Below are 134,996 nucleotides of genomic sequence, written 5' to 3'. Positions count from 1 at the left end.
CTGAGCGCACGTGGGGAGGACACTCTCAACCTGGGGGATGGAGACCTCTCTGGGCATGCATGGGATCTGGAGGGATCTAGAGTGGGTCTTGTTCCCTCTCCAAGGGGTTTCCTGTTCACCACTGAATCACCCATAAAAGAATCCTGAACATAATACATGCTCAATAAATTCTTGGGGTGCCCATGATGACATGACCCCGTGACCCTCAAAAAAATGCCTCTGTGGGCTTCCATCGGGCTCTCCAATCAAACTAAGAGCTTTGTGACCATGAGGCAAGTTTACTTAGACTCCCACAGGCCCGTGTGCTCTCATTGTAGACGGTGCCCCTCAGCCGAGGACTGTAATTCAGTAAATTTTCCTCAGTTTTTGCACAATCAGCTCTGTGTACCTTATCCCTATGCAATGTTATCTGTCCCTACATCTCAGTCTGTACTGATGGATTGATTTGAAGATTTATTTAAAGATTATTTTATGGGGGTGCCTGGGTGGCTCAGTGGGTTAAAGCCTCTGCTTTCGGCTCAGGTCATGATCCCAGGGTCCTGGGATCGAGCCCCGCATCGGGCTCCCTGCTCAGCGGGGAGTCTGCTCCTCCCTCTGTCTCCTGATCCCTCTGCTTGTGCTCTCTCTCTGGCAAATAAAAGAGTAAAATATTTTTTAAAAATAAAGATGATTTGTTTTAAAGAGAGAGCAGGGGGAGGGGCAGAGGAATAGGGAGAGAGAGTCACAAGCAGACTCCGTCCTGAGCGAGGAGCTTGACCCGGGGCCCGATCTCATGACCCCAAGACCACGGCCTGAGCCGGAACTAAGAACTGGTACTCAACTGACTGCACCACCCAGGGATCCCTTTATCTCAATTTTGTAAAAAGTTAAGTCTTGTCCCTTTCCTGCTAGGGTTTAGTGCAGGTGCAGCGCTTCAAGCTGTGGCAAAGGGATGCTCTGCTTCTCTCTGCCTCTTCTTTCTGCCGCAGCTAGACACGGTGGTTCCTGACCTGTGGGAGGTGGACGAACAGCCCCTAAAAGACGTCAGGTTCCAACCCCTGGAACCTGTGACATCTCACATAGGAAGTCTTTGCACAGGGGACCATGAGTCTTTGAGATGGGGAGATCATCCCAGCTTTCTGAGTGGACCCTAAAAGCAGTGACAAGTGTCTTTATAAGAGAAGCCGAGGGAGCTTTGCCACACACAGAAAAGAAAGCAAGGTGACCCCAGCAGGTCCTGGAGGTTGCCGGCGGTCACCAGGAGCTGGGAGAGGTGAGGAGTGGACTCCTCCCGGAGCCCCCAGAGGGAACACAGCCCTGCCCGCCCCTTGATTTCAGCCCCCTTGAAACTGATTTTGGACTTCTGCCCTCCAGAAGGGAGAGAACAAATTTTGGTTGTTTCAAGACACCCGGTTTGTGGTAACTTGTTATGTACGGCAGCTACAGGCAAGTAACTGGTGACTGCCGGGGAGGGGAGGGGAGGGGAGGCAGCTGGAAAGTTCTTGTTTCCCGGGGCGCTGTCCTAGACGGTTCCGTCTGCTCTGCGGGGCTGGCAGCACTTCCAGAAGGTGCTTCCTCGCACTTGGGCTTCCCCAGTCCTTCACAGAGGCTCCTGCCCTGTGTGTGGGGAGTGGGTCCATGAGGCTCCCCTGCATCTGTCTTGATGCCAAGGCTGCTTCAGTCACCAGCTTGTCCCTCGGTCCATCTGCAGCTCCTGTAATCTAGCAAAACCTCTGGCTTCTGCATGCTGAGCCGGGTAGCTGTCCTGTCGGTCACATTCAGGGACAACCTCACACCAACGCCCCTCTGGGCACAGTCCACTTTCTGGTCCACAAAAACGGCTCCTGCATCTTTTGCTGCAGCAATCGTGAAGGGGAAGCTGTCTTCGGAGAAGCACGGTTTGACCCAGGTTTTTTGGATCCTTTTCTCTGTGGTCTGAAGACAGAGGCTTTGGAAGTCCACTCTTTCCACCATCACATGCTGTCCACGACCACACGGAAACAGTATCTCTGGGTGTTTTCTGAGCATTACAGACTCTATGGGGCCAAGGTCTGCTCTTCATTTTTAAAATCTGAAGGCAAGGGCGCCTGGGTGGCTCAGTGGGTTAAGCCTCTGCCTTCGGCTCAGGTCATGATCCCAGGGTCTTGGGATCCAGGCCCACATCGGACTCTCTGCTCGGCAGGGGGCCTGCTTCCTCCTCTCTCTCTGCCTGCCTCTCTGTCTACTTGTGATCTCTGTTTGTCAAATAAATAAATAAATAAAATATAAAAAAAAATAAAATAAAAGCTGAAGGCATCAGATTTCATTATCTATAGAGGAACCTAAGTCTCTGTGTCATGGCCATAAAAGAAACCAGACACAAGGCACACAGAGGGAGACAAGTGACTTCATCCCATAAAACCCCCCGGCTCCTGCTATGGGCCACACCCAGCTCTAGGTAGCCTGGGGACAGCATCACACAAGCTCCTTTGCGGGGCTTGGAATGGGAACCACACATGTGAGGGACACAGAGAATTCGCTGGTGTCTGGATGGATCTCACAGGGCAGTCAAATCCTCACACTCATGCCCCGTCGTGTTCTAGCACTGGCCGTCTGTTGCCTTTTCCTCAAAGGACAGCATGAACAGGAATGCAATTCCCGGCCCCACCTTTCCCCTTGGAACTTTGTATGCATCCCTTTGGGGTCTCCCGAGACGTCCCAGGCGGACGTGACTGTCCCTGTCGCACTGCCTGCTGAGGCGCTCGGAATCTGGTATGCTTCCTGTATATATATATATATATTTTTTTTTTTTTTTTTTGACAGAGAGATCACAAGTAGGCAGAGAAGCAGGTAGAGAGAGGAGGAAGCAGGCTCCCTGCTGAGCAGAGAGCCTGATGCGGGACTCGATCCCAGGACCCTGAGATCATGACCTGAGCCGAAGGCAGCGGCTTAACCCACTGAGCCACCCAGGCGCCCCTCCTGTATATTTCTTTATCATGAAACACACAGCTGAGGTGTGTCTTTCACACATACATGTGAGCGTGAATCATCAGACAGGCGACTGTATGTCCCGGGATGCTCTCCCGGCTGGCTGCAGGGGAACCGACGTCAATGCAGCTTAGAGGGGAGATGGGCCGTATCCTCGGGGCTCAGCCCTCCTCCTGCCCCCCCACCCCCAAAGTCTCCGTGGGAACTTAGAATGAGCTGGGCTCAGATCACAGAAGATTTCACAGACCAAATATTGACCTGGGAGGAAAAGCCACACGTCGTAACACTGACGTTCAACACATCCTGTAGCATCTTCCCGTTGGTAACATTCAATCTGACCATGACAACGAGGGAATATACGAATGAGAGCAATGATAGCGTGACCTCCCTGACAAAAAGATTATACAGCTTTATTGCAGCCTCTCACAGCAGAAATGAGTTTGCAAGGACGGGTCTATCTTGGGATCTTCAGAGGGGGTGCCCAGGGGCTCCAGGGCACCGCGGAAGGGAGCAAGCTGCCGCGGGAGGGTAGCCACGCCCAGGGAGCTGACCTGTCCCCCAGAGCTCTTGCAACGCCACACTGCAGGGTCCCAGCACCTCTGGCTGGACCTGGGGGGGAGGGTACGCAGGGGATAGGCTCAGGGCACCATGTGCCACCACTTGAAGGAGAAGGGCTGCCGGCGCACGTTGGTGCCGCAGTGGACCTCCCCGTGCCGCACGTGGTAGGCGTAGAAGTCGTCGATGAAGGTGCAGTGCAGGCCCAGCGGCTCCAGCAGGGCGCGCACCTTCTCCTCCAGGCAGCAGCGGCCGTTGATGATGGGTCCGAAGGGCTTGGGGATGCCCAGGTGTCTGCCCAGCACCAGCATGTTCACCTGCAAAGGAGCGGGGTCCCAGCGCGGGGCCAACGGTGTGCAGCCTGCATCCCCTGCCCATGGGTCCCCTTTTCCTTCTGACCTTCCGCACTAGCAGCCCACTTCACAGATGGGGAAACAGAGGCCCAGACAGGTCAAGTGGGCCACCTCCAGCCGCCCTGCTGGTCTGGGCCTTATACCCAATTCTGTCGGACTCCAGCACCCATGATCTCACCGCTACCCTCTCCTTCCCCCTCTGCCACCTTCTGGCAAATTCTCTGTCCCTCCAGGCCCAGCTCAAGTTGTACGGCCTCTGCGCAGCCTCCCATGAGTTCCGAGTCAGTGCTCCTCCTCTGGGGTCCTCCCACGGCTGCCAGCCCGACGCCTGGCCCATCGCAGGCTCTCAGTAAGTATCCGTTGACTGGATGAATAAAGGACTACCTTTTTGGTGTCACTCTCCGTGTATTATCGTTTAAGGTAATGACTGTTTCCTCCCTTATACTGGAGGTGAGCGGAGGAGGATTCTGGCTCTAGGCCCACATGGGTTTGCATCCCAGCCCGTCTCCTCAACCGCTGTGTGACCTCAGGCAAGTCGCTTCACCTCTCTGAGCCTCATCAGCCAGATGAGCCCAAGGGGGTTTCCGTTGCTGTGATGCTCAGATGTCAGGCTCACGGAACAGGTGTGGGGTCTGTCTCTGGGGCTCAGGAGTCGGGGACGGGCCTCTCATTCTCTGTTATGGTCCAGACCCAGCCCCTGCTGTGAGTCTTGTACCCTGAATTTCTCAGCCTGTTCCACACCCACGACCCGACCTCTCACTGTGGGCTCCTGGGGTGAGTCACAGCTCGTGCTCAGGCTCCTTCCAGAGCCTCCAGCAGCCCAGGCACAGAGTGGCGCCGATGACTTCATTCCCCATGCCTCATCCCCTGCTAGGCATCAGCCTTCTTTCCTGCCTGGGAAACCTGGCGGAGCTAACACCGAGAAACAAAATGCCTGGGGCCAAGGAATTGTAGTCAAGATGCCCCCTCCTGCCTTGTTTTAGCCACAGAACCTCTTCCAAATAAAATCCTGTGTGGTCCCTTGATGCCTAAAACAGAACAAATCCAAAATACCAGCTTTGAGGCACCATCTTGGAACCCCAGTGACCTAGGGAAACCAGTTTGACGTCCGTGGGGGGGGGGGGCTCCTGGCTCCTCCCTGAACGTGACCTCCAGTCCCAGCAGGAGAGGGCGGCTGCGGGGCCCCAGCAGAACTGGGTGAGGTTTCTGCCTGGCCCTCGCGTATCCTTTGGAGAGACAGAGTCAGGGCACAGGGACTGTAACAATACAATAGATGTGGCTTTGAGATGGTGCTTGGCAGGGAGTGGGGCAGAAACGGCTAAGAGTTATCACCAAAGGTGGGATCTCCCTCAAGTCCCCCCTTCACGGGACAGAATCCACCCAGCCTGGGCCATGCTAGCCTCGTGGCCTCAGAGAGGCCTTCCTGGACCATCTGAAATGGTGTCCCCCCCCCCCCACTTATCCCTTCCAAATGCGACCCGAGAGCCAAGCTCAGCCACTTGTTCTGCCCACCGCCCACCCACGGCGCCCCGCACAGGGAAGTCCACAGCGGGCAGTGCCATGTGGTGAGGGCATGGGCTCTGCAGCCAGACCCACAGCTTTGAGACCCAGCCCCGAATCCCATACTGCCAGAGACCCGACTTCTCTGTGCCTCATCTTTGAGGTGGGAGCGTTGAGAGTCTTGGGCTCCCAGGGTGGTTGTGAGATGCCCAGAGCCACCCTGGGAACTGCCCGCGGCCACGCAGACCCCCAAGCCGACAGCCAGCCCCCCACCCCGATCTGTGCCCAGGGTCTCTGACTTCAGGCCATTGGCAAAGGTGGGCTGACCCCAAAGACCACCTTCCTCACCATGTTTGGAAAATAGGCTTTGGCCTTGAGGGTCCCTTTGACCTCTTCCTGGAGCTTGAAGAGCTGGGGGATGTCGATGATGTCCCGCTCGGTCAGGCCCAGCTCCCGCTTCAGCACCTCCCGGTTCCAGTCGATGCAGCTCTAGGGGCGTGGCGGGGGGGGGTGCGGTGGGCAGGGTGGAGCCAACTGGCATGGGGGTCGGGTGGCGGGGACGCTGAGAAGGTGGAGGGTCTGGGTGGGGGTGATGGGGCATGACAGAGCCGCCACGGGGAAGGGGTGGGGACAGCTGTGGGGGAGGGCGGTCTGGAGCTGAGGCCTGGCCAAGGGAAGGACCAAGGACAGCGCCAGGAAGACAGTGATGGGCCCTTCCTTCTCTTTCCTCCTTCCCTCCCTCTGTTCTGCTCAGTCCCTCTGCCTCTGGCTTCTGCCTCGGTGTCCCCATCTTTACGGTCACTCTGTGTCTTTCTAGCACTTGGCCTCTCTCCTGCCAGTCCCTCTGTCTCTGAGAGTGTCCCCTGTCTTGCTGTGGCTCCAGCTTTCCCGACTGCTCTTTCTCTCTTTTCCACCACTGTGGGAACACACAGTGGTGACTGACGTCTGTCTGTCCCACACACATTGACCCAAATCGCAAAGCCATTCACCAAGCCGACCCGCAGCCAGTGGGAGGCTCTGCCTTACGGCTCCCAGGGAGGGGAAAGCGGTGGGGTGGGTGGCTCGGTCCCCCTGGGCTGAGGCGTCCCCTTGGGCTGGGCACCCAGGCCAGTACCTCCACATATGAATTATGCTCTTTCAGTTTCTTGTCTTTCAGAAGGTCCTTTATTTTCTGGTTTTTTCCTGTCATGAAGGAAAAGGAAAAAGAATGAAGATGAATTCAGAGGTCGATGTCCCTCTTCCCAGTAGGCACAGTGGGGACTCAGTTTTCCCATCTAGAAAATGGGGGCAGTTATAATTTCTAAGGCGCAGGTTTGTGGCGAGCATCGAGGAGGCAACGGCCTTTAATAAAGTATTTTATCAGTGTAAGTTCTCCTTCAAAGTGTTTCTCACTCCTTTAAAGTATTTCCAGAGGGATCCCAGCTCCCAAGAGGCCAACGGAGATCTAACCATGGTCCGATGCCACGCAACATGCTGTAGATATTAGATAAAAACTCCCATCCGCGGGGAGTTACCAACACTGACCCAGCGCATGTCTGCGAACTTTAGGGTCCCCTTCTGTGCTCCAACGAGAAGGTCTTTCTTTCCCTCCCTCCTTCCTTCCATTCAATCATCATTTGAGCCAGACTGAACTTTCCTCACGTCCTCAAACACATTTCGTTTTCTCCTGCCTCTGTGCCTTTGCATTCACTGTTCCCTCTGTCTGAGATCTCTCTCTTCCTCTCCTCCCACTGCCTGCCCCACTGGGCGAACTCCTGCTCCTTCCTCGTGTTCCTGCTTGGTCTTTGCCTCCTTTAGGAAGCCTCCCTTGAACTCTTCCCAGATACTCCTAAAGCGCCTGTGTCACCATTGTTTCCTTGACTACTTTTCCCAGGACTGTGAATGAGCACCTGCCCCCCAACCCCCGTGACAGTGGGCGCTACTCCGTCCTGTGCACACAGCATCCCTGGAGCTCAGCGTCGTGCCCAGGGCATAGGAGGTGCTCAGAGGAGAGCCGTTGCCCAAAGGCCCCCATCTGGCAGTGGGCGACCGCATGAAGGCAGAGAAAGGACCTTGGATGGAAGAACATCCTTTGCACATGCTCTTTGAGATTCCAGAACAAGGCAGAGCCAACTTACTTTTGACGCCTTCAAACAGCGCAGCTTCCCCGTGGCCCTTCTCCAGCTGCTCCTCGAACAGTCTGTAACAGGACCTGGGGCTGGCCAGGAGCAGCCTGAAGCCCTGGGGGCAGAAACACTGGGCTCAGAGCTTTGCCCCTGGGGCTCCCAGAAGTGTCGGCGCAGACCTAGGCTGCCGGTCTCCTTTGTGGCCCCTTCTGGGATTGACGGGGAGCTGGTCACGCTTATAAGGCCAGGCCTCCCAAGCAGAGTGCAGACCAATGCTTGGGAGCCCAGGGAGCAGGCGTGTGGCTTCCTTCAGGCAGCCCCCCCAGACTGCGCACCTTCTTGTGTGCTGGGACGAAGCTCAGGAACTCATCCACGTGGCCCACGTACAGCCAGTCGGAGAACAGCCTCACCGGAGCCTGCACCTGCTGGGCGCTGAGGAAGTCCTGCACGGCCTGGTTCATCTCGTGGTTCTCCGTGCTGCCGACACAGGATGAGGGGAGCGTTGCAGGGTGCGAGGGGCAACGGGGGGCCTCTGAGGGCATGGAGGCTTGCCAAGGGGGTCGAGGTTCTCCTTCAGCTAGGGAAGGGACTCAGAAGAAGCCTGGATAACTTTATTCTATCCTCAAACATCAGAGGAGTTTACCATTGGCCATTCCAGTTTTTTTGAGGGAAACTGAGACACCACGTCAGTCCAGTGAGTACGACCAGAGCCCGGCCTCCGAGAGCACTGCCCACTGGCTCAGTCCAGATGCTGGGGTTGTGGGTAAACATGGGGCTAACCCGTATTATCCACAGTGACAGGGAGAGCCAATCCGACCTCAGTAGGTAATCCCTTGTTAACCATGTAGCTCTGGGGACGTTCCTTTACCTCTGTGGCCTGCAGTTATCTTCCTGCTCCGGCCTCCAAGGGCCTTCCTGATCTAGTCCTTTGCTCTTTCTCACTCAGTCTCTTCCAGCCACTCTGGCCTTCTTGAACACACCAGGTTCAGTCCTGTCACAGGGCCTTTGCACATGCTCTTTGAGATTCCAGGAACCCTCTACCACAGCTCTCCCCATGGCCATGTCCTTATTGTCATCGGGCCTTCCCTCATGAGCGAGGCCCTCCCTAGTCTCCCTATCAGTTCCCATTCCTCCTCTGTCCCTGTCTTTTTTGTATTCTTTGCTCTTTGAAATTATCTTACTTGTTTACCTTTGTGTCTTTCTTTTTTTTAAAGATTTTATTTTTTTATTTGACAGACAGAGATCACAAGCAGGCAGAGAGGCAGGAGGAGAGAGAGAGGAGGAAGCAGGCTCCCTGCCGAGCAGAGAGCCCGATGCGGGACTCGATCCCAGGACCCCGAGATCATGACCCGAGCCGAAGGCAGTGGCCCAACCCACTGAGCCACCCAGGCGCCCCCCTTTGTGTCTTTCTTACTGGAATAGCAGCAAGGCCTTGTCTGTTAGGCTCATGGCTGCCTTCCTTCCTAGCACCTGCCTAGTGCCTGGCACACAGTAGGTGCTCAATAAGTGTTCACTGATGGAGAGAGTGTAAGTGGCAGCGCTTGCATTTGAGCTTGGGCCCGCCGGGCTCCTAAGCTTTATTCTTTGCTCTGTGTTTTATTCCTGTCTAAGTCCCTAAAGTTTGTTGAGGCTCTTGGGTTGGGAGCATGTAGGGAAAGCTTCTGTTGTACCCTCTGCTTTTCCATGACATGCCTGGGTCTCCCCCTCCTTGCTCCTCCGCCTGCCTTAAAAAATTTTATTTATTTATTTGACAGAGAGAGGCACAACAAGAGAGGAAACACAAGCAGGGGGAAGGGGAAGGAAGAAAACAGGCCTCCCGTGGAGCAGGGAGCCCGATGCAGGGCTCGATCCCAGGATCCTGGGATCATGACCTGAGCCGAAGGCCGACACCCAACGACTGAGCCTCCCAGGCGCCCCCTGCCCCTTCCCTTCTCACCTGGGGTAGCTGCTGCCCCCAAAGAGGATCCTGCCCAGAGGGTATTTCTTCTTCCCAACTGTGACTGGCGGGCTCACTTCCAGGTTTCCAAAGGAGTCGAAGGTAGAAGCCTCTCCGGTCGTGGTTTCGCGAGTCACGTAGCCAAAATCCGGACCCTGAGATGGGAGAAGCAATGGCCAAGCGTGAGAGAGCGTGATCCCTGCATGAGAGCAGGGTGGGGGCCAGGTCACAGGCAGGATCCGGTAGTAGTCAGGGCTGGCACCGAGCGGGCACCGCTAGGATCTGCAGGATGCCACAGGAGCGCTGACTCAGGTGGTAAGAAAAGGGAGGAGCACTTATGGGGTGCCCCATGCGTGCCTGCTGCTTTGTAAACCTTAACTCTGGCATTATAACAAATCTATGAAATATCATTTTTGTCCTCATTCTGCAGAGAAGAATGAAGGTCAGAGTGGTGGGTGACTTCTTCGGGCCCCACAGCCAGCTGGTGGAGGGATCTGAGCTGTGTCTCCAGCAAGCCCTCTAGGACCACATGGTGCTCCGTCCTGACTGGGCTGGAACCGGCTTCACCAAGGGGCTGTGATGTCCCTGTGTGGATCTTCATGGGAAGAATGGGCTGGTGACACATCTCACCCCCTCTGTGCGTTTCCTGTGGCTGGGGGAATGCAGCTAGTAGCTTAGAACAACACACATGGTTTCTCTTTCGTCTACGGAGCTCAGAAGTCTGAAAGCACTCTCACTGGACTAACCCCAGGGGCCAGCTCCCTCTGGAGGCTCTGAGTCTGTTTCCTTGCTCTTTTACTTCTAGTGGCTGGTGGCCTCTTTCCTCAACTTCATGTCCTGTGTTTCCACCATCACATGCCTTCTCCCACTCTGTCTTCCCTCTTCCAAGGAGCACCATGATGGTACAGAGCCCGTCAGATAACTCAGGGGCACCTCCTCATCTTGGGGTCCCTGACTTAATCACACCTGCCAAGTCCTTTTGCCGAAAGAAAGCATCAGGTCCTGGGGATTAGGGCAAGGTCGTGTTTGAGGACACCACTCTGTCTACTGCACTAGCCCTAGCTTTCTACGAAAGGGGAATCATTCCCAATCCCTCTTCTCCCTTTGTCTCTCTCTCTCTCTTTTTTTTAAAGATTTTATTTATTTATTTGACAGAGAGAGATCACAAGTAGGCAGAGAGGCAGGCAGAGAGAGAGGAGGAAGCAGGCTCCCTGCTGAGCAGAGAGCCCCACGTGGGGCTCGATCCCAAGAGCCTGAGATTATGACCTGAGCCGAAGGCAGAGGCTTAACCCTCCAAGCCACCCAGGCGCCCCCTCCCTTTGTCTCTTAACAGCGATACCAGCCTGACTCCCATGCCCACTGTGCCCTAGAAACTTCATGACCCCAACGCTGAGCCCAAAAGGCAGTGCCCACCAGCATCGGGGAGTCAGTTGGTCACACCCATGTCCTGTGCTTGGCCTTCCCGACACTGCACGCTCTTGGGTCCTCTCAGTCTCCTGTGTATGGGACAGGGAGTCCCCAGCCTAGTCCCTAGTCTTTGATTCCCTACAATTCTCTTCCTCTTGGTGCTGCCACCCAGTTTCACAGAACACTGACCACGTGCTGACAACCCCACGTGTCTCCCTCCTGTCTGCACATCCCCACTAACCCTAGACGGCCATCCGCTGCTTGCTTGACTTCCCACTTGGGCGTCCACCAAAAATCTCCCACTCGCCCCCGGCGGACCAGTCGGCCCCTCTCCCCTCATCCCCCGTCCCCTCCCACAGTCCTCCCCACCTCAGGGCAGGATGGCCACTGTTAAAGCCTGCCGTCAGCTTGGGGTTCCCTCTCTCTCACAGGGGTCAGGGACCTGTCGGCCGGGCCCCTTCAAAGCATGTCCAGAATGTGGCCCCTTTTCATGCCCAAACCTGCAGGCCCATCGCCTCTCACCGGGTTACGGTGCCTGCTCCCTCCCCGCACCGCCTGCCCACAGGACCTGCCCCCTGCTCTGTCCTCTCCATCTCTCTGACAGTCTCTCCTTCCACCTTTCCCTCCCTTTTTTCCTCCACATCAATCCAGCTTTTATTGTATCTTTCAAACATCGCAAATGAGCCTGGAAAATCACCCGGCATCTTGCTATTTCTCTAGCTGGACAGCTTAGATCTGACTCGTTGGTCCACTGAACCGTTCCTTTTTCAGAAACGTAGACACCGTCCCCCAATTTCCCAATATCCTTATTTTTAACGCCTGTGGCTTGCTGGGATCAAAGCTGCTGAGTTTGAGGCAAGTTCAATGTCGTTTCCTTCAAGAATTAACTCATCTTTCTGGGCTCAACACCCGGCCTCATCCGAACCCTGCAGATGTATTTTTCACTCAAGAAATTTTGGATTTCAACAAGAGAACCATTCTCCTGAACAACAATGTCGATGGGGAAGTGAGTGTACCCAGACCTCGTTCCGGAAAGGGAGCCCAGGGGCCACGCCCTTGACCGTGCTCTGTACACAACTACAATGGTACAGACAGGGCAAACGGTAGGCAGTTCTGGTCTAGTGCTCACCATTTGTCCACGTAGAGCCTCTTCTTCTTTGCAAGGAGACTGACTCCTACACTGATGTGATTGATGTCCCTCTGCAGGGCTCCCCTGGGTCCCTTCACAATAACAGTGAGTCCCTTCCCGAGTGATGTCAACATTTTCTGGAACATCCATGGTCCAAGGCTGAGAACAGTTCTTGGTCCTCAGTAGATGAGATGCAGCACAGAGACCTCACCCTTCCTCCTGCTCACTCTGCTCTGCCCCTTCTGGCCTCCTGGCTCTTCACCCAACATGCGAGTCTTGCTGCTGTCTCAGGACCTTTGCACTGGCTGTTTCTTCTGTCTTGTATACTCTCCACCCAGACATCCATACAGCCAAATCCTTCACCTCTTTGGAGTTTTTGCTCCAGTGTCAGCTTCCCAAAGGGGCCCTACCCTGACCATCCTATTTAGAATTGCAATGTAATTCCCCCACCCCACCACTTTGGCACCTGGGAGCCCCTTGATTCTGTTTTTTTCTTCCTACAGCACTAGATTCCACTTTCCAACACGCAATATAATTTACTTATTCAACATACTGCTTGTTTATCGTCTGTCTTTCTGGGCCAGGATGTCACCTCCACGAGGGCAGGATCTTTGGCACTGCTTGCTGATAGATTCCAAGTGCCTGGAGCAAGGCTGGGCACAGAGCATGGGCTCCAGGGATATATGATGAATGAACAATAAGTTCATATGAGTCACGGCCTTGGCTGTTGCCATGAGAGGGGCTCAGTTCCACAGGCTGCAGGCTTGGATTTCTGAAGGTGAATGAAGGTGCGCCCTTTGCAGAACTGCCCCCTGCCCCCAGGAGTGGGAGGGGCAGGGGACACCCCCACATGCCACCTGATACTATTTCCGGCTCAGACTTAGACACCTGTCACCCTGTCCGCTCTCCTCGAGTCTCTGTTCACTGAAGCCCCAGAGTGTGCAAATCCATTCTTGAAACCTGCTGATCTGTTTTCACAACCAGAGAGCACACCCGGGCTCACCTCTCGCACTCACTCGCACTGAGCTGGCTTTAATAGCGCTATTGTGTTTTAACTGTTTCCCTTCCCAGCTTGCTTTCTATTTACAGTAAGCACCGCTGGTTTTCCGCTTATAGGTGGTGTAACATTTACCGACATGGTCTAATGGAAGAATACCCACCGTGCGTCAAGCTGTGCGCTAAGCGGCCCCTGAGGGGTGAAAAGGGAGATGACGAGGCAGTGATTTATAACAAAACAGTCCCGAAGAAACCAACGAGGTGCCGCAGCCCAGAATGCCAGGGACCACGGCGGGGCGTCCTTCAACGCCAGGGATGGTCTCACAGTGGGGAGCACTGCAGCCGAGATCTGGAGGCAGGGACACCGTCAGGCATGGGAAGCAGGAAGAGCATTGTGAGCAGAGGGAACGGCATATGCAAAGGTGAGGAGCAGTTGGGCACATTTGAAGAACGGGCAGGAGGCCTGTGGGATTTGGAGCTGGGTGAGGGATGGGGAGAGTGGCCCGCAATGAGTTTGGAAAAGCCGATGGGGACGCTGTCTGGTGACGAGTTTGACTTTGAGCCCAATTCTCTTCCTGAATGATGGGCGTCAGAAAACCACAGCCATGCTTGCCTAAGAACACGTCGCAGCCTCTCATCCAAGCCTGGGTGTGGGAGAGGCGGGGACCCCTGTGCTGAAGTGTCCATCTGCCTGGAAGGACTCGGGAGATGTGGCTGGTGATGTCAGAACATCTGGCCTCTGTCACCCTGGGAGCATGGCAGTGGGAGACCATCGCTGAGCAGAGCAGGGCTGAGAGCAGGGGGATGGGCTAGGGTCCCCACGGGCCAGCAGGATTATTTATCCCCGTGGTGGTCCTGAAATAGGGGTAACCTGGTTCCAGTCGAAGAGACGCCATGGACCCAACGAAGTCTCTCCATCATCACCACCCAGGGCAGGGGAGTGAGCGAGACTCAGACGAGTCGCTGAGTTGAACTCAGATTTCCTTTCAAAGCCTCCTGTGTGGGCAGGGCTGCCTCCTCTTCCCTGGGGCTCAGGGTGCTCCCGGGGAAGCAAACCTTGCACCCCACACACCACACCCCTTCCTCCGTGCTTCCTCGGCGCCTGGAGTCAGGGGCTCTCAGCACCCGGGGTGCGCGCCTGGCAGCACACGGGGTACAGAGCTCCCCGGGGCCAGGCCCGCCCGGTTTCGGTGCCAGCTTCTCCTCTCATCGTGTGACCTTGGAAAAGCGGTTGCCCCTCTCTGAGCCTCTGTTTCTTAATCTATAAAATGGGCCTTGTGATAATATCTAGATTAAAGGTTGCCGGGCAAATTAAATGAGTCAGTGCATGTAAAGAATTTGGCGTCATGTCTGACCCAGGACGCACGCTCGATGAACGTAACTATTCCCCTCGTTAGCATTCTGCGCTGAGCTTACGCGATCCTGCCGGGCTAGTCCAGCTTGATTCACCGACATGTCACCCCACCCCCAAACACCTGCAGAGTCACACCTGGGAAATGACCACTCTGATCCCCAAACCCACCCCATATCCCCCACAAAGGCCAGACTCTCCTTCCCCAAAAGACAGAGCCTCCAGCCAGACACCGAAGAAGGTTCCAGTCCTGGCCCAACCCACCACACCTTGCAGCAAGAGCATCTTCAATGGGACAAGGAAGCCACAGCCAGACCCGATGTCCTTGGCAGGGCTATTTTGAGGACAGGCCGAACTCACGGCTGGAAAGAGCTTTGGGAAAGGGGGAGCCAGATCTTATCTCAGCGGCGACAAAAAGGTCATGGCCCACCTGCGTGATCGCTGCCCCAGCAGGAAGGGCTCCTGCTATGGAGCCCGGGTGCTCAGCCACAGGTGGTGAGGAAGGGGGCCTTGGGCGGGGGGATCTCAGCAGCTGCAGCCTCACCAGCACGTACCAGCAGGCATTTGATGGGGAACTCCTTCAGGCCCCTGTTCCTCGGAGAGTCAAAGACCACAGGCAGGGTCTTGTGTGGGGCTTGGATGTAGCCGATTTCTATCTCGTCCTGTGCAGGGGGAGGGGAAGGAGGGCTGATGGGCATGGCCGTGACACCCAGTGCAAGGAGGGGGCATGGACCCATCCACTCTTCCTCTGTGGTCAAGGGCAAATTCCCATGCAGTGTTCCAGGAGGGAACAGAGCTTGTCTTCCCGTGTGTGCACAAGAGGGCTCACCCCCACTGCTGGTGAGTGCAGGGGCTGAGTGCTGTAGGTGCTGGGGACCTGGTAAGCGAGCCTCAGGCTCTGTCCTCGGGGAGCTGGTCACCGAGCACCCAGTGTGAGGATGTGATGGGTCAGGAAGGAGGGGCTCCTGATGGGGTTGAGACAGGCAGAGAAGGGGGGGCAGTTCAGACCCAGCCTTGCCCACAGAGCAGAAGTGGGGAGGGCTCCGAAGTGCACCTGGTGCAAATTCTGCCTGTATTCTGATAGAGGTGATGTTGGACGGGACTCCCCTATGACCCCCCCCTGAAACGGCCACTCTTGTAGGTCAAAGACGGAGCTACCAGCACTTTTATACTGTTCTGTCTGACTTAGCCCAGACAGGACTTCTAGAAAGGAAGGGGTGTTCTCTGTGGGTTTGGGAGACAGATGGGAGATTTTTGCAGGGGAGGCTTTCTAGCTGGGATTGTAAGAACGGGACCTGGAGGACAGCGGAGAGAGGGAAGAGCAGGCGCGGAGGCATGGAGGAGGTGGGAGCAGGGGGAATGCCGCGGGAGGGCAAAGAGCCCGAGAAAGCAAGAGAGTGGCAAGAAGGCTCGGGTGGGTCTGCCAGCCGCCTGCAGCCACTGCCCCGTGCCGGGTGCTGGGGTGCTGAGCTGCGTGAGACTCAGTCTCTGCCCTTGGGGAGTTCATGGCCTGATGGGCAGCCTGGCACAGAACAGGGGGATAGTGTGGCCACCGGGCAGGCTGGCCAAAGGTGAGGGATCGCCAGGTTGGGGTGGGGTGGGGCTGGAGGCAGGCTGAGAGGGAGGAGATGGAAAGTGCTGGAGCAGGGGTGTGGCCTGGTGTGGTGGCTGAGCCCAGGGAGGCTGGCTGGGATCCACCCCTGGAGGGATGGGTTGAGCTCCAACCCTCTGAGCTTCGCGTCATTTCCGGGGCATCTGAGAGTTTCCAGGCAGGAAGGTGGCCTGTACCTTGGTGACCCTGCCAGACAGGCTGTGGCTGGCTGTAAAGGTCGCTTTACTCACCAGCCTGAGCCCCCACATGCCCGGGCCCTCAGAAGCGCCTCATTTCCTGCCCATCTGAGGAAGGGTGGCCCCCAGCCCCAGGAGCCTGGGCCTCCCATGTCCCCTGACCTTCAGGAAGATCCACCCTGTGTGTCTCACCCACCCCACCCCCCCGCCCCACGGGGCACAGACCTGCATCCACCGGTCATCATTGCTCTGCTCCTCGGAGGGGACAGTGACCTTGCACTTGGCTTCCTTGGCTAGAGCTATCACTGACTTCAGGAAGTTCTCATTTTCAAGCACCCTAGAAAGGGCAAGAAAAAAGCTTCTCAGGGCTCTGGATTCAGCAGACGGTGGCCTTGGCCAGGCTCTGAGGGGGCAAGTTGCACCCCTGCAGGGTCCCTAGGGGTGGAGCAGGAGCTCAGGCCTGGATGGATGGGGGGAGGGGCACAGTGGTCGCTCAGGAGACGCTCGGGAGATGCTCGTGGCCTGGATGGCAATGCCGGCTCATCCTTTCTCTCTGCTCTCAGCAAACATCTCACTGAACTCTTACAGCAATCCCTGAGGGGACCAGCAGTCTCCCCTTCCATCTGGGAGAAGCCACAATGAGGAGGTCAATGCTCAAGGTCAACGCTCAAGGCCCCCCTGGAGGAGGGGGTGCCTCAGCCGAGGCAAAGAGTTGGTTTGCCACTAAGGGTCATGCCACATGGCTAGACAGCACCAGGCTTTGAACCCAGGCCTTGCTGGCTTCCAGCCTGCGACCTGACCTCCCGGCAGCCACCAGCTCACCCCTCACCCCTTCTGCCCGGAAGCAGCTGCAAGAGAAGAGCAGAGGGGCTCTCTGAGACCCCAGCGTACTCAACAGGTGTTCTCAGATGGTGAGATGGATGCCAAGGCTCCCCACAGCAGCTGGTTAAAGGGCAGCTGGGCCCTATCCCCAGACCCCAGACCCCACAGATCTGGGGTTGGCCGGGAACAAGCATTTGAAATGGTCTCTGGTGTGGGAGGTCCACAGGCCACCCACTGAGCCTGGGCAGGCCGGCTCAGAGATGGAGGGCTTTCATCTGCCAGGTCTAGAAAACTCTCTGGGCCTTCGGGAGAGAAAGCTGCCCACCCCCACTTCTGCATTAGGGTAGGAGAGCAAGGACAAAACAGCAGCAACAGGCACTACCCTGCCTTTTTATTCCAAATGGGCCAGAAGCCTTCTGCATGTTGCTGTGGGAGTCATTTTCCCCCATTTAAACAGCAGATATTTCGGGGGTGGGGGTGGGGGCTGTGGCCAGAAGCCAGGGCACCTGCTGGTGCATCTGTGCCCCACCGGGGACCCTCACCTGCACACGTACACCTCCTCTGGGGGCTGAGTGTTCGGGGTCATAATCCAGGGAGCCACACGGAAGACCACGCTGTCTTGGAAAAGCAGGGCGGCGGGAAGATCCTAAAGGTGTGGGTGAGGCCGGGGCTGTCATCACGGCCGGGCTCCGAAACCTACCGCTTCCTGGCAAGGCTCTGTACCCTCCCCCACGAGGTGGGCCAAGGCCCAGGAGCTCGGGTCTCCTCTCAGGCTGCCATCTTGGCCTACCGGGTTGGACGTGTCCAGCAGGGAGATGGTGAGGGAAATGAGCCCCGGGAAGCTGACGTCTGGGAAGGCGAGGCCCTCCACGTAGAAGTCCACGCTGTGTTGGCCGCCCGGGAGCTCCAGGGGGTGACTGGGCTGCTGGGGCCCCAGGACCACCCTGTACCTGGAGATGTGTTTGCCACCTGGTGAAGAAAGGAGGCTCAGGTCTTCGTTTCCCCCGGGGGCCGTGACGCCTTCGTGAGGCCACCACACTCCGGATGACATGTCACAGCTAAATAGGCCCACCGTAGGACAAAGAAACTAAAAGCATCAGGTGGGACATCGTCCCCTGGCTGGGGCTCCAGGGGTGGAGTGATGGGGGAGGGGGAGTCTGAGCCATTCCCAACCATATACACACCAGTCCAATGCACATTACAGTTCTTTCATTCATTCATCATTCACCAGGCATTCATTCATTCCTGAGCACCTGCTCTCAGCGGACGCCTGGGGAGACCAGGGAGGTAGTCCCTGTCCTAGTCCCCAAGGAGTACACAATCTCCTGGGAAAGGAAGAGGATCAGAGACAGTCAAATGACAGATGGTAATGCGTGCTGTGATGGAGAGAACCCCGAAGTGTCACGGAAGGCTTCCTGGAGGAGGGGATGCCTCAGCGGAGGCAAAGAGTTGGTTTGCCACTAAGTCAATGTCAGTCTAATCAAGTTGATCCGGGATGGAAGTAAGTCAGATCTAGTCGTGCCTCTACACAAAGCCCTCAGCTGGCCTCCCCATGGGGCTCAGACTAGAAGGCAGAGTCACCCCTGCCTACCGGAGCTGGCCCCGCCCCTTTCTTCTCCACCCTCATCAACCACCTGAACGCCTCATCCTGCTCTCCAGCCACACCAGCCTCCCTGCCTGCCTTCCTCAACCCCATAGGAATGATCGCACCTCAGGGCCTTTGCACTTGAGCTTCCCACAGCCTGGAATGCCCTTCCCCTGGGTGTCTGCGTGACTGTTCCCATATCTCCTTCTGCTCAAATGACACCTTAGGGGGAAAGCTTTCCCCAGCCCCCTCTCCTGCGGGTCCCCAGGCTCCACCCCTCAACCGCACCCCCTTCCCTGCTACATTCTTCAGCGCAGGATTTAACCCCATCAGACACACTAGATGCTTTACTTAGTTATTCTGTACATGGTCTCTCTCAACCCAGCAAGAGGAAAGTGACACATGGACAGGAGCTTTGTCCTGTTCTTTGCTCCATGCCCTGAGCCTCGAACAAGCCCGGCACTCAGCAGTGGGGGCTCGTGAGCCGCTGAGAAGTTCATGGTGTCTTTGATGAGCAGGACGCTGGCGATCACACTATTACCTAACACCGCGGTCAGCTTGGCTCGGATGCAACACTCTCTGTACACAAGAGTCCTGTGTGTGTGTGTGTGTGTGTGTGTGTGTGTGTGTGTGTGTGGCAGAGAGGAAGAGACAGACACCGTTACAGCAGTCCTGGGGAGGGAGCTCCTCTGGTCTCACCAGCACCAGACACCAGCTTCTTGTTTCTTTGCATTTCGTCTGCCTGCCCTTTCTAGAAGGGAGAGAGGCAGGGATGTCCACCTTGCTCACTGCTGTATCTCTGGTTCTTAGAACGTGCTACTGAACAGGGGCTCAGGAATTATTGGCTGAAGGGGGGTGAGAGGGGGCTGTGCCAGGGCAGGAAGGGGACCCCAAGTGAACGTCGAAGGCAACTCACGGCTGGCTTGAAACACCCTGACTTTGTCCATCTCTGACTTGGACACATGGAGGAGCAGCCGGTGCTTGGTGAAGAAGTCCCTGGGGGTGTTGGTGTTCAGAGTCACCGGGGACATGTCCTGCAGGTCTGGAACGAGAAGACCCTCTCCTCTCTCACGGCTCTCCTCAGACCCCACCCCCCTCAACCCTGTCGCCTGGTTTGATCTTCATCACGCCCTTGCCAGGATTTAAATAATGATTTTCATTTTGGAATGAGCTTAGGAGGCAAGCTCAGTGAAGCAGGGGCCACGGCTGGCTTGTTGATTGCTCTGTCCCCAGCCCCCCGAGCCTAGAAGCATCTAGAAGCGCCGAGAACAAGGACTAGGGCATGACAGTGTGCTGGGTAACTATTTGAGTGGATGCGTTCTTCCTCTGGGCCTGAGTGGGAAGTGAACCAGCCCGAATGATAGGCAACACAGGTGTGGGGAGAGGGAAGCTGGACAGGGGTCTCCTCTGGGCATTAGCTCCCGGGTGAAGGGAATCAGAGGTGGTGGGTTCGAGCCCTGGGTCTGTGGGATCCTGGGAGGTATTTCATCTCTCCGTGTCTCTGCTTCCTCGTCAGTAAACAGAGCTAAGGGTCGTGCCCATGCACAGGGGAGGGTGAGGTCATGTCATCCCGGGAGCACCCATGATTAGAGCTGAGCACTTCATAGGGGCTGCTCCTTGGCATCAGGCAGAGACAGTTGCATGCAACTTCCAAATGCATCCATTTCTATGCTGCGTGTGCAGCTTCCCGGGAAGGCCAGTGCTGCCGCCGTGGCTGGCCGACATCCCTCCCCCAGAGCCCTCCTGCATCCCAGCCACACTTCAGAGGGGTGCTGCCGGCGGAGACCCTGCGCCCACCACCATCCTTGTGTCTCTCCATGGTGTCAGGGTGCCTGATTCTACATCCTGAGCCTGTGACTTACTGGCTATGTGGCCTTAAGCAAATTGCTTCAGTTTCCCCATCTGTAAAATAGGGCTGAGGACAGTATGTACTTCCAAGCCTTGTACTGAAAGACCAGATGGGTTAATTCTGAAGAGGTCAGAGCAGTGTCCGGCATGGGGCACGGGCTCGGGGCTGCTCTGATGGGGCTTTGGGGCGGAGTTTGGCTTTCATTTTGAATGATTTTGGGTCCTAGCTTTGACCCAAGAGCAGAAATTTAGGTTGGGCCATGGACCGGAGCATGGGTCCTGGAGGAGGCATTGGGAGACTCAGTCCTGGTCCTGGCTCTTCTCTGGCTACTGTGTGACCTTGGGTGAGTCACTTACCCTCTTCGGGACCTTGTCCATTCTTCTTCTTATGCAATGGACAAGCTAACAAGAACATGCTTTCTTTAAACCCCATCTCTGAGGCTGTTACCAAGCTCAGGCTGCATAGACAAAAGGACTTTACAAAAAGACCAACCAAGCTCTATTTCCATGAGCTCTCTGGGCAGGGGGACGCTGAGGGCCGGGGGTCCTCACCTTGGCTGTCCAGCACATCATTGTCCTTGCAGTCCATGGTGGAAGATTTGGGATTGTCTCTGTCACAGTTCACCAGCAGGATGGCGCCTTGCCCGCGTGGGCCCCAGGTCCAGGTCCTCTGTGGACACCCAGCACAGACGGGCCACATCTAGAAACCTGCATATGTCCCTCCAGCTCTTGGGGGAAGCATAACCGCTCTCTGCAGCCCCTCACGAGCCTTGTGTGGTTTACAGATCTCGCTTCCACATCAGCGAATTCTTTAGCCCCAAGAGGGGAATGTTCGCCTGTTCCAAAAATCCTAAACACGGTCACCAAAAACGCAATTGAACCACTTCAAAAAACGACCCCCAAGATAGTAAAATTTATTTTAACAGCTTAAAAAAAAAACCCAAACTGTCAGATTGGCAAACTGGACTAAGCTAAATATTCATGCCAAGATCCTAATCTAAATCGTTACTCTTATGTGAACTCTTCATTACTCATTCGCCAAAGTGTGGGTACTATTCTTAGCAGCCAGTTGCTGTCCCTCCAAAGATTAAAGCAAATTCAGCAGCCCCTCCCAGCAGGGATATAATAGGGATGACGTCTTCTATTTGCAGGACTGCGTTGGCCCCCTGGGAATGACTGCATTCTAGGAGGGACAGAAAGACAGATTCCACTCCTAGAGCCGTAATCCCTCCCTCCGCTTTTAGCTGACCCCACGGAGGGATCTTCATCTTTTGACAGGACATATCCTCCTAAAGGGCACACCAGCATTAAGCTGTACAGGCAGCTTGGGGATTTCAGGAACACCCTGGGCTTTGTCCTCAGACCCAGGTAAGGCTACCTTTATGCCGCACCTCTTAACCCTCCGTTGTCTTTCAGCAACAGACTTTGGCTGTCCCAGTGCAGCTCCTTCCCTCTTCTGCTCCCTGCCAGTTCTCCCTTTCTCTGCTCTTCACTCCCTGTGGGCAGCACCGTGGGGACCTCTCCCCCTAGCTAGGGAAACCCGGGCATGGGGGGATTTTTCTTGCCCCCCAGAGTTAAGAACTGCCAGCAAATTTTTTCTCTGCTGGGCATTAACCTGATGACTCTATAGTTTCTAATTTGCACAACACGTTCTCAGAACTCACAACCGGTGAAAATCTAGTTTTGCAAAAGAGATGGGAAATACGTAAATCAAAATGGAAAGGGTGTTTTTTTGTTTTCTCCTTTGCCTTGTTCTTCCTGGAGGGACAGACGGCCATTCATGCCATCACCACCAGAGGGCGCAAGAGGAGACCCCCCCCCCCCCCCCCCCCAGCAGAGGTAGCACCTGGAGTGTCGGGAGGCTTGAGCATACCTGGCCCTTCTTGGCACCAATGGGCTTCACTTTGCCAGTGCGGGTGATGTCCGTGCTCAAGGAGATTTCTGCAGCCCCACCGAGTAAGAGGAGAGGGTTGGTGAATGTACAAGGTCAAGGCACTCACTGTGGTCCCCGGGAGATTGTCTGCCCCATGGCTTCTCTCCCTCCCCTTCCGAGGAGGCACGAATTCAAAGACACCCCCATGTCTCCAAAGAAGATGTTTAATGGCAACCCAAAGAGCAGAGCTGGAGCTTCTGACCACACCCATTCTCCTTGGCAGGGGTTTGGGAGGCCTCGCCACAGCTGTGATGCCAACCAGATCCTACACATCTGGCAACTTTCAGGGGCTCAGAAAGAATTCAGAAAGATTTCCTGGCCACCCCAATGGGATGCTTGGAGCCAAACTCCTGGAAGGACACCTAACCAGGTTCTCAAAGTCCTCTGGCCCCAATGTTAGCCCCCAGTGACCTTGGAGCCAGGGATACAGTGGTCACTCCAGCCCCACCTGGCTTTTCCTGATGTGCATTATGGCTGCAGTGGGGACAAACCATGGCCCCAAACCTACCCCCCTCTGTCCAGATGTCAAGGCTAAGAAAGCATACATCTGTTTCTAAGTCCTTCCCACCGTCATCAGAACACGTGATCACAGTCTTCCCAGTGACATAGATCTGTGTGCTCATATCGTAGGTAGTGACTTTGTGAGCTCACTGTGTGAGACTGACCTGAATGAACTTTTAAACACACCCACAGCCATATTTTAGCATCAGGCCAGAGCAGCATAGAGTTTAGTGCTCTGGATTACTGGCTCCTTCACTAGCCAGTAACATGAACTTAGGGAGATCTGTCTACCTCTTGTGCCTCAGTTTCCTCATCTGTAAAATAAGATATAATAGTACCAACTTCATGGAATTGTTGTAAGGTTTTTTTTTTTTTTTTTTTTTTTTTAAGATTTTATTTATTTAGGGTGCCTGGGTGGCTCAGTGGGTTAGGCCGCTGCCTTCAGCTCAGGTCATGATCTCAGGGTCCTGGGATCGAGTCCCGCATTGGGCTCTCTGCTCAGCAGGAAGCCTGCTTCCTTCTCTCTCTCTCTCTGCCTGCCTCTCTGCCTACTTGTGATCTCTCTCTGTCAAATAAATAAATAAAATCTTTAAAAAAAAAAGATTTTATTTATTTATTTGAGAGACAGGGAGAGAGAAAGAGCACAGGCAGGGCCAGGGGCAGAGGGAGAAGCTGACTCCTCAGTGAGTGAGGGACTGGATATGGGGCTCGGTCCGGGGACACTGGGATCATGACCTGAGCCGAAGGCAGATGCTTAACCACTGAGCCACCCAGGGATCCCAGGATTGTTGTTAAGATTCAAAGGTAAAGTCTTAGCAGAGTGCCTGGTATAGAATTAGTGCTATATTATTTGTATTATTTAAATGTGCATTAATGAAATGAATGTGTATTTATGAATGAAACTCATTAATGAAATGAAAGCTGACATTTTCACATGCTATTCTGATACTTAATGCACATTTTTAAAAATTAATTTAAAAATTTTTGAAAGATTTTATTTATTTATTTATTTCACAGACAGAGATCACAAGTAGGCAGAGAGGCAGGCAGAGAGAAAGGGGAAAGCAGGCTCCCTGCTGAGCAGAGAGCCCAATGCAGGGCTCGATCCCAGGACCCTGGGATCATGACCTGAGCCGAAGGCAGAGGCTTTAACCCACTGAGCCACCCAGGCACCGCCTTAATGCACATTTAAATGGTAATGATAATCATATAATATTATTGTTCAAGATGAGTTTAAGTTAGAAAATTACTTTATTTAAAGAAGAATGTTAAATAAATATGAGTGTAGTCAGATCGTTGATATGGCAAAATGGTGAAGACAGGATGTAAGTCATGGCATTTGGGGAACATCAGTCTATATATTATTGTATAAGACAGTGTCATCATCTACTTTTCTTATAAATATTTGAAGTGTCAAAAGGTATAGAGACTCATATGTGGAAAATCCATATACCACCACTTATGCTGAGAAAATATTAACATATGATGGAACTCCCCGGAAATGCTCTCTCTCTCTCTCCAGTTGAATTACTTTATGGCTCACCAACTGGGGAGGGAATATTTATGAACCACAAGATGTATAACTAGCAAGAAATTGTCCCGTAAGCTCCAGAATGTAGTTTCTCCTGGAGAGACACCTTGCAAGGGTGTGTGTATGTGGAGAGGGGCAGTGGCATCCCAAGAACCCGGTCATCACTTACCAACACCGGTGACATAGAGCAGGGCTTGGACGGGGTTGATCTTGGGTCCATAATATGAAATCTGAACCTAAAAGACAGAGGTCTTTTCTTAGTCATTCAACAAACACTAACTGGACTCCTGCTCTGTGACAGTCCAGGGTGAGATGCTGAGAAGACAGGATGAACAAGAGGTGGTACCAACCTATAGAAACACCCAACTGATGTGCGTGGGGGGGCAAATAACTCAAATACTTATGATACTTAAGATGAGGGTCCTGTGGGAGCCCAGAAATGGAAGGGCTGAGCCAACCTGGGTAGTATCAGGGAGATACACTCTGAGGGACGAGTAGGAGCTCAGCAGCCAGAGACATGGTGGAGGGGGCATCAGTGGGAGGGCACTGGCTGTAAGCCATAGAAACTGGCTCCAGCAAGCAGAAGGGGTGGAGAGGACCTGCAGAACCAGATCTTAGAAAGGCTGGAGCCGGAGCCTTCTGGGGATCTGGACAGTGGGAGCTTTGGGGAGCTGGTCTCTTCAGTGCTGGTGAAGATCAAAAAACACCAACCCTTACTGCCCAGGGTTCAAAATCCAGGAAGAGTGGATCTGACTGACCCACCCTGACCAGGGGAGGGCAGAGCACCAGGATGGACACTTTGAAGTGAAAATGGCAGAGGGGAGTTTCCCCAATGTAAAACCAAAGAGCCAGAAGAAGAGGCTCTCCTGAGGGGATAGACTGAGGGGTTTGGGTCTGTCCTGCGGGGAGTGGGGATCCAGGGAAATGTCACAGCCACCATCACCTCATTTCTAGACCATGGCACCAGACTGTCTGGATCCAGTCTACTCAGGACACTGCGGCCAGCAGGGTCTTTCTAAGACAAATGCAAACTTGTTATTCCCTAGATAGTAGGTTTTCACTGGCTTCCTGTTGCCCTCAGAAAGTGAGGTCCCTGATGCCAAACTCTCTAATACTGGCTACCTCTGTCCCCCAATTCCATCTTCACCCTCTTTTCTTGCCATGCATCTCTTCCTCAATTTCCCCAGCACATGCCTGACCATCTCTTCCTCTAGAGTGTGCACACAGGCCACATATCCCATATAGAGTTCTCACTCTGATTTCCCTCTCTTAGGCAGATCATTCCTACCTCCTTCAGCCTGCCACTTCTTCCAGGAAGTCTTCTTTGGTTGCATATACCACCACTTATGTTGAGAAAATATTAACATATGTATTTATGTTACATAATACTTTGAGGCTCAAGTTCTATGCTTCTATAGTAGGCAAGTACTCTCTGTCCCAAGGGAAGACTGAATGGACTGTCCTGCTAGAAACAACTGCTCATTGGCCCAGATCTCTGTGGGAACCCCAGAGGGTCTTGTTGAGCTTATCTATAGTCAGAGGGGTGGAGTGGGTTGAGTGGTGGTTCCCAAAAACATATGTCCACATCCAAATTCCTGAAACCTGTGAATGTGACCTTATTTGGAAAAAAGGTCTTTGCAGATGTAGTTAAGGGTCTTGAGATGAGATCATCACGGATTATCCAGGGAGACCTTAAATCCAGTGACTAGGGTCCTTATAAGAGTGAAGCAGAGGGAGATTTGACAGCGTGGGGAGGGGGAACAAGACCATAGAAGCAGAGACTAGAATTTAGGAAGCTGAAGGAGGCCAAAAACTGGTTCTTCCAGAGCCTCCAGAAGGAGTGATGCTCTGAAGACACTTTAATTTTGAACTTCTGTTCTCCAGAGAGAATACATTTCTGCTGATTTAAGCCAGTAGCTTCTGGTCATTTGTCCAGCAGCCACAGGAAGTGGGCATGGACCAGAGCTTACCAGGGCTTCCTTAGCACTCACCACCTCTTATAACGACTTACCTGTATTTTACCCATAGGTTGTAAGCCCCATGCAGGCTGCAACCTCACCTGTCCTGTTCCCTTCTCTATCCCCAGTGCCTGGAAGTGCCTGGCATGTAGGAGGTGAATACTAAACATTTGCTGAATGGAGGAATTTAGTAAAAACCCAGCTTCCATAACCCTCCAACATCCCTGTATTGTCTGCCAGGATTCTATGGCTGGAACGGTCTCCATAGTATCCAGAAAAGGGGACGCTCTGCCAGCGTTGGGGCTGTGGGTCAGTACGGGGTGGACCGTGAGCAGCTGACCTGCTGCCACCTGCTGACCTCCTCCCACACATCCCACCCCACGGCTACCACACTCACCTTCTGGTCACCTGTGCTACTGCTGGCAGCTTTCATCCTCAAGCTCACTTCCAGGCTAGGGTCCAGGGACCACTTGGAGGAACCTGTGGTATTCTTCTTGGCTGGAGGGCCGTGGGCAACATCCACGACCACTCCTGGGGATGCATTGATGCTGAAGGATGTGTAGCCTGTGGGGGCAGAGCTGTGGAAGAGACAATAGGGAGGAAAGAGGGGCTCAGTGAGGGGGGCGTGGCCCTCCACTGCTCTCCCAACATTCTTCCCTTTCCCCTCAGCAACAGTAAACCCCACATGGTAGCCAGTCGACTCTGACCATGGAAATGAAGTACTGTGAGGTTGTTGGTAGGTAGCGAGAAACAAAAAAGAAATTTTCCTGACCTGAAGAGGTTACACTTGGGCTAGGAGAATTGCAGAGGGATGGGCACACAGAGCAGCACAAACTGCTGCTTCTGGCATATGGCACACCGGTACTCTGAAGGACCTTCCCCTTGCAAAACAACTAGATCGTGATTAAAATATACTTTTTAGAGCATCCTGAAATCATGACATAAGAGAGATCTCCAAGGACTCCCTTCTCTGTGTGCATCCACACACATCCACACACATACACACCATGGAGGTTATATTGAGGAACACTGAAAACAAAGAGGAGATATTAAAGATATCCAGAAAGAAGAGTCAGGTCACCTATGAAGGAATTACTATTAGATTAAAAGCAGGTTTCCCAATAGCAACAACAAAATCCAGAAGACAACTGAATAACATCTGCAAAGTATTTTGGAAAAAGTATTTTACTTTGAATTGTGTACCCCACAAAATTTTATACATATACATAAATATATGTATATATATATAAATAAATATAAATAAAGATTTAAAAAAATTATTTGAGAGAGTGAGAGAGAGAACATGAGTGATGGGGAGGGGTAGATGGAGAGGGAGAAGCAGACTCCTTGCTGAGCAGGGAGCCTAATGTGGGGCTTAATCCCAGAACCCCAAGATCCTGACCTGAGCTGATGACAGATGCTTAACTGACTGAACCATCCAGGTCCCCCGATAAAAAACTGTAAAAATAAAAATACCAAAAAGGTAAAAACAAGTCCAAATATATGTATAATCAAAATAAGTGTCAATGTATCAATGTTACCAGTTAAAAGAGAGTTTTGACTATAAAGAAACAAAACTCAGCTATATGAAATTTGTAAGAGGCATACCTAAAATATAAAGATCCAGAAAAGATGAAATTTAAAGGAAAGGAAAAACATACATTAGGTCAATACTGACCAAAAGAGGGTTGGGGTGGGTATATTAATATCAGATAAAGTTAATTTTTAGATTAAAAAAACACTATTAGCAATAGAGAGGAACAACCTAATAATTTAAGGTTCAATTCACCCAGAAGATATTTCTAAACTTGTATGCACCTAATAACATAGCTCCATATACATATAAGACAAAACTGATAGAAATGCAGGGAGAAGTTGACAAACCCATCATCACAGTTGAAGACTGCAAGTCTTCTTTCTCAATCAACAATAGATTAAGCAGATGAAAAAATTAGTAACAAAATTAACAAGCTTGATTTGTTACGCATATATGGAATTCCTTGCTCCACAACTGGTAAATATATTGTGCACGTGGATCAATAAAAAAACATTGATTTCATAGTTAACCATCAAAGCAAGTTGCAGCAAATGTTAAAGGATAGGTCATATACAGCATAGGTAGCACAATCTTTGATCAGAATGTGACTAAGTTAGGAGTCACTAATATAAAGTCCATTTTTAAGCCCCATACATTTGGAAATTTAAAAACCAGACTTATAAGTAATTTACAAGTCAACGGACAATTAATGGAAATTAAATAATAATACTTAGGATTGAGCAATATTTAAAATACTACATTTCAAAACTTTTGGGGGAGCTAAAGGTGTTGCTTTGTGCCTTAAATGCTTAGATCTTCAAAAAGAAGAGAAAAGTTAAAAAATAAGTATATAGGACAAAACAAAAAAACCGAATAGAATGTAATCTCCCAAAACACAGAAAATAAAGATGGTAGAAATCCGTGAAATATAAAACAAGTAAATCAACAAAGCAAAAATAGACTAATATAACTGGTAAACTTCTGGCAAGATTGATCAAGGGAAAAAATAAGAAAAATGAAAAAAAATCCCCACAGGAAAGGCAGATTATTTTGTAGATAGTTGATAAAAGGTAACAGAACCCAACAGCATGATTATCTGTAACATCCCCTCCAAATTTTAAACCCTAAATTAAAAAAAAAATACTAAGAATTCAATAAGGTAGATAGTAAGGTGGAGAGGCAAAAATCAGTTGCATTTCTGTACAGCAGCAGTAAATAGTTAGAAAAATAATTTTTATAAATAGATATATAATTTACATTAGGAAAAAACACTGTAAAGTACCTAGGATAAATCTAACAAAAGATATGAAAGGATTTTATGGAGAAAACCAAACCTATTGAAAACATTAGAGAAGACCCAAATTAATAGAAGGAAATAACATGGAATTCCAGGACATTTCATGGAACTTGACAAGTTGACTCCAGGAGTGACATGACAAACCAAGGGACTAACACAATCAAAGTACTCCTTAAGGAAAAGAAGCAAAAGGTAAGGGACTTGCTATACCAGGTACAAGTTACCAGGAAGCTATGGATGGTGCTATAATGGCTCAGGCAGGGACAAATGACAGATGTAACTTAAGAGAGATTCTCCCTGAAAGGTGAAACCTCCTACACTGAATGCAAGCTGGGGCAGTTGCTCTGGAAAACAGTATGGAGGTTCCTCAAAAAGTTGAAAATAGAGCTACCCTATGACCGAACAATTGTGCTACTGGGTATTTACCCCAAAGATACAAATGTAGTGATCTGAAGGGGCACCTGCACTCCAATGTTTATAGCAGCAATAGCCACAGTAACCAAACTATAGAAAGAGCCTAGATGTCCATCAGCAGATGAGTGGATAGATGCAGTATACACACACACACACACACACACACACACACACACACTGAAATATTATGCAGCCATCAAAAATGAAATCTTGCCATTTGCAATGACACAGATAGAACTAGAGGGTATTGTGCTAAGTGAAATAAGTCAACCAGAGAAAGACAAGTTTCATATGACTTCACTGATATGAAGAGTTTGAGAAACAAGAGAGAGGATCATAGAGGAAGGGAGGGAAAAATGAAACAAGATGAAACCAGAGAGGGAGACAAACCATAAGAGATTCTTAATCTCAGGAAACAAACTGAGGGTTGCTAGAGTGGAGGAGGGTGGCAGAGATGGGGTGGCTGGGTGATGGACATTGGGGAGGGTATGTGTTATGGTGAGCACTGTAAATTGTGTAAGACCTATACCCCTGAAAAAAATAATACATTATATGTTAATTAAAAAGAGAGAGAGAGAGAGATTCTCCTTGACCTGTCTGAAGTGATCTTGTAAATAAGCAGGCAAAGGTAAGATTATGTAATGTTGAGAGTGGTGGAACAATTGCTCGCTCATAGGGAAAATAGTTAAATTGGATAAATAATTAAATCGATCCCATCCTCACACCATATACCAAAACAAGCTCCAGGTGGATTTAAGGCTTAAAAATGAAAAGTAATAATTTGAATTTTTTTAAAAATAGATTTTATTTTTTAGAGAAGCTTTAGGATCACAGCAAAATTGAGTGGAAGGTACAAAGATTTTCCATATATCTCCTGCCCTCCACCCCCATGCACAGCCTCTCTCATTATCAGCATCATCCACTGGAGTGGTACACTCGTTAAAATTGATAGGTCTATCATAATCATCCAATGTCTGCAGTTTACATTATGTTTTGCTTTTGGTGTTGTACAGTCTATGAATTTAAACAAATGTATGCATGGTGACATGTATCCACCATTATGGTATCATACAGAATAGTATCATTGCCCTGAAAATCCTCTGTACTTGTGATTGAGTTCCAGTTTCAAAGCATTATGGTCCAAGAATATGCAGGGAATAATCTCAATCTTTTGGTATCGGTTGAGACCTGACTTGTGACCCAGTATGTGGTCTATTCTAGAGAAAGTTCCATGTATGTTCGAAAAGAATTAGTATTCTGTTGTTTTAGGGTGGAATGTTCTGTATATATCTACGTATTCCATCTGGTCCAATGCATCATTCAAAGCTCTTGTTTCTTTGTTGATTTTCTGCTTAAGGATCTGTCCATTGCTGAGAGTGGGGTGTTGAGGTCTCCTACTCTTAGCATATTATTATCAATATGTCTCTTTATTTTGGTTAATGGTTGGCATATGTAGTTGGCTGCTCCCTTGTTGGGGGCATAGATATTTACAATCATTAGATCCTCTTGTTCGATAGCCCCTTTTAGCATGATATAGTGTCCTTCTGTATCTCTAACTACAGTCTTTAGCTTAAAATCTAATTTGTCTGATATGAGAACTGCTACCCTAGCTTTCTTTTGAGGTCCATTGGCATGAAAAATGGTTCTCCATCCCTTCACTTTCAGTCTGGATGTATCTTTAGGTTCAAAATGAATCTCTTGTAGACAGCATATGGATGGGTCCTGTCTTTTTATCCAATCTGCAACCCTGTGCCGTTTCATGGGAGCATTTAGACCATTCATGTTGAGAGTGATTATCGATAGATAGGATTTTATTGTCATCATGTTTCCTGTGAAGTCTTTGTTTCTATAGGTAGTCTCTGTACATTTCTGCTCTATGTCACTCTTGCAGATCTTTCTCCTTTTATAGAAACCCCCTTAATATTTCTTGCAGGGCTGGCTTTGTGGTCACATATTCTTTCAGTTTCTGCTGGTCTTGGAAGCTCCTGGTCTCTCTGTCCATCTGAATGACAGCCTTGCTGAATAAAGTATCCTTCAAAATCCTAGAGGAGAACATAGGCAGTAACCTTTTGACATAGGTCACAGCAACTTCTTTCAAAATAGGTCTCCAAAGGCAAGGGAAACAAAAGTAAAAATGAACTTTTGGGACTTCATCAATATAAAAAGGTTCTGCACAGCAAAGGAAACAGTCAACAAAAAGAAGAGACAACCCACGGAATGGGAGAAGGTATTTGCAAATGACACTACAGATAAAGGGCTGGTATCCAAGATCTATAAAGAACTTCCCAAACCAAACACCCAAAAAACAAATAATCAAGTCAAATAATGGGCAGAAGACATGAACAGACACTTTTCCAAAGAAGATGCATAAATGGCTAGCAGACATATGAAAAAATGTTCATCATCATTAACAATCAGGGCGATTCAAATCAAACCCACATTGAGATAACACCTTACACTAGTTAGAATGGCAAAATATTGAGAAGACAAGAAAAAACAATAGTTGGAGAGGTTGTGGAGAAAGGGGAACCCTCTTACACTGTTGGTGGGAATGCAAGTTGGTGCAGTCACTTTAGAAAAACTGTTTTCCATGACCCACCCCCCCCCCCCACCCTGGCCTCCTTCTTTGCCTGCTTGTTCTCTCTCTCTTTGTGTGTCAAAAAAAAATTTTTTTTAATCTTTTTAAAAAAAAAGTTAAAAATAGGGCAATTGCACTACTGGGTATTTACCCCAAAGATACAGATGTAGTGAAAAGAAAGGTCATATGCACCCCAATGTTTATAGCAGCAATGTCCATAATAGCCAAACTGTGGAAAGAGCTGAGATGCCCTTCAACAGGTGAATGGATAAAGATGGTGTGGTCCATATATACAATGGAATATTACTTAGTCATCAGAAAAGATGAATACCCAACATTTGCATCAACATGGATGGGACTGGAGGAAATTATGTTGAGTGAAATAAATCAAGCAGAGAAAGTCAGTTATCGCATGGTTTCACTTATTTGGTGGCACATAAAGAAAAACATGGAGGACATTAGGAGAAGTAAGTGGAAAATGAAGGGGGTAGAATCAGAGGGGGAGACGAACAATGAAAGACTATGGACTCTGGGAATCAAACTGAGGGTTTTAGAGGGGAGGGGGTTTACGGGATGGGTGAGTCTGGTGATGGGTATTAAGGAGGGCATGTACTGCTTGGAGCACTTGGTGTTATATGCAAACAATGAATCATGGAACACTACATCAAAAACGAATAATATACTCTATGGTGACTAACATGATTTTAAAAGTTATACCAAAAAAAAAAAAAATCCTCTGTGTTCTGCCTATTTATCCCTCATTTTCCCAACCCCTGGCAACTGCTGATCTTTTACTGTTGCCATAGTTTTGTCTTTTCCAGAATGTCATATAGTCAGGATCACATGGTATGTAATCTTTTTAAAAATTATTATGTTATGTTAGTCACCACACAGTACATCATTAGTTTTTTATGTAGTGTTCCATGATTTATTTTTTTAAAAGATTTTATTTGTTTGACAGACAGAGATCACAAGTAGGCAGAGAGGCAGGCAGAGAGAGAGAGGAGGAAGCAGGCTCCACACTGAGCAGAGAGCCCGATGCCGGGCTCGATCCCAGGACCCTGAGATCATGACCCAAACTGAAGGCAGAGGCTTTAACCCACTGAGCCACTCAGGCACCCCCATGATTCATTTTTTTGCATATAAACCCAGTGCTCCATGCAATCTGTGTCTTCCTTAACACCCGTCACTGGGCTCACCCCCACTGCTCCCTTCTAAAACTCCCAGTTGTTTCCCAGAGTCCATAGTCTCTTATGGTTCATCTCCCCCTCTGATTTCCCCCTCTTTCATTTTCCCCTTTCTTCTCCTAATGTCCTCCATGTTATTCCTTATGTTCCACAAACAAGTGAAACCATATGATAATTGACTTTCTCTGCTTGACTTATTTCACTCAGCATAATCTCCTCCAGTCCCATCCAGGTTGATGTAAAAGTAGTTCATCCTTTCTGATGACTGAGTAATATTCCATTGTATATATGGACCGCAACTTCTTTATCCACCCATCTGTTGAAGGGCATCTCAGCTCTTTCCACAGTTTGGTTATTGTGGACATTGCTGCTATGAACATTGGGGTGCATATGGCCCTTCCTTTTACTACATCTGTATCTTTGGGATAAATACCCAGTAGTGCAATCATTGGGTCATAGGGTAGCTATGTAGTCTTTTCAGATTGGCTTCTTTCTTACTAATATCCATTTTAAGTTTCCTCCATGCCTTTTTATGGCTTGATAGCTCATTTCTTTTTAGCACTGAATAACATTCCATTGTCTGAATGGACTGCAGTTTCTTTATCCATTCACCTACTGAGAGACTTCTTGGTTGCTTCCAAAGTTTTGGCAATTATGAACAAAGCTGCTATAAATATCAGTGTGCAAACTTTGTGTGGACATAGGTTTTCAACCTCTTTGGGTAAATACCAAGGAGTGCAATTACTGGACTGTATGGTAAGAGTATGTTTAATTTTGTAGGAAACCACCAAATCGTCTTCCAAAGTGGCTGTACCATCTTGCATGATCACCAATGGTGAAATGAGAATTCGTATTCTTCCACATCCTCTCCAGCATTTGGTGCTCTCAGTGTTCTGGATCTTGGCCATTCTAATAGGTGTGAAGTGGCATCTTATGGTTGTCTTAATTTGCATTTCCTGGATGACATATCATGGGGAGCATCTTTCCCACATGCCTACCTTCCATCTGTGTATCTTCTTTGGTGAGGTGTCTGTTAAGATCTTTAGCCCATTTTTCAACCAGGTGGTTTGTTATTGTTGTTTTAAAGTTCTTTGTAAGTTTTTGATAACAATCCTTTCTTAGATGTATCTTTTGTTAATATTTTCTTCCAGTCTGGGGCGCCTGGGTGGCTCAGTGGGTTAAGCCGCTGCCTTCGGCTCAGGCCATGATCTCAGGGTCGTGGAATCGAGTCCCGCATCGGGCTCTCTGCTCAGCAGGGAGCCTGCTTCCTCCTCTCTCTCTGCCTGCCTCTCTGCCTACTTGTGAACTCATTCTGTCAAATAAATAAATAAAATCTTTAAATATATATATATTTTTTCTTCCAGTCTGTGGTTTGTCTTCCTTATTCACTTGGCAGACTTTTTTAGAGCAGAACTTTTAAATTTTAATGAAGTCCAACTTATCAATTCTTTCTATTCTTTTCTGGATTATGCCTTTTGTGTTTTACCTAAAGAGTCATTGTCAAGGTCATCGAGAGTTTCTCCTATACTACCTTGAGAATTTTATAGTTTTCTGTGTTACATTTAGGTCTATGGCCTATTCTGAGTTAATTTTTGTGAAGGATGTAAGGTCTGTGTCTAGATTCCTTTTTTGAATGTAAATGTCCAGTTGTTCCAGCACCATTTGTTGAAAAAACTTTTTTCCCATTGTATTGTCTTTGCTTTTTGACAAGGGTCAGTTGATTATATTTACGTAGATCCATTTTTGGTTCTCTATTCTGTTCTATTTATTTACTTCTCTATTCCTTTGCCAATACCACACTCTCTTGATTATAGATTTATAATAAGTCTTTATAATATAGTTTCAGCCCTCCAACTTTATTATTCTCCTTCAAAACTGTTAGCTATTCTGAATTTTTTCCCTCTCCATAGAAACTTTAGAATCAGTTTGTTGACATCCAGAAAATGGGATTGCACTGAATCTATATATCAAGCTGGGAAGAACATCCTGGCAATGTTGAATCTTCCTATCCATGAACATGGAATATCTCTTCAATTATTTACTTCTTTGATTCCTTTCATCAGGGTCTTGCCATTTCCTCATATAGATATTATACATACCTAAGTATGTATACCTAATACCTAAATACCTAAGTATTTAATTTGGGGAGTACAAATGTAAATGGTACTGTGTTTTTAATTTCCAAACTCCACTTGTTTGTTGCTGGTAGGTAGGAAAATGATGGACTTTTCTACATTAACACTGTATTCTATAGCTTTGCCATCATTGCTTTTTAGTGTTTTTTGGGGGGAGGGTTAGGGTTTTTTTGTTGTTGTTGTTGTTATTAATTCATTTGAAGTTTCTACATAGATGACCTTGTCATCTGTGAAGAAAGATAGGTTTATTTCTTTCTTTCCAAAATTAGTATCTCTCTTATTTCCTTTTCTAGTCTCATTGCATTTGCTAGAAATTTTAGTATGATGTTGAAAAGCAGTAGTGAGTGGAGACATCTTTGCCTTTCTCCTCATTTTAGTGGGAAAGCTGCAAGTTTCTCACCATTAGGTTGATGTTATCTGTAGGGTTTTTTGTTGGTAAACTATCAGGTCGAGGAAATTCCCCTCTAAATTTACTGAGAGTTTTATCATAAACAGGTGTTTGCATCTTTTAAAAGAAGATGACACAAGCATCTTTATGTCCTTTCTTCAACAAGGCATAAAACCAATAAACATTAAAGAAAAGATTTTAAGTTCAACTAGAAGAGAATAAATAACTTCTGTTCATCAAAAGACACTATAAAGAGAAAAGACTTAGCATCATCTACAGAGAAGATATTCTTGACATCAAACCGAAAATGTTTAGCACCTAGAATATGTGAAGAACATGGGTGAATTGATATGAAAAAGATAACTCAATAGAAAAAAAAAATAGCCAACAATATGAACAGGTACTCAGAGAGGCTGCAACAGAAAAGGATGACAAACATGTGAAGAGTCACTCCATCCCACTCATGAGTAAGGAAACAAAAATATCCAGGCCATAGCGGGACAGGGATACTACCGTGACTGGACTGGTGAAAAATAACACTGTGGACAGTTCAAAGGCAACCCTAACACACTGCTCAGAGGAATGTGAACTTTATCACTCTGTAAAACAACTTGGTGTTCTGTTTGAAGTCAAACATCGGCCCGCCCCAAACCCAGCAATCCACCGCAAGGCAGACACCCCAGAGCATCCCTGGCACGTGTCCACCAGGAGACATGTCCGGGATCGTTCGGAGCAGCACTTTCTGTAACAGTGAGTGACCCACAGACAGTGGAAGGACTAGAGCATCGTAGGAGATTTAGACCATGATGGAGGCTCCCTGGAAAGGCAGAGCTCACTCCCCAAGGACACAAAGATGTGTGTTAGAATTGTGTTTTCTGTTTTTATTCTTGCCATAAAGTTCTTAATCTCTGTATCAAAAGCTACATGTATTCCTTCTAGAGAATTAGGAAAACACAGGAAAAGTCTGTGAGAAGGAGACCTCAAAGATGGTCTCCAGTAATCCCCACCTCTGGTGCTCATACCCTTGTGTAAATCCCTCCTCAGGGAGGATGGAAAGGGCCTCTCGAGGGCCTTCTGGCCAAAGGGAAAAACCAAAGGGATGGGTTGTCATGTCTGTGATAAGGTTACAAAAGACCCTTTCTCTGTCCCCCCATTTCTCTTCCTCTCCCCCCAAACTTGGCTTCCTCACCTTGATGGAGCAAGCCACCAACAACCATAAGAGGGGGGCCTCGAAGCAGACCCTTGCCTCAGCCAAGCCTCAACATGGTTATAACCACACGGGCACCTTGACCCTGACCGCTGAGGCCCAAGGCAGAGGACCCAGCTAAGCCATGGAGGAGTCCTGCCCCACAGAAAGAGTAAGATAATAGCCACTACTGTTTCAAGCCACTGGGTTTGTGGACTATTTGTCCCATGGTGATCTTTAGCTAATAGAGGTCTAACAAGGAAGACAGGGGGAGAGAGGCAGACAGAGAGGAAGGAAGGAAGAGAGGAAATGGAGAGAGGGAGAGAGGGAGGGAATGAGGAGGAGGGAAGAACTGCCTAGAACAAAATGGAATATTCCCACTTAGGGACCATCTTTGATGGACATTTTGATTATTTTCTTTCAGGAGACAAATTTTTTAAGTCTGTTTTGAAGGATCAAGAAGTAGATGATAAAAGAAACATATTTCCCCTAACACTCTCCCAGTCTCTGCTCCCAGATTTCCTTTCATGTGATACCCAGTCCCCTGCCCTCACCCCTGGCCCTCTCGCCATCCACACAAAGTCAAGCTCAGGTTCTTAGCCTTCAAGGACAGCGAGCATTTACAGAGCATTCACTCTGCACATGTTCTTCCCACACATCAGCTCGTTGACTTTTCACCACCAACCTTCTCTCCATCTCACAGATGCCGGACTGAGGCAGAGGGCTGCAGACACCTCGCCAAGGTCAGCTTGAGGCATTGCGCGTCTCTGCGCAATGGGTCGGGATGGTGCCAGTGCCCTTCCTTCATGCGGCCCACCTCCACCTTCTCTCCATACTGCGGTCACACTGAGCTCCTCGTGCCACCCCTCACCTCCCCAGATGTACGTGTCCGTGCTGTGTGCCAGACCTTGAGCTGGGGGAACAGAGGATGGGGTGGGGGCAAGCTCTGTGGTCCCAAGGGGTCCTGGCTAGGAGAAGGGCGATTTCCTCAGCCAGAGGATCTGCTGTCCCGTTGTGGGCTCCCCCAAGTCTTCCTCGACAAGGTCACCATGCCACATCTACTGAACTCCACTAGTGGGTGTCCCTGCCACCGGGATTGGACCTGGAATGTCTGTTCTTTCCTTTGGCTGTTTTCTAGACCCTCTCAAGTCTCCAAACAAGGGACTTTCAAAAACATAAGGGGGTTTTCACTGTGAGTGGTGGGGAGCAGCCATGTGTGCTGTTGTGAGACAATCCGGAGCTGGTCTTCCAGTGATTTCTACTAGCCTCTGCAGAGCCAGCACTGAGAGCTTGAGCCCCAGACAAGTGACATCATCCCTCCAACTCCTGAATCCAGCATCTCCTTCCCTATGACCCCAGGCTGGACAGCACTTAGCATCTGAGACGCTCGCATTCAATGGCTCACACAATCCTTACAGGAAGGGGGACTGCTCTGAGGACACTCAGCATGCCTTATGTGGTTTCATCCTCACCACGACCCAAGAGCACGGATGTTAATGTTCCCATTTTACAGGTGGGTAAACTGAGGCTTAGAGACATCCAGGCTCCCCACTGTCACACTGAGTAACTATCTGCTGAGAAGGAGACACTGGGAGGAAGAGGACAAGCCCCCTGACAGCAGCATCAGGACACCCACCATCTTCCATGGTTGGCGACTCCAGACCCTCCCCACCCACAACATTCTGGGCCTTCCAAGCCCTCTGGAAGCTGCGTGAGCTCCACCAACCAGGCAGCAGGGCCCAACAAGGCCAGTGCCACAGCACTTAGAGGCCAAGTGTGCTAGGGAAGCAAGTGAATTTGGGGTCAGGCAGTCCTGGATTTGAATTTCCTGGCTTGGTCACCTTGAATTTGCATGACCTTGAAACCTCAGTTTACTCATCTCTAAAACAGGCTCATTAGACATCACTGACCGAAGGACCTGGCACATAGTAGCCAGGGTCACGCTACGTCCCTGACTCCAGCCACGAGCATCACAGAAAGCCCTTGACGGGTTTCAATATTTGTCTCAGGTCGGTGGGATTTTGTCCAAGTATAATCAACATGCTTCTCATTATAGGAAAAGTACTTCCCAAATGCAGAATGAAAATCACAAGCGGCAGCTCTGGAAGAGATTCCTACACCCCTGGGTCTGCTCCTGCCTCTGCAGCGCTGTCTTTCTATACCCCGGGGGCTCTGAGCCCAGCAGTAGAGGACACGGCTCCGGCAGGGGCGTGGAGCACGCGTGTGCTGGGAGGAGGTCAGGGGAACAGAGCTGGAGAGGAGGCAGTACCAACCCCATCTGTGTTTCCAGAAGGGAATTCAGGCCACAGTCAGGGTGGTGGCTGGCTCCGGGCTGCTGTTAAGAGTGGACGGGAAGTGAGGGGGTGGGGCCCCAGAGCCCGGTTTGAATCCTGGCTCCCTCACCTACGAACCGTGTGGCTTTACATGGTTACTGGACCTCTCAGAGCCTCAGCTTCCCCTTCTGTAAAATGGGAATAACAGCACTGCCTGCCTCCTAAGGCTGATGACGGAGTCCGGTGTAGGCAGTGGGGTGGAGCCGGCAGCCATTGTCGTAGGGGATGGGCAGGGCGTGGACCGTCTCACGGAGGTAGGAGCTCACTCCTGGAAGACTCAGTGGCCTCAGGTGACATGGGTCTCTCTTTATCCTTCACCACTTGACCTCTCTGTCTCCTGCCTCCTCGCCACAGCTCCAGACAGCACCCCAGAACTTTACTGCTGCTCCACCATGGCCCGGGGGTCAGGCACTCAGTGACACTTGGAGGAAATGTCCCAGACACTCCTGTGGCCACATACTAGGACCATAGACGTCCAGCCTGGGTGGGAGGAAGCCCGGGGCGGCCACTACGATGATCGATAATGACACTGACCACACACACTCGCTGAGCGTCCATAGACCATTTTGCATCACTGGAGCCTGGCGCAGGCCGGGCGCATAGTAGGTGTGCAGCTGGTATTTGTTGGGTAAATGGATGCATGGGTGGATGAAAATCCACCAGCAATACGTCCGGCTCTGCGCTAAGTACTTCTGCACACCCACGGCCTTTCCCATTCAATCCCTCTGACCACCCTACGGAGTGGATATCGTCCCCATTTCACAGATGAGGGACCTGAGGCTCAGTTGGCCAAGGCCAGCCAGCTGGCCAACAGCGGGGACAGGTTTCCTGCCCCAGCCTCTCCCACCACACATAGGTTATTCCGCACCCGTGGAGCGAGGCTTGGCTGAGAGGTGTGTGTGTGGGGGGGGCGGGTAACGAACTGCATCATGAACCAGGTGTGGGTCATGAAGTCCAGGGCCCCGCCTTCCTTCCAGGGCACACCTGCTGTGTGACCTTTGGCAAGTCACACACCCTCTCTGAGCTCCAAGCTGCCTCCATGGTGAAAGGCGAAGGTCCTGCTTGCCCTGTGATAATTCACCTGTGGTGAGGCCTTGGGGAGCCCTCGCCTGGAATCCAGCACATCCCAGGACCATGCGAGCCTCACCCTCCAGCATCTCCCCTGACAGCAGCTACAAAGGCTGCAGCCTAAAGCCTGAGCCAACCCCACGTCCTACGTCTGCAGAACCTGCTCATCCAGCATCGGTGGGCCTGTCCCCCGCCCCCAGAATGTCCCTGCTCACCCGTAGACATCCAGCTGAGTCTCGGTGCCCAGCACACACACGGCATGGGTGGGCTGCTCCGGGGTCACGTGGATCACCGCACCCTGAGCCATAATCCCGCCAGCCCGTCCCTCCAGCTGCAGGAAGCCCCTTGGCTGGTTCCTTTATAGGGCCCAGCAGAGCCATGAGTCAGCACCTGTGGTTTACAGGCTCCTTAGCCCCTCCCCACTCAGATCCCAGGGCGTGTACTCCCGCTGCTCTTCCTGCCCAGGAGCTGCCCCTCCGACCCGCATGAATGTCAATGTCAGAATCACGCCAAGCTGGCTCTCTTAGTCTCCTGGGAAGGATCAGGGGCTCAGGAAGCCTCAAGTGCAGTTCTGGGTCCTCATGTCACAGCCCCCTGCATGCCTGGGGCCCCGAACGCCGGGGTCCATCCAACATGGGTGTCAGAGAGGAAGAGGCGAGAAAAGCAAGGAGCTCAGGGGATCGTGGCAAGGAGGTCACCCCTGGGCTATGCGCTCGAGGACCGAGCTGGCTTGGGACCAGTCTCCCCAGGCTGGCCCACCCACGTGACAGCGCACCTTCTTGGGTCTGTTCTGTGCACCAGGCAGCTCTCTCTGCCCCTCACGTGGACTCACCCACTGAAGCAGGCCTGTGGGGTAAACACTATGACTCTTCCCCACCTGGTCCTCGAGGCAGCTCTTGGAGGTCGGAATCACCATGATTCCCACAGTACAGAAGAAACTGAGGCACAGAGAAGCCAAGTAATACTTGCAAGATTCCACAATGCGTAGAGTGGGTGTCCGGGCCCCAGACCGCCTTCTCAAGGCTCAAAGCCCATCTGCTGTGCCGGCAGGTGATGTGGCCACGTGACCCTCTGGTGTGTCCACACAGCTGGCCTTAATAAGCCCACTTTCTCCAGCTGGGCCCAGGGTTAGGACTCCCTCTGAGCTTCAGATGGAAGCCAGGGAGGGGGCTGTCCATTGCCAGACTTGAGAAGACCCTCACTACCAGATCCAGTCATCCTGGGGATGGGAGGGTGAGGCCCAGGGGGCAGTGGTGTGCCCGCTGTCACACGGCAAATCAGCTGCAGGGCCGGGCTCTACCTCAAGCCTTAGGTCTCCTGGTGTGATTTTCTGTTTTTCCTTTCCCCCCCATTTTTCTTCAGCATTTTGGGGTTTACACTGTCTATGAGAAAGCCACAGAGAGAACAAGCCCAAAGCAGTTTTATTAATTCAACAAATACTTCTTGATTGCCTACTGTTTGCCAGGCCCTGTTTGGGGCACTAAGGATGCAAAGCGAATAAAGCAGACAAATAATTCTGTCTTCGTGGAATGTTTTTTCTTTTAATAGAAAGAGACAACAGATAGGCAATAAATACAATAAGTGAATGACATAGTGTATTAGCATTGTGGAAAAATGAAACAAGAGGACGTGGGATAGATTGCCATTTCAAATAGGGTGGTCAGAAAAGAGGACATCTGAGTAGACTTGAGGGAGGTGACAATGTGGGGGGACAATATTCCAGGTTGAGGAAAGAGCACAACTTGTGCAAAGGCCCTGAGGCAGAGACATGCCTGGAGCATGATTGGAATCCAGTAGAGGAGGGAGTGGGGAGGGAGGGCAGTGCTAGGGGGTGCGGAGCCAGTCACAAAGGGCCTTGCGGGTGTTATGAGGTGTCGCGGCCGGTGCGACAAACCGACCAGGGTCCAGAGGGTAAGAGGATGGTGAAAAGAAATTAAGAGACAAAGAGATGGGGGCAGGAGGAGCACCAGGGAGGATGTCCAATAGTGCCAATTTTATTCAAGGCTGTGAGGCATTATATAGCTAACAGAAACAATCATAAGAAAGTATCTATTTTTAGCTGATTACTAAAGAGTTTGCAACATGCACAGAAAATCCTTCAAGCTTTCCCATTATCTGTTTCCCAAGCACCAATAGCAGACCTTCTAGTGCCAGATGTACTGACTTCAAGGCCACTCAAGCACAGCTCAGTCTTACAGTGGTGTAGTCTATAGCCCGCGCAAGGACAGCAAGGACCAGCCAAGAATTTCTGACCCCGGCCCTATCGTCTGTATCTGACTAGCAAACCTGTGGGAAGTCATGTAGGCGCGCGCACAACACATAGCACAGGCCCTTTCTCAGTGCTACTCGACTTTATTGACCTTAGCCTTTTGTTCGGTTATTTAGCCTTTAAAGGAGGCACAAGTCAGGGCCTGGTTTGGTCCTCGTCTCAAGCCTTAACGTGGCCTCCCACAATGAAGACTTTGGCATCTACCCCAAGTGAGAAGGAGAGACACAGGGACATTTTGGGCAGAGGAGGACCACGGTCTGATCTCTTTGGCCGCTGTGGGAGAATCAGCCACAGGGAAACCAGTGAGGAGGTTGCTGCTCTCTGGCAGGTGGTAGGTGATGGGGCCAGGCACACAGTGCTAGTGTGGAGGAGGTGAGAAGCAGTCAGATTCCGGACATTCCCTGACAATATAGCCAATAGGATTTGCAGAGGGACCTGACTGGGGCGGGGGTGGGGGGGGGGCATCAGCAAAAGTGAGGAATCAAGTTCTCCAAGGAGATGAGCCCGAGGAGGGATGGAGCTGGCTACAGGTGTGGGGGAGAGTTGAGGAGGGAATGGCTGCAGGCAGCGGTGTGGCTGTCTATGAGAGTCTGTTGGGGACACCCTATAGGCCATTGGTTGGACACATGGTTCTGGAGTTGGAGAGGATCAGGCTGGGAATGATAGGTCTGTGGGCTGTCAACATCTAGAGCTCCCCTGGGTGGATGGAGAAGCCCCGGGGCCTTCGACCAGAGACTGAGAAGAGCCACCGGCAGGAAGGGAACATTTCATAGGGTCGTGTCTACGCCCACACACAGGAAGCAAAGCCTTTTTGCAGACTCACATGCTTTGGCGTGGCAGGGCAGAGAAGAGAGGCTCTGCGGTGGGCAGGGAGCCGAGGGCAGACAGACCTGTGGGGAGCCTGGGGACCTGCACCAGCATCTCCGGCTTCATCATTGTCCTCGCTCCCTGCCCTAGATCGGCTGCATAATAAAACAGCCTAGGCTGTGGCCGTCAACATCAGAAATGTATTTTCTCACAGTTCTGCAGGCTGGGAGTCCTAGATCATGGTGCCGGTACAGTGGAATTCTGGGGGGGACCGTCCCCCTGGCTTGCAGATGGCCGTCTATGCCTTGCATGATGGGGGTGGGGCGGGGAGGAGAGAGAGAAACAGACAGAGTTAGTTCTCTGGTTTTTCTTTAGGGGAGCCCACCATCACGACAGAATGCCTATGGCCCCCTCTCCAAAAACCACATGCGAGGGGTCAGGGCATCAACTTGGGAATTTGGGGGGAGCATGATTCAGTATGCAGCACTGTTGGATGCAAAGGCTGTTTGCACGTTTCTGAGATAGAAACCACATTGTGATGCACAAATTGCATCCAAGTCCGGGCCCCCTGGTGGCTCAGTCTGTTCCGCGTCTGACTCTTGGTTTCAGCTCAGGTCATGATCTCAGGGTCGTGGGATCGAACCCTGCGTTGGGCTCCATGCTCAGCACAGTGTCTGCCTGGAATTCTTTCTCCGCCTCCCTCTGCCCCTCCCCCTGCTTGCTCTCTCTCTCTCTCTCTCTCTCTCTCTCGTTCTCCCTTAAATAAATAAATGAATATTTTTGAAAAAAACAAACAAACAACAACAACGACAACAAATTGTCCATGACTGTGGCTGTTTTGCAGGAACGTCACTGGTTGATCTTTGCTCCTCTTTATTCCCTTATAGGGCATTTTGGTGTTTTTCCCGAGACAGGGTGTAGGGCTGCACAGTGTTTGGAGTGGATGGCTGAGCTGTTCTTCCATGGACAACGTTCAGATCATTTACGTAGCTCTTCACTCAACAAATACTTACCAGAGCCTCCTAAGTGCCTGGAACTCTCTTAGAAGCTAGGTTGGGCTTTATTTAAAATAGATTCACAAGGACCCAGGATGATAACAGAGACCATAGTCTATTAGTACGTGCCAAACTTGTCACCAGGTCCTTGGTGATATTATTTCCAGTTATCAAGATAACCCAGTGGGCAGGACTTATGATCTCGTTTCTAAAGAGGAGTAAGGCACCATGTTCAAGGTCACCGGGCTCCTGAACAGGTTTCAAACCCAACTTTCCCTAACATGCTCTGATCCTTGCAGCAACGTGGATGTCTGAATTACGCTCTCCCCACTTTCCAGGTGAGGAAATCGAGTCTTAAAAGGCTTACATAACTTGCCCAAGGTTACGCAGACCAGAAGTGGCGACACTTGGGTCTAACTTTGTCCCTTGTCCCACTCTGCCTGCCACGCAGCTGCCTCCTGGTCAGGTCCCTTGGCTGATGAGTTCTGAAACCCCTTCCAGCACAAAACCACCCTCCCCAACTTCTTCATAACTTCAAGCAGAAAAGTGGGCGTGTGTCTAGATCATCCAGATTGGGAGAAACTGGCAAATCTTTCCCTCCTACTAAGGTTTGTCTAAGTACACCGTGCAGGTAGTGGTGGGGTGGGGGTGGGGTCCTTGCTCCCTCTCTCTTTGCTCCCCCAGCTCTGTCTGGCCCAGTACCTCTCTGCTTTCCTTCATAAAACCCTAGTAGGCTCTGGAAAGATTCATGGACACACAAGGCAACGTCATGACTGGCGTGTGCCAGGCCCCACCCTGCACCATTGTTACTGTGCCCATTCAGGCGGACCCCACAGCAGCTTGATGAAGGGAAGACACCTGCTAGTCATGGATGGTTGAGCGCTATGCCAGGGGACAGAGACGCGAGGTGGGACACAGGTCTGTCCACATAGATCGCCTGCAAACAAACGTCCACGATGCCATCTTTCAGGAAAGGAAGGGGATCCAGCCAGATGAAGGTCAGGGCATCCTAATTCCTTTTCTGGAGCTGGCTTCTACCCCATCTTTGATCCCAGGTGCCCACATTGCTTCTCCAGCACCCAGAATTTCTCTTGGGGACCATGAAAATGTCAGCACCCCCAAAGCAGGGACTTTCCTTTGTGTTCCCTGCTATGCCCCTAGTACTAGAACTAATGTCTGGGGCAGAGAACAGGCATAGGAAATACTATATTGAATTGAAAACTGTTTATTTTAAGATACATCCTTTGCTCCATCAACCATTTGTTGAAAGGACTTTCCTTCCTGCTTTGAATTGCCTTTGCAGCTTCGTCAAAAAATCAGTCGGCCATACTTGGGTGAGCTGTTTCTGGGTTTTCGCTTCTGCGCTCTTGATCTAAGTGTCTATCCCCCAACCAAGCACAGCCTTGATTATCATGGTCGCATCTTGAAATTGGGTGAGCTAATTGCTCCCACTTTATTCTTTTTCAAAAGCATTTTGTCTGTGACAGTTTTTTTTTTGTCTTTCCACATAATTTTATTTTTATTTATTTTTTAAAAAGATTTTGTTTATTTATTTGACAGACAGAGACCACAAATAGGCAGAGAGACAAGCAGAGGGGAGTGGGGAAGCAGGTTCCCCTGAGCAGAGAGCCCAATGTGGGGCTCGATCCCAGGACCCTGGGATCATGACCTGAGCCGAAAGCAGAGGCTTAACCCATTGAGCCACGCAGGTGCCCCTCTACATAATTTTAGAATAATCTTGCACATATCTGCAGAAAATCTCACTGGGATTCTGGCAGTCACTGCATTAAAGCCTGGATAGTGATTTGCAGGGGACTGACATCCTGCTACACTGTGTTTGCCAACCCATGAACACAGCACCCCCCACGTATCTTGAGTTTCTAGCATACATTCCAACCCTTGTACACGTTTTGTTAGATTTCTACCTCAGTGTTTCATTTTAGCGGAGGGACTGTAGATGGTCTTGTATTTTTATTTATTTTTCAGTTTTATTTATTTACTTTAGAGAGAGAGAGAGAGTGCACCCATGTGGTGGGGAGGGGCAGAGGGAGAGGGAGAGAGAGAATCTTAAGCAGACCCCCCCCCCCCCCCGCGCTGAGGACGGAGCCCAGCGCAGGGCTCAGTCTGATGACCTGAGATCACGACCTGAGCCAAAGGCAAGAGTTGGACTCTTAATCAGCAGGAGCCACCCAGTTGCCTCAGTCTTGTATTTTTTTTTTAAGATTTTATTTATTTATTTGACAGACAGAGATCCCAAGTAGGCAGAGAGGCAGGCAGAGAGAGAGGGGGAAGCAGGTTCCCAGCTGAGCAGAGACCCCCATGCAGGGCTTGATCCCAGGACCCTGGGATCATGACCTGAGCTGAAGGCAGAGGCTTAACCCACTGATCCACCCAGACGCCCAAGTATTAGGAATTCTACCTCTAGGAAAATAAATGGGAAAGTAGTCTTACTCAAAGACAAATGCTTACTTGGGATTCATACTAGCCAAAAATGAGAGTCATGGTCGATCAAAATGTGAAAGCATTTGGGAATGGATAGGAAAATGAAGATACCTCCATTTGATGCCACGTCAAAGGATTTTATGATCACATGACAAATGCCTCTTGTATTAAGAAAAAAAAAAAAATCTGCTACCGAAGGATGTGATCTGTGAAATAGCAAAATCCCTAAATGCGGGTGGTCAAGGTGATCACTGCCCATGGAAAGGAGTTAAATAAAGCATGATTTGCTTTGCATATGTCTCTTACAATTTAAGTGTATGAACGGAAGAAGAAAATCAGATATATACGTACAGGAGAGAAAGTTGTCTGAGACCTCGAACGTGAAAAAAGGTGCTTGACTGTATGTGTTTCCCTTCGTAATTCCTTTTTTTTTTTTTTTTTTTGACAAAGCAAAGGAACTTTATTTCATTGAGAAAGAAGGCTGGGAGGGATCTTTTCACGGATCCAAGTCCACTGGAGAATTCAGGGTGATGCCTGAGCTGCGGGAGTAACCCCTACGTCCTTCCCTATCGGGGCTGTAACTGATAGTGAGCCCCAGGGCTCCCCATCTGGCCTCCCAACTCCCCCTGGGGATGTTTCCCGTCATTGTCACCCTCGCCAGTGGGTTGGTGGCCCAGCCCACTCCCCGCAAGCTCACAGATGCTTCGCTACTGTGGAAGCGATGCGGTATGGGACACACAGCGAGGCTTCTGGTCTGGCCCCGCCACCCACGGAGCGTCACACAGGAGTCAGTGCAACCCCTGGGGCCCAAGTTGCACCCCTCCGTGGCATCCGACATAAACGGGGCCGGCCGGCAAGAGGACATGTCGCAGGGGGGCCCCCTTCCGCTGCACACTTTGCTCCCGGCGCCCACAGGTGCATATACAGGCGGACCGGCGGAGGGCACCCATAAGTGCACAGCTCTACTGGGCGTTGGCAGCAGGGCGCCCCCCCGCCCCGCGGTTCTGGCGGTGTGGGCCTCACGGTCCGGACATCGGCGTCCTGCGGGCAGAACACGGGGTCAGGGGTCGGAGGCCAGAGCGCATGCAGGCGGGGCGCGTGTCGAGGCCTGGGTTTCACCGGCCCACACGGACGAGCGGGCGGTGAGCTGAGGCCCCCGGTGACTCTGGGCGCCGAATCTCACCCGCGGTCCCTTCGTAATTCCGATCCCAAGATGCATGGGTGGAAGGGTTCAGACTTCTATTCTTGGAGGCTGGTATTGATGATCTTGTTCTCTCCTCTGTGTAGGGGAAGTCGTCCTCCAGCATTGATTATTGGTGTCAGGTGTGCTGCTCAACCAAAACCAATGTAATCCACCATGTAATAGACTAAAGAAGAAAAATCATACCCTCATATCAGTGGAAGCCAAAAGAGAATTTGAAAATAAATTCCAACAGTCATTCATGATTAAAACTCTCTGCAAATGAAAGGGCCCCTGGGTGTCTCAGTTGTTAAGGGGTGCTTGGGTGGCTCAGTGGGTTAAGCCTCTGCCTTCGGCTCAGGTCATGCTCCCAGGGTCCTGGGATTGAGCCCCGAACTGGGCTTTCTGCTCAGTGGGGAGTCTGCTTCCCCATCTCTCTCTGCCTGCTTGTGATCTCTGTCTGCTGAATAAATAAATAAAATCTTTTTTAAAAATATGCAAATTAGAGATAGGGAGGCACTTTTCCAGCCCAATAAGAGCATCTACAGAAGAAATCTACAGCTAACAACATACTTAATTGTGAAAGACTCACAAGATTGAGAACAAGACAAGAATGACCATTCTCACCACTGTTATCCAACCTAGCGCCGGAAGTTCTGCCTGTGTGATAAAGCAAGAAAAGAAATAAAAGATGTACAAACAAGGAAGGAGGGAATGAAACGGACTCTAACAGCAGATGCCCTAATTATCTATGTAGAAAATCCCAAGGAATCTAGCAAAAAAACCTTCCTAGAACTAGTAATTGAGTTCAGCAAGGTCACAGAATAGAAGACCAATACATAAAAATGACTCATATTTTAATATACTAGCAATGAAAATGTGGATACTGAAATTAAAAATACAAGATCAGGGGCGCCTGGGTGGCTCAGTGGGTTAAGCCTCTGCCTTCAGCTCAGGTCATGATCCCAGGGTCCTGGGATCGAGCCCCACATCGGGCTTTCTGCTCTGCAGGGAGCCTGCTTCCTCCTCTCTCTGCCTGCCTCTCTGCCTACTTGTGATCTTTGTCTGTCAAATAAATAAATAAATAAAATCTAAAAAAAAAAAAAATACAAGACCAGGGGCACCTGGGTGGTTCAGTGGGTTAAGGCTCTGCCTTCAGCTCAGGTCATGATCTCAGGGTCCTGGGATTGAGCCCCACATCGGGGTTTCTGCTCAGCGGGGAACCTGTTTCCCCCTCTCTCTCTGCCTGCCTCTCTGCCTACTTGGGATCTCTGTCTGTCAAATAAATAAATAAAATCTTAAAACACACACACACACACACACACACACAAGACTGAGGCAACTGGGTGGCTCCCGTTGGTTAAGAGTCCAACTCTTGCCTTTGGCTCAGGTCGTGATCTCAGGTCATCAGACTGAGCCCTGCGCTGGGCTCTGTCCTCAGCGCGCGGGGGGGGGGGGGGTCTGCATAAGATTCTCTCTCTCCCTCTCCCTCTGCCCCTCCCCACCACATGGGTGCACTCTCTCCCTCTCTCTCTCTAAAGTAAACAAATAAAACTGAAAAATAAATAAAAATACAAGACCATCTACAGTCCCTCCGCTAAAATGAAACACGTAGGTAGAAATCTAACAAAATGTGTACAAAGGTTGGAATGTATGCTGGAAACTCAAGATACGTTGGGGGGGGGGTGCTGTGTTCATGGGTTGGCAAACACAGTGTAGTGGGGTGTCAGTCCTCTGCAAATCACTATCCAGGCTGTTATTTTTCTGTCAAGTAAATAAATAAAATATTTTTTTAAAAAAGAATTCCCAATACTTGAAACTGCTTTCTAGGGGATTGTGTGATCACATCGCACCTGTATGAGCACTCACACAATCTGCATGTGTGGCAGCTGAGGGATTTAATTCCTCATCTCACTCACCTTCCCAAGGATCTTTTAGGGGGATTTTTTTCCTGCTGTTCTGATGGTGGTGTTTTGGGTTTATTTAGCTCCTTGTGGGGTCGATACACATTCCAGAATTTTGCCGACCAGTAGCTGATGGTGCTGAGCAATTCTGATCGAGAGAGACGTTAGGGAAGGAATGAGCCAGAGCTTGGCGCCGGAGCCCTGCGGGCAGCGTGTGTCCCCACAGATTTGTTGCTTTGCTTTTTTCCGGTTGGACCATGATTGCGTCTCCTCCAGTGGAGACTTGGAGGTTGAACCTGGAGCTACATTAAAATAACATTGCTGTATAAACTTGAACCTAGCACCGGTATAAAATAACACTGACACCTCACATTCTTCTCAGCCAGGCTTGGGTGATGACGGAATTTGTTTGCTCAGTGGATTCACACCCAACCAGGAAGCCAAAAGGCAGGGCTGGGCGGCTCTGCCTCAGAGGGTTCTGCAGGGCCTGACTGCTTGGTGGCGCCCCTTCTGGTGCTCTTCTTCCTGGTGCTCCTGACCTCTGAGGCGTCCCCCTCCCTAAGGAGGGCTGCCCAGGCGTCCTCAGCTGTCACTCAAGGGCCCTGTGGCATGCCTCTCGTCCTATTACGTCCAGAGCCCAGCAGCCATCATGGAACAGGGTGAGGCAGGCAGTTGTCACATGCTCTCGTCCCCATATTTTAGAGCTCTCCGCCTGTTTCTCGTTGCTTGGGGCCTCGGAAGGCTGCAGCATACTATTTGTACGCCATCTCTCCACTCAGTTTCTTGCACACTCACTGTGTACCAGGCTCTTTTCCCAGGTCTTAAGGAATCCTGGCCTGGATTATTCTGGGATGTTCTGATTGCCAGGATGCTATCCCAACACAGAGCCTCCTTAAGTATCTCAGTGCAAAGAATCTTACTGTCCTGCTCACCGTGTCTCCAGCCACCAACATAGATGACAGAGGACTGAGCTCTGGGCAGTCTCCGGGCTAAAAGTCCCTGACATGCAGCACCTCATGGGATCCTCGGAGCAGGCCCAGGAGGAAGGGAATTTGCAGGCAAGGAAATTGAGGCTCAAAGAACGTGAATGGCTAGAACAACATCACACACCCGGTAGTAAGAGAAGTCAGGATTTGAATCCAGATCGGGAGGATTGCAAAGCCTTAACCACCAGGTTTACCGGCCAGTGGTGGGGAGGAACAAAACTCCCAGCCTCTGCCGTCTTCCAATCTACGTTTATTCACAGACACCTGCTAAACACCCCTCTGTGCCAGGTGTTGGGCCTGGTATTAGGGACCTTAAGGTAGAAGGGTCCTTGCCTTCAAGGAACATGAACAAAGAAGAGCTCGCGCGCTTTCTCTCTTTCTCAGAATATGTGTATTCCGGGACAAGGATCTGAGAGCAAGTTGTTGATCTTGGAGGAGCAAGATACACTGGGATGGAATGGGGAAGCGGACAGGGAAGGTGAGCCAGGTTGCTTACCACCTGAGGGTGGTGGAGCTTAAGCCACTGGGGAGTGCTGGGAAGTGTGGAGCCCATGCCCCACAGTTAGGCCGCCCCCGCAGCAGGCAGCTGGGGCACACATACACGCATCCCATCACTTGCTGGGTGGGGGCTGCTCCTGGAGGCGTCAGTGCCCCAGCCTCTGGTCAGCAGGCTCTGACGGGCAGAGAAGGCTCAGGCAGGGTGCCAGCGCAGGTGCTTGGAGGCCAGGTTCCGTGAATTGAAGAGGAAGGGGATGGCGTGGGTGGGGAGGGCACTGATAGCATCTGCCACAGGAAGGCAGGGGCATTGCAACCCCTTCAAGGAGCAGGAGACAGCTGGGGACACCTCCTCCCTGAAAAATGCACATGGAACATGTTGCATATAGTTGGATGGGTTCTTGGACCCCTGGAACCCCCACGTGGAGATGCAATTTAAGACCTCTACCTCCTGTGACACATCCTTTCTCTTTCCCCCACGCCCACTTACGTGCCCCCAGCAGGAGATGGTCAAGGCTTTCCAGACACAGCTGCCCTCCTCCTACGTCCACTCAGGGACTCTTCCGGAGGGAGGCGGCTCAGTGGCAGCACCGTGGTTTTGGTCACCAGGGTGCAGGCGCCCTCTGCTTCTCTGACCTTTGGGACGTCAGGGCAGCTGGCTCCCTGGCAGGCGCCCCCGGGGGGCCCCTCTTCCAGGGCCGGCAAATCCTCTGCTAGCTGCTTGCTGGAGGCCGGGATCTGCTCTCTTTCCAGCCAGTGGGAGCTGCATTGTTGAGCTGGACTCACTCACGCAGGCGCTCTGAGGCTGCCTTTCCGTCTGCGTGCATTTCTTCAAACTGTGTAACTTACCGTGCATATGGAGGAGGGCAAACATTCAATCATTTTAAGGAATAATAAAGTGAACACCGTGGAAACACCACTTAGTTTAAGAAATAGAAACTCCTCCGTACCTTGGGAGCTACTTGAGGACCCTTCCCTCACTACAGCCCCCTTCCAACCCTGAACTAACAATTAGACGAACTTTTTGGTCACCATCCCTTTGCTTTTCTTTACAGTTTTTACTGGATTGGTTAGTTCTGTCTGGTTGGCCTTGGTGTCAACGGAAGCACGCGCCTGCCATTCCTCTGCGACTTGCTCCCTTCACTCAACATGACCTTGAGTAAATGACCTTGGGTGAAATGCATCCACGTGGCTGTGTGAGCCCTAAAGGGCTCTTCCTCATTGCTTTCCAGTGTTCCGTCATATGGATGTCCGACCATTTAGCTAGTCATCATACTGGTGACAGGCATCCTTTCCAGTCTGGGGATAATCCAACCACGACTGCCATGAATATTCGTGCCTCTCGGGGCGCGGTGCGAGAGTACATGTTCTTTGCGGACCATTATTCTGCAGGCATGTACTTCGGAGTTGAATTTCTGGCAGAGGGCGGCATTTTTAATTCACTGGGTAGTAACCAACTGTTTTTTCCAAGTGGTTGTGCCAGTTTCATTCCCATCAGCAATTTGTGAGTGTTCCAATTGTTCCACATCCTTGCTCACAGCCCCTCCCCTTTTTTAAAAGATATTTTTTATTGATTTGACAGAGAGAGACACAGCGAGAGAGGGAACACAAGCAGGATGAGAGGGAGAGAGAGAAGCAGGCTTCCCACAGAGCAGGGAGCCTGATTCAGGGCTCAATCTCAGGACCCTGGGATCAGGACCTGAAGCGAAGGCAGACGCTCAACCAACTGAGCCCCCAAGGCACCCCTAACAGTTCTCCTTTATGTGCTTATTTATTTTTGGTCTATCTGGTGAGCATGTGGTAGTCTGTCATCGGGGTTTGCTTCTGAGTTTCCCCGACTAAGAACAAAGCTGAATACCTTTCCACCTCTTCATTGGAGACCTGTGCTTTCTGTTTTGTGAAGGGCCTATCCGCCGCTTTATCCTTTTTTTCTATGGGATTGTTTCTCTTTTTCTTATTTTTGTTGAATGGTAGGAATAATGGTCCACAAAGAACAAAATAATAAAGGAAAGGAATGATTAACTATATTAAAATGGAGAACTTCTATTTGTGAAAGACAGATTAAGTGAATAAAAAAATAAACCACAAACTGGGAGAAAGTAGATCTGTAATACAGGCAAATGGTGACAGACCAGAATACGGAGTTTATAAGCAATCGCTGCCATGTGATAATAAGACGTCTGACCCTCTGATCTGGGTAGCTGGACTGTCTGTCCAGTTGCACATGAATTACACATCGCCCTCATGACTACAGCTTTTTAACGAGTCTTAATACCTGGGAGAGTTCATTCTCTCCTCTTGTCATCTTAATGACTCACTTAGCTATTCTTGGCTCTTTGCACTTCTACATAAATTTTAGAATCAGCCTTTAAGTTCTACACACACACATACACACCCTGCAATGGTTTTGATTGGGTTTGCATTAACTTATAGATCTTGGGGAGGGGTAACTTTTTTTTTTTAAGATTTTATTCATTTATTTGAGAGAGAGTGTGAATGCACAAGCAGGAGGAACAGCAGAGGGACAGGGAGAAGCAGGCTCCCCGCTTACCAAGGGGACTGAAGCAGGGCTCGATCCCAGGACCCCGGGATCATGACCTGAGCTGAAGGCAGGTGCTTAACCCACTGAGCCACCCAGGCGCCCCATGTACCATCTTTTCAATATGGAGCCTTCCATGCATGAGCATGGCATTTCTCTGCATTCATTCAGATCTTCTCCAATGTTTGTAGTTCGGTCCTGTAGCATACCCCATAGAGGTTTTTGCACATCTTTGGTTAGATTTGGTTTTGGGGGTTTTATTTTTTACTTTTTTATTGCTATTATAACTGGCAACTTTAACTTTTAAATTTTCTATTTGCCATTGGTATACAGAAATACAATTTATCTCTGTGTATTTGTTTTATAGCAATAGTCTGTCTAAACCCTCTTATCAGTTTTTATAGTCTATAGATTCTATTGGATTTTCTGCGCATATAATCATTCCTTTCCAGTCCTTAAAACTTGTATTTCTTTCTTTTTAAAATATATTTATTTATTTATTTATTTGACAGAGATCACATGTAGGCAGAGAGGCAGGCGGCGGGGGGTGGGGGGGGGCAGGCAGGCTCCCCACCAAGCAGAGCGCCCAATGCGGGCTCCATCCCAGGACCCTGGGACCATGACCTGAGCCGAAGTCAGAGCCTTTAACCCACGGAGCCACCCAGGCGCCATACACCCCCCCCCCCTTTTTTTAAACTTGCATTTTTCTCTTGCCTACTGTACTGCATGAGCTTTTGGTTCCAGGCTGAATAGAAGTGATGACAATAGTGTTCTTGTCTTGCCCTGGTCCTCTGATCCTACGAGAGTAGTTTCAACACTCCCTCATTAAGTGTAATTGTTGATGTGGGTTTCCTGCGGAACAGTGGTTCTCGAAGTCCAGCTGCACTGGGGTTACCCAGAGGGCTCATTAAAGTGCAGCTTGCTGCCCCCCTCCACGCCCTGACCCCAGAGTTCCAGATTCAGCAGGTCTGGGAGAGGCCTGAGGCCTTCATTTTGGACCAGTTTCCTGGCTGCTGATGCTCTGGGGACCACGCCGTGAGACGCGCTGTTGTAGATGTTTATCAGGTTAAAGAGTTCCTTCTGATGCTTTAATTTTAAAGTCATGGATGGAAATTTTGTCAACCATTTTTTCCTGATTTATTGAGATCATTGTATAAATTGTTCCTGATTTATCTATTGTATTAATTTTCTTTTTTAAAAAGATTTTATTTATTTATTTTAAAATATTTATTTATTTATTTATTTGACAGAGATCACAAGTAGGCAGAGAGGCAGCAGGCTCCCCGCTGAGTAGAGAGCCCGATGCGGGGCTCGATCCCAGGACACTGGGATCATGACCTGAGCCGAAGGCAGAGGCTTTAACCCACTGAGCCACCCAGGCGCCCCAGAAGATTTTATTTATTTTTTTGACAGAGAGGTAGAGAGTACCGGTAGGCAGAACAGCAGGCAGAGAGAGAAGGAGAAGCAGGTTCCCCAGGGAGCAGGGAGACCGACACGGGGCTCAATCCCAGGACCCTGGGATCATGGACTGAGCCACCCAGGTGCCCCTGTTGAATTGATATTCTAAGGTGAAACTTGGCATTCCTGGGATCCATTTCATTTGATCCGGTAGGGTATCCCTTTTGAATTTTGCTTGCTAAGGTTTTGCTTATAATTTTTGTATCTATAAACGCGTGGCTCTGTCTACAGGTGTCCTTTCTCCTGCCGTCCTCGTCAAGTGTGGTATCGCGCTCAGATTAAGGGCGAAAATGCGGACGTTATTATTCTGCCCGGATCATCGTATTTATGCCACGGTGCCTTGTCCGTCTGCCTCGCTTCACTACTAATCCTCAAGCTTCAAGAAGGTGGGGTTCACACCGGCTCCTTCAGAGTCTGCCACCGAGCTGGACACGCAGCCGGGATGATCCTGTCCCTATAAAACAGGGGCAAGGATCAAGTAGCCGCTGTTGGGAGGATGAATAAGGCATGAATCGTGCAGGGGATGGAGAATGGAAAGCAAAGAAATGAACATTTGCAGGGTGCTCCTGGTTTGCCTGGTTTGCCAGGCACGGCTCTAGTCCTCAGACGATCTGGGAAGATAAGCATTATGTTGGCATTTTACTGATGGGAAATGGAGGCTCGGATTTAGGAGAGCTCTCATCAGGTTCACTGCTGCAGGGGGTTGAGGACTTTGGCCACTCCACATCCTCTCATAAAGGCCCGCATGAGGGGGGAATCACTTGGCATGCTGCCTACCTTGAGAAGGACCTGGCTGGCTCTGATTCCCTTCTTGCATAGGCTGCTGGGAAGCTCAGATCCCAACTCTGAGCTTAACCATGCACACAAGCTTGGTCCCCATTGTCATATGTGTGTTTGTCCTTTCCATGGCCTTTATTTCTTAAAATCTTCCTGCTTTGGTGTCTCCATTTTTCTCTATTTTTTAACCATCAGTTTGCTGACTCCTTCCTTATAATAAACGGCCTCAAATCCTTTGAGGAATAATTCCCATCAAGGGAATAAAATCCAAAAAGGAAAAGAAGTAACAATCACAAATGAGCTGTCCAGTACCTTCTTGGGTAGTGTCACTCACATAAAAACTCATTTGTGAATCACGCCCCGCCCAGCGCCGCTCAGGTTCCTGCTTGCCAGAGCCCTGGGAAGTCCCTGGGGCGGCTGTAATTTGTGCGATTGAGATGTTTCAGGTTAAGATAATTAACACTGAGATGCAGTTTCTCAGGAGGCTGAGACACGGACAGACCCAAGGAGAGTTCAAAAACGAAATTATGGAGTGAACTTTAAAGCTGGTCTTAAACTCTTCAAAGACAGCATTGCTTCAGAGAGCCGGCGTAACGGTGGTTTCTTTTCATCTGCTGGAAATGATCACACACACACACACACACACACACGTCTGTTGAGCCCTCATACCAACACCACTCACCCTGGATTTTTCAAGTCTGCATTCCTTTCTAGGAACTCCAAGGGTGACTCCTACCCCCTGATAGGCCATCAAAAACCATCTCAAATCCTTCCCACCAACATAGCAAGAAAATGCTGAGAAGCAGGAGGCCCTGATTCTGTGCCCAAGCGGGGGCGGTGCACTTGGAAGAGCAGGGAGCCAGCCCCCCAACTCCCGCCTGACCTCATGAAAACTTGCCCACTGCTTATTCAATTCAGCCTCAAGTCATTCGGAGGGTGGCTGCTGGCATATCCTAGGGGGCAAAGAGGAGACACCACAGCCCACCTGCCGCCCCCAGTGGGCGGAGGGTGCTAGGATCTGCCGTGTTCATCAATGCTTTGCTGTAGCCAGAATTCTTACGTGCCCATCTTTAACCTTAAAAAAAAAAAATGCTTATTATTAGAAAAAGGTTGGCAAAGGGACTTCTTAGGGACAGCGCAGAATATTCTAGGCTGTAGAGCCAAAACCCATCTGTGTTTTAAGTTCTTCCAAATTATGGGTCCCCATCACAGAGCTGCTGTTTACTGAGGGCTAGGCACGTTGCCAAGCACTTTAGAAAATCTCTTATGTCGCCCACACCACCAGCCTGAGGGAGAAGGACTGTCCCTATCTTACCAATGAGGAAAGTCAGGTTCAGAGAGGTTAAGACACCTGCCCAAGGTCACAGGAAGCACACCCTGGCAGCCTGCCTCCCCAGTCCCCACTCTTAGCTGTATGACCACCACTGCTGCTTATTGCCTGGGGACATAGTATGTGCTCAATAAACACCTAACAGGTTCAAGGAAAGTGTCCATCCATGGAACTCTCACCCCTGAGCGACGGGCAGGGAGAGGTTGGTAGGGACACCTCGCCCACTTCTGTGTTGGCACACGAGTTACTTCAACAAAGAGGGAACCAGGAAGGACAGAAAGAGGCACTGTTCCACACATCTTCGTCTGTCACCATGACTTGGCAGGCAGCTGCCCCAGCCAAGGACCGTGTCCCCAGAGTCCCTAGCACTCACATGCAGGCGCTACGTTTCCACGGTGATAGGGGTCCCTGATGTCATTTCTCCTGCCTCTCTCTCCTCTTTTCTGCTTGCTCAAGGCCAGTGTCCAGGGTGACCTTGGAAACCACAGGTGCAAGACGGCAGAGCCTCCAGCAGCCTGGGTCCCTGAGTGCCTGTGTGCAGGATCCCATTCACTGGGACAGTGAGCCTCCCTGAGCAAATGCTTCCCCCGCAGACTGGTCCTTTCCCTTTCTCCTCCATGGCATCACCATTCCCCCAGTTAATGAGGCTAGAAATCTTCTAGATATATATTCTAGAGAGACACATGAATGCACACCCCAGGAGACACCTGCAGGAATGGTGGAAGCACCACTGTTTATGACAGCAGAGCCTGGGAAGCATCCAACACCCACCGACAGAAAAACGTCAATTCCGTCCACGAAGTGGAATCCTACACAGCCGCGGAAAGGAATGCACGCTGGGGACACACAGCCAGAGCCCATCTCGCCAACCCGGTGTTGGAAGAAAAGAGCACGTCACAGAATAGGGTCGTGTGCTATCAACTCTAGAAACAGGCGGCACTAACAGGAGGCCGTCCAGAGACACTGCTGTACGAGGCATGATTACAAGGAGGGGAAAGTGATGATAAACTCAAGTTTCAGGTTGGTGAGATGTCCTGGGTGTGGGAGAGCGGTGGGAAGGGTCACCCCACAGGACTCCAGGGGGTTTGGAATGCCCTCTTTTTAGAAAATGGTGCTGACTACACAGGTTTTCACTTCGTAGCCCATGCTTTAGATCCTACAGAGATTTAAAGACTCTGTTGTACCTGTGCTCTGCTGCGTCGTAGATCAGTAAGCAGGAAGCCTGGAAATCTGCAGTCTCTCGTGACCTGCCTCACTCCACTCCCAGCGCTGTTCCCATCAACAATCTTGTTCTTCTGGTTGCCACACAAATGGTGAACCCAGAGCAGGCCTTGCTCTCTCTAGCTGAGAACGTGCAGCCTTCCGACCTGTGTCTTTGCTCCCCACCATGTTTCTTACCCCAAAACCCATTCCCATCTAGAACATTCTCTCCAAGAATGTAGACCAAATCACGTCACACCCAGCTGCAAGAGCTCCCCCCACCCCACCTCAGAGCCACAGCCAAGGTCATCCCTGTGGCAGAGGTGGGGCCCTGCCATCTCTCCCAGCACCCCCCCCTTCCCCCACGGTAGCTGGCTCCCTCCATTCCCACCTGGAGGCCTTGGGCCAGGTTCTAGAACACACACAGCCAGCTCGCACTCAAGTGCCTGTGGAAATCCCTCCGAGTCCGTTTGGGATCGTTGCCATTTATTTTTGTTCAACAGCAGTATAATGGTCCAAGGTGTGAACCACGCCGGAATTCAAAGACAGCCTCTTGGTAAACGTTCATGCTGGGTCTAGGTGTTGCCATGATGAACAGGAAATAGTCGGAATTTTAACTCAGATCCAGGAGAACCGTGAGAACCATCAGGGAAGCTTTACAGCATCCAGACAGCTGGGCCCAGGGAGTTGGCTCAGGAGGCCTGGTGGGACGGGTGGGGGTGCCCAGACATTGGGTATTTTCATGACCTTCCCAGGGAATCTTGTGTGCACCCTAAGAACCAGCACCCGAGGGCCCAGAGACTCAGGTTTAATGACACAACCCCCTGTGCCCTTAAGAGCCACCAGCCTGAACTCATGGGATCCCAGGTCTCAGCCTCGTGTCACCAGGGGTCCGGGACGAAATACTGGTCTTGGAGGGAGGGTCAACCAATGGCATCTTTCTCCTGATGACCCCGTTGATACTTGTCGAGGAGCTGAGTTGGATTTCAGAGGGGACATGTGTACTCCAACTCGTGGAGACCAGAAAGCCCAGTCGGGGAGCCTGGCAGGCCATGGGAGGCAGAAGAATGCTCCCTCCATCCCGCAAAGATGTCTGTATCCTAATCCCCAGAGCCTGTGACTATGTTCCCTCACGTGGACCAGGGGAATCAAGGTTGCAGGTGGAATTGAGGTTATGAATCAGCTGACCTGGAGATGGCCACTTAGCCTGGCTCATCCAGGAGGGTCCTTATAAGCGGAAGAGGCAGGCAGAGGAATCAGAGAAACAGCCGGAGAGCCCACATCACTGGCTCTGAAGATGGAGGAAGAAGATGTTACAGGCCAAGAAATGCGGGCGGCTTCTAGAAGCTGGAAAGACAAGAGAACAGATGCTCCCCTAATGCCTTTAGAAGAAATAATTCTGTTGATACCTTGATGTTAGCCTAGTGAGACCCATTTCACACCTCAGATCTCCAGACTAAGATAATAAATCTGTGTTGTTTTAAGCCACTACGTTTCTGGTGACTCGGGACAGCAGTAGTGCACAACAGATAGAGCAGCTCTATCTTTCCCTGGGTGGACAGGTGAGTGCCGTGGGTGGCGGCCCAAACGAGAGCTTGTCTTGCTTCCTCTCTGCATGGGGGTCAGGTGCCCGGGGCTACTCAGTGGTACCACCCACACCAGCCGAAAGCATGGGAGGTGAACGGGAGAAGCAAGAAGTTTCCAGGGCTTTCTGTTGGGTTCTGGGGTTCTGTTGGGAAGGCATGGGCGGGGCAGGGGAGAAAAGCCTGCTTGCAAACTCATCCTAGTTCTCTTGATTTTTCAGCACTTGACTTCTAGAAAGTCACATTCCCCACTGCAAACCCTTTCAAAAAAAAAAAAAAGGATTTTCTCAGCATCGGTATTTGGACCAGCTTCCCTTGGAGGTGGGCTTATTCTGGTAACATCTGGCCACATAGGGGTACTGGGAGTCCGGTCCAGAGAAACTTTTTTTTTTTTTTAACTTTCGGCAAACTTTATTCATTATTTACTTATTTATTTTTTCTATTAACATATAATGTATTTGTTTCCGGTGTATAGGTCTGTGAATCATCAGTCTTACACAATTCCCAGCGCTCACCATAGCACACACCCTCCCCAGTGTCCATCACCCAGCCACCCTATCCCTTCCCCACCCCTCCAGCAGCACTCAGTTTGTTTTGGTCCAGAGAATCTAAGTAAATCATGGTGAGGAAGAGGTTTGGGGGAGAGGCTGTAGCACCTTATCTAACCACTGGGAAGCAGCCCAGTCCCGGAGCCAGCCTGAGTGTGCTTCTGTTTTGCACCCTGGTAGGGGGTCAGATGGACACTGAGCAGGGGGCGTGATTTCCCGAGGCTCTGAAGCAAAGCCCACCTGGCCTTTTCTGGGGCACCCGTGGCCTCCCATGGGCAGGAAGGAGGATGCTGAGACGCATACACAGCAGGCGCCCCATGCTCCATGCACCCCGGCTTCCCCCATTGCCACACTCATGATGCAACCTTCCTGCCACAGCTCAGACCCTCCCCCCGCCACGCTCACTTGGCCCTGGAGGTCTGGCCCTTGACCCCCAGGCTTGCATGCATGTGGCTAAATCACTGTAACTGTCCACAGCAGCCCTCACTCTTCCTGTGGTCAATGCGGAACCACCTCCCCATCTTACCAAAACATAGACCTGTCTCCCCCAATTCTTCACAGGCAGGCAAGCCTATGCCTCAGCTACAATCTCTCCATTCTATTACGTTCTAATCCCAAAGAAGGGCCAGAAGTAGACCCAAACCATTCATGTTGCTGTAGCTTTATTAGCCAGTGATAGAAACCCAGCTAGATCCATACAGAACACATATGGAACTGGCACACATCTGGAGGAACCCTCCCACCCCTCGCCCCCTCCCCTGGCCCTCAAGATAGGTCATTCCCAGAGCTGGCCCACTGTGAGCTGTCTCAGTAGATCTGCCCATCTGAGCCCCCTCTCCTGAGGCACAGCAGGACATGCAATGGTTGACCAGAGGGCAACACAAAGCCTAGTACTGATTCTCCCTTCCTGCAGAGAGCGGTCTGGGGCCAGGGAAGCATCTTATGCGTTATGAAGGACATCTCTCCCCTTTGCACCCATAGCCTTCTTAAAATCCAAGAATTTCCCACATAGTTTCATCTCCAGGAAATTCCTGGAGGTTTTTGGACAAAGCCAGATTTCTGAATGTCAGATGATGGGGCATTTATAAGGCTAAGGGCCAAGTCATTCCTTCAACACACATCTAGAAAGGACCAACTGTGCGAAAGCTCCTGCTGGGCACTGGGTGGGGTAGAGAGCTCAGCATCTGTTCAGAAGCTTGACAGATAGACTGGTGATCCAACTTTGATCTACACGGACCCCACCTCCTTCCCTTTGTGGAAGCTATGGGTAGAATCTCTTCTGGGTGGAGGGATCTGACTTTAAGGCTGTTCCCCTGCAGAGTGAGAGGCAATTGGACCCAAGCAGAATTGTGGGTCCTTCCTCCATTAGGACACACAGGACAAGAGGGCAAATCATACACATGGATATTTCTAGACCCCAAAGTAAATTTGAACCCAAACAGAGGATTTGGGGATGGGGAAGAGGAGGCTTGGAGGAATCTCCATGGGTCATATCGATCCTCATGAGAGGCCACAAGAAGTGAGGGCTTTCTTCTTGGGAGGCCAGCAAGAATCAAGTCTGAGAACCAAATGGGCTGCCAGTGGTGAAGAGTGAACACTTCAAGGGAAAAGGCTTCTGAGAGAAACAGTCACCCTCGGGGTGCTATCTGGAACGCTGGGGTCTCTTGATGCTTATTGTTCAGGGCCGGCTGATGTCCTGTCCCAGGGGCAGAGGATAGGGGTGCGGGGGACGGGCTCAGGGCACCATGTTCCACCACTTGAAGGAGAAGGGCTGCCGGCGCACGTTGGTGCCGCAGTGGACCTCCCCGTGCAGCATGTGGTACGGGGTGAAGTCGTCGATGAAGGTGCAGTGCAGGCCCAGCGGCTCGAGCAGGGCGCGCACCTTCTCCTCCAGGCAGCAGCGGCCGTTGATGATGGGTCCGAAGGGCTTGGGGATGCCCAGGTGCTTGCCCAGCACCAGCATGTTCACCTGCAAAGAGCGGGGTCCCAGCTCAGGGGTAGCACTTTGTTATCAGCTCCGCCTCGACACCTGCACCACACCTGGCGGGACCTGGCACCTGCCTTGCGCGCAGCCCTGAGAAGAGCTCCTTATCCTTGCATGCAGTGGGAGAGGCACCTGGGCTGCTGAGACTCTAGCCAGATGTGCCATCCCACGGGAACAACCACAGAGCTCCCAGGGACAGCTCATTTCCGCGGGGACATCCCTCCTTACGGGCGGACTACGGTGGCTGCCATGTTTGTGGGGCAGAATCGCAACTTCCTAGGTTGTAGCTGATTGGACCAGGGCAGACATCTGACCCACGCTGGACCAATCAGATTCTCTCTCTCTCTCTCTCTCTCTCTCTCTCTCTCTCTCTGCGGTATTTGAAGTTGACAAAGTGGGTCGGTCCAGTGGATCGTTGCCCGTGTCTTGTGTCTCTGTGGCGATGCTACACTAAACCTCCTGCTCCGGCTAAGGCTGGCTCGGGTGGCCCTGTTTCCTGCAAAGGCTGGAGGCATTTACGTAAATGCAGATCCGCCTTAAACATGCAGGAAGGAAGGGGATTGATAAAAGGAGGGGAAACCGAGTTTTGCAAATGGGGAAATGGAGGTGGGCATAAGGTTAGCCAGAAAGGGGAAGAGAAAGGGGGGATGAAGCAATGGTGGTGTGGACAGGCTCCCTGTAAGGCTCTGATGGTGGGTGAGTTGAGTTCCTCTGTGGGGTGGAGGTGAAGGGGGGCTGGAGGAGGGGAAAGGAGGGAGGGGGTGGACTGTTGGGTCATCTGTAGCAGTGCTACTGGAAGTGTGGTCCTGGGAGAGCAGCCTCAGCGCCCCCTGCTGAATCAGAACCCATGGGGTGGGGCCCCAGCAGTCCAGGTGTTCCAGAGGCAAAGCCCTCCGGCCTCAACCAAAGGTCATTTCCCCCAAGAAGCCTTCTTGGAGCTCCAGGCCTTCCTCTCAGGCTGGAATTGCTTTGTCCCACCTCTCAACTGGCACAGGACATTATACAAAAGATATCCTTGAGTGGGACACACGCTTAAGGGGGGTGAGGAGAGTTTCCCAGCAGTAGATTAGACTGGAAACTCCCTGAAAGCAGGGAGCAACCTTAATCCTTTCTCTGACAGTGTATCCTAAATATCTGGGGGTTGGGGGAACAGCTATGCACTGGGACAGAGGGGACACAGGGAGTGTCTGAGCTCCCAGCTGATACTGAGTGCTATGCATACGTAACCTCATGCGACCATTGATTCCCTCCACGAATATCAAGTGGGTCCCTGGGTGAAGGGAAGGGCCGTTGCCTGATGGTCCTTGAGCAAGGGGCTTGGCCAGTGAGCCTTCTGTAGTGGCCAGGACAGTCAGCCAACTAGACACCCATCTGCTGGCCATCCTGGGACCCCTGATTCTCTTTGCCACCCCCACCAGCCACCACAATCCCACACATGGCAGTGACCAAACATCTTGCTCTTCTGGGGAGCAAAAGCTTGGAGCCTAACTTGATGAAACAGGTTTAACTCACGAACGGTGGCCTCACCAAGTCAGGGAAGAAGGCCACCGCCTTTCTCCTCTCAGTCTTGAAGAGCTGGGGGATGTCGATGATGTCCCGTTCTGTCAGGCCCAGCTCCCGCTTCAGTACCTCCCGGTTCCAGTCGATGCAGCTCTAGGGGGGGGTGGGTAGAGTTGGAGAGACCTTATCAGAGAGTTTTGCGCGGACCCAAGAGGTCCTGTCTGGTTAAGGAGACAGGCTGCCCATATACCCATGGGCTAAACTTTCCACACAAACCTTACCTCTGTGTCCCTTTGTCAAAATACACCTATTCTGGGTCCCACTTCTCACAGCCCTGTCCTACCAGCTGGGCTAGTTCCAGAGTGTTCCACAGCATTCTCTTTTTGTGAGTGTTCCAGAATGTTCCATCTTTAGCCCTCTTGCCTTCTTCAGATCCTTCAGTCTTATGGTTTAAGACATCATCTACACACAGACAATTCCCACATTTCTACTTCCTAACTGCATAGAGAGCCCACCCTCTTTCCTGATCTCAGATTTGCACATACAGCCACCACTGGGCACCTTCAGTGGATGGCTAATTGGCACATTAGATAAAACATGTCCAAAGACGCACTCTTCATTTCTACACACGTCACCCCTCCCCCCGCCAGTGTCCTTCAGCTCCATCAAGGCAGCCAGCTGCGTGAGCCGAAAGCCTTGCTATCCCTCCACTGCCTCCTTCCCCCTTACCTCACACCCATCTTCAGCAAGTGCCGGGGGCTCTACCTCTAAAATATACCCGCAGTCTGACCTCTTTCCACCACCTCCACTGCTCCCATCTGGTGGACAGCCATCCCCCACCCAGCCTGAACCAGTCACCCTGCTTCTTCCACTTCCATGCCCTGTGGCAGCCCTCATTCTGTTCCTCGTGGACCTCCAGCTGGGGGGTGGGTTAGACTTGACCAAGAGCCTCACTGCCTGGCTCCAGCTCTGAAATCCCACGGCCACACCTCCCACCAGCTGTTAATGGCCAATGCTGAGTGCAACAAGGGTAATAAGGCAGACCCATAGCCATCTTGGCTTGTGGACCGCCCCCCACCAGGGCCCCGCCTTGCTGAACCTGTCTGAGACTGCATGGCCCTACAGGATGCTTCCCTCAGGCTTCCTACCCCCTCACCCACAGAAGGTCTGGTCTCCCAGCTCCCTCCAGCTCCCTTCCTCTTCCTAACAGCTTCCCTGATGGGGCATGAGCACTGAACTGGGGGAGTCTGGAGCCCTGCCTTCTAGCCCCTTCTCTCCTGGGCTTCAGTTTCCCTGGAGTGAAGTAAGGCATGGGTTCAGGTGCCTTTAACTTTCACTCATCTCAAGCGTTTACACGCGCTGACTCCTTTAATCTTCTCCACTTTATAGAGGGAGACACTGAGCCAGAGGGAGGCCAAGCGTCTCCCTCAAGGTCACATACCTAGTGGGTGGTAGGGCTGGGATTTGAACCCAGCTTGCCGGGGCCCAGTACCCACAGGCTTAATCCCCTCACCTTAGCTGGAAGGTGTTGTCCCTCCTGATCAAGAACTTTCATTGGCTCCCCATGACAGCCGGAGTTTACCCTTGACCTCCTAAGGCTCCACTGTGAAAATGCCTTCCCCTCAGGACAGGTTTCCTTGTCCTTGGTTCGCAGGCACTGTCCCTAACAGGATTCCTGAATGCTTAACTCTGTCTTGGCATTTCCTTCTTAGATGACAGCTTGCTGGGTATTCTGTTTGCCCTTCTGGACCTTCGGTATGGCCTTCTCCTCTGCTCTGTGGCTTGGAAGCCTAGTGCTTGGAATGGGGGGCTCTGTGCCCACTGCCTTCTGGCTAGATGCTGCCGATGGGGCACTGATAGGAGGCGGGGGGTGGGTGGCAGAATGCTGCTGGGATATTTGTTCTTGAAGCTCCTTCACAGCCAAGTCACTGTGGGCTGGCCAGGAAAGTCACAGCTCCTATCTGCAAGCCCTCTTCTCATGGTGACCTCTCCAGGTTCCAGCAGCATGTTCCCTCCCTAATGCCATCAGGTCTAGAGGTAGTGACAGCTCCCCTCTTTCTAACCGGGGGGTATTACACAATCTCCTGTTGATTTCCTCGGATTCTGCCTGCACCTTTATAAATATTCCCTGATTATGGGACGCCTGGGTGGCTCAGTTGGCTGGGCAACCGCCTTCAGCTCAGGTCATGATCCTGGAGTCCTGGGATTGAGTCCCGCATCTGCCTCCCTGATCAGCAGGGAGTCTGCTTTTCCCTCTAACGTTCCCCCTTCTCGTGCTCATTCTCTCTCTCTCTCTCTCTCAAATAAATAAAATCTTTAACAGGTCACCCAGGTGGCTCAGTGGATTAAGCCTCTGCCTTCGGCTTGAGTCATGATCTCAGGGTCCTGGGATCAAGCCCTGCATCGGGCTCTCTGCTCGGCAGGGGGCCTGCTTCCCCCGCTCTCTCTCTGCCTACTTGTGATCTCTCTCCCTCTCTGTGTCAAATAAGTAAATACAATCTTTAAATAAATAAATAAATATTCCCTGATTAAACTATTCCAGTTTTCCGGCTTGAGGTCCCTCGTGTTTCTTGCTGGGACCTAATGTCACTACCCCCACCCCCTGCTATGAAATATTGATATATTCTCAACACAGCCACAGAGTGATCCTTTCAAAGCATAAATGCCATCAGGGCCCTCCTCTGCCCAAATGCCCTAGTGGCCTCAAATGTCAACGACCTTGCGATACCCTCCATTGTTCGATGACCCAGCCTCCCCTCATCTCCCCAGAACCCCCTGGCTCATCCTCAAATATCCCACGCCCCTTAGTTCTACCTCAGGGCTATCGTCTGTGCCCTTCCCTCTGCCTGGATGCGTGTCCTCCTCACATGCACATGGCTTGCCCCCCATTTCTCTTGGATCAGAGGAGGGGTTGGAGCCCCTCTGCCTGGGCCAGTTCCAGCTTGGGCTTTCACGGACCCTGAGCCTCGGACTCTGTCCCCTTTGCTGTCCCCTAGCCATGCCCACCGTCTCCTCACAGCCCTGTACCTGCACGAACTTATTGAAGCTGATGAGGTTTGCGTTGGAGAGGACCTGGTTGATGGAGACGGTGTTGACCGGCTTATCCCCTGAGAGGGAGAGAGAGATGTTAGAGGAGGAGCAGGAACGATGCCAGAGTTGAGGATCACTGGCTCTGGGAGGCAGCCAGGCAGAGGTCAAGTTCACAGCTACTGGTCTTGCGAGTCAGTAGCTCTCTGGCCTTTCTGGACATGGGGTAGACACCACCCAGCAGAGCTCGGCCTGGCCATGGCACAAGCCTGGGGGTGGGAGGGGTGGACAGGTAGCTGAGTGCCACGGAACTTAGAGCTCTATTTGAGTATGCCGGGAGTGGAGATGCCTTTCACCGGAAATGTCCGCCCCTTCTAGGGCACTGGGTGCCGATCCCTCTTCTTTGCCGCTGGCCTTGGTAGTGGGGCTGGGCCATCCACCTGTCCATCAGCCCTGATGGACCCTGTACCTGCCCTCCACGAGGGGAACTCATGGCCAAGAGTCTCCTTGGAGTCTCCATGATGGGCTGGGCGGGGAAGGGGAGGTTAGGCTCACAATCCTCACAGCTGCCAGTGAGCTCTTACCAGGGGCAGGCCCTGGATTCGGTTCTCCACATTCAATACCTCATTTAGCTTCCCTGTAACCCCACAAGGTGTGCATCGTCACCTTCTTTACAGATGGGCACCTTCAGGTCAAGGAAGCAAAAAGACTCACCCAGGAGCTTACAGCTAGGAAACAGGGGGCTTGTGATTCAAACCCCAGCCCAGTGCTCACAAAAGGCAGCGAACCTTGACCAAGGGGAAAGACAGACCCCCCCTGGACCCATGTGCCCGTCTGCAGGCTCGGCATCCCCTCCGACCCAGCTGGGGTCCGCCAGCTCCATTGCATGCTTGCTGAGCCCTTTGGGCCAGTGACTCCCTTGACTTCCCTGTGCTCTTGGGTCTGCAGGAGGAGGGGATAGTAAGTGAGGTCTGGCACACAGTGTGGCCAGTGAGATGCTAGTGTCCTGGGGCACAGTGGCTTCATGTGGCCTGGTGGCCATGAATTCCCACATTCTCCTTCCCATCTGAACGGCTGGGAAACCCCTCAGCCTGTTCCTGGGTCTTGTTCACGGAGGACGTGGTCCTTCCAGGAAAGGTGATGATCGCTTTCCCTCCACCCGATCTGTAACACCTGGATTTGAGGCTTTTTCAGGTTTGCTCTGGACCCAAAGGCATTTAGCCATGATCCTTATGGGAACAAAGGGGCTGGGAAGACTGTGTTTCTTCCACTTTACACCTGGGGTTCCAGGGTAGCCTTGGGAATGGGTTGAGGATCGTAACCGGAGAGAAAGGAACTGCAAAGTTCTACTGAGAGCTTCTAAATTCTACACAATCTTTTCCCTTGGAGGTTTGGTCCAAGACATTATTTATCTCCCATGAGGCCAAAAAAGCTATAGTTCCCCCAGCCAAAGGTTTTTGCCCTGAGACCGCCAGGGTCCCTGTCGGAGAGGACCAGTCCTCTCTGATTCACACACTTTTGGTGGGGATAGGGCGATCCCAGCAAGCAGGCACCCCCAGCCCCAGCCAGCGATGGCTCTCAGAATTCTTTCCAAGCATAATGGGAATGTGGGACCCATTGTTCAAAGAACAGGAAAAAAAAAAGTTTCAATAAACATACACAAATAAAAGGACTTTTCTTTCCTCCAGGGTTTCTCTCCCGCCCTGTCATGTTGGTGTTTTACTTGCTCTTGGATGTCATGCTCCCTTGGTCACAGGACACCCACTTGGTGAACACAGACCCCCGCAGGACTGGGAGCCCCAGCTGAAACTTGGCACGTGTGCACAGCCCACCAGCTGCCCGGCATCCCAGCCCATGAGCCACAGGACCCACATCAGGCCAGATGTCTCCCCTTCCCCCAGGCCTGCCATCCCAAGCCACGGTAAACAGGCAGAATCCGCACAGGGGTGTGCTAGCTCCCTTGCTCAGGGGTGGGCAAGAGGCTCAACCCTTGCGAGGTGCCCACCCCATGACCTGGGGCACTGCCAGTCCACGACAGGGACAGTTAATGCCAGGACACACCCCCCCAACCCCTGGGGATGCCAAGGGGCCCATGTACCCAGGCCTCCCCAAGCCCGGGCTCCTGCTACAACCACCACCGCAGTGGGGAGGAGTTTGAGAAGGGGAGGCCCCACCAGCTCCCACTGCCCATGGCTGAGGCTTCAGGGATTCGGGGGGTACAGAAGGGATCTCACCCCTGGGAGGCAGCAAGAGGTGTCACTCACGAAGCCCAGATGGTTAAGAACTTCAAGACAGTGATGGCAGAAAAAAAAAAAAAAAAAAAAAAAGACAGTGATGGCCGAGCATCAGACCTTCTAAGGTGAGGGCGTGGTCCGATGACGACAGGTCACAGGCCCATGCGGCTCGTCATGTCCCTGCCCCTAGTTGCAGGCAGCAGGGGCCGGTGGGGACAAGGCATACAGCAACAGTGAGGCTCTTTGCGGGGACCACCCCGCTGGATAGACTTGGCCATCTCTCTCTCAAGTCATGATGTGTTCTGCTTTAGATGGGGGTGGGCAGGAAGCCTGGGATGAGGGACACAGTGTGGGTACCCACCAACAACCCCTTGGAACAGGAGGGCCCTGCCATGGCCCCACTTCTGCTTTTCCTGGAAGAGCTTGAAGCAGGCGCTAGGGCTGGCCAGGAGCATCCGGAAGCCCTGTGTGGAGAGGACAGAACCGCCTGAGTTCCCCGGCCTGAGCCCGGCCCCCTGGAGCTCATCCTCTGACCCAGACACCAGGGACAGGCAGGTCACGCCATCCTTACCTTTTCATCAGGGGCAGGGACGAAGCTCAGAAACTCATCTACATGGCCCACGGCCAACCAGTCCACAAAGAGCTCCACGGGGGGCTGCACCCGCTGCGCATAGAGGAAGTCCCGCACCACCTGGGTGACCCGGCGGCCGCTAGACCTGGGGCCCGAGGGGTCAAAAACATGGCTTAGCTTAAAAATGTCTGTGCAGAAAAGGAATAACAAAGTTTGAGTTTCTACAATATCCAATTTTTTTTTTTTTAACAAAAAACATGCACTGTGTCCTTTAAATTCTGCCCAAGCTGAGCTCTTGAACAGTTGGAGGCAGGACAGCTCGACCCCACCCAGTCGGTGACCCCCAGGTCTTGCCATCCCAGCAAACGCTCAGAGCCGCCCTCCGACCCATCTTCACTGGCTCCCAGAGACATTCACCACCTTATCCCATCCCCTGGGGCCAGGCGGCTCTTCTGGGAGTTTAACTTGTGTCTCTCTTGCTGTGGCCTCACCTTCTGTTCATCAGTGGAGAGAGAGATGGACAAGATCACCCCAAGGAACACAGAGCCCCAGCATTTTATGCTCGTGAACTTAACCCCCATTCTTCTTTGGACTTCCACATAAGTATCTAATGGCACGGCCCAAATTTCCTCTTTCTTTTTTGTCTTTTTAAAAACAGGATCCACATCCTGTTGGAGCCCAAGGTAGGGCTTGAACTCAGGACCCTGAGATTAAGACCTGAGCTGAGATCAAGAGTTGGATATTTAACTGACTGAGTCACCCAGACACCTTGAACTTCCTCTTTCTGTGGGATCACATGTTGAGGGCAGTGAATCCCCTCCAAAGCCTCTAGATTCACCTTTATTTGACTGCGAGTTTGTTCTAACTACTTTGTTGAATTTGGATGCCTCAATGCCCTGGTCTATTCCACAACAAAAAACCATCACCATATAATTCCTTTTCTTTTGCATCAGTATCTCTGTGTCACATGTTGAACAACAAATAGTCTATTATTCTGTGTGTATAAGTGTGTGTGTGTGTGTGTGTGTGTGTGTGTGTATTATGACATCTCATTTTTCATGTCCTATACCTTCCTTCTCCTGTTCTCAGGAAAATATCTGATGGTAGTCATTTACATTATAGTATGAATAAGCTCTTGAAATGTAATTGCTCTGAGACTTGAAGCTTTTTCTTCTGGAACTATTAATTAATAGACTGTTATTAGCAATATCATTTCTTTTTGGAAACAGAAGACCTAAGTTTAGTCACAACTTTGGATTCCGTGTGACCTGTACCAGGCCACTTCACCCTCTCTGGGCTCACTTGTGAAATGAAAAGGCTGGACTGAATTATCTCTTAGGTCTCTGCTCACCGTGGCCTTCGCAAAATTCACCAAGGTCAATGGACAGTGTCCGGTCATCAGCCCACTGCTTCCCCTACCTCATCTAGAAGTAGGAATTTATCACTCCTCGTGGGTTCTCTCCCAGGAGTGGAATGATCCCTCACCCCCACCACCCCTGCCACCATCACCACCCTCCACCGAAGGAACACCTCTCCTTGCCCCTCTCTCACCCAGGCAGGTTGCCCCCGATGAGGATCCTCCCCAAGGGGTACTCTTTCCCATTGGCCACCACTGGGGGGCTGACCTCCAGGTTCCCGAAGGAGTCCAGGCCACTCACAGCGCTGTCTAGTGGTTCCCGAGTCACATAGCCGAAATCTGGACCCTGGCAGGGGAAACTGAGTCAGGCTAGGGGTGGGGGTCACCAGAAAGAGCTTGAGCCAACTTGCTGGGCTCTGAGCTCCTTCAGGATGGGGCAGGGGTGTCTGTCCATCATGGACATACTGAGTCAAGGACAGGGATCTGACCTATTCAGTATTTCACGCATGCATGGGGCTAAAGTTGTGAAACACACAGGCACTCTGGGCCTGCTGCCACATGAAAGCACGTTATCTCCGTGGTCACAGGGAGACCGTGGATAGGGCTGCAGTTGCCTATACTCCCCATTAGACATGGAGCCTGAGGCTATGGCCCCTGCCCCTTTCCCTCTGAGCAGACTTCCTGCCAAGTGCAGCCCAAGGGCAAGTACCTGGCTGTTCTAGAGCAGCCTGTTCCTGGGGGCCAAGTGGCTGAGGATGGACCCTCAGTCTTTCAAGTCAGAAAAATGGGAGAGCTCCCCAGGACCATCTCTTAGAAGCAACTCAAACAACACTGAGGCCCAGGCAAGAGCTTCTACCACCACCTCTGTGATCCAGCAGGGGTTGGAAGGGTCTCATGGTCTCTCCAGCGTCAAGGGAGTCTCCCCTCTCTCTTCTAGGAGGTCCTGGTCCTTGAGGACCATCTTCACAGTAGTTCTTATTACCAGTGTTAATCTCAGCTAACAGCACTGTGTGCTCCCTCTGCCGAGGACAGAGAAGCCTCAGAAACACCTGTGAGGCCAGGGCTATCACATCATTTTTGCTGATGAAGAAACCGCGGCTCAGAGAGGGGAGGTGACTCACGCCAGGCCACACAGCATCTGAGTAACAGAGCCTGGTTGTTCCGCCCCCGGAAGCCTGAGTTCTTAGCAGCAGCCCGGCCTCACCCCGCCCTTACCTAGGGCTACCAAATTCGGTAAATAAAAAGTATAGGATGCCCACTTACATTTGAATTTCGGATAAAGCACGAGGATATTTTTAGTATAGCTATGTCCCTTGCACGGTTGGGAACATACTCATACCAAAAGTTCCTCATCGCTGACCTGAAATTTGAAGGTAACTAGGCATCTCCTGTATTTTATCTGGTCGCTCCTGTCCCTAAAGAACATGGTCCCCACTACCGCGCCCTAGAGTCTACACCCCCGTGGGGCTTTGGAAAACATTCCTCTGCCCTCCGAGCCAGGCTGTAGCCTGCGGCCCCCGACCACTCACCAGGATTCTTTTGTAAGGGAAGTCCTGCAGCTCCCCGTTTCTGGGGGAGTCAAAGACCACCGGGAAGGTCTTGTGTGGCGCCTGAACATAGCCCAGCTCCATCTCGTCCTGCAAACGAGAGAGGCACCCCGTGGACAAGGAAGCCTCCTTTGGGACTGAGCCCTTTGGGGAGGACTGTTCTTGCAGGTTCTTTGTTTCAGGCCAGCTTTGCCCTTTGGGCTGAAGAACACAGGGGTTCTTGACACCTGCTGGCTGGAGGAGGGGCTGGAGGCTCAGAGACGGTGTGCTCTCACCTCTGGTCACACAGCAAGACAGGCGGGGAGTAACTAGAATGTGGATGTGACACTGTGGGGTGTCCCCATGCCGGATCAGGGAGAGTGGCCACAGAGAGGGGCTCGGGGTGGCCTGAGTTGGACAAACAAATCTCTAGACATCAGCCGGCACCTCTGGCCTCCACACCTGGTCAAGGGCAGGGCTGAGGGGACCAAAGGAGGTATAGGTCTGCCTCCTTCTCAGATCTCTCAACATCTAGCCCAGCTTCATCCTGACCTCTCTGGTCCGGGAGGCAAGGATGGCTCAGCACCCCTACGACATTTTCAATTGCAGGGGCAGGGGGAGGGGGGTTGTTGCAATAGTTCACCACACTAGGGCTTCTCAGCCTTAGCATTCATGGTCCTTGGGGCCAGACAATTCTTTGCTGTGGGGCTACCCTGTGCATTCACTGTAGGACACACAGCAGCAGCCCCGAGCTCTACCCACTGGAAGCCAGTAGCATCGTCAGGGTGACAGCCATTTCTCCAGATACTGCTAAATGTCCCTTGGAGGACAAAGTCGCCTTCCATGGGGAGCCATAGGGCCGGGCGCTGAGGGTAGGGATTGTGTCCCACACCTCCACCATCTCATTCAGGGCCAGCCCCGTGCCTAGCCCAGATCCTGTGGGTGAATGCAGGTTCAATCCAGTGCCCGTGTGTGCCTGGGTCTCTAGAAAGTTCTAGGGAGAGGGAGGGAGCTCTAGGTCTATAGTAAGAAAAAGGAGTGCTCTGGGGAGGACAGTCACAGCTCCCAGGTCCTTCTAGATATCCACAAGCAGCCCCACCCCCCAGCCCCACCCCCAGTTAGGCTGGGCCAGCCTCTCCCTCCACAGTCGTCCTCTCCCTCCGATGGCGTCCTAGCTGGACACTGCCCAGCAGCCCCGGTACCTGGATCCAGCGGTCATTGCGATTCTCGTCCTGTGGGCAGATGGTCAGCTTGCAGCCGGCCTTCCTGGCCAGCTCCGCCACCGCATCCACGAAACACGTGTTGTTCCTCACACTGCGGACGAGCCCGGGCAGCGCGGCTCAGGACCGAGCCAGGTGTGGAGGCAGGAGGGGCCGCTAGTCTCCGAAGGACACCCATACTCACCCACATCCCACACTCACCGGCACACGTACACCTCCAGCGGCGGAAGGGTGCTGGGCGTCATAATCCAGGGTGCTACGCGGAAGACCACGGTGTCAGTGAAGATCGGGGACTCAGAGAAATCCTACAGCAGAAGATGGCAGATGGGGAAGAGCACTGACCTTGGAGTCCAGAGGCCTGGCTGATGCCTCTAGCATCTCCTCCTTTCCAGAGGGGCCGCAGCACGGGTTGGGGAGGTCAAGAGGTCTGGGGTCCTCCACACCCCTTGGTGCCCGTCTCTCCCGGGGATGGAGCCCTCTCTCACCCTCTCCGCCCCGGCCAGCCCTCACCTCGTTGGAGTCATCTAACAGGGTGATGTGGAAGGAGAGGAGGCCCATGAACCTGGCGTCGGGGAACGAGAGGCCCTCCACAAAGAAGCGTTCCTCGTCCCCGTGGAAGCGGGCCACCTCGTAGGACACCTTGTCCTGGCCCAGCACATGCCGGTAGGCCTCGCACGAGTCTTCAGGACCTGGGAGGGGACGGGAGGGACGGCTGTGACCTCTAGGTGGGCCCACAGAGCACGAGGGACGCAGGAGGAGCTGGGCCAACCTCACACGCCAGAGAGCAGCCCCCATCTCTGCCCTCCCATCCGCGAAGGAGAGAAGATGCTTGATCCGCAGTGTGGGCGAGCCAGTGGAAAGGCCATTCCTTTCTAAGACGCCTGTTCAGACCTTCTGGAGGACAGCCCAGCAGCATCTCGCAAAGGAACCTCTACTCCTAATGAGCAATCCCACTTCTAGGTGTCTTTGCTACAAATACATGTATAAGGGTATTCACGCTGTTTAGTCATTGAACAAGTATTTACTGAGCACCTACTGTGCATCTAGGAGGCCAGGTTCCAGGCTCAGGATACAGCCGTAAGCAAGACCCCTGCCCTCGAGGAACCTATGCTGTGGTCAAATCAGAACACCAAGAACTGCCCTGTGCTTAGGGCAGTGGGTGAGCGACAGCACGCCCGTGCTCCAGAATACCACGCAGCTGTGCAAAAGACCGAGGCAGAGCTGTGTTCATTCAGAAAGGAATGTCCACCACACATACACATGCACACACACGTGCACACACACGCATGCACGTTTGATGCCTACGGAGAAAAGTCAGGAAGAACAAATAGCAAATCGTTAACAGTGAACGCATTTTCAAAAGTCAGGTTTAGGGGTAGGGATGAGGAACTCTCATTTTTTGCCTTATATGCTTCTATCTTGTTTGGTCTTTTAAAATTTTTTTAATTTTCTAAAAAGATTTATTTTAGAGAGAGTCCACGTGTGTGAGTGGGGGGAGGGGCAGAGAGCAGAGGGAGAGAGAAAATCACAAGCAAGCTCCCCACTGAACATGGAGCCGGATGTGGGGCTTGATCTCAGGACACTGAGGTCATGACTGGAGCCAAAACCAAGAGTCAACGCCCACCCCACTGCACCACCCAGGCGCCCCTTCTTTGAGCTTTTCAAAAACGAGTATTTTATTACTTGTATGCATTTGTATCTTTAAAAGGGATTCTATGTCCTTGCTCATACTGTGGCTCTGTAGAACAATTGTCATTGGTTTTGGGGGGAGATGCATGCTAAATTCTGCAGGGACAATAGCCATCGTGTCAGGGAGTGGCTTTACAATACAGAGAAAGCAAGAGAAGTGAACAGTGGTAGTTGTTGAATCTGAGTGACTGACGTCCAAGGGATCATCACTGTTCCCTCCACTTTTCTGAGTGTTTGAAAGTTTTGATAAGAATTTCCAAACAGGCTTAAATTATATTTTTAAATATGTCTATTTAAGATTTTATTTATTTATTTGAGGGGGAGGGGCATAGGGAGAGGCAGAAGCAGACTCCCCGCTAAGCAGGGTGCCTGACTTGGGGCTTGATCCCAGGACCCTGAGATCACGACCTGAGCTAAGGGCAGGCGCTTAACTGACTGAGCCACCCAGGTGCCCCTGAATGTATTTTAATTTATCCAATCAAACAACCCTGGGCCATGGCTGTGTGGGGACGCCAGCCCACCTGTTTCAGAGTTTCCCCATCTGACCATGTTTCCTTGCCCCCCAGGGCAGGCTGGAAGCCAGAGCAGAGCCTGCCCTCTAGTCCAAGGTGGGGAAACTGAGACACCTCCCCCCTGGGCAGTGGGCACAGGGGCAGAGGAAGGGCATGAACTCACCGCAGGCGTGGAAGACCCGTGCCCACTTGGCATCATAGCTGGAAGTGTGGAGGATGAGTCTGTGGTCATCGAAGAGGGCAGCAGGGCCTTGGGTCCTCAGGACCATGACGGACATGTCTTCCAGGTCTGTGGAACCAGAGGGGGCAGCAACTCCATGGGGCCCTGACACTCCGTGTTTTCTCCTCCTGCCCACCACACACCCCCCTCCCGGGGCAGAGGGTGCCAAGACTTGGGTCTCTGAGCCCAGCCTGTGAAAATGCTAGAAACTGTCAAGAGTGCAAACCATGAGGACATCTGAAGCGTGTGCCACGTGAATGTGTCCGATCCTCTCTGGGCCTCCGCTCCCTCACCTGCCCAGAGCAACGGGAAGTGCAGATTGGCCTGCCCTTAACCCCGGGGACAGGTGAGAAGCTTGCGGTAGGTAGGCCACCTGGGTGGCACGCAGCTGAGAGTCTGGTCTCAGTCCAAGCATCACTCCCTGCTGAAACCAGGCAGGCCCCTCCCTCCCCAAGCCTCAGTGCTCCCCAGTCTCAAATGAGGGACAGATGTGCCCACATTCCAGAGAAACTGTGACTGCCCGCTCCCCAGGCCACTATTGTGGTCTTCCTCACGGGGCTGTTGTGCGCAGTGCGGGACTGACTTAGGACGTGGGGCATCCTGAAATGCAGGCCCGGGGTGCCTGGTGGAGAGGCTGGATTTGGGGTGCGGATAGGAAGCTTTGGATCCACCACAGACAGGCTGGGAGGGGTTAGCTGCCTGCATGAGGCAGGTTTTGAGCGACATCAAAGGGTGTCTGGGAGCTGGAACCCTGGCCCCCGGTGCTCCCTCCAGTGCGACCTACGGGGTCGCTGAGCAGTGACCCGGGGCACCCCCTTACCTTGCAGGCAGTGCACCTGCTGGTCTTGGTTGTCCTGGTCATAACAGTTCAGATTGTCCCTGTCGCAGTTCACCAGTAGGATGGCTCCATACCCGCCGGGCCCCCAGACCCAATCCCGCTGCCAATGGCAAAGCATAATTGGTGATGGGGCTGACAACTGTCCTCTGCCCCCGCCCGGCAACCTGCTGGCCAGCCTCCTGACCCCCGTCTCCTCCTCCCTGCCCTCCCTGCGAGGACAGGTACATGCTCACGGAAGCACTTCCTGCACCAGACGCAGCCGTGGCTCCAGACTGCCCACACCAGCATTTCCAAACTACAGAGAGGTCTTTCATGGCCAAATGCAGTGTGGCTTGGGCCAATGTCCTATTTCTCACCAACTTCCTGATTACAGATCTGTTCCCGGCTCCAGGCCTTGGCTCCCGCTCGTCCCTCCACCTGAAATCGCCTCCCTCTTGCATCGCTTTAGAGCCTAGTTCAAGCGGACTTCAAAGGAAGTCTTCCTTGTTCACACAGCCCACCTGGACCTTCTGCTAAGATCTCCCAATGTGTTGAGTGCCACAACAGTTCAGCCCAAAGTTCTTTGACAGCCTCATATTTGGCAGAGTTCCCCTTTCTCCTAGATCAGAAGATTGGCATGCCAGGACGGGGGCCACCTCTGGCCCGCTGCCTGTTTTTGTAAATAAAGTTTTATTGAAATAGTCACATCCATTGAATTGGCTAAAGCTCTTTCACACTACAATGGCAGAATTGAAGAGTTGCAACAGAGACACTTTGCAATGCCTGAAATATTTACTATCTTACATTTACAGAAAAAGTTTGCTGACCCCTGAGCTAGACTGACATTCCAGAAGGACTTTTCCCCATAAAGCAAGGCGTAGCCCAGTCCTGGGCATGTATATACTTGATAATTCTTGGTAATGATTTTTCTCCTGGTGAAAGAACACCCCCAGCCATGCCTGCTTCCCATTTGGCTCTTCCGACCTCGGCACCAGCTAGGAGGCAGGGGGATACTTGTAATGGCCTTGCCCCTCCTAACCCAGACTAGGTCAATGCTAACCTCCATGCCCCTTTCTGGGTCCAGGTTGAGTCACCTTACCTTGTCCACAAAGCTCCTATTCTGCCTGCCCTCACAGTTCAGGTCACAATCCAGAGCGATGTCTGTAAGGGGAAGACAGAGCGTGAGTCACTATGGGGTTCCCAGGAGTCCAGCACAAGTCCAATAATGCATATTTTGCCTCTAACAATGCCTCCTGCAGACAGAGCATTTTCAGCTTTATTGCTAAGTGCTTTGCAGGTGCTTGTATCCATGCAAACTCCCACCCACCATCCAGGAGCTCCCAATTCCACATCTTTGGCAATGCTAAGTATTAAGCATCTTTCTATTTAGGTTCTGGTCACTGGGACTTTCTCTTCTGTGAATTGTTTGTTCATAGTCTTTGCCTGTTTTGTTAGTTTATGTTTTTTTCCTATTGATTGGAGTTCTCCATAATCTGTGTGTACCAAATCAGCTGTATGCATTGCAAATTTCTTCTTGCAGTCCATAATCAGACTCCCCCGCCCCGCTTTTTGATTAATGTAAGCTCTGTGCCCAAGGTGTGGCTTGAACTCACAACCCTGAGTTCAAGATTCATGTGCTCTGTGGACTGAGCCACCCAGGCAGCACCATAGTTTGACTTTTTTTTTTAAGATTTTATTTATTTATTTGACAGAGAGAGATCACAAGCAGGCAGAGAGGCAGGCAGAGAGAGGAGGAAGCAGGCTCCCCACCAAACAGAGAGCCCGATGTGGGGCTCGATCCTAGGACCCTGGGATCATGACCTGAGCCGAAGGCAGTGGCCCAATCCACTGAGCCACCTAGGCGCCCCCATAGTTTGACTTTTTGCTTGTCTTCTGTTGTGTAAAAGTTTTAAAATTTAGTACAGTCTAATTTATCATTGCCCTATCTTCAGGTTCACTGGTCCTCTCTCCAGCTGTGTCAAGTCTACCACCAGGAGCATTTTAAAAAAAATCTGTTACCATGATTTTTAGTTCTAGCATTTCCATTTGACACCTTATAGTTTTTATCTCTCTGTTGAAATTCCCCACCTGTTCATTCATGTTATCTACCTTTTCCTTTATTGTATTAATCAATCTGAGTTACTATGCACAGAGTTTACGTGTCAATTTGTGTTCAACTGGCACAAAACTCTTAAGGTGGAAAAGCAAGGTCCAGGCCTGGACTATGTCTCCCTTTGCTTCCAAAAGGAGGAAGTGTAGAGGCATGCCTGTGTCCACCTGCACAAGCACAGAAGATCTCTGGAAGGATGCTGGGCTTGGGGAACTGGAAGTCTTAGTTTGGGAGAAAGGGAAGCTTACTTTTCCATATATATACTCTTTTATCCCATTAGAATTTTAAAAAATATACCCTTATTTGAATTTCTAAAATAAAATGAGTTGATGTTTGTAAAAAGACCCCTGTTCCTTGACATTCCCAGCCACCCCCCACCCTTGGCCCAGGCCCTTGCAGGGCCCCAACTTACCAACACAGGTGAGGTAGAGCACCGCATAGGCCAGGGGCAGGGGCTCATGGCTGGAGTGGTAGGAAATCTGAACCTGTAGAGAAATGGGCTTAGAGTCAAGCTGGCAGAAGCCAGTATCTTCCATCCCAAAGGACAGGTCTTGGGGTCTAGCAGGACAGAGAGAGGGTCTCAGGAAGCTCTGTGCACTGAAGTTGAGTTCACCAACCCAGCTCTTCTGTTAGTCTCTGTGCCATTTATTTTTCCATGCCTTGTTTGGCCCATCTGTAAAATGGGACCATTTTTGAGGGATTCCCTGGAGACCCGGGCCCCTGTGCTGCCAATGACTACCGTGTGTCTTGGCCAAGCCCCTGCTCCCCTTTGGATCTCTGTTTTGCTGCTCATAAACTGAGGAGGTCTCTGACTGTGTAGGGTTTAGGGACCCTCTCTTATCTGGGGGATTCAGATAGGTTTGGTCTTGAGACCAGCGCCTCTGGGTTCTTTGACCTTGGCTGAGGTCCCTCACCTTTCTGAGCTGTCTGTTTTCCTCATCTGCAGAACAGCAAGCATATGGGTCCCTGCTGCCCGCAGAGGATTATAGTGCCGCTGAGAAACAATGCACGTACCGGACTGACCCCATAGGAAGGGCCCCAGACATGCCTGCTACTGTTCATAGAGGGCAGGTGGCATCAAGTGAGCTGCTCCAGAGCTCTGGGCTCAGATTCCAGATCCACCACTTGTGACTATCCTGGGAAGAGTCACTAGCCCTCTCCGGGCCTCAATGTCCCCTGCTGTAAAGTAGGGATAATAATAGTCCCTACCGCAGAGGGTTGATTGTAGGCTGTGACCATCAAAGAAGGATGGTGGGTGACATGCTCGGCGCCGTGCTTGGCCACGGCAAGCCCCGATAGCTGTTAAAGGCTGGTTTGACCATGACTGATGAGAACACAGCTTCAGGCCCACGTGTCAAAGCTCCTTCAACCCACTGCTCTCTGTTTGCACGGAAGCTCCTGATGGGGGTCCCTCAGCTCTGTCAGAAGGCTCAGGATCTTACAGGGGCCATTCACCCCTCAGTGCTGGGAACCCCGAAATCCTGCAATCACTGACCCCCAACTGTCAAGCCTGAGTTGGGGCTCAGTGGTCTCAGGCACACAGTTACCTGGATCCAGGGCAAAGGTGGGGGAAGGGGAGGGGCAGGACACTCTGACCCTCCTCAGTTCCTTTGGTCTTTGGCATCCACATGGCCCCCAGCTTGGCAGAGCACCCAGGAGGGGCCCCTCACCGGCTGGCTGGTCCTCTTGCCCTGCCCCAGGGACTCTATCCTGAAGCTCACCAACTCTGCTACTCACTAGATCTGCTGACTTTGGGTAAGTGGTTTCGGTTTCCTTGTCTGTAAAATGAGTTCATTTACCTGTCCGCCTGCATCACAGAGCTCCGTGGAGGGGCTCATCTCAGATACGTGGGTGGGAAAAGACAAGGGGGTGATGAAGGGAACCTACCCCCCAGATGCCAGGCAGTTCTGTGCAGAACACAGCTACTCTGAACCTTGGCGGCCCCACCGATGAGATGGAGATCAGACCCTGCCTCTCGCAGCTGCTGTGAGGCCTGTGTGAGCTCATGGCTGTCCAGGGCGTGGCATATGGTCAGTGGTCCTTAAAAGGTCAGCTTTTTGCAACACCACCCCTGACGTGGAGTGGAAACCTGTCACTCCCGCATAACAAGCTACTTCCCATGACCCCTTTAAGGGGGCATCACCTGGGCCAAGCTCCAGGGCCACCCCATTTCTTTCCTCTTTTAAATGCCCCCTGCCCTGGGGGTTCTGGCCTCAGTCTACAGCTGGGGCTTGTTAAACCCACCTTTGGTGGCTGAATGAGGAGAGGAAGGGAAGTTACCTGCCCGGGAAGGGAAGGAAGTCAGGGAGCAGGTGGATTAGGAGGTGAGGCACCGTGTAGAAGGGAGTCTCCCCATCACTGGTATCCCCCATTTCTGCTTTCTCTCCTTCATTCAGGGTGGCAGAGATCTCCTAATCAACCCTCAGCCTGTAGATGGGGAAACTGAGTCCTGACCCAGAGAAACGGGGACACCTCCCTTCACCAGCGTCTTGGGAAACAAGAAAAGGAGCCTATGTTGACTCATGTTCCACCCTACACCAGCACCAGGAGGAAAGTTGCTGTGATCATCCCCATTTTACAGATGGGGAAACCGAGGTCCAGAGGGCTGATGTGACTTGCCAGCAGACACACAGTTTATGTCTGTAAGCTGCAGGGCTGGCTAGTTCCAGGGGCAGGTACTTACCCATCACACTACCCTGCCGTCTGGGTAAGTAGAGGGTGCCGGCCCTTGTGGAGCTAGATCATGACCCCATCCCCCCCCCACCTTGGACCAGGGGTCCTGCTCACATGACTGTCATTGAGGTCGTTGCTGGGTGAGTTCATGACCACGATGATCTCCAACCCCGTATCAAAGTGCCACCGCCTGGTGTCCGCGCGCTCCCGGCCCCTCTCCACACTAGGAGAGATGTAGATGTCCACACCGGGGGTCCCATAGACCTCAAACATCTCTGTGCCCTCAGGTACCGACCTGGGAAGGACAAGAAGCCATGGGAAGTTCTAGAGGGATGCAATAGCTCTTCAGATGCTTGAGCTTTGGCTCAAACTCTTGCTTCCTCCAGGAAGCCCTCCCTGACCACCCCAATCCTCTCAGATCCCCACAGCAAGCTCCTGGGAGTGAAGCCTGGACCCCACACGAATGCATTCACAATCTCACATTCCCAGGTTCTGTGTTCATTAACATTTCCCTTGTGAGTTATTTTAACTCCCAACAAAACCACAAGCTCTTTGAAAGTTAGGACCCAATTGAGTACTTTATAATCCCCCGGTGCCAAGCTGGGCACGAGGAGCTCAGGGGACACCAGCCAGCAAATGGACCCCAGTGCAACTCTAAGACCACGGCTTTAAGAGAAGTCTCCCCCTCAAGGTCCCAACGCATCCCTCTTTAGCAGATGAGACGTCCTCTGGGAGTTCCCTAGGGAAGGGCAGTAAATCTTGTGGCGTGCCCACCATGTGCCGAGTGCCTTGTAGTTCCTGGCTCCTTTTATTCTTACAAGTCTGCAAAGTGAGTGGTACCATCTCTAATGCAAAGGTTAGAAACTGAGGCTCAGAGAGATCAAGTACCAAGCCCAAGATCACACAGCATTGAATGGCACAGCCAGGTTTGCCTTGCGTCTCTGACCCAGAGCCCCTGCTTCTCCGTGGCGCTGCAGAAACTGGGAAACTGGGCCAGATTCAGTCAAACAACCCATCATTATCTGTACGGTTAAAAAAGTCTATGTCATTTGGCCCTGGGACTGCATGTCCCCCACCCCACCTCCAGCTAGTCCGGAGTCCTGTTTGGAATCAGTCTGTTCACCCTCTGATTGTCTGTAGGGTGCCTGGGGCGCCCACTGTGCCCAGAGGTATTGCCAGACCGAGGCAGATAGACCCACTGCTCTCCCCACTGCCCCAGTAACTTCCATCCCATCGGGGAGTTAAAAACAGCCCTGCCCGGGACAGCCAGATGGGGCTTATGGCCAGGAAGTCAGTGGTCAGTGGAATCCCAAGTAGGGACAGGCCACTGTGAGCCAGAGGAACCAGAAGGCTTCCTGGACGAAGCAGCATACACATGTGCTTGGGGGATAACAGGAGCGGACATTTGTTGAGCTCTGGCTATATGCTAGCCCGGTGCCAGGTTCTTAGGTCTATTACATCACGTAATCCTTTCAATAAACCTAGGAGACGCAGACTACCATGGTCTCCCATTTTACAGATAGGGAAACAGAGGTTAAGTAAACCGCCCAAGGTCATGGAGCTAGTAAGTGGCAAGGCCCAAGCCTTCTGGTTCCTGAATCCATATTCTCACCCACCACCTCCCCAAGAGTAATCACGATACCCCTAGCCCCCGAGGCCCCCATACCCAGCACGCTCGCCGGGGCAGGCCTGGCTGAGCTTTTCCAACCAGCATTTATTTCATCCTCACTGTGGCCCTGGGAGGAGGGATTATTACTCCCACTTACACGTGGGGAAACAGAAGCTCAGGACGAGCAAGAGTCTTCCCCACATTAGCACAGCCGGCGCTTCGACTCCAGGCCCTTTCCCCTTCTCTGCCCCACTGGGAGGAGAGCAGACCTCCTTCAATACACCCTCTTCACTCCTCCACCAGTGGGATCCTGATACTTCTCAAAAGGCTTTTTTTTTTTTTTTTTTTTAATAAATAAAGAAATAAGCCAAGCCCAAGCTCCACTTCAGGAGGCGGGTCCCAGCCCAGGGCGTGGCCCTCCCAGGTGTCCTCACCAGCGGGGCGGGGCCAGCACACCTGCTTCTCCGCCCAAGGAGGGCTGCTAGATTTAGCAAACATAGATAGAGAACACCCAGATTTCAGATAAACAGCAAATAGTTATTTTAGTCTAAGGACGTCCCATGCGATATTTGGGACAAGCTTACAATAAAAAAATATTCATTATCGGAATTTCAAATTTAACTAGGCATCCTGGATTTTATCTGGCAACCCTATTCCCAAAGCCTGTAATTTCCAGGGCTGGTGGTACCCTGGGTCCTGTTGTGCCCTGGGTGTGGGAGCCAGGCCCATCATGGGACATAAAGACTCTGGACAGAGAAGCATGGGGGCACAGAGACAGAGAAAGACAAAGAGATGTAGAAGAACCCAGAGAGATGGAGAGCCAGAAAGACAGAGACACGTGGAGATAGACTGGGTATGAAGGGCCCCCTCACCCCACTACAGGGGGCACCCTCAGCCCCACTCCCTGAGTCACCTGGCCTCCAGCTCCCCAGGAGGTTTATACACTTTCCATGAAACTTCCCCCAACCCCAAACTGCTGCTTGGACCCTGGGTGCCCGTGAACTCGAGGTGAACAGCTTGATGATCCTTCTGGTATGGGACCCCACCCAGCTCCCCTGCCCCAGCCCCTGGGTTTGGGGTACCTCCCTGTATGAGGCACCAGGGATCCGATGAAGATCCTGCCAGGCCTGGGGGGAAGATGCTGAGAGCCCCGTGGTGCCAGGACCAGAGTCAAGAGTCAGATTCTAGACTGGGCTGGGTCGCACATAGGCCAGGTGACCCTGAGAAATTACCCGGCCTCCCTACAAAGTGGAATGATGACACCCATTTGGTCAACCTCACGGGCAATTGCAAGGCTCACATGAGATCATAGGGAAGGCTTGGAAAACCGCCCATCCGAGATGGGGGAAGGGTGATAGTCAAGTAAATTATGAAACGGGAAATGAGCAGACAGAGGCAGGTTGAGAGGGTGGACTGGGGGGGCTGGGGGACAGCTTCCTGGAGAGAGGCAGGGGAACCAAGGACAAGGAGGAGAAACATCTGAGGGGAATTACTTTCACAGTGAAGCCTTAGGAGGTCAAGGGTAAACTCAGGCTATCACGGGGAGCCAGCAAAAGTACTTGATCAGGAGGGGCAACACCTTGGAGCTGAGGGGAGGGGGTTAAGCCTGTGGGCGTGGGCAAGCTGGGTCCAAATCCCAGCCCCACCACCCACTGGGTATGTGACCTTGAGGGAGAGGCTTGGTCTCCCTCTGCCTCAGTGTCTCCGTCTATAAAGTAGAGATTAAAGGAGTCAGTGCATGTAAATGCTTGAGACAAGTGAAAGTTAAAGGCACATGAATCCATGCCTTACTTTACTCCAGGGAAACTGAGGCCCAGAAGAGAAGGGACTAGAAGGTAGGGGTCCAGACTCCCCCAGTCCAGTGCTCACGCCCCATCAGGGAAGCTGTTAAGAAGATCAAAACGGTGGCTTCTGGGAGAAGAGCCTGCATCAGGTACAGGGGGGTCTGGATTTCCCATCTTGTGGAGGGCAGGGGAAGAAGCCAGAGGCTCAGCAGGACAAAATTTCCTCTAGCCTGTCCACCCCGAGCTGCCAGCATGTTGGGCTGCCCCAGGCCCAGCCCAGCTTTCCCTCACTGAGGCTGTCCACACACGGGATGGGCTGAGGCTCTTCCCCACACTGAGCAGCTCCGGCCAGCCCAGGAGCCCACCTGCAGGCCCTACAAGCTCAGTTGACAAAGGGGGGGTGGAAGCATGCTACTGTGACCAACAGATCTGTTTTGTCAGAGACCGTGTGTGTCCTGCAGTGTAGGACTTCCAGTGCGAAGACCTAGAACATCTTGGGCAAACCAGGACAACTAGTCACCATCACGGTGGCCAACCTCAGACCTATCTGTTGAAAATGCAGAGTCCAGACCCAGCTGTGCTGTTGGCAGGGTCCCCAGAACCTGTCCTTCAAGCCACACTGATGTCCTGTGACGTCTGAGAACCATGGCTAAGGGTGCGCTGTCTCCCTGGGCAGCATGGGAAGGTCTCAGGGTGAGCCCACCTTGTCCTAGGAATCAAGACAAGTCAGGTCTTCCTTTTTGCTCTATGTCACCCCTCAATGGTGAGGACGATGATGTGACAATGGTGACACAGGTATCCCCACAGCCACACACTGTCGGTCCTATTATCCCCACTGTACAGGTGAGGGAACAAGGCCAGAGATGACAGGTGACTGGCCCAGAGTCACACAGCGGGTCGGTGATGGAGCTGGGACTCAACCCCTGCTCTTCTGCAAACCCAAACCAATCCTCCCCTTTCATGGGCTCAGGGTCTTGGCCTCTGGGAAAACGAAACCAGACATTTCAGAGCCAAAACACTGATGGGAAAGGTCTTTGTGGCTGAAACAGACAGGTTGACGAGATGACCACCACGGCCCCCACTGACGTGGCCCACGGGGCCAGAGAACATCAAGGCCCAGACAGCTCGGGCTCTGGGTGGCAGTACTCCTGGCCCCTCCCTGTTCAGCGAGGTTCTCAGGTCCCAAGTCCTCTGGCCTCACCATCACCAGGGTCAGAAGACCACGGCCCCTCCTTAGTCTCACATTCTTCCACTAAGAAAATGTACCCCTGAGAAATGGTGGCCCCATGAACCCTTTTCCTAAAGCCCAGGTCATTGGGAGATTTGGCGATGCACCAGCCTCCCAGGGCCCCGCTCTGCCCAGGCAGGTCAGCGCTCTCACACGGCACGAGCTGAGGGAAGCAGATGGAGAGCCACTTTGTCAAACCAGGGAAGGGGGCCCAGACACCTCCATGAGCAAAGCGTGCAACCCAGTGTTCAATGTCAGCCTCATCAGGGCCCATGAGGGGAAACTGAGGCCCAGGAAGGCACAGAAAGTGGCTCAAGATGAGGTAGCAAAGGATGACTGAGCTAGGATTAAAATGCAGGAATCCTGGCCCCCAGGTGCCCTCTGCCTTTTCACTCCATTGACCTGTCTCTGCTGAGCAAGAGGGGACAGGAGTTGTTCGCTTGTCCAACCAGGGCAGTGGTTTTCAACCCTGGCTACACATGTGTCCCCAGGGAGGTTCAGCACACCCGCGTATCTTCCTCCCTTCCTTTTCCCCCTAGAAATCTCTGCTCACGAGACCCCAACCCCCTTAACAAGTCAGGGTCGTCTCCCACTCAACGGAAGGCAAGAAGACAGGGTTCAGTCCATTGCCACAGACAGAGTACCCCAATGGTCTTGCCTGCGCTCATCCTTCAAGGCTCTGGTTGGGGCCCCTGCCCTGACTGCTTGGCTTATGTTCATTTCTCTTTTCTCATTGCCTCCTCCTCCTAGTAGGGCTTAGAGGTTGTACCCATCTTGTGGATGGCGGGTGTGGAGACACTTGAGGCTGTCCGCTGTCCGAAGGGCTGGGACAGAGCCTTAAGATGATGATGAAGAAGAAGGAGGAGGAGGAGAAGTTGAGGAAGGAGAAAAAGAAGGAGGAGGGAGGGGGAGGAGGAGGAGGAGGACGGGAAGGTAGTGATAATGGAGGGGGTGGTGGCAGTCACCATAATAGACTGCCCACCACGGGCCTGGCATCACCTATGTGCTCCACACACACAGTCTCATTCAATCCTCCCTGGAGTCCTCTGAAGTGAAGGTCAACGTGTTTGGGTCGCAGCCTGGCTCCACCACTCCTCACAGGCTGTGTGACATGGGGTGAGTTACTCAACCTCTCTGTGGCTCTGTTTCCTCATCTGTAGAACAGGGATGATGATAGTCCCCCCCCATGGAATTGGGAGAATTCGTTACTAAACACCAAGCACTTTGGGCAGTGCCTGGTACGGAGTCGTCTCTAAGTATCATCACTGATAGGACCGTGTCCATCCTACAGGTAAAGAAACAGACTCCAAGAAGTTAAGTGACTTTCCCGAAGTCAGACGGCAGCTAAGTCATCATGGAGCCAGGACTGAGCCAGCACACCCACTGCCTTTCCCCTCATTGGCCTGCCGTGTGAACACCAGGGTTGCGGCGACATCTCCAAGCTGGGAGGGACTATAGAGCTGACCCAGTCCCTCTCCCCTAGCAAGAGGGGAGCGTAAGGTGGTCCAGCCTCTGATAGGACTCTGAAGGGACAGGATTTTCAGAGAGCAGGGACCACACCTCGTTGTTCACCGCTGTGTCCCCATGCCCAGCCCACGCTAGACCTCAAAGAAATACTTGATGAATGTGTGAATGAATGGACCAGCAGCTCTCCCCCTCCCCCAGGATGGTCTGGTCATAGCGGTCCAAGAATCCTTCATCTGAGGGTGCCTGAGGCTCTGCTCTGCACTCTGTGGCTGTCCCCCTCCCAGTCTCCTCTGAGAATCCCAACACGGCCCATCCATTCTCATACCCGCAAGACACTGCTGCCTTTGCCTCTGGTGGGCCCAATTCGTCCTCCATCGTCTAAGGAAGCTCTGCAGGGGAGGAGCTGGCCCTGAGCCTCCCGGGCAGGTCAAACTGGAGGCACATCTGCCCGACGGGCATGAGGCAGCCAACGCAGGTGAGTCACGGTCATGGCCACGCAGCGCTACAAGAGGGGGTGGCGCCAGACACCTTCCTCCCTTGTCACTCCTCCTGGTACAGCCTCTGTGGCTGTCCCCTCCTCCAAATCCCCTTCCTACTTCTCACTGCCCACCCACCATCAGCCAAGCTTTAGCTCCCCATGCCTAGCTCGGCCAGGTCTGCTCCAGACTTGGTTCCCTCCCATAACCAGCCCCTCACCCCTTCTCATCTAACCCTCTGGGGCCAACCCCATCTCTGTTTCCGACTAAGTTTGCTCCAATTTTTAATGTCTTAGTTTGGGTTACTGGCTCTCAACTGGGTGTGATTCCCCCCACCCCTTACAGGGCACAACTGGCAATGTCTGGAGACATTTTTGGCTGTCACTAGTGGGGGTGTGCCATGGGCATCTGGTCCGTAGAAGTTGAGGGCACTGCTCAGCATCTCCCAGTGCATAGGACACCCTCTGCAGCTGGGAATCATCGCATCAGTACTGCTGAGGTTTCAAAACCTGGTCTGCAGAGAGGGTGCAAGACCAGTGACAAGGGAAGAGTGACACAGTTCTGCCTTCTCTCTTCCCCGTCCCCTTCCTACCTGCATCCTCAGCCTCGGAGCTGGGACCCCTGGAGTCTCCCCAAAAAGCTACGTAGCCAGCTCCCCAGTGGCTCCCAGAGCCCAGTTCCTAAAACCCTGCCCAAACTCTCCTTTTCTTCCTGGGAGAGAGAGAGAAGGTGGGGCCTTACCTCCAGCCACTGGCTTTAAGGACATGGCCAGGGCACACAATAGGGCCATTATCAGGTGGGCTCTGAATGGCTGGAGGAAACCAGATCCTTCCTCTTCAAGTGGCACACAGCTAAAATCTTAAGACACTTGACCATGAATGCGTTTGAATCTTGGCACTGACACTTAGTGACTGTGTGACCTGAGCAAATGGCTTGCCCTCTCTGTGCTAGTTTCTTCATCCATCAAATGAGATGAAGCTGACAACAAACTTAGCTCAGAGGTTGTTGTGAGGTTAAACTGAAGCGTTTAAGTTCAAGGATTAAATTCAAGGAGATTGCCATGCCTCGAACAGTGTCTGGCACACAGGAAGTGCTACATAAGCATAATAAATGATTTCTAAAGAAATGACTGATGCTCTTTGCAGAGCTCATAAGCTGGGGACCATGGCTGGGGTACACACCTCTTCCTACTCTTGTGTACCCAGCCTACAAGGGTCCTCCACTGTGCCCAAACCCCCATGACACCAGCACCCTCCAAGGGCCTGGACTAGAGCTCAACCACTGCAAGTCCCCTGACTCGGGGGAGGGCAGCAGAGCCAGGCCTGCGTCCCGAGGAAGCCCTGCACAGCTTGTGGGAAGAGACCAAGGGGCTCAGCACCAACAGACCGCAGACCCCTAGGCCTCTGGCTCTTACCCATAAATGTCCACGAGGGTCTCCACGCCAGCAACACACACGGCGCTGGTGGGATGCTCCAGGGACACACGCACGATTCTCTGCAGTGACATGCTGGCCTTGGGACTGGGCCTGGGCCACCAAACCCAACACTGCCCCACAGATCCCTTGACGTGTGGTTTAAAGGACACTGGCCCCGCCTCTTCAGCCGGGGGTGCTAGCTCATTGGTTCCAGTCCTGGAAGCACAGCCCCTTCCCAGAGCAGGGAGCTCAGAATTGGCCAGAAGGAACCCATCATTTGCATATGAACCTGTTGCTCCGCCCCCAGCATGGAGGGAGTCAGTTTCTCCCTCAAAGGGAGCAAGTCCCCACAGGCATCTGGCTGGGCCACCAGGGCTTTGAGAGGTGGAGGAGGCAAAGATGTGGGTTATTGACCTGGGCGCCTCCTTCCCGTTCCACACACCTCCTCACCCTTTTTCCTGCATTTTCAGAGATGATCTGGTTTGGTGGGGAGCTTCTCTACCCTGCTGAAGGAACCGGTGAAAATGCAGATTCCCAGGCCCTGCCTCCAGTCTGACGCACCAGGAAGGGGGTGCCGCCTGGCATGTGGATTTTTTTTTTTTAAATAAGCACCCCAGAGCATTTTGAGAAACTTTGAGGAACAGCAGACTTTTTCCTAAGAGCATGGAGTATAGAAGCAGGACTGGATTCAGCCCTGACTCAACCACATCCTGGCTGCGCGGAGTGGGCGAGTCACTTCATTGCTGTGTCCCTCACGTGTCGCTTCTGAAAATGCTGTTGCAGGGCTTCCATGGGACGACGTGGGCAGAGTTGTAGTGTGGAGCTCGGCATTATTTTATTACTGGCGTTGTGTGTTGTTTCCTGCCTGTGGAAGGGGCAGGTGGTGCGAGTTAAACCCTTTCCGGCTAGAAAGAGCTTAGAACATCAGGGTAGGAAGGCTCACTTGTCAGGTGGGGAAACTGAGGCCAGAGGGGGTATTCAGCCATCTGAAGCAGCAAGGGCTCTGGGGAGAGGGGTCTTGGGTTCAGATCCCAACTCCGCCATGCACCAGCTACATGACCTTGGGTGGTTACGTTCCCTCTCTCCGAGCCTTGGTTTCCTCACCTGTAGAAAATGTGGCTCATCACCACCCGGGCAGAGATAATGGCGGGGACACACCCTACCCAGCCAGGCTCTAAAGATGCTGGATAGATGAAGCTTCCTCCCTTCTCTCTAGCGATGCTGCCAGTCTGAGGCAAGGGAGGGACTGCGACCTGCTCCCCAGAGTTCCCAGTGGGTGAACTCCCAGCAGTTCAAGGATCTCGGCGGGTTTCCAAAGCTGATGTCCTTCTCTCCCAGAGTCTGGGAAGGATGTTTTCAAGGAGAGCCGCTGGGCTGCTAGATTCAATGACAGCTTTACTTTTTTTGGCTGGAAAATGGTGTGATGGCTGACTCAGCTCTGGGTAAGAGTCAGGACTCAGAAGGAAGTCCAGACAGTCTCCCTACCTGCTTATGAACACAGCAGGGGAATCGGTGTAAGAAGTAAGGGGTTCCCTTGGGCACTGGCCCACTGTGCTGGGTAGGACCAGCTTCTGACTTAGAGCCCTGTCATCTCCCTTTGGAAGTAGAGCCAGGCCTTCGCTTCTACCCGGTTGATACCAGCCTGTAGAAATACATCTGCGGTTCGTTCAGACTAAAGTGTCAATGACTGATAGGCAGCAACGTTTTGCCTTTTAGTCCACAAGAAAAGATAGAATAAAGTGAGTGAGTGAGTGAGTGAGTGTCAAAGGGGGTCTCCTGAGGCAGCAGCCTGTGTATAGGGTGAGAGGGGTGATACTTTCAGGCTCCTGAAACCAGAACACGGAGGCTGGGTAACCCAGTCACTTTAGAGGGAGGAATGAAAGGGGATCACAGCGGCCTTTGGCCCTGGCACCAGTCCCACTGAAGAGTCTCCTGCCTCTGCCAGTAGGGCCCAGCCCACCTGCATCTGAGAGATGGAAGAGAGAGATAGCCCAGGGAAGGAAGAGTTAGGACCCACCTCTCCTCTGATACCCATCTCAGCAGGGCAGTTGGCCTCAGAGCCATGGGCCTGTGCCAGTCATCCCGCTGAATCAGCCCGCCTGCTTGCCTGCCTGGCACCGGCCCTGGGGGCTCTCTCAGCCAGGCAGGAGCTGCCCACGGCCCGCAGTTGAGCCAAGGAGCTGGGGCACGGTGGGTGGAACTGGAAGGAAGGTTCTCCCCCGCCTCCTTCCCTCTTCCCTGCAACCCAACAAATAGAAACTAAGGAGGCAGCCACTTGAAGAAATGCATATTGACATTTTTATTAATCACGTAGGAGATGATTGGTCACCCGGAACATCCTCAGTGGGGGTCATCAGGGCCCTCGGACAACTCTAGCATTAATTCCAGAGCTGCCCATGCTCAGGGTAGCTTGAGAAGGCCTGCTCCCCACCCTCCCGATCCCTCCGTAATGCCCATTCCCCTCCACCCACAGCCTTTCCCTGGGGAATCTCAACCCTGGCTGCACGCCCTTGGCCCCCAAAGAGCTTCCCTTCTCTCCTTGGCTCAGTGTAGGCTGCGTCATGGTTATGAGCAGAAAGTGCAAAGGTTCAACCAGGGGCTTCCAAATGGGGTCCCCAGAATCTTTTGGAAGGGGAGAACCCAGGTACACCCCTGACATCTAAACCAGAGCAGTTCTGTTTCATCCACTTCATATGTCCGGTTTCCATGGAAGTTTCTGGTTACTAAGTGTTCTATGGCTCACAGAGTATAACAGTGGCTGGCTGGCCTGATCTTGGACTTAGCAGGGGCCACTGAAAACCCCACTGGTGGAGGCCCGGGGCTGAGAGTCCCTCGCAATGGCGGGGAGGGGGCAGGCTGGCTCCCTTGTGCCTACGCCTGCCTGGGGCAGGGGCCACCGCTTGCCCAGCACTGGCCAAGCCTGCCTGCTTGTGCACGTCCTGGTGACCTCACCGGGGACAGGCCTCTTAACCAACCCCCACCCCCATGGCAGTTCTCTTGCCTTCTTTGGGGGGGGATGGGGGTGGATACAGGCTTGCTTTGGGGTTGACTTCACAGCGGAAACCCAGGCTACGTGCAGGGTCTCCGAGCTGCCAAGAGAGACGGGGCGAGCCTTCCCTCCCACTGCCTGCGGGACCAAGGGGAATAATTAAAGACAATTAAAGGAAATTAAACCCCACCTTCAGAGATAACCTAATGCCCCCCCACCCTCTCTTAACATCCGGGCCCCTGCCCCCTGTGACATCTGGAAGGGTCAGCCCCCGCCCCCGTTTTGCATCCAGAGTCTAAAATCCGAAGTGGGGACCAGGCCCCGTGGCTCATCCTCAGGCATCGGCCTCCTCTGCCACCCTGGCCTCCTGCCAGCTTGCCTCTGTGTGTCCCCCTGAGGCCTCTCTCCAGCCTCACAGCGTTTGGGGGCCGGAAGCAGCCAGCACTCGTAATTAAAGGCTTTCTAACCAGGTAACAAGCACCCTTCTAAGGACGGAGTCAGGTATTAAAGGGGTTCTGTTGCCTTTTCCTTTTTAAGCAGCCCTCAGATGCCGGGTTTTCCTGTCCTTATTTGTCTCTATAAACGTGGCTGAGAGGTCCCAGGAGGTCCCAGGACAGCTAGTAGAGAAGGTGCCTCCCCCCCTGCTCCTGCTTGTACAAGAACCACGGATGCCTGCGGCCCAAGCCTCCACCCCAGAGCCCAGGCCCTCTGGGACCCCTTCCTGGTGCCGACACGGGAGGAACAGCAGAACAGAGGGGGAGCTACTTAGAGTGGCCAGGCACAGCCGGCCGTGAACCCATTAAGGCCATTGCTCTTTTCTAGAACCTCTAGGAGTGGTAGATCAGGAAGGGGGCGGGAGGAATGAGGACAGTCCTCTCTGGGCTGGGGAGGCCCCTCCGGAGGGAGGTGTGTGTGTGTGTGTGTGGTGTCCACTGTCGTATCCCTAGATCCCCGGGCCCGCGGTGGCCAGCACGTTTGCAGGCACTCGGGAAGAAGCGCCAGGGGCTCCCCTCAGAGGCCGGGTGGAGGGTCTTCGCCATCACCCTGGCGTGGCTCCCTGGCAGGTGGGCGGAGGGGATGGCGGGCGGAGGCGGGCTCAGGGCACCATGTGCCACCACTTGAAGGAGAAGGGCTGCCGGCGCACGTTGGTGCCGCAGTGGATCTCCCCGAGCAGCTCGTGGTAGGACAGATAGTCGTCGATGAAGGTGCAGTGCAGGCCCAGCGGCTCGAGCAGGGCGCGCACCTTCTCCTCCAGGCAGCAGCGGCCGTTGATGATGGGTCCGAAGGGCTTGGGGATGCCCAGGTGCTTGCCCAAGACCACCATATTGACCTGCAGAAGAGAGAAGACGAGGGAAGCCTTGCTACCAGGGGACACCCCCCCACACGGGGGTCCCCAGGTCCATCCCGTTCTCATCAGCATCCCTGGGCCGCTAGGACAGGCGCTTGCACAAAAACTAGGGTCCATGGAAAGAAGGAACGGATTCGCGGTTGGAAGAGAAGATTAATACCAAGTAGGGCTGCCAAGAACATACGTGGTGCCTTTATATGAATGAGAGTATTCCTCCAATACTTCCTCTCAAAATATTGTCAGATTCTAACAGTTTAGTTAGAGCAAGCCTTCACCATCATCGGCCAGAAACTTTGTACAACAAATATCTACAAGGTCCACGGTGTGAATGTCCTTCTGGTGTGGTGTCCTTGTGCAGTGCACAGCTTGCTCAACTCTCCCTGGAAACCCTGATAAGTGTTATGGTTTTTTGAACATGCCCTGTGTGCCAGATACAGCATCACTAAACTTCACAGCCTCCCTCTGAGTCAGCGGCTGGGGAAGGTTAAGTAACATAATCCAGGCCACACAATCAGAGAACGGAGAGATGAGGGCGCCTGGGTAGCTCTGCCGGTTAAGCGTCTGCCTCTGACTCAGGTCATGATCCCAGGGTCACAGGATTGAGTCCTGCATTGGGCTCCCAGCTCCTCAGGGAGTCTGCTGCTCCCTCTGCCTCTCTCTGTCTCTTATGAATAAATTTTTAAAAATCTTTTTAAAAAAGAGAACAGAGAGACTAAAATTTGATGTGGATGTAACTCACACCCAAACTCATGCTCTTTGTCTTCTGCCAGAGTTGGTAGCACTGTGGCTGGCTGGGGGTCTGAAGAGTCAGGGCAAGGGGCTAGGAGCCCCTGGGGGCTTCTCAGTCTCCAGGGCACTTCCGCTTCCCTGGCTGAGGGCCCTAACTCTGGGCAAGGGAAGCTTCCCTAGGACAGGGTATGGAGAGGTCTCAGACAAAACCTCGGCCCCATACTGATGGCCAGAAAAGCTGTCCTTGGTGTTCCAAGAGGATTCTTTGGGGACCTGCTGTCTGGAGGCTGGTGCTGGGTCATCTCAGCATGGGACGGACCACCCCGGACTCGGCGCTCTCACATCTTCCCTGCCATGGCCCCTTGGCCTCAAGTCTACCCCGCAGGGCCATCTGCAGCTGGGAACAGTATGAAGCTGGAGGGTCCTCTGGGGTCCATGCTTTGGCCTTGGCCCTGAGCTACCCCACTGCTCACGAATGGGCCAGAATATGCCAGGTGTTAAGTGGGGCAAGTAAAGGGACAAAGGCTTGGAGAGGAGATGAGAATTCAGGAGACTGAAGGCTCCTCACTTGCTGGGTGACCTTAGGCAAGTCAACCACTCGGCTCGGAGGGCCCGTTTCCCCATCCGACACATGAGGGAGTTCAGTGAGCGTTCCCTATGGGGCTCTTCCGGTGTGGACATACTGGGATGGTTAAGCAGGGTCTGGACCAAAGTTTAGGGATTCTCACAGAGGGGTGTGTGTTGGGGTGGGGACTCCCAAAAGAGGGCTGGCCAAGGTCATGGGCTGGATCCCAGGCTGTCCCCCAACCTTCAGCCAGAACCAGAACCTGGGTGTCCCTTAGTGTCTCCTGACCAATATGGCGGCCACATGCAGCCACAAGCAGCTGTTGGAAATTAAGTAAAAGTATAAATTTCATTCCTCAGACACACTAGCCACATTTTAAGTGCTCAGTGGCTTGGTGGCTCTGTGTTGTATAGACACAGAACATTTCCATTACCTGAGAAAGTTCTAACACACAATACTGCCTTAGTTCTCAACCAGGGTGATTTTGCCCCCAGGACATTCCAGTTGTCACAGCAAGGGGAGTGCTACTTACTGGCATCTTATGGGCAGGGGACAGGGATGCTGCAGAATTTGGGCCCAAACATCAGGAGAGCCAAGGTCATGAAGCCCTGCCTTAGAGGTCTCTGCCAGGACCTCACGGTGAGGATGTAGGAGTGAGAACACATCCTGGCAAGGAAGCCCCGCCCCACACCCGTGCCTCCAGGCAGGCCCTCAGGATTCACTCCCACCCCTTGGCTTATCCAGTGACAGGGACTAGAGCAAAAGGCCCCGGGCTGAAGGAGGGTCTCCTGTCCTGGGGAGCCCAAGCCGCCAACACCCTGACATCCTTTCCCAAGGTGTTAATAGGTTAGCCAGTGCTGTGCTGATAGCATCACTGGGCCCCTCCCAGAGGCCACCCCGGTGAGATCACACCTGGGCATCTGCTTGTCAGCTGCTGACTTAATGCAGCGGGGAGGCAGCCACCTTGGGCCGGCCTGTTCGCCTGGGGAGTTGCACTGGGGACCAGCCTGTAGGGGGCCACGGTGCAGGGCAGAGTCAGCAGCTGAGGCCCAGGAAAGGACGCCTGAAACACTGGAACCAGAAGATGCTTCCTTTTTCCACTTGGGAGGAAAAAAGTGCCCTTCGCTCAGGGCTGGCCCGTGCACGGAAGGAGGTTCAGCAGCACCCCGGCCCGCATCCACGAGATGCCCACAGCTCCCCCATCCTCATAGCAATGAGAAAATGACCTTGAGGGGCAAATTCGCCCTGGTTGACAACCACCGATGGAGATGCTTTGCACGAAAAGCAAACATACGCCGGAGAGGTCCACAAGCCACCTGCCCACCCCCGTCTCTGCCCAGCGGCCCTCGGATGACAGGAAGTGCTTCTCCTCTGGAACCCCAAATGACACCCCTCTGGACTCTGCCGGACCCCAGGGAAAGGAGATGACCTTCTGCGCTCTTACCATGTCCGGGAAGAAGGCTTCTGCATAGGAGCCCTTCAGGGAGAAGAGCTGGGGGACGTCGATGATGTCCCGCTCGGTCAGGCCCAGCTCCCGCTTCAGCACCTCCCGGTTCCAGTCGATGCATTTCTGGGGGCAGGGGGAGAGGCAGCGGGCACCCAGGGAGCCAGGGAGGCTCTAACGCTTGCTGAATGCCAACTGCGTGTCATGCCCAGCGCTGTGCTCCTGCGCTCCTCCAATCCTCCCAACAGCTGTGGGCCCCTGCCACTCCCAGATGGAGAAACTGAGGCTCCAGGGACCTGCCCCAGGGCACAGAGCGAGGACGCCGCGGAGCTGGGATATGGACCCAGGCAGTTTGGGTTCCGAAAGTGCCTGCCGCTACACCACACTGCCCCAGCCGCAGCGTGAGCCGTACCCCTGTGCATCTCAGCAGTGAGGGAGAGAGTGCCAGGCTCCACTCAGGAGAAGGGAAGGGCCTCCTCCATTTACTGAGCACAGCTGCCACGAGGTCCTGCACCTTGCACTTGGCTGGCATTAGCCCCGCCCCTCCCAGAGACCTCCTCCCGCCGTCACCCACTGTCCCCTTGACTCCCACCTGCCCCACGCCTCACCCCCACGGGGCCCCATTTCTCCACATTTCTCTCCTCTCACTCTGCTCCCTGGAACGTGGAATCTCACTTCCTCAGAGCAGAGCTAGATCTCCCTCAACAGACTGGAGCTCCCTGAGGGACTGCTATGTCTCCTCCATCAGACCCTGGGTTTCCCACTGCAGAGGTCCTACCTTACCCACAGGTTTTGGCAGCTTCCCCCCACCCCCCACAGTCAGAGGCTCTGGGGCTGAGCCCCTAATCCCCAACCCAGCAATTCCTGGGGCTGCTTCTCCTGGGACCGGGGGACCCCCAAGAACCCTCACCTGTACATAGAGACTGTCGCTCCTGAGTCGACGGTCGGCCAGCATCTCATTAATGCTTCTATTCACCTGGTGACTTAACCCTGAGAGAAAGAAGGCAGGACGGGGGTTCAGGGCAGACTGCCCAGGGCTATCTCGGGCCTGGGGCTGTAGAATCCAGGCCAGGATTTTTCTCCTACCTCAGGGCCAGGGGCTGAAGCTAGGACAGAGAATGTCAGACCCAGGAGACCCTACAGGGCCCAGGCTCTGGCTGCAAGTGTGTGTCCAGGGATGGAGCACAGCCTCCTGGGGAAGAGACTTCTGGCTCAGTGCGGTGTCATTAAGGTGCAGCTACCATTACTGAACACCCATCATGCTCTGGCACCCTCCTAAATTTACGATTAATCTTTAAAACAATGCTAGAGGGGTTAATTATCACCCCCAACTCAGAGCACAGGAAACTGAGGCACCGAGCGGTTTGGAACATAAGCTTGATCTCCCAGCCCAGGATTTGAACCCAGGTCCTGAAGCTCTGCCACACCCCTTCCAGTACTCCATTTCTCAGGTGGGAACACTGAGAAATGTGTTGGTGGGAAGGGGGAGGTGCTCAAGGGGGCCCAGCCAGACCCTCGGACAGTCTGTCAACTCCCAGAGGCAGGTCTGCAGAGTGGCCCTGACCATGCACCTGGCTTCTCCCCCAATCCCCCACTCTTGAGCGAGCCCCAAGCCCTGCCTCATCCTGGGGATAGCCCTCGGCCAGGCACTCCTCCCTGAGCCTCCCAGGAAAGGGATAAGGGGAAGGATGCAAGATCAGCAGGGCGCACATTGTTTCCGGTGGCTTTCCTCTCCTGGGGTGTGGCCAGGAGCCACCCACTCTTACTGCGGAGGTCACCCCCTGTGTGTGCCTGGGACAGTCCACTGGCCTCTTGGCTTCCCTGCCTCGGCCCAGTAAAGGGAGGACTGACAGCCCTGCTCTCAGGGGAGGGTGTCAGAAGAATTAGTGATGTCCAGCTCTAAGCGGAGGGATCGGAGCAAGGCAAAGGCATAACCATGAGAGGCATCCCCGGTGCCCAGGGCTGGCAGTGAGAGGGCAGGATCTGCGCAGGGGGACTGGGTCGTTGGCGCTCACCATCAAACTGGGCGGCTTCCCCGTACCCCTCCTCTTTCTTCTCTTGGAACAGTCTGAGGCAAGCGCTAGGGCTCGCCAGGAGTAGCCGGAAACCCTAGCACAGAGGGAGGAAGAATGTCTCAGTGGATGGGGTCCCCCTAGGTGCAGGAGACTCCAAACTCACCAGACCATGCAGGGGTGCCACCTACCAGCCACAAAGAACTCTCAGCAAGTCCCCTAATCCTCCAAGCTGGTTCGCACCCCCAAGCCTTTGTCCAAGACATTCTCTGCCTGGATGCCCTTGGCGACCAGGGAACTCAGCCACTGGCCACTGGTCAGCCTCCCTCCCAGGCTGCTCGCTCTCTGAGCAAGGGGCCCTCTCTGCAAGGCGGTGGAGCTGAGCGGTTAAGAGGCTGGTCCTGAGTCCCCTGTCTGGGTTTGAATCTTACCCTACCAGTAATTGCCCTTCTGAACCTCAGTTTTCCCATCCATAAAATGGGGACAATGATAATACTACCCACCTTATGGAATTGCTGGAAGATTAGATGACTTAAAACACACACACATCATAGGTGCTCACTAAACGTTACCAGTTATCATTATCAGTGTCATCCCTGGGTCTAGGCTGAGAGGTCTGGATCAGAGCAAATACCCAACAGGTACAAGAATGAGTGTATGAGTGGTGGAGCCAACCAGCACCCTCCTGATCTGAGCTTGACCTCCTCCAGGAAGCCCCCCAGATGAACACCATCTTGTTCCCAAGGTGCCCTGACTCTGAGCTCCCTAAGGACATAGGCAGTGAGCTGGTTCCAGGCAGCTTTGCCCTGTCCTTTCCCATCAGGTTGGGGAGGGGGAGGGGTGGCTCAGGCAGGAGGAGAGGGGACCTACCTTTCGGTCAGAGGTGGGCACAAAGCTCAGGAACTCATCCACGTGGCCCACGGAGAGCCAATCAGAGTAGAGCTCCACGGGGGCCTGCACCTGCTGGGCCTGCAGGAAGTCCCGGACCACCTTGGCCATCCGCCTCCCACCGGACCTGGCCCAGGAGGGAAAGAGTGGGGTCATTTCATACCTACCATCCGCCGGATCCCTGCAGGCACTCCCTGAGCCTCCCACCTCTGTCCAGGCCTCATGATGTCTCTCTGAACGGGTCTCCTTTCGTCCCCACTTCCTGGCTCCGGCTCCCAGAGGCTCCCCAGAACCCCCTGTCCATCCTGGCCATCATCCCAGAGGCTCCAGCTCTCCCATACACACAGCATCCTCCCCAAGGCCAGGAAGGCCCTGCCAGCCCCTCCCCACTAAAAAGAGTCAAACGAGAGAGCTCCACCTGCCAAAGGGAACTAAAGACCCTGACCTCACACCCCACGACTCGGAGAGGCTGACTCTTTACCTAAAGTGCCCAGCCTCAGGTTCCAAAGATGACCAGGAGCTGGCCAGCCCCTCCCCTCGGCCCAGTGTTTCCTGAAGCATAAGGTCTGGACCACCTGGGAGTCAGACTCTGGTGGGGGCAGCTGCTTGTTTCAACAGAGAGTTCCTGGGCCCTGACCTCCTCCACATCTCAGAGTCTTGAAGAACGTGGCGCATCCAAGGATGTGGGATCTACATTCCAACAAGCCCCTCGGCTGACTCGCACGCCAGAGAACCACTGCCCTGGTCATCTTGTGCTCAACACGGACTGTCTAGCAGTTCCTCAAATGAGCTCTGGGCAGTTTCACACCACCCTTTACTAGCAGAGGGAGGGGCTGAGGTGGCCCCAAACCAGGGAGCAGGTCTTGGGAGCTGGCGTCCCAGGGCTGTGGGAGGAGACATTACCAAAAGCTGCCTGGGCCTGGGGGGATTTCCATACTGCCTCCAGCACGGCCATGTCCCCATTTCACAGATGGGGAAGCTGAGACCTAGCAAGGTCAAGGGAGGACTTGTCCAAAGTCAGAGCCATGTCTGATGTACTCTAGGCTCTCTTCACCTTTCCCTAGCACAGGTAACCACGTGCAAACACACGCATATATAGAGAGACATTTTTAAATATGTTATATGTTTTAATATATTAATATTTTTTAATATGGCTTTGCTTGCCTGGCTTAAGGACCTATCATGGACAAGCTCCCCAGCCTACATCGAATCTGGTGCTTCTCCCTTAAGCAGAACACAATCCAGCCCTCCCCTCTCCTCTTCTGCCACCATCTGGCCCGCACACCTCCCTCATCTGAATAATTCTAGTGGCAGGGGCTCCTGGGCCACTCAGTGGGGTAAACCTCTGCCTTCAGCTCAGGTCATGATCCAGGAGTCTTGGGATGGGACTCCCCCTGCTCAGTGGGAGGTCTGCCTCTCACTTTGCCCCTTCCCCTACTCTCTCTCTCAAATAAATAAAATCTTAAAAAAGAAAGAGAGAGAGAGAGGAAGTGAGGGAAGGCAGAAAGAAGAAAGGAAGAAAGAGAGAAAGAATTCTAGTGGCTTGCTTCTTTCCCTGGTCTCTCTGCTTTCACCCTTGCTCCCCTGCAGTCTAACCAGATGAAGGATCCCTCCATCCTCCAGACAAAATCCTCCCACCACCCCGGTCTCCCTCGTTGTACATGCAAAGTCCTCACGATGGCCCGCACGGCCCCTACCAATCCCGACAACTTCCCGCCTTCCACTCTCCTCTTCATCTGCTTGGTTCTGGCCACGCTGGCCTCCTGCTGCCCCTTGAACATACCAGGTACAGGTACAGTTCTGTCTCAGGACCTTTGCACATGCCGTTCTGAGCCAGGAATTACTGCCCACCTCCCCTCTCCCCATGGCTCGCTTCCATCTTCAGACTTAACTCAAATATCATCTTCTTTCCTTATGAGGACTTTGAAAATTACAACAGTCCCTCAATCCCCTTCCAGACTTATTTTTCTTTGGCACTATTAGGCGTACTTTCTATCCCATGTATTGCCTGGAATCCCAGCAGAATATAAGCTCCAGAAGGGCTGAGATTTTGTTCACATTCACTTCTGGGGTCCTAGCACCTCTTATGTACTAGATGCTCAAAAACTAAAAACTGTTTGTAAATGGTATGCTTTTGAACAACTGTGTGATAGTCCGTGGTCTCTATCACTCAAATATGTCATAGACTCGACAAGCAGTGACAAATGACAACACTGATTTGATCTGGGGGATAGGATTGTAGAAAATATTTTTCTTGTATTTCTGTTATTTTAAGATAGTGCTGCTGATTTAAAAGACTTCCTAAACAGAGTGAGATAATGGAGAAGAGCGAGACTCCGGAATCTGCTCCTGAGCAGAAAGTGTCAGGAATGAAGAACACAAGGTTGCGGCAAGGGCCGCGTCAGCCCAAGCCAGCCTGGGGAGCATCAGACCTGCTCTGCACATCACATCAAAGCCACCACCAGGGGGCAGAATTGCTCAAAGATGATTTTAAATACACGGGCGCAGGGGTGGAGAAACCAGAGCATGGACAGGACACTTACTGAGCACCTAGTGTGTGCCTGCTTGAGGCTCCTAGTACTAAGTATCTTGCTTTCTTAAAAAAAGATTTTATTTATTTATTCGACAGACAGAGATCACAAGTAGGCAGAGAGGCAGGCAGAGAGAGAGGAAGGGAAGCAGGGTCCCTGCCGGGCAGAGAGCCGGATGTGGGGCTCCATCCCAGGACCCCAGGACCATGACCTGAGCTGAAGGCAGAGGCTTTAACCCACTGAGCCACCCAGGTGCCCGCTAAGTATCTTGCTTACTGTCCACGATTCCCCTATGCTGTACGTACAAATAACGTGCAGTCATGATCTGAACTCTGCCCGGCTACGCTCTCTGACCTCATCCCCGATGGAGCCCCTCCTTACTCACTCAGCTCCAGCTCATGGGTCTCCTTGCTGCTCCTCTAATGTCTCCGACACACTCCTGCCTCAGGGCCTTTGCACTGACCATTTCCACTCCCTCACACGTTTTCCTCCCAAATACCCACATCTTTCCTCCAGGGCTTTGTTTAAATGTCAGTTTCTCCGCAGGGTGCACTTTACCTAACATTCTCCCTGCTAGAATGAATGTAGGTTGTCTGTTTGTTCACTACTGAGGTCCAAAAGAAGTGAAGACAGGAACACAGGACAGCAGCCTGAGTGTTGAATTTTAGTCTGGGGCCCAAGGAGGAGATTTGGATTCTATCCATACTGCTAACTTACTGTGTGATCCTAGGTAGTAGGTGTCCCTCTCTGAGTCTCAGGGACCCCTTCTGTTTACCAAGGAGCTTGTTTCTGGTTATCTACACAATAGTCAGTGGACTGGCTCTCAGCTGCACTGGGGATCCTCACCTCCCTATCCCCAGTCCTTGCTCTGAGCCTGGGAGCTTCCAAAACATTTCTTTTATTCAGGACCACAGACCTGGCAAATGGGAAGTTTCAATAAATATTTATGGAATCAGCAAATGAATGCATGAATGAGTGCATTCCTTTGCCCTTTCTGAGTCTCAGCTTCGTCATCTGTGAAATGGGGATAATAATCATCATAACCTCATAGGGCTGTTCTAAGAATTAATTGAGGTAATGGGTAAACCATTATGTTCGTGGCACATAGTAGTTGATTAATAACTTTTGTCCAATGAGTTCCAACCTGCTTCATAGCAGACCCACTGCTGGGGACCCAGCTAAACAATACCGAAGCATCCAGAAGACAGTTAACACAAATTCTTTATCCCCACTAGTGCGGATGATATAGCTAGCACAGAGATTTTTAATAGACCCATTTCACAGAGAGGGAACTAAGGCATGGAGTAGAAAATAATTTGTTCCTTTTATAATGTATCTGTTGCACACTGATAAATCCCTAGTATCAGCCGTGCCTGGCACATAGTAGGCATGAAATAAATAGCTTCAAATGAGTTAACTGAGCACCTACTATGCGTCAGGGACTATAGTAAGTGCTACTTAGGTGGTTTACCCCAAAACGTGTGACTATTATATGGCAGAAGTAGGACTCGAACCCAAGCCCATCTGTGCCCCAAAGCCTGTACTCCTTCCTGCTGGCTCCCTCCCTGAAGCCCAGGACTACCTGGAGGCTTCATGGTCCTTCCGCCTCCACGGCTGTGGGCGGGATCCGGTCCCAGAGTAGTGTCTGAGCGTGAGTCACCAGCAAGGTGAGCACTCCTCCCTCTAGCCAACCTCAGCCCCGGGCACCCAGCTTGGGCACCTGGCTACGTGCTTGGGGTTAGTGCCAGGAAACCTCACCTCACAGATCCATAGCCCTGAGACTGCCAGGGTCACCACCTGAGGCTGGGTGACCTTCCTGTGACTGCCTGGCTGCTCTGGGTGTCAGTCAGGCCGTGGGGTTTTCACCGGGTTTCCAGGCCACCCACACACACAAAGGACTCTGGTGCCCATGGTGGGCTTAATGTCCAGGCCGGAAGCCAAGGACCCCACCAGGATCCCGGGACAGCGTACCCCACTCTTCGGCCAGTAGAATTTAGCAGACGCTGTCACCTGTCTTAGCACTAACCCCTATAAAACCTTATTTATCACCTGATGACAGCTGTCCAGGGTCGGACCCACCAGGTCACCTCTGCCACTCTGGTGTCCTGGCCAGCCACTCGTTCATCGGCAACCACCTTGGTGACCCCTGGGCCCTTTAAGCTGTTGCTAGAACAATAGCCATTTTGACCTTCTGGGAGAGGGCACCAGGTCCATCTCCCGCCTCTGGGCCAAATGGTGCATCACCTCTCCAACAATTTCCGTGTTTCAAAAGAAGCTGGAAATCTGGCAGCTCCCCCTATATACAAGTTGGTGACTAATGAAGCTCATGAAATACTCGGCAGGCCCCAAGACCGTGGGTCGCTAGTTTGTAAGTTTTCTCCAAGGGGAAATGAGCTTTTAAATGGAAGATTCTAGGATTTCGAGTCTTTGACTTCAGGACCGCATGCAGGAATAAAGACCACTTCTCAGACTGGGGACCCATATTTGGGGTGAGGGAGCTGGAGTGTGCGTGCTGTGGGGGTCCCCACGCCCTCCCACCTCCCACCCAGCCTCTCACTTGGGGAAGCTGCTGCCGATGAGGATCCGGCCCAGGGGATATTCCTTGCCGCCCACTGTCACGGGGGGGCTGACGTCCAGGTTGCCGAAAGAGTCAAGGCTGGAGGCGCCAGCGAACAGGATCTCCCGGGTTACATATCCAAAGTCAGGACCCTAGGGGAGGACCAGCAAGTCCCCCCACCCCAGAAGGAGGGGTCAGTTAGGACAGGAAGTGACAACTCTTGGGTGGGGGGAGTGGAGGTGTGTGATTAAAGTCCAAGTCTGCAACAGGACAATAATGAGAAAAATCCCCAAATGTTGGAAAATCAGGCAATACCCTTCTGAAGACTCCTTAGGTCAAAGAAGAAATCCAAGTGGAAACTAGACAATATTTTGAAGCGTAAGGTAATAAGCACGCAGCCCACCAGAACTTGGGTGTTCATGAGCCTGCAGCTAGGAGCGGCTGTAGCTCTGAACACACATATCAGGAAGAGAGAGGGTTGGAAAATCCTGCTTCCATTTCCAGCTAGGAAAAGAACAGCAAATTAGACGTAGAGCAAGTGGAAGGGAGGCCAGAGTAAAGACAGGGGCAGAGATGAGCGGGGAGCGCCCCTGCAGGGTCAGGCCCGGGCTTGGGGCAGGCCCTTGGTTGATGCGGAACTCACCCTGTGGGGCTCACTGTTGCCTGTGCTGGGACTGGGTCCCGGCCCGGCCCCTCCAGGCTGCGGTAAATACCCTGCTCCACGTGACCAGGCGCTCCCGGACTTCCCCCTTCCAGCCCCCCCCCCCACCTGGACAGAGAGACAGTCCCTGCGCGGGGGTGTGAGAGCCGGGAAACAGGCAGAGATGGTGAGCTGTAGGGCTCAGGCCCACCTCCAAAGGCAGTTCAGCCTAGCGGTAGGGCTGTAGACAGTCGCTCTGGTTTGGCCTCTTGGTACCACTAGCTGCGTGGCCTAGGGTAAGTTACTTAACCTCGCTGAGCCTCTGGAAAGAGGGACTGAGCACAGAACTGTGGATTTGAGGAGTGACCCTGTGACCCGAGGGCCGGGTGCCTAGAATGCAGTGCATGGTTGCTGGGGCTGTTCTCATCCCCAACCTGGGCAGGAGAGGCAGCATGGGGCCTGGCCTGCAGCAGGGGTTCGGAAAACATTTGTTACCTTAAAAGAGGCCCCACCTCGTAAAAGCAAGAGTGGTGAGGGCTCGCTAACGGTGCGTTCCCCCACAAGGCAGTCTGGTCTCCCCAGGGCTGCCCCACTGTTGACTCCCATCCACATGGGGGAGAAGGGCTCCCCAGGAGGACTTGACTGGCCTGCCCTTCCCAGAAAGGGGGGTTAATTTGCATACTGTTTGCATGTCATTTGCATATTCTGGCCCAATCCCCACCCCCACTGACTCCCCATTTCTCCATCATTTGTGTCCTTTAGCTCCCCCTAAAGGACAAGGACCAGGACCAGCAATGTCCTATAGGAGGAGCCCCCCAAGGACCTCCACTTGGCCCTTTGCCACATACCAGGATCCGCTTATAGGGGAAATGCTTCAGACCTCTGTTTCGGGGAGAGTCGAAGACCACTGGGAAGGACTTGTGAGGGGCCTCGGTGTAGCCAAACTCCATCTCGTCCTAGGAGAGGAGAAGAAGAGCTCTTCGTGGTGTCCCCAGCTGTGATTTTCTGAACGGGGTGATCCCCTCATCCCTGGGCCAAGGCGGGGCCACAGGTGCTTCCTAAGAGCTGGGGGTGCCTGGGTCAGGGGTACAGGTGAGGCCTCTGGGAGGCCACTGGGAGAGGACTCTGTCTGGGACCCGAGCACGTCGGGGAAACAGGAGAGACTGGGGTGATGGGGCAGCGGGAGTGTGTTCCCCTAAGCTGCCGGCGCCTCGCTCCCCATCCCGACCGAGTCCTGGCTTTTCTCGGGACACCAAGGCTGCTTAGGAACCTGTGCGGGCCCCATTTCCCAAAGTCGGGGTAAAGGACGGGGACCCAGGCGTCCCAGGCCACCCCTCCCCCCGGCTCCTGCGCCCACCTGGATCCAGCGGTCATTTCGATTTTCAATCTGAGGGCAGACGATCAGCTTGCAGTTGGTTTTCAACGCTAGGTCTGACATGTCTTCCAGAAATTTCTTATTTGGGCCATGAGAGTCTACCACACTGCAAAACATAGGGAGAGAGGAACGTAATAGTGACCTCTGACTGGGGCCTTGGTGCCGTCTGCGCTGGGCCCCATGTGGTCCCTGGGTCGAGAGGTTCAAACACATCCCTGCCCTAGAGAAGACAGAGACAGATAATGTCCCCAGATCGTAGGGGACATTATCTGTCCCTGCAAGGTCAGGAGCAAGCCCAGGGGTATGGAGCCCTAAGGCAGGGCACCTAGGCTAGCAGGGGCAGCTGTGGAGAAGGCGGCCTGGAGACTGGGGGAAGGTGGCAGGGAGGGGCAGGCAGCCCCATCCGCTCCCACTCCTCCGGCCCACACAAAGATGGCAGGGTGGGGTTAGTGAGCAAAGGGAAAGAAAGAATTCCCTTCCCAACAAGTGCAGAGCAAACCTAGTTCTCCACACCTTCCCGGCCTTTTGACTAAGTGTCCAAGTCCGCGGCGGGTCTGTCCGCTGCTCTGATCTCTGACACACGAGCCTGGAGTGGCCTTGCCAATCAAGGCTCCCCTGTCCATCACGGCGCCTGCCAAGGATTCTGGGAGACAGCAGAAGGCAGGAACACCGACACTGGAGCCAGTGACCTCAGCCGGGGCCTTCGCTGTTCAGAACAAGATGGGGCTGACCGACCCAAGCCAGCCTGGTGCTCTCCCCTGCCTAGCCTGCACCCACGGGTGACCTTCAGGCATCTGTCCACTGAGTGAGGGCCCAATGCTGGACCCAGCACTCCGATCCTATCTCTATCAGTCCAGAGACGGTGGGGTTCCTGCAGGAGGAGTGAGGCCTCACCTGCACGCATACAGCTCCAGGGGGGGCTGGGTGTTGGGGGTCATGATCCAGGGGGCCATGCGGAAGGCCACGGTGTCTGTGAAGAGGGGCACCTCAGGCAGGGTCTGGGGGGGAGATGAGGACTAAATGGGCCCTGCAGGAAGCCCCATCAGGCCCCAAGGCCCCCACAGCCCCCCAGCCTGCCCAGTCCCGGAGATTCCCAACGGGTTCCCCCACACCCTCAGCCGCCACGCCAGCCCCCACCACTGTACATACCCCCGTGTCCACCAGGCTGACACTAAGGGAGACCAGCCCCAAGAAATCAGCGTCAGGGAAGGTGAGTCCCTCCACAAAGAAGCTGATTTTCCGCTCTCCCTGCTGCCGCTCAACTTCGTAGGACAGGCGCTGAGGCCCCAGCACCTGCTTGTAGTGCTCGAGGGAATGCCCGCCTAGGGGAAACCAGAGGCAGGGGCCAGTGCTGGGACGAAGGACGGGAGGGAAGAAACCAGAGGCCAGGGATCCAGGGCAGAGCCACCTTCGTGTTAGCTCTCCTGGGACTCCCCTTGAGCCTTGCCACGTGCAAGCTGTGTGACCCTGGCTCAGTGACTCAGCCTCTCTGAGCCTCAATTCCTCATCTGTAAAAGTGGGCCAACGGTATCTCATGAGGTCAGTGTAAAGCTTTATATCAGATCAAGAGATAAAAGCCGCTGGCATAAAAGGTAAAAAATACCCAAACGTCCATCAACCGATGAATGGATAAACAAATGGTAGCGCGTCCATATAATGGAACCTTTTTCACCCATCAGAAGGAATGAGAGGCTGATGCGTGCTACAGTGCGCACGAACCCTGCAAATAGTATGCAAGCTGAAAGAAGCCAGACACAGAAGGCCACATATTGCATGATTCTATTTGCAAGGACGTATCCGAACCAGGTAAATCCATAGGGACAGAAAGCCAGAAAGCAGATTATGGGTTGCCTAGGACTGGCGGTGGGGGAAGAGGGGAATGGGGAGTGGCCACTGATGGGTATGGGGCTTTATGTGGGGGTGAGGAAACGATCTTGCAACTGGATAGAGGTGGTGGTCACACAGCAGCAAGGACCTACTAAGTAAGTGCCAGGGAGCTGTCCACTTTCAAATGGTTAATTTCCTATTATGTGAATTTCACCTCAATTTCTTTTTTTGAAAGCGCCTGGCCTGTAGTGGTTCGGCGCTGCCCCCTTCCGTCCTCGCCTGAGGCTTGTCTGGGAAAGGTCACCCTGGCATGCTCTTATTCACAGTGGGGAAAGGTTATCTGTTCACTTATTGAGATTTTGTTTATGTTCTGGTGTCCCAGTAAGTGTTTCCAAGCAGGGCCCTCAGCCTAAACTTCGACCATGGGTGCACGAGGAGGAAGGTTCTGGCTCCTGCCAGGTTCAGGTGGCCAGGACAAGTTCTGGGTCAGTCTGAACAGAAGGAGGTAAGGGGGGAAGAAACAAAAGAGCAGAAGCCTCTTGCTACTTATAAAAATAAGTGAAGGCAGCTGAGGGTTAAGGATGGGTATATATTTTTTAAGCCACAGATTTTGATTAATAAAAATCTCTGGCAGAACAGCCAGGTTCCAAGGGCCGGCCTGGGCCTCAGCTTTGCTAGTTCCCGCTCCCACCTCACCCAGCCTGCACAGAGCTGGGATGTTTCAAGAGCTCGCCCCGTGCCGCCTGACCAGGGAGCGGGGTGGACAGTGGAAAGAGAAGGGGTTTGGGCAGTTGAGAGACCTGGGTCCCAATGCCTGCTCCCCCACCCCTTGGTTATATGACTTAGAGACCCTGGATTCCTGCCCCTGAGCCTCAGTGGCCTCCTCTATAAAATGGGACTCATTTTCTAACCCCCTTCTTAGGTAATATGCTGTGAGCTGCTGGGGCTGGCTGTTGGTCAGAGGTAGAGGGAGGTATAGAAGATGCTGCAGGGGAGGGGGGATGTGTATAAGAGAAGAGTTTGGGAAGCAGAGTACAAGCAGAGCAGGGAGGAAAACAGCCCCAGCAGGCCACTCACCCCTAGCACAGAAGACCCCCACTCGTTTGGAATCCGAGAAGGGCACATTCAGGACGAGCTTGTGGTTGTCGAAGAGCCTGTCCGGGCCATCACAGCTCAGCACCATGGGGGACATGTCCTGTAGGTCTGGAGAGAATAGCGCCCTTGAGACAACTCTCCCTGCACCCTCCTCTCACCTCCCCCAGCCTGCACTGCCCCACGCCACTGCCCTGGATGTCCCCACACACCCTTCTATCACACACCGTCCAGTGATGCCAGCTGGCTGTTGGTAAGGTCAGGCCCTCTGGACGTGATACTGTCCCGGTCACAGTTCACCAACAGGACAGCCCCATAGCCCTCAGGGCCCCAGCGCCAGGTTTTCTGTGGCAAAACAAGAAGATTTGGGGTCAGTGGGACCCAGAGAGCCTGGGGAAGGGGATCTGGAGTTGGCTAGGGCTATTTTGTTAACATGGAGTCTTCGGTTTTCTGGCTTTACTTCAGGATTTAAAGAAGAATCATAGATTTGAGGACTGGAGTTCCAGGTCTTTAGACCCAGAGCCACCCCACACTTGTGCAGTGAACAACCTATGCAACCATACATGGTGGCCACACCCAGCCATGGCACTGGAGGAGGAAGGGTAGTGTCACTCCCTCAGGAGGAAGGCTGTTTCAGAAACGACCTTCACCAGCCCACTGAGCTTTGGCCCTACCTAGGGGACAGAGGCTGCCTTTCTCACAACTCTCTGGGTCCCAGCATCTACCCTCAGTCCTACAGGTCCTGCAAGGTCTAAGCCAAGATGGGAAAGATGGCTGGAGATAGGATTGCAGCTCTCCCTTATACACCTTCACTTAATCCTTACCAGACCCTACAAGTCAGGGCTCACTTGCCTCATTTCACGGAAGAGGAAAGGAAGGCTCTGGAAAATGGAAAGGAAGGCTCTGGAAAGGAAGGCCTCAGTCCCCTAGCTGGGATTCAACTAGTTTGGGAGACCTGAGGGACTCCACAGGGTCACTGCTAGCCTATAAGACGTACCTGTCCACCTTTCTTGGTAAATGCTGCCCTATGCCAGGATGCAAGACATGACTTGTATCATAGCCCCACTCACCACCTTAGCCAAGCAACCTTGTGCAGTGAACAACCTGTACAACCACCCATGGCTGCCCTAACCCCCTCTTGTCCTCAAAGCCTGTCCTTGGGGCCCATGCTTTCTCTCCAGGATCTCTCCCTACAAATTACACCTTCTACCCCCTCCAGGATGGTTTCCAGATACTTCTATCTGGAATCCCCATAATGTCTCGGGACCACCCCACCCTCCTCCTCACTTTTTAGGATCCAACTGAGGCTGTCCACCCAGCCTCCTCTATCAGAAGCCTTGCCTTCTCCCAGCCTTCAGTCAGTCCCTCGGCAACCTTTTATGAAGCACTTATCATGTTTCAGGTTCAAATACAGCTAAGGAAAGAAAAGATGTGTCAAGCAAAAGAACCAATTCTAATCCCTAAGTGGTGCAAGATAGGCTCAGAGAGAGCTCACACAGGAGTCACGCAGCATAGTGATCACACGGTGCAAGTTACGCCCACCTGGGCCAACCTGGCAGCCTCCAGATGGGTTCCCTACATGATCGGATCCCACAGACCCTGGGATCCATCACCCCTCGTTTTGTCTGTCCACTCTGCCAGCCCAGGGTAGCCAGGAGAGCGTCACCTTGTCGCCGTGGCTCCTCTTCACCTTGCCCGTGCGATGTGTGTCAACATCGAGGGAGATGTCTGTAAAAGAGTGGAGAGGGGCACCAGAGGCTCATGCATCCCACCTCCACGCCCATGAGGTCTAGGCTGAGGCAAGCTTTGCCCATGAGATCCAGGAAGACCTGTTCTGGGGACCACACCAAGCACCTGGGAGGCCGTGTAGCCACCCCCTGCAGTTCTGGATGTTGGAGGGACCCAGACTCCGGGACTCTTGAATTCATTGCTGGTCTATGCTTGCTGAATTGCTAGCTCTTGGTGGCCCTGCCTCTGGCCATTGGGAACGAGGCCTGAGGCTGTCAGTGCTGGATCCGCAGTTCTCAGGACCAGCGGCCAGGGCTCTGGCGGACGGTGGCTCACGGCTCCCTGAATCTTAGCGAGGAATCCTGAGTTCCAGTGGTGTGACAGGTGGCCTCCAGAGGAAGGAGGCCTACGGTGGGTCTAGCTGTGGCCATGGACAGTTTCTAGATTCTGGTGGCCCTGAGTACTGCTGAGTCTCCATCCCCGAGTGAGCTAAAGGTCTCTGAAGAAGCTCCTGGAGGTTGAGGAAGAGGGCCTGGTCCTGGGACTCAGGGGGCAACTAACACCCTCCAGAGGGCAACAGAGAGGGACGGGGGGACATCCCGGGAGCCAGGAGCCGGTACTTACCGACGCCGGTGAGATAGAGCACGCTGTGGCCTAGGGCCCCATCCTGATGCTGCCCGAAGTAGTACACCTTCACCTGCGGGGACATTGTTAGCCCAGAGATGGCAGGGGCAGGGAGCGTGGTGGGGGACACCCTAACAGTCCCGCTTTGAGGCAGGGAAGCCTGGGCATCCCTAGAGTCTCCCCACTGCCTAAGGCCCACGATGCCCAGGCTCCTGGCTTGGGCTCAGATCTGCCTTCCCCAGCTCGAGAGGCTATGGATGCCTCCCGGGCTCCAGGCTGGGCTCAGGAGGGCTGAGGAGGGTGGGGCAGGTGCCGGGGGGAGCCGCTGGACCCTCAGGAATCCATGGAGATGTCAGAGAGGAAGAATGAGGGGAGGGTCGGCAGACGCCATTGACATGAGCCAGCGATTCAGCCCATGTGTCTTCTCTTCCTTCATCTGTAAAATGGGAGCAGTGGCCACACGCTCCCGCACCCCCCACTCCCCAAAAGAGCCAGCGGTCACAGAGCTTTTCCCGTGGTCCAGATCCCATGCCAAGTGCTCTACCCAGGTCATCTCAGTGAGCTCCCAAGATGGCCCCAGGAGACTGAGCCCCTTCCTAATGAGGCCACTCCCAGCCCTCCCTGCAGGCTTGTAAGCAGAGGGAGTAGGATTTGAACCCATGGCATGACTCCTGCTCTCAACAGCTACACAGTCTCTGCCTTTTGGGGAGAAAGGGCCATGGCAGTGAACCAGTGGGCCACTGTGTGTGTGGAGGGTTCCTGGGGGTAAGTGATGAAGGGGCTGTCCATGAAAGCAAAGCCTTTCCCTTCCTTGGATATGGGGACAGGGGCACATCTGGGTGGGCACCTGTGTCTCCGTGCATGCGCATATGTGTATGCCCGGGCTGTTACTCGAGTCCTTCCTGCTACGGGGCATATTTTGGGGTCTATGTGTAGGATGAACACAGCTATTCATGTGAGGGTGCCTGTGAATGGGAGGGGTGAGTAGGCAGGCTGTTTTTATGAGCGTATCCATTCGTGCGTGTATGGGTGACGTTGTTGCCATGGGGGGGGCGTGCATGTCTGGGGTGTCTGTGGCATCGAGATGTGCTGCGCAGAGGCAGATGTCTAAGTCTTGTGGGGTTTGGTGGAGTAAGGGTGATGTGTGAATGGGGTTATACTTGGGTAGGGGGGGTGGGGAACACGGCCCCTGACTGTGGAGACGTGGCCTCTTACCTTGAGATCATTTAAGTCCTTACTGGCCGCGTCCACGGATATGGTCACCTCCACACTGACGTCCAGGGGCCAGCGGGACTTGCCTGTGGGCCCCGTCACCCGAGCTGGGTCGTAGACCACAAAGACCTCCACTCCGGGGCTCCCAGAGACGCCGAAGGTCTCGGCCCCCTTGGGCACATCACTGACAGAAAGGAGAGAGGTGAGTTTCCAGGGAGCTCAGGAGAGAGACCACAGCTGGGTAGCGGGCTCAGGTCACCAAGCTATACAAACAGCACCCCCTAAGAGCTGGACTGGGGAGTGGCAGGGGAACTGCCACTGGCCAGGAGACCAGCCCGACCGGGCACCAGGCAGCCTGGGCTCCAACCCAGCTCTGTACTGATTCCCATGGTTCCCACCCTGGGCACCTCATCTTGTCCTCTGGCCTCGGTCTCCCCATCTGTAACATGGGGCTTTGCTCTAGTGGCAGGGCCCCTTTTGGCAGACCTCCCGTGGAACCCAGGACCTAAGACAGACACGAGCGAGCAGGACATGGGCCCAAACCATGGCACTTAATACCCCCGCCCAAGAGTGATCCCCGAGGCTCCAGAGAGCAGAGACAGCAAACCCCGGCACAACCTCCCAGCCCCACCCCAAAGCTTCCCGTGCCCAACTTCCAAATTCTCCAACCCAAGAGGAAACGCACGGGGTCATCTGCCTCTCACCACCCCCCCAACCACTACCTGATGGCTGGGCAGCCTCCTCACTGCTCTCCCTGGACCCACCTGTGCCCCCCTCCAGTCTCTTCCGCACACAGCACACTTAGGCAGATTGTGTATTCCTTTGCCCCAAAGCAGTGGTTCCTGTCACACTCAGTAACAGGTAAAGTCCTCACAGTGGCTTACAAGGCCCCAGTAATCTGCCCCCTGCCACCTCCCTGACCTCTCCTCCCCACGATGCTCCACTTGCCCACTCTACTTGTGCCACACTGAGCTTCCTGCTATTCTATGAAGCTGCCAATCTGTCTTAGCTCAGGGTCTTTGCACTGGCTGTTCCCTCGTCATAGAATGCTCTTCCCCCAGGTGTCCACAAGGCTCATTCCTTTACCCTCTTCAAGGCTCTGCTTAAATGTCACCTTCTCTCTCTCTCTCTCTCTAAGTATGGGTTTTTCTCCCCTCCAGTATTTTTTTTTAAGATTTTATTTATTTGACAGAGAGAGACAGGGAGAGAGGGAACACAAGCAGGGGGAGTGGGAGAGGGAGAAATTGGCTCCCGCCAAGCATGGACCCCGATGCAGGGCTTGATTCCAGGACCCTGGGATCATGACCTGAACCAAAGGCAGACACTTAATGACTGAGTCATCCAGCTGCCCTTCTCAGTGATCCCCCCATCACTCCACTAACTGCTGCACCTTGCCCCCTTCCTCTACCCCCTTCCCTATCCCTCTCACTCTGCTCTGACCCTACGCTCCGCAGGTGGAGCTCATACCCTAGAGGGGTATGTCGGACCACAGAACTACCGGTCAGTGCTTCTCCCTCCCCTGCATGTCAGGGCTCTCCCCTGCCCTTCCCGGGGACAGAGCCATCAGCCACTAAAGGTCACGTCCACTTACTAGACATGCACCTGACTGCAAAGATCCAGAGCCAGAGGGGTCCCTTAATGTATCCTCCTGCCTCTATCCTTTCCCGGATCCCTGAGAACCCACCCAGATATTAAACCCTCCAGAGAAACCAGACCCCCCCCCCCAACATGGTTACCGGTGCCCATCAAACTGCCTCCCATGACAATGGTGACAGAGATCATGGTTACAACAACCCCAAGTCCTACTCAGCGCTTGGCCCTCTGATGCTCAGCAAGTAGTTTTCACTCTCCCCACTTCACAGATGTGGCTGGGGTGGAGAAGGGCCCTGGGGCCCTGCAGGCTGCTGGCAAGACCCACCCACGCCAGCCCACACTCGTGGCCCCGTGGTACCTTCAGGAAGCCCCATCCTACATGCCCTCTGTCCTTGACTAATCAGTTACCATAGAAACCCAAGTACCCCAGACACTCGTCCTCTAATCGGACCCCATCTCCCATCCGCCCCACTCCTGGACAATCCCACACCCCATCACCTGCGCGGTGGCCTCAGCCACATCCCAGAGTGTGTCCTTGACCTTCATACTGCCATAGAAACCTGTTTCCCACAGCAGGCAGGGAACCCCCTGCAGCCCTCTCAATGGTGTCCATTCCCCCCTCACTTTCCCTACCCCCAGGCCCAGAGGTGGGCAGGAGTCCCCCTCCTCCCGGCCACTACCACATCACTGTCATTCTGCCCTCATTCCTGAAGGGGGCCGGCTCCTGCCACCATCTCCAGCACTGCAGCCCCATGGGTGATGGGGCGCAGACCCCAGACTTTGTCATTACCCAGATCTACACCCCCCACACACTCCCCTCTCAGCGGTCCAGTGATACCACCTGCCAACCTGCCGGCTCAGTCCTCTAACATGCCAACCCCATTGAGCCCCCAGCTCCACCGGGACCAGCAACCCCTGAAGTAGAGACGTCTTTATCCCCTCTCTGCAGCCCCGGCCTTCCTGATCTCTCTTCCCTCCACAGAGTCAGAGTCCCTAGCCCACCTCGAGGTCACTCCCTAGCACCTCTCCACTCCTCTGCACACCTTCCCCTCCATCAGACCCTCTAAGCACCGCCCCAGCCTCCAGGGAGTCCCTCCCTCCCTACTCTGCAGGTGCACCTCCCCACCAGCTGACCAAGTTCCACCCAGATTCATAGCCACTGCCCACAGCCTGACAACATTTCTAGGGGCTGGAGAGCCCAGAAGGGAGGGGATAGTGTATCTGGCCCTTTGTGGCTCCATCTCCTGGGCACTGGGGACAGGTCTTTGGTCTAAAGAAGGGCTCCAACTCGGAGTCCTGGGTCCAGGCTTTGGGGTCTGGGCTGTGCGTTCTGATGGCCAAGAGGAACTGGTGTGCAGCATCAGAATGAACCGGGGACAGGACTGGGCAGCCCTGAATTTCTGCCTCTGTTTCTTGCCTGTGGCCCATCGGCCTGAGGTAGAGAGGTGGTGGGAGGTGACAGCTCGGACACCCACACCTTTGTCTCTTCCGCTCCTTTCCTTTACAGGAAAATACCTCAGGAGTTGGCGCGCTGGCTGCCCAGTCCTGGCTCCCCGTTGTCCCTGTAACCTGTCACCAGTCAGGCTCTCCTCCCGCCATGCCACTGAAACTGCTCCGGCACCAGATCCAGAGAGAGGTCCCTTCTCTTCTTCCTCTAGAGAGCCGCCAGGGGCATCTGACCCAGATGATCGGCTGTCCTCCCTCAAACACTTTCCGCTTGGCTTCTGGGGCACACGGCTCTCCTCTCCTCCACCTGACTTCTCCTTCGCTGCTCTGTCCTCCTAACTGAAGCGTACCCCAGGCAGCAGCGGGCTGCCCCCCAAACCGCCAGCAGCTCTGGGCAGAGCACATAGTTAAGTTGATGATGAATTTTACTGATACAAAGGCCTTGCAGCACACAGCATACTAACATGTTGTTACTAACTAACATACTAACATGTATGTTACTCTTCTTTATAAAATTACTCGGAAATCCCATAAATCCCTTCGATCCTTACAGAATGCCTCTCAAAACCACAGCCCAACCATGCTGGCCATTCAACCACAACTCCACAAATGCAGTTGCCTCCCAACCTGCTCTTTCTTTCCCCCAATAAATTCATTGTCATGAAATTTGATACGTGACATAAATGCAGATGAATATTTTCATTTGCGTTCAAGAATAAAATGAAGGCGGAGCCGTGGAGATAAGCCTCACTCCATCGGTGATATGAACAACCTCCTTGCTGAGCCAGTGAAGGCTAGACAAACACCTCCCTCCTTCTTGTGCTAATCACAACGTAACACGCTTTTAAATCCCCTTTTCTTCATCAGTAAAACTGTAAGTGGAGCTCCGATTTGTAGACTTTGCCAATTTCCATGGCCTAGAGACTTCCACCAATGGCCAATATCAAGTTACCAATGCAACATCTTTGAACTCAAGAGTTGCACAAAGAAACGCACAATGGCACCCCCTACCTCACTATTTCTACCAGACAGAGGTAAATGATCACAGAGCATAGATCTTGGTAGAGTTTAACAAAATAGTAAGGAAGTGGAGATAATTTTGATTATCACCTTTGTTTTAAATATAACTTATTTACTTGTAAGCATATAGAATTTAATTTTAAATACTGTCATGGAGAAATACCTGGGTGACACAGTCAGCTGAGCGACCAACTCTTGGTTTTGGTTTAGGTCATGACCTCAAGATCATGAGATTGAGCCCTCCATAGGACTCTACACTCAGTGTGGAGTCTGCATGAGACTCTCTCCCCTTTTCCCCGTCCCCTTACATGTGTGTGTGCACATGCGTGCGCTCTCTCTCTCCCTCTCTCTCTCCTCTCTTTCTCTCAAAAATAAATGAATAAATATTTTTTAAAGATTTTATTTATTTATTTGACAGACAGAGATCACAAGTAGGCAGAGAGGCAGGCAGAGAGAGAGAGAGGAGGAAGCAGGCTCCCTGCTAAGCAGAGAGCCCAATGCGGGGCTCGATCCCAGGACCCTGGGATTATGACCTGAGCTGAAGGCAGAGGTTTCCACCGAGCCACCCAGGGGCCCCAATGGATGAATATTTTTAAAATTAAAAAAATAAATAAATACTATCATGGCTATGTTTGCCAACAGGTTCATAAACCTCCTAAAAAATGGACAATCAGGTCCTCTTGGGGAAGGACCCTCCTGTACTGCTAAAACTGGGTACTATTCCCCTCTCTCCCAGGCTTCCCTAGAGGAAGTCACAGCCTTTAACCAGGTGACTGTACACTGGGGAAAAGGAAATGATCAGACTTTTCCAGCTTTATTGGACACTGGCTCTGAACTGAGGCTAATTCCAGGAGATGCACATGTCATGGCCACCTGCCAGTCAGAGTAGAGGTTTTCAGTGGTCAGGTGGCCAATGGGTTTAGCTCAGGTCTAGTTCCCATTCTGTGATTTCCCCCCCTCCATTCCAGAATTCATAGTTGGAACAGAACTCAGCAACTGGCAGGGTCACCTCATAGGCACTCCTGTGAGGATGTCCCAGCTGGCTCCAGCCCACCCGGCTGGAATGTCTGGTGACATTCACCACCTTGATGATCTCCACCTGCCATGATGATATGCATAGAACCTCTACTTTTCATCTTCAGACCCTTATAGCTAATTGCTCTTTGAACATCTCCCTTGGATGTCTAACAGGCACTTTAAATGTAACATGTCCATATAGAATCATAAAGGAAACAATCCAACAAGAAGATATAACAATTGTAAATATTTATGCACCCAGCATGGGAGCACCCAAATACATAAAGCAGCTAATAACAAACATAAAGGAAGTAATTGATAGTAATACAATGATTGTAGGGAACTTTAACAACCCAATTATATCAATGGATAGATCATCCAAACAGGAAATCAACAAGGAAACAGTGGCTTTGAATGACACACTGGACTAGATGGAAATAACAGATAGATTCAACATTCCACCCTAAGACAGCAGACTATATGTTCTTTTCAAGTGCACACAGAACATTCTCCAGAAGAGATCACATATTAGGCCACAAAACAAGTCTCAAAAAATTCAAAAATACTGAAGTCATACCATGCATCTTTTCTGACTATAACACTATGAAATTAGAATTCAACCACAAGAAAAAATCTGGAACGTACACAAATACATGGAAGTTAAATAACATGCTGCTCTAAACAATGAATGTTTCAATTAATGAAACAAGAAATCAAAGAGGAAATTTAAAAGAACATGGAGACAAATGAAAATGAAATGGTCCAAAATCTTTGGGATGCAGCAAAAGCTATTCTAAGAGGGCAGTTTATGCCAATACAGTCCAAGCACAAGAAGAAAGAAAATCTCAAACAGTGACGTGTCCAAATCTTACACCTAAAGAAGCTAGAAAAAGAACAACAAACAAAACTCAAAACCAGTATAAGGAAGGAAAAAAGATAAAGATCAGAGCAGAAATAAATGAAATAAAAACAAACAAATAAACAAACAAAACAAATAGAACAGATCAATGAAACCAGGAGCTGGCTCTTTAAAAAGATCAACAAAATTGATATACCTCTAGCCAGACTCCGAGAGAGAGAGAGAGAGAGAGAGAGAGGGAAAGAGAGGATGCAAATAAACAAAATCAGAAATGAAAGAGGAGAAACAATAACAGACCCAATAAAAATACAAAGAATTGTAAGAGAATAATATGAAAAATTATATGCCAAAAAATTGGGCAACCTAGAAGAAATGGATAAATTCCTAGAAACATATACCTACCAAAACTGAACCAGAAAGAAATAGAAAACTTGAACAGACTGATTACCAGCAATAAAATTGAATCAGTAATCAAAAAACTCCCAACAAAGAAAAGTCCAGGACCAGTTGACTTCACAGGTGATTTCTACCAAATGTTTAAAGAGTTAATACCTATTCTTCTCAAACTGTTCCAAAAAACAGAAGAGGAAAGCTTCCAAATTCATTTTATGAGGCCAGCATTATCATGATATCAAAACCAGATAAAGGCACCAAAAAGAGAGAGAACAAACTACAGGCCAATAGCTATCATAAACACAGATACAAAAATCCTCAACAAAATATTAGCAAACTGAATCTAACAATCTATTTTTAAAAAATCATGCACTGCGATCAAGTGGTATTTATTCCTGAAATACAAGGGTGGTTTAATATTCACAAATCAATCATCATGATATATCACATCAACAAGAGGAAGAATAAAACCATATGATCATTTCAGTAGATGCAGAAAAAGCATTCAACAAAGTACAACATCCCTCTATGATAAAAATCCTCAACAAAGTAGGTTCAGAGGGAACACACCTCAACATTAAATAAAGGCCTTAAATAAAAACAACACATCATATTGAATGGTAAAAAACTGAGAGCTCTTCCTCTACGATCAGAAACAAGATACAGATGTCCACTTTCGTGACTTTATTCAACATAGTCCTGGAAGTCACAGCCACAGCAATCAGACAAGAAAAAGAAGTAAAAGGCACCCAAATTGGTAAGGAAGAAATAAAACTCTCACTATTTGCAGATCACATGATACTATATATAGAAAACCCTAAAGAAACTACTAGAACTGATATGTGAATTCATTATCACAGGAAATGAATTGTATCCCAGGATACAAAATCAATGTACAGAAATCTGTTGCAGTTCTATATACCAAAAGAAAGAAAAATTAAGAAAATAATCCCATTTACAATTGCACCATAAATAATAAATTATCTGGGAACAAACTTAACCAAGGTGGTGAAAGAGTTGTATGCTGAAAACTATAAAACATGAAAGAAATAAAAAATGACACAAACAGAAAGATGTTCCATGCTCATGGATTAGAACAACAAATATTGTTAAAATGCCCATACTACCCAAAGCAGTCTACAGATTTAATGCAAACGCTATCAAATACCAACAGCATTTTTCATAGAATTATAACAAAGAATCCTAAAATGTTGTATGGACTACAACAGACAAGGAAAAGCCAAAGCAATCTTGAAAAAGAAGAACAAAACTAGAGATATTGTCATTTCAGATATCAGGATATGCTACCAACCTACAGTAATCGAAACAGGATGCTCTTGGCTCAAAAATAGATACATAGACCAATGGAAAAGAGTAGAAAACACAGGAATAAACCCACAATTATACGGTCAATTAATCTTCAACAAAGGAGGCAAGAATATCCATTGTGAAAAAGTTTCTTCAACAAATGGTATTGGGAAAACGGGATAGCTACGTGTAAAAGAATGTAACCGGACAACTTGTACCGTATACAAAAATAAACTCAAAATGAATTAAGGACCTAAATGTGAGACCTGAAACCATAAAAAGTTCTCGCATTTAGGTCCTTAATTAATTTTGAGAGTATAGGCAGTAATCTCTCTGACATCCACCGTAGCAACATTTTTCTAGATATGTCTCTTGAGGCAAGGGAAACAGAAGCAAAAGTGAATTATGGGGGGTGCCTGGGTGGCTCAGTGGGTTAAGCCGCTGCCTTCGGCTCAGGTCATGATCTCAGGATCCTGCGATCGAGTCCCACATCGGGCTCTCTGCTCGGCGGGAAGCCTGCTTCTCTCTCTCTCTCTCTCTCTCTGCCTGCCTCTCTATCTACCTGTGATCTCTCTCTGTCAAATAAATAAATAAAAACTTTAAAAAAAAAAGTGAATTATGGGGACTACATCAAAATAGAAAGTGTCTGCACAGTGAAGGAACCAATCAACAGAACTAAAAGGCAATCTATGGGATGGGAGAAGATATTTGCAAGTGACGTGTCCAATAAAGGGTTAATATCAAAAATATATAAAGAATGGATACAACTCAAACCTCACAAAAAACAAATTTTTAAAAAAATGGGAAGAAGACATGAATAGACATTTCTCCAAAGAAGACATCCAGATGGCCAACAGACACATGACAAGGTGTTCAACACCACTCGTCATCAGGGAAATGCAAATCAGAACCACAATGAGACATCACCTCACACCTGTCAGAATGGCTAAAACCCAAAACCCAAAAAACAAGTGTCAGCGAAGATGTAGAGAAAAAGGAATCTTCACGTACTGTTGGTGGGAATGCAAACTGGTGCAGCCACTCTGGAAAACAGTACAGAGGATCCTCAAAATATTAACAATAGAACTACCCTATGACCCAATAATTCCCCTACTGAGTGTTTACCCAAGCCACACAAAAACACTAATTTGAAAAGATACATGCATCCCTAAGTTTACTGCAGCTTACCAACAACAGCCAAATTATGGAAGCAGCCCAAGTGTCCATTGATAGATAAATGTATAAAAAAGATGTGTTTTATATGTATATAGTGTGTGTGTATATATATATATACATATATATATATATACACACTAATGAGTACACTTCCATGATGAGCACTGGTTAATGTATAGAATTGTTGAATCACTATATTGTGTACCTGAAACCAGTGTAACACTGTATGTTAACTATACTGGAATAATTTTTTTAAAAGAAGTTCTACTCTAAAAACAATAATGTAAATAAATAAATAAATAAATAAATAAATTTATAGTGTCCAAAATCAAACTCCTACCTCCCCACCCCTGCCCCGTCCAGACCTGCCCAAGACCTTCCCCTGCCTCTCCATCCTCGGGTTCACCCTGGGGTCCCCTCCCTCCCTTGCACCCAGGACCCAGCAAACCCTAAGGACTCCACCTTCATGTCATGCCCAGGGCAGACACTCTTACCTCGCCAATAGCTAACACCCCAGAGCAGATCACCAATCACTTTCACATGAATTTTTACAAGCAGCTGGTCTCCTGCCTCCTCTCCTGTTGCCCTCAGTCTGTTCTGGACCTATCTGCAAAAGGGTCCTCTTTATTAAAAAAAAAAAACAAAAAAAAACCCTCTGGTGTCCCTCCTGCTTGTAACCCTTCCACAGAGTCAAACTGGCTTCCAGACCATGTGGCTTCCCTTTCCCCCTTTTCCCAGACTCAGCTCCTTGCTCTCCCTCTAGCACGTTCATCTTACTCCTACCTCAGGCCCTTTGCACCTGCAGTTCTTGCTCAGGATGTTCAGCTCACAGATATCTGCTGAGTCCTTACCCCTCATTTCCTTCTCAGAAAAGTCTTCCCTGCCCAATTCAGGACAGTGTGATAAGAAGACACCATGAACACCACACTCTCTTACCCCATGAGCCAGCTTCATGTCACCTGACATATTCTGCTTATTTTGACATATTTGCTTATTGCCTGTCCCCCCTGTTTCTCCCTCTAGAATGCAGGCATTTTTTTCCACTTTACTCCCTAAACCTACTGTCATCTGAGTGCCCAGCTCAGTGTCTGGCACGGACCAGGAGGACAGTAAAACTTTGTGTTACGGATGAGGACAGGGAAACCCAGAAACCCAGGACTGCCCAGCGGGCAGGTGGCCCTGCTGGACTTGAATCCAACCTGCCCAGCCCCAGAGTCTTTCCCCACACATCCCAAAAGCAAGCAGGCACGAGCCCCAGCTGGTGGCAGAAAGGTTCCCAGCTCCTGGGAGACACCTGCCCTGCCCCAGCCAGGGACTGGCTATCACTCAGCCCAGAGCCATCGCCAGACACAGCCCTTTCAAGGAGAGTGGGGTTCTACGAAGCCAATCTCCAGCTTTGGGCAAAAGTTGACATTTCCAAATCACAGCCCTGGCATGCAACTCCCTATTCGGGGTAAGAAATAATAGGAACAGTAATAACAGTGGTAAAAGAAGAGGGGGAAGAGCAGGAACAGATGCTCTGGGGCTGTCCAGCCCTTCCAAGCCCAGCGCTGCTGCCTCCGGGGTGCTGGGAGTCCGCTCCCGGCTTCTTTCTACCTGGCAGGTGCCAGGACAGTCCCTCCAAGGCCGGGCCTCCGGGAGAGGTGATGTCGTGCATGAGGACCACGATGGGCCGGGCTGATCCCCCGGGCCGCCGCTTCCATGCCGGTCTCTCCTGCCCTCCGGCCCCCACGGCCTTCCCCGTTCCATCACGCCGACCCAGGTGGTTCCCCTTGGGCTGCCTCTCGGGGTAGAAAAGGTGCAAGAGCCGAGGCTCTCCCAAGCAGGAGCTTTGCAGACTGGGCGGGGAGAGGAAGGGGCCGCTGCTTCCCGCTGGTGCCCACGCTTGGCAGGTTATGCCCAATAGGCCCTCACCATCTCAGAGCCTCCTTCGCTTGGTGTCCTCCCCTAGACCGTGCCCAGGCCTCGCAGAGGGGGTCCACCCCCTCATCTCTCAAGCTCCCGGATCTGTGGCTGGGGCCGTGGATGAAGGGCTGGGGGTGTAACCAGCAAGGGTAGGAGGTTGAGGGCGGCTGGGTCGGAGCCTCCAGCTGACCCCTGCTGGCCGGCTGCCCTGCGGCGGAGTCTCACAAGGCAACCCCCAGACCCAACCCAGACTCACAGGCAAATAAAATAACAGACTTGAAAGCACCCATCAGATGAGAGGGTGTAAGTCATTACCACACATGTCAGCGTTGTGTCTTAATCATCATGTCCATGCTGATGCCAATGAGCTAGGGCCCTTCTCCCACCTCTGCAGGGGTGCGGGGTGAGGAAGGGGATGGGCGAGAAGAAATCTGTATTCTTGAAGACCCACTTCAGATGCCATCTCTCTGCGGACAGAAGTGTGGGTTCTGTGCAGAGTGTGGGCCCAAACCCGGTCGCTCACCTGCTCTGAGTCTCTGTTTTCCTCCTCTTGGAAATGGGTATAATCCAAAGAGCTACTTCCTAGGGCTGTGCGGGGGGGGGGGGGGGGGATTTCCAGGAGATGATGATTTAAAGTGCTTAGCATACAGTAGGTGCTTAAAAGGCATTAGGTGCCGCTGCCACCATTACTATCTCTCAGCCCAGAGCCCCCCAAATAGCCCAGCCCATAAGGGCCAGCTTCCTGTGACCTTTCCCCGTGTTCCCATAGCGCAGGTTCAGACCTTCCCTGGGGCCCTGTCGCAGTCCATCTGTGTCCCCCAGAGCCGCAGACTGCCCGACCCGTGTGCATCCGTGCACCCCAAAGCTGGTATGCACCAGGTTCAGAAAGAGGCTGTGAGGAGAAGAGAGTCAATTCTTAGAAAATCTCACAGAAGGAGGCGCTGACGGTGAGGTGGGGAATTTCGAGTCAACAGGTAGTTCCCAGGCACCTGATGAGGCAGAAGGACAGCGTGTTCCGCGGGTAACAGTGGGGAGGAAGACGCTGGGGTGGCTTTTCCCAGCCAGGTACATGTGCCAGGTACCTGCTCAGGTTTTGACACCCATGATGTCATCTGCACTCACAGCTACCCTCACAGGTATGTCCTCATCTAGCCCATGAAGAAATCTCAGAGAGGTTAAGTAATTTTCTTGGGGTCACACAGCTGACAAAGGGAGGAAAGAGCAGCAGGTTTATCTCCCATCATATGCTGTACTGATTGACATGAAAATGAACGTGTGTTCCCTGAGCATGCCCCCAGGGGGACTGGAAGGGTGAGTTAGTTGGGGAAGACGTAGGAAGAAAAAGGAAAATGGAACTTTGCAACACAAGCTCCTAAACATGATTCCTTGAGATTGGGGGGGGGGGGGGGTTGGCATGGAACCCAAGGCAGTATGTGGGGCACCGAGTCAGGAAAGCCGTGTCCCCTCTTCCCCACACAAGCACCTGAACGTTGCAGGAGTGAGGCTGGTGCAGGCCAAGAGGAAAGCGCCCATGACCTCCTGGCTCCTGCTTCCCCCAAAACAGTAAGTCTGTGGAGTATCTGCCCAGGCCCTGGGTCAGAGAAAGGTCTCAGAGATCATCTTGGCCTGCCTCCAGCCCATCACAGGGCTCTGTGCTTGAACACTTCCTGGACCAGGCGGCTCACTACCACACATCCCTTTGTGCTTTGACAGCTCAGGTAATTAGAAAGTTTTTCCTTTTGCTCAGCTGCACCTTCCCAGAAGCTTCCTCCTACTGGGGTTCAGCAGGCCACACCTTACCCCAACTACTCAGAAACTTACCACTGGTCTCTAAGGAGAGGAGAAACACAACAGTCTTGGAGAAGTCCCTCCCATGCCCTTCATCATAGCTGCTGCTTGGATGTCACCAGCCCCCCAGAGGATAGAGTTGAGGGGTTTGGGGCCCCTCTTCCCAGCCTAGGGCCTGGGCAAGGAGGGCAGGATGGTCCTGACCTAGCCTCCAGCTGGGTGGGTGGGGATGGGGGCACAGTGGCAAAGGATACGCATGCTCTGGAGGGTTGCCCAGGGCTGGAGAGAGGCAAAGGCAGGAGAATAATGCAGAATCGAATGGAAAGGCTGAGAAGCGGGCCAGCGGGCAGCTCTCGAGCAAATGGGGCCAACCAAGCCGACAGCCGCCCTCACACCTGGCCAGACACCTGCCCCCCTGGGTGCCCCCAAGGTGCCACCTTCCAGCCACAGGCACAAGAAATGACATAGCGCCAGCCAGCAGGACCCAGCAAGTCCTCTCTGGTACAGCCAGCCCCGTGGATGCTTCTGCTGGGTGCTAAGACCTACCATAGCCGACGGTCCCAGAGAGCTGGGCAGCCCCTCCGGGCTCCAGTCCTAAAGGACAGCAGCTGCCCAGGGGCCCAGGGAACTCCCAGTTAGTGCTGCAGGCTGCCCTGCCTCAACACGCATTCCCTGGGCACCACACCGGGCGTCAGGCACCACACCGGGCACGGGAAGGGCAGGGGTGAGTCACCCCGGCCCTGCCCTCATGGGTCCACACGGGGCAGGTACACCGTGGTGTGCACCACACTGCTATTCCATTCTAATACCATCCCCCTGGACCTCTGCCTGCTGAGTGGGGAAGTCAGGATTCCTCTCCCCATTTTACAGAAGACAGATTGAAATTCAAAGGGAGATCACATATAGGGACACAGTGGCAGAGCCAGGATTTGCCCCCACTTGGGACAGACTCCAAAGTTCAGCCTCTACCTTCTATCTCACTCCTCCCCTTGAACTGACGAGCAACACAGAAGATTCCCAGACCTCGAGGTGTTTGGGGGGTGGAACTCATGGCATTTGGGATCAGGTAGACCTGAGCTCAAATCTCAGCTCCTGTGGGACTTGGGGCAAGTGTCTCGACCTCTCTGTGTCTCCATGTCTTTGTCTGCAAAATATGGACCATAGTTGTCCACACCTTGTGGGGTTGTTGGGATACTTCATTGAGCTAAGGCCACGAGCCCTTGCTACAGTGCCACCCCCTGTCATTACGGTCACAAAGGACTTGGAGAGAGAGCAGATCCTGGAGAGAAGGCTGGTAGGTAAGAGGATCCTTGTACCTCCCTTCCCTACCCGACTTGACCAAAAATATGGGTGATTAACATCCACATCCTGAAGTTCCTTTTGCTCTCAGACAAAGACTGGAGTCCCTCACCGGCGGGTACGGGCTGTATCACCTCCCAGTGCCAAGCCCAGCAGGGGCCTGAACACAAGGTAGGTTTCAGTAGGATCTGTTAAATGCCCTCCATGGGGCAAAGGCCCCAGAAGGTCCCCCAGCTTCCCCACTCCAGTGTGGCCTTCTCCTCGGACCCCCCTGGGTGCTGGCTGTGGCTGGACCCTTGCAGACCCCACGTCACAGGCAGACACTTTCTCCTAAATCTAGAAGGGTGCAGGGTGTGGCTGTGTTCTCTGTTTCCTTCCTTCCCAGTGATAACAATCATGGGTAGCTTATGCCCTGTCATTGCTCAGGGAGGGGCACACCCAGGACCTGGAAGGAGGGGCCAGGCCGGGGCCGCCTCCTTTCAAGCGGACCCCTGCCTTCCTGGGAGTGCGGGCTGGAGAGGAGAGGACAGGGCTCTGGGCCGCAGGCGCCCCCAGCAGAGCCACATGGGGGCTGGGGACCAGAACCTCCCCCCCAACACCCTCCCCCCCCCCCGAGAGAAGCCAAGAGCTATGGATGGGAAGTCACAGGTGAGTCACTTCTTCCCTCTCACCCACGGGCTCCCCAACTGCAGAAAGAAAAGCATGCCTGTGCGTACACATTTCATGCGAGATGAAATTCCTCATCTGTAAAATGGGGGCCAAAGCTACAGGTAGGAACAAGAAGCAACGTCATCCCCGCCGTGCAGGGGCGAAGCAGGAGAGGCTAAGCGATGGGCCCAAGGTCATACGGCCTGCAAGTACGCCCCTGAACCCCCACCAGAGGTCACGACTCCGCAGTCAGTGCACTGACTCTCCAGTGGTCCCAGCCCCACCGTGAGGGACCCAGTGAGGATGGTGGCTGGCCTTCCATCCCCGGTGAGGAACCTGAGCTCAGCCACCTCGGCTCGGCCCGGCTCAGACCACACAGGTGTACCCACTGCCGGGTCCGACTGTGGAGTTTTCAACCCTGCCTTAGCCCACCTCTCCCAGCACAGTGCCTGTGACCCAGGTGGGGGTAGGCGGGGTCGTAAATTGTGACTGGAGCACTTGAAGGGCTTCAAGTGGCCTCGGGCTCCAGTGCAGGGTGACTGGCTTCTCTGGGGCATTTGGAGGGCCAAACAATGCTCTGCACCTCCTGTGAGGGCAGGACCCTGACAAGAGCCAGTGCGTCCCAGCTCCCTCGGCCCTGGCCCCGAGAGCCCGGCGCCCACACACGGTCTCGATGGCACCTGTCCGGGCCCACAGCTGAGGCCCATGTCCCGGGCTCCCCGGTAGCTGACGTCCTCAGCTGGTTGCGGATTTGCCAGCTCCTTCTAGCCCCACATACCACCCACAACATCTTCGAGCCTCAGGACCCCTTGGCAGAGCTAAACAGCTGCTTAGCAGCTCCCCAAAAGGGAGTAGAACCTTCTCTGGACAGAGCAAAGCTGAGGACATGTGACACAGAGAGCATTTTGGGGTCGGGAGGAATCTACCTCACCTGGGAGCGACCCTCCCTTTCTTGGTGTCTCAAGTGCTCTCTCGGGGTCCCTAGAGGGTGGGCCCACCGAGCGAGGAGGGGCAGGGACTGGGAGGAGACGGGACTGCCGGGGGTCGGGGGTCGGCAGTGATGGAAGCTGGAAGGGAAACCAACCCGGAAATGATGGGAGGGGCAGGGAGGGGAGGACAGAGAGACCAACGAGGAGGGGCCCATGGTCTTAAATGGCAGGTGGCCAGGGGGACCAGGGGGTCAGGGACACCTGTAGGATTAAACAGTGACCGATCTCAGAGGTCTGCCCCGACGCCAACATTTTCCACCCCAAGAACACACAGCGCATGTTCCATGTCCGGACCCCGCGGGGGGCGGGGAGGACCCCGGCCCCAGAGTCTCCAGGCACCTCACGTTCAAACTGCAACATTACTTCTAACAAAGGAATGCGGTGCGGCCCGGGTTGGAGCCAGGAAGAGCGACGGTCCTCACCCGGCTTTCAAACCCTGGTCCAGCCCGGCTCTCGGAGTCTGTCCGTCATTACGAATTAGTGTCTACGGCAATCTGGTAATTACCCCGTGAGCCGCACAATTATACCTCACTGTACTTCTGCGCACGTTAAAAGCATCAATTTATTCAATGTAAACATTAAGAATATATATACCACAGGTTTTATAACTCTGTTTTGGCATTTTCATTTTTTGAAATACACAGAACTCCAGGAAAAAGCAGCAGCCTGGGGCCTCTCTCCAGCTCCTTGGAGAGCCCCCCCCCGACCCGGAGTCCCTCTTTCCTGGGCACCTCGAATGTTACCCCTCTGTTCTGAAGAGTCTATTTTGCTCTGAAGCTTTTGCAGGACTGGGGGAGGCTTTGGAGAGATCCAGGAGGATGTCTCTTCCCCCTCCCCCACAGCCAGCTTCTCCGGGCCAGAGAGTAAACATTCATTACAGCCTCCAGCCTGGGGCTCTCATTCTGGCCTCTGGGCGGACAAGGAGGGCCAGACCGCACCACGGATGGACTCCCCACACTCCCCACCCTCCCCTTTTTTGGCATGCGTCCTCTGGGGGCCACCTCCAAGCATGGACAGGGACAACCAGGGTAATCTGACCAGTTAGTGTGGGGGGTGGGGAGCAAGTCTGCTGGGGCGATGGTTCAGGGTGGGGAGCTAGTCCTTTGGAATGGGGGGTTTCTATAGCACATCCCGAGAGGATTTCAAGGGTTCCTTGGGCTGGGGCACACAATTACCCCAAAGACAAATATTTCTCTACAAGGTCCACACAGCACCTCGAACTCATCACCGCGCATCTCCACCTCCATTGGCTCTCCTGGGAGGCTTAGCCTCCTGGCAGCTCAGGTGACGGGCAAACCTCCTCTTTGGGGTTGGGGAGGGCTTTCCCCTTCAATCGGCAAGGCTAAGTAGAAACCTGCTGCCTGGCCTCAGCTGGAGCAGGACACCAATGGGCGTGGAGGAGCCCCAAGTTCATCATCCTAGCCAGCCCGGGCCCTGGGTGACCTTCAGGCTCTTCTTCAAACCTTCCCAGGCTGAAAAGGCCATGCCCGCTTCGCTACCTATCTTAGACCAGTCGGTGGGAATGGGGGGGGGAGGTCTTCCTTTCGTCTCCTTTTAAAACCAACTTGCTGCAAATAAACTTCCGTTTTCTAACTTAGAGACCTTCAGTATTTACACCCCTGGTCAAGACCAACGCCCAGGATGAAGGCTCCCTAAGGGCTGTTAGGTTGGGGGGGTGGTCTCTCAAAATGCTCACTCCGGGGGCGCCTGGGTGGCTCAGTCAGTGAAGTGCTCCACTCTTCATCTCGGCCCAGGTCTTGATCTCACGGTTATAGGTCTGAGCCCCACATTCAAAATAAAATAATTAAAAGTGCTCACTTCAGGGCCCCAAAGTAGTGCCCCCACCCCCACCTCCCAGAGTCAACCAGAGCGCAGGAGCTGTGGCCAACCCAGGCAGCTTCCTTGTGCTCCACCGCTAGGCCAGGGCCCGAATCTGAGGGTGCTGGGGTGCTTGGTGATCCCAAAGGGGAACCACCCTCCGTTCCCACCCCACACACAACCTAACCCGTCCTCTGTTCCTCCCACTCTCGGAGACGTGACGGAAAGAGGGACCGGAGGAGCTGTGAGCACCTCCTCCAGCTTCCAGGGGCCCTAGACACGCAGGGTCTCGCTTATCCCCCCTCCCACTCCACTGTCAGATGAGAACACCAGGGCCCAGAGAAGGACAGCGGCTTGCCCAGGGTCACACAGCCACAAATGGAGCTAGGATGAGAAGCCAAGTCTGTCCAGAATCGGGGCCCTTGACCTCCACGCTGAACTCAAGACAGGACTCAGCTCACTCTGTTGGGGCTCAGATAAGGAATGAGGCCCAGCAAGGGCCGGTGACTTGGCTGACGCCAGACAGCAAGTCAGATGCTGAGCTCAGACTAGAACCCATGTCTCCTGGCTCCCAGGAAAATGCTTCCGGCCTTAGTCAGCAGCACTGTGTAGGGCCCAAGTTTCTGAAATGACCTTCCGGAAACAACCACCCCCCCAGGATGAGAGCAGAGGTCTGGAATCCGGACAGTGGGGGCCTGCTAGCGATTCCTTCCCTGCCCTTGGTGTTAGAGCTGGGTGGCCAGATCAAGTCAGCGTCCAGCTAAATTTGAATTTCAGCGCCAGTTTTTAAAAACATAAGTAGATCCCATAGGATATACTAAAAATTATTATTATTGTTTACCTAAAATGCATACTTAACTGGGCGTCCTGTTTTCCCATTTGCTAAGCCGAGGAAATGCTACGTTAAAAGGACAGGAGAAATGGGATCTCGGCTACCCACCCAGATCCAAGAGAACCAGCCCCATGCCAGGACCCCCAATGGGACTCAGAGCCAAGGTCTGGCCTCCAAGGGTCCTGGCTCCCCCTCCTCAGCCCTGTCTCAGCGGGGTTCAGAGGGTTTCTGGGACAGAGGCCCACCGGAGGCCAAGCGGGAAGGCAGACCCAGCATTCACAACCAGACTGGGACAGCACAGGAACTGAGACCCAGGAGGCAGTGCGAGCTCAGATCCCACCTTGTGACAGACTCCCCAGCCCCCACCTTCTCTGAGCCCCTTATCTGCAGGAGCTCCAGCTCCCTCTTATCCGGCAGGAGTGGAGTCCCTAAATCGTTCCAGACAGAATGGAGTCCACAGACAGTATCAGAGCTGGAAAGGCCCCCCCGAGACCCTCAAGTCCAGCTCCCTCCATGGCCAGGTGAGGAAACTGAAGCCAGACCAGGTCCCTGGGCCCCCGTCTGGGCACAGCCAGGACAGGTCAGAGACTTGAGTCAACAGGAGAAGCTGATTCTCCTGGGGCCCCTCAGATGTCGCCCCTCAGGTGCCCCCATCACGGCCGGCACCGTCATCATCATGGCAAACACAAGCCCGGGTCTGGTTCTAGGTTCTTGTCCTTTATTAACTCCTTGAATCATCCCTCTGACACTCCCTCCTGATCCCAATCACCCTGGCCCGCCTCCAAGGATCAAGCCGCCACACACCCCACACCTCCACCTCCGACAGAAGGGCTGTTGGCAAGAAAGAGAGAGAAACTCAGGGCGGCCCGGTCCTGCTCCCCGTCTTGAGTACCAGTTCATTCTGGCGCCGCACACCAGCGCCTCTCTGATGTCAGAACACAGAGCCCGGGGCTCAGAGCTAGAACCCTGAGGCCAAAGACCCGACCCCAGGTGCCCAGGAGAGACGGAGCCCCAAGATGGGCCTGATACCCTAGCTCCTCCCTGATACCCAGGCTCTCCATCCAGGCCACCTGCTCCACACTCCGAACGACCGACTACCAGCACCCTCTAGCATGCTCGATGTGTCCAACGGGCACCCACCCCATGGCCTCGGGGTCCTCCGGTGCAGCCCAGCCCTCTAGACCCAGACGGGTACCTCTCAGTTCTCACCTGTGAACGTCCACAGACGTCTCAACTCCCACCACACACACGGCGTAGGTGGGTTTCTTGAGGGACAGCCTCACAGATCTCTGCGGGGCCATCCCGTGCCCCGGGCTCCCGGGCTCCGCTCCTCCTATCTCCCCGGCTCCTGTCCTGGACACCAAGTCGCCAGGAACGAGCCTGCGTTCTGATGGGTCGGTGCTTTCCTCCTCCCTTTTAATTTCACCCTGTGACCTGATTAGCTGCCTAAACCGAGTCCCCACCTCCTGGCTCCACGCCCAGCCCTCTCACTCAGGCCTGCCAATCCAGGAGGCCAGGGGAGGAGGCACCCCAGGTCTCTCAGAGAGAGAGGGAAATGGGGGCTTCCGTCGGGGTCCCCGATGGAGCAGGGCTCAGCTGTCCCCGGAAGCTCCCCGGGGGCCCTGTCTCTCCTTCCCTAGCTTTGACTCCAGCCTCAGACCTCGGCGCTTGAACCTTCACGGTCACACCGTCAGCCCTTTCTGAGGGCTGATGACGTGCCGGGTGCAGATCCCGATCTCACGCATCCAAAGCATGGGGCAGTCAGACTCCGGGTTCAAATACCGGCTTGGCCTCTTACAACCTGTGACCTTGGGCAGACGCTCCACCCTCCTGTGGCTTCCTCTCCCAGGAGTGAGCTGGCAGCTGTGCCTGCTCCATCGGACGGATGTGGGGATGCGGGAGCTATGCGTGCGAGGGTTAGCACAAGGCCTGACCCCCAGCATTCGCTGAAAGAAACGCTCACGACTCTTCCCGGTATCCTCGTTTTACAGGGAGGAGACGACCCACCGTCAGTAGGAAGACAGCCATGGCTGACCCCAGGTCCTCCTGACTCACCAAACCACCCCCAGAAGCTGAAACTAGAGCCTTATACCCCAACTCCAGAGACGGCCCACCATGGGGAGGGCACCTCACCAGGCACTCAGAGCAAGAGGCTGGGGAGGCCTGATTCGTCCCTCAAAATCCCATCTTTGCAGCCCTCCTGTTCTCAGGGTGCTCATGGAACCCCGGTCGCTCCCTTGACAAGCATTCGCGGAGCCCTTACTCTGCGGTGGGCACTCCTCTGGGTGATGGGGATGCAGCCAAGAACCAAACAGACCACAGTCCCTGCTCCAATGGCACTGATACTCCGGGAGCCACCGCAAGCTCTGAGACAATGGTGGCTTGGTCCTAGGGGCAACCATGACCGTGGGGAGGAGCCGTTGGGTTCTGAATGTCTCCTGAGGACAGGGCTGGGAAGGGCTGCGGGCAGGCTGGGTGCGGGTGCGAGAGAAAGAGGGGAGTCGGGGATGACGGGAGTGCTTGGGCCGCAGCAGCTGGAAGGACAGAGCTGTCATCAGAGAGACGGGGAGGGCTCGGGTGGGCAGGGGGGCCGGGGGCTCCCAGTTAGGAAGTGTCTATAAGGCCCGCAAGGATGGTAACACTTTACGGGCGCCATGCTCCCATCATACTGGGCAAAGAGGAGGAGGCGGAGGAGGGTTCCCTCCAGAGGCACTGGACACCCCCTTGGCCACAGGGTCCTCTTGCTCCCGGGCAGCCCCTGCAGGGGCGGCATAAGGACGCACAGCCAGGACTGCCGCCGTCCACAGGTCTGGGGTGGGAGGATGCCAAAGAGAGAAACGGAGCAGCACCCTCACCTGGGGCGCTGCCGGTCTGACCAGGCAGGAGGGGGACACAGTCCCTGCTCCGGGAACCCCCCTGTCCGAGGACGAAGATGGGAAACATAAAAATCGTATAAGCATTTATGTGGTTATTTTTCACTTTGAAGATCTTCCTGAAATGTCTTTCTTAGGGCCAACACATCCGACGGCGAATGTTCCCCATCTAC

The 134,996-nt window shown here is 52.6% G+C and overlaps 3 protein-coding genes and 1 pseudogene across 5 annotated transcripts; all 4 read right to left on the bottom strand.

Moving 5' to 3' along the window:
• Window positions 1-3,335: 3,335 nt before the first annotated feature.
• On the bottom strand, window positions 3,336-40,752 carry PADI4 (peptidyl arginine deiminase 4). Of its 2 annotated transcripts, none has more exons than XM_082685560.1 (16): window positions 40,583-40,752; window positions 26,642-26,822; window positions 24,456-24,522; window positions 22,195-22,262; window positions 20,874-20,991; window positions 19,390-19,515; window positions 17,679-17,857; window positions 17,431-17,534; window positions 16,292-16,403; window positions 14,833-14,940; window positions 9,396-9,550; window positions 7,795-7,936; window positions 7,472-7,574; window positions 6,469-6,536; window positions 5,703-5,843; window positions 3,336-4,882 (listed from the first exon to the last, which is right to left on the bottom strand). In XM_082685560.1, the coding sequence occupies exons 1-16, from the start codon at window positions 40,672-40,674 to the stop codon at window positions 4,715-4,717; spliced, it is 1,932 nt and encodes a 643-aa protein (XP_082541686.1). In that variant the 5' UTR covers window positions 40,675-40,752; the 3' UTR covers window positions 3,336-4,714. The 2 variants fall into 2 exon arrangements, with proteins under 2 accessions (XP_082541686.1, XP_082541685.1); XM_082685559.1 differs by having other exon boundaries at window positions 3,336-3,818.
• On the bottom strand, window positions 11,198-12,230 carry LOC309841926 (large ribosomal subunit protein uL6 pseudogene; annotated as a pseudogene). The gene has a single exon. The product of its transcript is annotated as a large ribosomal subunit protein uL6 pseudogene (transcript).
• A 20,009-nt stretch (window positions 40,753-60,761) lies between the features above and the next one.
• On the bottom strand, window positions 60,762-90,431 carry PADI3 (peptidyl arginine deiminase 3). Its single transcript, XM_082685558.1, has 16 exons — window positions 90,299-90,431; window positions 82,435-82,615; window positions 80,060-80,132; window positions 78,637-78,698; window positions 77,541-77,658; window positions 76,664-76,789; window positions 74,810-74,988; window positions 74,501-74,604; window positions 74,282-74,393; window positions 73,083-73,190; window positions 71,748-71,899; window positions 70,197-70,341; window positions 69,987-70,089; window positions 67,392-67,471; window positions 64,392-64,517; window positions 60,762-62,849 (listed from the first exon to the last, which is right to left on the bottom strand). The coding sequence occupies exons 1-16, from the start codon at window positions 90,388-90,390 to the stop codon at window positions 62,616-62,618; spliced, it is 1,995 nt and encodes a 664-aa protein (XP_082541684.1). The 5' UTR covers window positions 90,391-90,431; the 3' UTR covers window positions 60,762-62,615.
• A 2,142-nt stretch (window positions 90,432-92,573) lies between these two features.
• Window positions 92,574-133,333, bottom strand: PADI1 (peptidyl arginine deiminase 1). The gene is made up of 16 exons (XM_082688292.1): window positions 133,160-133,333; window positions 113,863-114,043; window positions 112,648-112,720; window positions 111,962-112,023; window positions 110,523-110,640; window positions 110,281-110,406; window positions 108,526-108,698; window positions 108,271-108,374; window positions 107,359-107,482; window positions 106,850-106,957; window positions 105,362-105,513; window positions 100,256-100,400; window positions 99,389-99,482; window positions 98,284-98,363; window positions 97,374-97,499; window positions 92,574-94,617 (listed from the first exon to the last, which is right to left on the bottom strand). Exons 1-16 carry the CDS (start codon window positions 133,249-133,251, stop codon window positions 94,384-94,386), a joined length of 1,992 nt encoding a protein of 663 aa, XP_082544418.1. The 5' UTR covers window positions 133,252-133,333; the 3' UTR covers window positions 92,574-94,383.
• Window positions 133,334-134,996: the final 1,663 nt, after the last annotated feature.

This window comes from Mustela nivalis (genome assembly GCF_964662115.1).
Source record: "Mustela nivalis genome assembly, chromosome: 10".
Classification (NCBI taxonomy): Eukaryota; Metazoa; Chordata; class Mammalia; order Carnivora; family Mustelidae; genus Mustela; species Mustela nivalis.
The sequence above is the reverse complement of the archived record's forward strand: the minus strand, read 5'-3'. Positions and strand labels throughout refer to the sequence as shown.

Excerpts from the sequence above, each read along its gene's own strand:
- PADI4 (XM_082685559.1), bottom strand. The coding sequence starts at position 40,674 with ATGGCTCAGGGTGCGGTGATCCACGTGACCCCGGAGCAGCCCACCCAT. Across the intron at positions 20,992-22,194 it reads TTGGTGCCAAGAAGGGCCAG|AGGACCTGGACCTGGGGCCC; the intron begins GTATGCTCAAGC and ends GGGTGTCCACAG. Across the intron at positions 6,537-7,471 it reads GCTGTTTGAAGGCGTCAAAA|GAAAAAACCAGAAAATAAAG; the intron begins GTAAGTTGGCTC and ends CCTTCATGACAG.
- PADI3 (XM_082685558.1), bottom strand. The coding sequence starts at position 90,390 with ATGTCACTGCAGAGAATCGTGCGTGTGTCCCTGGAGCATCCCACCAGC. Across the intron at positions 74,605-74,809 it reads TGTTAGATGACTCCAACGAG|GATTTCTCTGAGTCCCCGAT; the intron begins GTGAGGGCTGGC and ends CTTCTGCTGTAG. Across the intron at positions 71,900-73,082 it reads TCCCTTACAAAAGAATCCTG|GGTCCAGATTTCGGCTATGT; the intron begins GTGAGTGGTCGG and ends TTCCCCTGCCAG.
- PADI1 (XM_082688292.1), bottom strand. The coding sequence starts at position 133,251 with ATGGCCCCGCAGAGATCTGTGAGGCTGTCCCTCAAGAAACCCACCTAC. Across the intron at positions 100,401-105,361 it reads ATCGGCAGCAGCTTCCCCAA|GTCCGGTGGGAGGCGGATGG; the intron begins GTGAGAGGCTGG and ends CTCCTGGGCCAG. Across the intron at positions 97,500-98,283 it reads GCGACAGTCTCTATGTACAG|AAATGCATCGACTGGAACCG; the intron begins GTGAGGGTTCTT and ends CCCTGCCCCCAG.